This window comes from Erpetoichthys calabaricus, chromosome 11 (assembly GCF_900747795.2).
Source record: "Erpetoichthys calabaricus chromosome 11, fErpCal1.3, whole genome shotgun sequence".
NCBI classification, from domain to species: Eukaryota; Metazoa; Chordata; class Cladistia; order Polypteriformes; family Polypteridae; genus Erpetoichthys; species Erpetoichthys calabaricus.
In genome coordinates this window covers 123,913,670-124,025,499 of record NC_041404.2, presented here as the reverse complement: position 1 = coordinate 124,025,499, position 111,830 = coordinate 123,913,670, and the positions used below count along the sequence as shown (strand labels likewise).

The window sequence follows — 111,830 nt, the reverse complement described above, 5'->3', positions numbered from 1 at the left end:
TATGTTGCCTTGATTTTCATTGACTTCCATTTTAAAAGTTCTCATTTTCTCCTTAACCAGCAATCAAGCAATAATGAGACAGATACAAAATGAGCCAACAGATAACCAGGCTAAGTACCTTTCATACAAAAAATATTTGAAAAGAAAATTACAGGTAGTTCTGGAAATAACTGGCATGGCAAAATGCAAACACTAACAAGAAATAGCATTACAGTAAATAATGTGTTTCATGAACCACTAAATGGCTGGAATGAAAATGGACTGTTTGAGACCCCAGCGTTCACAGGTCATCTGATGGATTGTTTTGCATCTCTTTATTATTCAGCTGCCAGTTAAGGCAAAAGACGTCTGTTAACTCAGTAGTAGCAATTAGCTACTAATTAAGAAAGTGGCTAGAATGAAAACCTACAGTCACTGCAGTCATCCAGGATCTGAGGTTGACACCACAAATATAAAAGAATAGTGGTAGGTTGTTGTGTCTCTGCCTTGATAGTGCTTAAAAAATAATTTTGTTGACTTCACCAAACATGCTCAGCCCTTTTCAGCTGATCTCTCTAGTGGGCACAGGAGCACTTGTACAAAATGTTCCGTTAACAATCTGAATTGAACTCTATAGTTGAGGAAGTAACTTCTGTGACCGGTCACCAGGCATTGGATTTCCTATAGATGTCTGTCCCATGATATGTTGAGTGAGGAGTGTTACATTGCAAATATGGTCTTTCCAGAGATGATGGTGACTGCCAAAGGATCCAGTAAAATACACCAGTCAGTACAGTGTTCCTCCACTGAAGGTAAGTGGCAGGGTGGACATCAGGGCATGGAGCTTCTGCATGTGGCTCTCCTGGAACCTGGCAAGAGGCTGAGTAGACGCCTGCGGTGTCCACCCTTCAACTATAGGTGGGACGATCATCAAGCGTGTCCCCTGTGGAGTCAGGGTGGTAGTGCTTATGCTGTTAGTTTCTATGGGATTTCCTATCCAAGAGATAACACGCAGAGGTTTATATTGGTGACTAGTTTGTCTTGCATTGAAACCTTGAATTTTACTTTTGCTCTACATCCATATTGAACCCTCAGCGAGCTTTGCTGCTTGTGTGATACTTTGGCCAACCTTATCTTTATTATATTGTGTCTTACTTATTTGTGCTGTTTTAAAACTGTTTCATTTTTATAAACTTTTTTCCCCCCTTTTATGATTCCTTATACAGCCTGGGTGGGTTGACATATTACTTAAGAAGACTTTAAGCCAGAACCTGTTTATCTCAATATGGTGATGCTTTGTTGTGAAAAAGGTATTCACAAAAAGGACAACTAAGGTTGTTTGATATTGGTGGATACATTAATACTGCTTAAACTGTTAGCTTTGATTCACACTATTTAACATTCACTCAGCACAGATAATCTCAAGTACAAAACAAGAATGCCTCAACATTGGCTGAGGTTGGCTATCTCTACTTCGTTACCTTACCCCTCTGCCACTCTGCTCACAAGCCGTGATTTGTGGAAATGTCAATCCATCCTCAGATTGCTTGCCCTGAAAAGGCTACACTTCAGAATACCTTAGCAAAAACAACAAGGAACCAACGCAGATACTCCTGACGTGTTTGACATAGCTACATTTAAAAGGGATGCACGACATAACAGAAGCCAAAGGGCTAGTCACTACCTCTGAAAGAACATAAGCTAAGTGAATGCCTTTAGTTTCATTGACGATCATTGTCATTGCAGTAAACAACAGGACAACTTCAGCAAAGCAATACTCAAACTCTATTTTAATCATTACTGCACTCGTTACTTACTATAATCATTATTTGCAGGAAAGAAAGGGCATAAATATTAAAATGAAAATATACAACCTGAACGATTCAAATCAGGGTCACACGGCAAGCTTCATATCAGATGGCCGCAGCTTTACTTATTGCAGTTGTTTGTTTTCTTAAGCCAGGAGTGATGCTTGGGAGTGGAGGGGTGGTCTATAGATGGCAAAATCTGACTGAGTTGTCTTCTTGCTGGCAATTATGTTGTCTTTCTAAGAAAAACTTTTAAATCCTTTGAATTTATAATGACTTGCTGGCTGCTTTATGCAAGATGTTGCATCAGTCAAGATACTGAACAGCCAATAACTAACTATGAACCAGACCATTGTAATACATTCTAATAAAAAATAACACTGTAACTTTGTTATACTGTCCAGAATTCTATGTCTCTTTTGTATACACTCCAGAATTTTAGTCTAGACCCAAATTCAACACTCTTGCAAAACATGTTGTCTATCCCTTATATTATCTCTCTAAAAACATGAGAATATTAATGATCTAATGAGCTCTGCCTATTGTTTCATTTACAGAGTATTTTTATTAAACAATACACAGTGTCAGCTTTCCCATAAGAGCTCTGGGCACACAGGGGAATAGTCATTTTTTAAAGTAAAAGTTGTATTTAGTATACTGTAAAAACAATTCTTTTAACAGCATTACGGGTGAATAATGTTCAGAGATGTATACCAATAGATTTACAAAGCCAGTAAGTGGTAAGATAGGCAAACAAGGATGAACTGGTTATTTACATGCTCTTTTAACAGAAACAAGTGTTCATAACGGCTTTAGAAGCAAGATCTTGATATTCGTGCTGTGTCTGACTTGATGGCTTGAATAAAAAATATGCTGTCACATCTGCAGGTAAAATTTGCAGTGAACATGTAGTATTTAAAAAGTTTTAGGCTTAGATCATAAGTAAACAGTGCAGAGCCTATTATAGAGGATGTAGGGAAAAAAGTAGTTAATGAAATGCCTAATAAACATTACCGATGTGAAGTTACACTCTTTGAGTATTGAGAAGTTCTTTATTATTATTAAATTAGTTTGGCATTTTTCAAGTCAAAGTTATTTCTTCACAAACATGGTATATATGCATTTGCCACACAAAACTGTTAAGCATTTCTAAAAATTGTAGAAAATACATAGCCAGCCCTTGCATTTTCAAACTGAAACTATAAGGCACAGGATCCGTGTAAAGCAAAAGCCTAACAACTAACCGAATACATTAATTTTTTCAAGCAACGAAAGTTGTCAAGCATTAATTTATATCTTGGGATTATACATACGTTGTAAAAGAGCTTATAACTTATTTTTGAACAAAAAAATACAAATACTGTAAGATTCATCCATTTTTAAAAGATGAGCAGCTGTGTGCACAACGTTAGCACTAGTCTTCCTCAAAACAACCTTTCAACCCCAGGGGTGTGTTTTCCTCTTAAAAATCACAGCAAGCTGTTGGTGCCACATCCTTTGTAAGAACTTCTATCTTGAAGGTCACTTCTATCACACAAGTGAACAGACAACGTAGCCTTACCTTGAGAAAAACAGTACCAGAAATAGGAGACAAAATGATTATTTCCAGGTCTCTATGGTTGACACAAACATATCCTCTATATTGCCAAAAGTATTGGGACGCCGGCATTTACACACATATGAACTTTAATGACTTCCCATTCCTAATACATAGGCTTTAATATAGCACCCTTTGCAGCTATAACAGCATCAACTCTTCTGGGAAGGCTTTCCACAAGGTTCAGGATTGTGTTTATGGAAATCTTTGACTGTTCTTCCAGGAGAGCATTTGTGAGGTCAGGTACTGATGTTGGATGAGAAGGCCTGGCTCGCAGACTTTGCTCTAATTCATCCCAAAGGTGTTCTATCGGGTTGAGGTCAGGGCTCTGTGCAGGCCAGTCAAGTTCCTCTACACCAAACTCGCTCATCCATTTCTTTATTGACCTTGCTTTGTGCACTGGTGCGCAGTCATGTTGGAACAGGAAGGGGCTGTTCAAGCTGTTCCCACAAAGTTGGGAGTATGAAATTGTCCAAAATGGCTTCATATGCTGAAGCATTAAGAGTTCCTTTCACTGGAACTAAGGGGCCAAGTCCAACCCCTGAAAAACAACCCCACACCATAATCCCCCCTCCACCAAACTTTACACTTGGCACAATTCAGTCAGGATGGTACTGTTCTCCTGGCAACCACCAAACCCAGACTCATCCATTGGATTGCCAGACAGAGAAGCGTGATTCGTCACTCCAGAGGACACGTCTCCACTGCTCTAGAGTCCAGTGGCGGTGTGCTTTACATCACTGTATCTGACGCTTTGCATGGCACTTGGTGATGTAAGGCTTGGATGCAGCTGATCGGCCATGGAAACCCATTCCATGAAGCTCTCTACGCACTGTTTTTGAGCTTTTGGTCGGTAGCTATTGACTCTGCAGAAAGTTGGTGACTTCTGCACACTGTGCACCTCAGCATGCGCTGACCCAGCTATATCATTTTACGTGGCCTACCACTTCGTGGCTGAGTTGCTGTTGTTCCCAATTGCTTCCACTTTGTTATAATGCCACTAATAGTTGACCGTGGAATATTTAGTAGCAAGGAAATTTCACAAATGGACTTATTGCACAGGTGACATCCTAACATGGTACCACGCTTGAATTCACTGAGCTCCTGAGAGCGACCCATTCTTTCACAAATGTTTGTAGAAGCCGTCTGCGTGCCTAGGTGCTTGATTTTATACACCTGTAGCCATGGAAGTGATTGGAACACCTGAATTCAATGATTTGGAGAGGCGTCCCAATACTTTTGGCAATATAGTGTACATCAGAAACACGGAAGGTTATGTTTAATTATTTCAAAGCTTTTGCTGCTTCAAAGAGGACATATTCAGTAAATTGTTAGGCTTTTATGTTTCAGTAGCACCCTGTGCTCCATAGGTTCCATTATAAAATACTAGGACTAGCAATGTATTTTTTAAAATTGAAAATGCTTAACTTTAGAACACAGTTTTGCCTGGCAAATACATTTGTGGCAGCACGGTGGCGCAGTGATAATACTATTGCCTTGCAGTAAGAAAAACAGGGTTTGTGTCCTGGGCCCTCCCTGTGTGGAGTTTGCATGTTCTCCCCATGTCTGCGTGGGTTTTGTCCAGGTTCTTGGTTTCCTCCCACTGTCCAAAGACATGGAGGGCAGGTTAGGTCATTTAGTGGTGCTAAATCTGCCCATGTGTGTGGGTGGTTGCCCTGCAATCCAGGATTTGTTCCTGCCTTGCACCCTATTTTAACTGGGATAGACTCCAGCACCCAACCCCCTACCCTGAAAACCTTGTCTGGAAATACATGACAGATGCATACATACCATATTTGTAAAGAAATAACTTTGACTTGAAAAATACCAAACGTATCCTTTAAGTTAAAGATAATGGATAATTTGGCAAAACAGTCAAAGATAGGCTTATGAATAAATAAGCCATGGTGAGAAAGTAATAACAGTTTAGGTCTTTACTTTTTAAGTCATATCTATAGTAATACGGTGTTATACCGTGTTAGTCATTATAGATGCAATGAGAACTCGAGCAAAGTGACACCTTTTATTGGCTAACTAAAAAGATTACAATATGCAAGATTTTGAGGCAACTCAGGCCCCTTCTTCTGGGAAGATGAAATCAAATACATCTTGCCTGAAGAAGGGGCCAGAGTTGCCTCGAAAGCTTGCATATTGTAATCTTTTTAGTTAGCCAATAAAAGGTGTCATTTTGCTCGAGTTCTCATTAAGTTATACCTACAAACTTTTAAAGACAAAATCAAACTAGATGTAGTGGTATATGTGGCAGTAGAAAGACAGTGGAATATTGTAATGTGCATTATAAGGCTCCCAAAGCAAAAACTATATCTTAAATGTCAATGTCTACAGAGTGTAGGATAAATTATAATGGTTCATACGCATTTTCCACACATTTTAATTCTCTTCCAGTTTTTCTAACACTACACCCATTTTTTTTCCACACACTATTCACATACATGACATTTGATATATCACTTTATTGTTCTCAAAATGAGATCTTTTTTCAGATATTTATGCTTCTTTTGAGAGTCATGGCTTAATGACCATGAACGAATTCTAGACATTATACTGATGGCTGTCCATGATTAAAGCAAGCAAGCTAGCCACTGAGCGTGTTGACATAAGGTTCTGTGCTGGCTGCCTGCACCAAAGTGCACAGTGCTGTGTCTGCATAAGTTACTGCAGCAAGATATTAGTCATGTCTGAATTACAGGGCAAAAAGGATCATTTAAGGTTACGCTAGGACACCTAAATTTGGAATGAAATATAGGACTGCCTAGGAAGTAAGGAAAGATCACTGTACTTTAAACTATGTCACATCATCCCAGCGGCTGTTTATTCTAACTGGCAATTGGAAGGGCTCCCTAGTAACAGTTATGTGCACCAATTTTAAAATACAGACCTAACCAGTCCCACCCCATCATATCACACTATGCCCTTCTTTGACAGGTGAACAAACGGTTTACAAGGCTGCAGATGAAGAGGACAGTGTGAATGATGAGGGCATCATGTGGAGTCCATTGGGGATCTGTGCTTAGACTGTTCTACTTTATATTAATGACATTAATTTTTAGGTAGTACATAAACCTTTAAATAAGCAGATGACACCAAAATTGGAGCAGCAGTGAATACTGAGTAGTCAGTAAAACATCTCGGATAGAGTTTTCTGAACTTGGAATTTGCAGTTTAATGTAGACATACAAGCAAAATGGCTGTTAATTATAAATGCAAGATGGACAAAATAAGCCCACGGGAAACAAAATCTGTGAAGGGATTCACACTCAATTCTCATCATCAGGCAAAGTGGGGAATCAATTTAAAAGCAACAAATAATGTTAGGTTTATAGAAACAAAAAAATATTATATGGACCCTGTAATGAATAAGGAGCATAGCTTTTGTACTCCTCTGTGCAGTTCTGGTCATCTCATTATTAAAAAGTATGCAGCAGCACAAGAATCTGCACAGAGAAAAGCAACTAAGTAGAACCCTGGACAAAATGACATGTGCAATACTACTCGATAGATAGATAGTACTTTATTTGTCCCCATGGGCAAATCTGGCTTTTTACAGAAGGTCAACAAATAAATATTGTTATATTATGACACACAACAAACCCCCTCTCAAATGACTTAAAAGAAAGAAAACCTTTTATTAAAGATTAAAAAGTACAGAAACACTGATTTCATGTTTGTCCTTTAGAAGCAGTCATCCATCGAGAGAGATATGGAGAGAGCAAACCTGATGAACAACTTCTTTAACAGGTTTGACCACCCTAACCCGCTCTCACCTCAGAGTACTGCACCCTCCACCCATCCTTCTGCAGATACCAGCATAGGAGAGAGTTTACCCCAACCCACAATTACAGCAGCCCAGGTAAGCAGAGTGCTGAGGAGACTTCGTGCCAGCAAAGCAGCGGGTCCAGATGGAGTATCGCCCTGACTGCTGAAGGCCTGTGCGTTGGAGCTGGGGAGTCCTCTACAGCACATCTTCAACCCGAGCCTGAAACAGAGGAGAGTCCCCAGGCTTTGGAAAACATCTTGCATCACCCCAGTCCCAAAGGTATCACGTCCTAGTGGGCTGAATGATTTCCGGCCAGTCACTCTGATGTCACATGTGATGAAGACCATGGAGCGGCTGCTGCTTCACCACCTGAGGCCACAGGTCTGCCACGCCCTCGACCCTCTGCAGTTTGCATACCAGAAGAAGGTGGGAGCGGTAGATGCCATCATCTATATGCTACACTGATCCCTCTCCCACTTGGACAGAGGCAGTGGTGCAGTAAGAATTATGTTTCTGGACTTCTCTAGCGCCTTCAAGCCCATCCAACCTCTGCTCCTTAAGGACAAGCTGACAGAGATGGGAGTTGTGGACACTTTTTGTGACTGAAGACAGAGAAGAAAATTAAAATTAGTCAAAACCTTTTATTGATACATACCAGACAAGGGTAAAATGACAGAGAAACACAGTCCTAGGACACCACACTTCATCTGCCTCGAGCGCAGATGTCCTTGCTCTTTTATACCTTTCTAGTCTCCTGATCGTTGACCACGTAAGCAATAAAAATAGCGTCCTGACTCATTTTGTATTTTTCCAATTTGTAAAGTCATTACCCTAAAGGTATATTTTCTTGTCACACACATCATTAAAAGAAAACTTCCAGAAAGTATACATGCTTTTTGTCACGTACGCAAAACACAAACAAGTTTGATCATTCTGTCCTATTTTCTGTACTTACACACATACATTTTGTTCAATTACATCATTTTATGTTTTTACACTCCTCCCTTTTTGAACAAAATGATGTGGGCAATATATAATTAAATTGAAATGGTTGATGAAGGGGAAGGGGGGGGAAAGGGGATGGGGAGGAGAAAATGGAAGAAGCTATACGAGACATGTGCTCCTCATGTAGCATATATGCCCTTTCCATAGAGGCGGTAAAGTACTTAGATAGAGATCACCACCCATCCTTGGGTAGCCTGAGAGGGTGCGGGTAACAGTCAACAGAAAAAGTATTTTTAAGATAGCCATTTCTTGCAATGCGATGCGTGGATCCAGGCAGGCAGTCCTTCAACTTTCACGGCATGTGGTGTGGATAGAAGAATTTGGAATGGTCCTCTCCACCTAGGCTGATGCCAGTGTTTCCTCCGAGTATCTCGAACCAGGATCCAGGTGCCCAAGGGAATTGGTAAATCCTTGGAAAGGGGGCTGGTCCTCCAGGCTTGATTAACCTGCTGGTGGATTTCCTTCAACGAGCTTGTAGCTGTGTGTAAGATGAATCAAATTGTGGTTGAATCTTCCCAAAGCTGCAGTTCTATCAATTAAATAGTCAAATGTGTACTCAAAGACACCACCAAGAAATTAAGTGGTAAGCACAATCAAGAATGAAACCAGGAATCATTTTCACACAAAGAGCAGGGGGAATGTGGAGCAAACTTTTTATTTCATTGTTTAACATAACATATAAGTAATAAAGAAAATACCTCGGCACAATGATAACGTTAATAAACAACCAGAAATACTGTATTTAAAAGAAGTGGAGGTAATACAAACAGGAAGATTAACAAGTGCAAGGGAAAAAGGTGAGATCTTTCTCTTGATAATTCACAATGACAGTCAGTCAGTCAGTCAGTCATTTTCCAACCCGCTATATCCTAACACAGGGTCACGGGGGTCTGCTGGAGCCAATCTCAGCCAACCGAGGGCGCAAGGCAGGGAACAAATCCAGGGCAGGGTGCCAGCCCACCGCAGAGGACACCGTCATTTAGGAAAAAAAAATGATGTACTTTACAATTCAAACTATTGAGTCATGTCATTGAAACACAGCTAACAAATAGTTAAATAAATATCAGGATGACATCCCCGTACATTTAACTGTTAGCTAACCAAAAGAGCTTGAGCAAAAGAGTTGTACTGAATGTCCACTGTTGCTTGTAAGATTTATCTGACAGTCTTAAAACTGAAACCTTCAATTGTGGGGCATGTCCTCACACAAACCTTAACTAACTGGGGATGACAACTACCTAAACCTAAATCCCAAAGGGACAAGGGGCACCTGCAAGTTCCACAGAGGTTTACAGAATCATTACTGAGAATGCGTACAGTAAAATCCAACATTCTCTAGCACCATGATTAGCGAGTGTGACTGCCTTTACCTCGAAACTTCTGTCGTCGTTACATTAAATAACTGCCTTAACTCGAACCTTGTCATCTGTACCTGAAATATCTCAAAAACAGATCTGGCATAACTAAGCAGCATAACAAAATGCAAACAAATATCTTATATTATCACTTATGCTGGTAATAACTCTTAACTGTGATGATAACACTGGACCGCCACAAGTGAACTGCTGCGCCTGGAGCTCAAGTAATCCAATCCACAGTGTTCTCCTGTTTCCATTTCTGTGACATCTGAAATATGCTGTCACAGAAATAGTAGCAATACAAGTGTTATATGGCTGTCAGTACTCTGAAGAAACACACAAGTATCAGTTTCATTGCATTATGTATGTATGACAATAAAAGGGTAAACTTGTAGTCACCAGTTAATTCAACCTTTTTATCTTTAGAATGATGAACAAAACGTCACCCACTGGGCAGGCATTCGAACCCAATAATAAGTAGACGCCAGGCAACTGCGCAAAATGTTGTACCTCTGTGACTGGATAACGCTAACAAGTCACATTATAATTAGCATTTGCTCGTTTACCTCAACTACGGAGCTTTCGCACAAATGCAACGCAGCCACTATGTTGCTCACATTTCGATTAGGCTGTCCTGATCTGATCAGGACGTGGTGAAGGTCTGCGATCCGCTGAGGCGCCTGCCCGTGAACGCCTGGCGCGTGACGCAATCGCTCGCGTCGTCTGTTGTTGTTGTTGGTTTTTTTTTTTGGAAGCGTTTAACATTACGGAAGCGATGTGAAGGACTTCATGCTGGTGTTTAGTCAGAAGTGACCGTAGGGGTCGACAGGTGCGTGTCCCGCGGAGCTGAGACTGCAGAGGACGCCTTCTGGGGTGCTGCAAAACTAAAGCCGAGAACGGTGTTAGCAGTGCCGCGTCCTCGGTGGAGCAAACATTGTGTTCAGTTCAACAGAAAATTGAAACGGGGTTAAAATAAGTACAGTACAGTACAGTTTGACCTACACTAAAACTGCAAGCCTTGCTCTCGTGATATGAAGTTGTCACCCCCAAAAGTAAAGTGTGACTAGGCTCTTTTTAGGGTGGCAGCTTAAGGAGCCGTAGACTACGCGCAGGGCTCGCTTTGGGCTGCGACGACCGGCTCATAAACCGGGCGCCAGTCCAGTTTGTGTACTTTCTATTTTTCCCCACATAAAGGATTTGCGTTGTTTTTGAGTTTTATGCACTTTAACCTAAAGAGTATGACGCAAAGCAGCCACCCGCTGACGAAGAGTGCACGGGTGGAAATGCCAGTGAATGGATCGGAATTGTCTGCATCCTTGAGTTGGCAGCGGTGGTAGAGACTGTGAGGACAACTCACGGACCGAAAGTGCTCTGTAAACCAGCTTGTTAAATCTCCGATAGGATTAGACGTCTCCTGGAATTTCCTTTGTAAATCGATGTGTTTGTGACAATGTGAACAAAAAAGGAGTTAGCCTCTGGTAGAGAAAATAGAACAGCAACAACAACAAAAATCTAACTATAGATAAGGTGCTATGTGTGAATGTCTGAGCTTCATTTGTATTGTCTATGATATTTACAGTAAATACGGCGTTGAGAGTAATAATAATGTATGGATAATGTGAAATGTTCTCTGCTGATTAATTTGTAAATGATAGGAGGCATCAGTGCTGCTCAACGTCTTCGTATTGTAGAATACCATGGAGGGGACACGTGACCAGTTGGCCTAGTTAACCATAACCGTGACCTTGTGTCTGACTAGCTTTGTCACTTTGTCAGCTTACAACTGACCATGGACACCCACAGATTTTTGTTCTCTAGGAATATTTTTAGCTGGAGTTTTATTTCCTTGATTGTCAACTAGCCATAAGTCCTAAATTTTACTGTAATTATTATTTTTTGTTTATTTCACTTGGCACAGGTCATATTTCAAAGAAAACTAGCATTTCAGCATCATTGTGCCGTGCGGTTGTCTGGTACCTACCTTCTGCAAAATTCTGCAGTGTGCAATACAGTGTTAAAGAGGTGAATTAAGTATGTCTGGGGATGTTAATGTGCTGTTATGTTACGCTGTTTTTCTTGTAGCACAAGGAACCAAACCAGGGCAGAAATGATCCGGCTCCAAATGATATACAATTATTAGTTTCCACAACAGGACATTTTTTACTTTCTAAAAGTACACTTTTTTGTAAAGTAGCCATTTCAGATACGGAAGACAAGTTTCAAGGCAAAGTCTTGAGGTAAGGTTGCTATAATCATTGATCATGGGACCGGAGAGTATCAACATGTTGCACTTTGATTAGCACAGGACAGTAAGAGTTTCACTGCACTTCATGCACATGGCAGTATTAGCCCTATTAGCCTATCAGTAGCACATGGCAGTAAAAATTTCACTGTACTCCATACATGTGACAATATTGACACCACGAACATACTGTATCCGTGCAGTTCGCCCCACCTGTTGACCTTTGTAGTAGTGTTTGACACCATTTGACTCCCATTGCTTGAAGGGTGGCAGTTGTGTCACTGAAGCTCATTCCATTGATTGTTCAGTGCTGCTTGCCTTGATTAGTTAAATGACCTGCATTGTGACAGTCCTTGTTTTTCAACCGTTGCAGCTTCTCCAGTGGGTGTGCAAGCTGACTCGAAAGAATAGGAAGTCTAACATCTAGGGCCATTTCATGGCAGTGTTACTCATTCACAAACGTTAATGTAATATTTTAAACCAGTAATGGCGCACTGCACAATAATGTGCAGTGAATGCACTTGACTTGAGCATTCATAGTTTTCATACTCTTTCTCTGTATGTTTAGCATTTGTTTGCTCAGGGGTTGATGCGCTTGCTGTACAGCTCTTCTTTTCTCCACCCTAGTGGCCCACTTCTTCTCTTCTTTCATCAGCATCTTTTCACAATAAACATAATTAAGTCTGTGTTTGTGTTGCAATTACTTAGTACGTTTTCTTTAATTTTTCACTTAAGCTGGCACTTAAGTTTTCAGTCTGCCTCAAGAATGATGTAAGATATGAAGAGGTAGGGGAAGTGACGGCGAAGGTGGTAGGGAATGAGAACGGCGCCCATACACATGCGCCACATGGCTGCTGCCAAGAGTTGATACTGTAATAAAATAAAATTAAAAAGAGGAATAACCTTGGAGGTCAATCATCACCCCGAAAGCGGATAGTAGACGTCACGTAGTATATGTGTACCAAATTTCAGGTCAATAGGTCAAATGGTTTGCGAGCTACAGGTGATTTAAAATCTTGGACGGACAAATGGACAGCCACAGTAGCATATTATATATAAAGATGCACTGTATGGTGCTAGAAGACATAAAACCTTAGTATTAATTCAGTGACACAAAAAAATAGGTAAACACATAAGACAACCCATTTACTTGAACAATAACGTATTTTTCAGTTAAGGGTTAAGCATGTCTAAAAATGTGGATAACTGACTTCCAAAGAATCTATTAATACATCAGCATTCCAAAATAATCATGAAAATTGTAGAAGTTAGGTATAATTTTATTAAGATTAATTTGTTTGTTACAGGTGAGTAAAGTATTACTGACCAAAGGGAGCCTTTGCTTGCTTAGTTTATTTTAATATTTTTTTTGACAAGGAACTTGATGAAAACAACTTGTAAGTAGATCTGTGCAGCATGAGGTTAATACTAGTAAATGTAAGCGGCCGTAAGAGATCAAGAGGTATGCTTGTCATTAACTCTATAGGCTTCTTGTTCGTGTGGTTTCCAGTGATCATTTCCACCTAGTGATATTTTTTTTAATCTCATAACCAGGTTCTTTTGTCTCCAGCATGCTCTCTTGTGGTCTGTTTTATGTTCTTAAACCCTCAGAGTGTACAGATGCTCTTACAGTCATGAAGCATGATCTGGATGTCAAATCACACAGAATAATGAATTTCGCAGAATGGATTGCTATTTTTTGTCTATGTAGCAGCATTCATTTTCTTGGGTGTATTTTGTGAAAGATATATTGAAGAATGATGAGCCTCTAGCCAATTGGAGCTTGGAGTCTAAAAAGTGGTGTAAAGTCCACTATTTTACTCTGGGTGGCACTCTGGCTTCAGTTTTTGTTAAATTAGTTCAGTGATAAAGGAGCAACTCCGAAAGAGAGTAAATGGGTCTGGCAAAAATGGCACCAGATGGCTATCTCGGTCATACAGGTGTTCTGTCCAGTCCTGTTTTGTAGTTTTTACAGCTTTTATGTTTTGCTTGTTAACTTGGATCCTAGTTTCCAATTCTTTATTTTGACAGACACTCACTTTGTGACAATGAAGGTGAAGGTCATCTCCATCCTGGAGGACAATTATATGTACTTGGTGATTGAAGAGAATGGCAAGAAGGCCATCGCAGTGGACCCTGCTGTTCCTCATCGGGTATGTGTCTAATTCCGTGGTCTCAGCTAGTAAGCCTTTATGTCAACTGTTTCAGCCTCCTAATTTAATAACTATAGACTGCAATTCAGTGTTAGACGTATAACTGATAATAGTGATTCAGAGGAAGAATGTAAAAAATGGCAGACACAAGTTGCACTAGAGCAGACAACTTGCTCTTGTCCACACATAACTGAATGTTGACCCTGTGACTTACTGTTTCAGCTTCTTGATATTGTGAAACGAGAGGGTGTGACACTTGATGCTGTACTGACCACGCATCATCACTGGTGAGTGAGCTATGACCCATGTTTCACTATTTGTACTACTGCAATGCCTGACAAGTTATAAGGTTAAATTACCATTAGTTTACATTTGGCCAACACCTTTATCCAAGGCAGCTTACAACATTAGGATGTGTTGGCACATTTTCAAATGTTTTGAGCTTGGAACAAAAGGCAGTTAAGAGACTTGCTTAGAGTTGAGTGGTGATTTGGATGTGGAAAGTGAACTGACCATCTTTGGGCTTAAAGTCCATGTGACAGTTCATCAAGTTATACAAAGCTTTTATGGCAATATGGAGACAACACATGTTTTAAAACAGTACAAGAACAGCCAGAAACACTCTGTAAAAAATTAAACTAAGACTTGTCTAGGATTTGAATTGGGACGTAACACACCTAGACCAACAGGGCAACTCCTTGAGGGCTGCTGTCAACACTTAATGATAAAGAATGAAATAATTATATTTGTCAGGCAATAACATAGGCGTTTCTATCAGTGCTTTTTTGTTATACTTAATAACATTTTCATTATGTCTACAGTTGTGATACTTACTTGAAATAGTTAATTGGCTCAAAGTGCATGTTTTACTGCTTTGTAGTGAAACGTTTCTGGGGAAGGGCAGAATGAGAGAAGTGTCTGTTTTTCTAGTATGATGTTGCAAATTTCCATGTTGTGTCACAGATACTATTGAATGATTTGTACAAACAAAGAGACAAAGAAGAATAAAGACCCAGCATTATTTTGTGTATTATTTAAACAAACATTAGTTTTAAACTTGTGCATAACACAAAAGGTTCACAAAGGGATGTAATTCTAGTATGAAGGCAGTGCATCAATCTAGACCAGAGCAGTTTAACATCGCAAGTCATTTTGACTCGTATTGTAGGAATAATTTTTACAATTATGTATTGCTGATTTGAGGAACATTGAACCCACCACAGGCATCCAGTTACAGAAAGCCAACAAACGAGTGTTAGGGGTAACCAGTTTATTATCATTACCCTTTCACATTTCAGTTCAACTAGCAAGTTATGAACATCATATACGTGTGTGTTTTTTGTTTTTTATAATTATGCATGTGCCAAAAAGGAATTTTATCAACAGGGCTATGGAGCCAGAGCCATGGGTTCGGAGTTGAAAGTCGATCAAGTATGGAAACTGACTAAATGTAAATTGTAATATAATATGTTAAAATGGAAAGTTTTACACTATTTCTTCCTCTAGATTTTGATAAAAATGTAGCCTCATTTTTAATTGTGTAAGTTTTATCTTACATTTAGTGTTCCTAAATGTTTGTAACTTCTTTAATAAATAATATAAAAAAGCTACAGTGGCATCGTTACAGACTTTAAACCTAAACTTTTAACAGTTTAGGATGCTAAAATGTGGCCTGAAGATTCACATTGGCAGTGATAAAATGTCTCGTACCTTGAATGTTGTGTGCTTTAAATCAACATCGTAAATATAATAGTCTTAATTACAAATGTCAGCATCTATGGCAGTGGTACTATAAATCGAGAAGTCGGAGTCGAAGGTTTTGTGTACCAACTCCACAGCCTGCTTGTCAACAGTACTGTCACAACTGGCCGCATTTTTGTGAAATTACAGGCTTGCTACCTAGTAGGCAGGAGACACATTAGAAACCTTCGAGAAATGAACAGATGCTGCTGTGCCTGTCAGAAGAAGTTGGTGGATTAGTCTTTTTTAACACTTCTTGAGCACAGAATTTACACACAAACTTGAAATGAGATCTAATGCTGTGTGGTGGCAAAACTAGACATTTGAGATGCATTTTATTTTAAACTTGCCAAGTGATTTTTTTTTTTTTTTTTTTAATTTACTTTGAATTTTTTGTAGGGATCATGCCAGGGGTAATGAAAACTTGGCCAAAGAAGTTCCAGGGATACAGATATATGGTGCAGATGACAGGATTGGTGCGTTAACTCACAAAGTTGTCCACAAACAGGAGCTAAAGGTAGGAGGAGCCGTGGTGTATGACAGTGTTTGTTAAAGCAGGTTCTAGTGTTGCTGTTATGACTGGACGTTTTTGTGTTTTATTCTAGTCTGTAAACCCTATCAGATGTAGAGCCTATAAAATCTGAGTTACCTATTCCAGAAATTTAGAAGGATTTACTTGTTCACACATGTCAGGATGATCCTAGAAAAGGTCCATAGTTTGTGATGTCAGTTTTTGTTTCTTTTTGTTTTCTTTTGGTTAAAGAAAATACAAAGGTATGTGCTTACTTTAGTATAACATGTGTCAGTTATGAAGACTCATTACAGTTTAAAAAAATACTATGAATTTGAAACTGAAAACGGGAGAGACTGTGTACAGCAGCAAGACTATGCAGGCAAATGTTACTGTATTTTTTTCTTTTCCTAAAACTATAAAAAGCTTAGATTCATTCTAATATGTGCCTCTGTTACTTCACTGCATGAATGCACCTTTCACTTTGCAGTTCAAAAACCTTGTCTGTGAATAGGACAGCACACGGCTGCATCTTCTGCTCACCATGTGCTACAATTTCTGTTTTAGCTTGAGCAGAAGATTGGTCCCATGTTCAGAATCTTGACTGAGGAGATTTCTATAGCTCCTTTCGGACGCATTTAGTTTTACACTAGGAGGTTAATTAATGTAAATTCAGCTGTCCAAATTGCTCAAATAACAGAATTTTACTGACATTTCGATTCACACAGTGCTAGTTTTACCTGATGGTGGCGCAGTGGTAGCGCTGCTGCCTCACAGTAAGGAGACCTGGGTTCGCTTCCCAGGTCCTCCCTGCGTGGGTTTCCTCCGGGTGCTCTGGTTTCCTCCCACAGTCCAGAGACATGCAGGTTAGGTGCATTGGCGATCCTAAATTGTCCCTAGTGTGTGCTTGGTGTGTGTGTGCCCTGCGGTGGGCTGGCACCCTGCTCAGGGATTTATTCCTGCCTTGCGCCCTGTGTTGGCTGGGATTGGCTCCAGCAGACCCCTGTGACCCTGTGTTAGGATATAGCGGGTTGGATAATAGATGGATGGATGGTTGGATGGATAGTTTTACCTGGGCTAAATTTTTTTCCAGACTTTTTATAGAAGATTAAAGGGTCCATAATCTTTACTGACATGAGTGATTCGAGTGGGACTAACATTACAGAGGTAAATTTACTCCATCTCTTGGTGTACAAACCCATTTCCAAAAAAGTTGAGACAATAGGTAAAATGCAAAGTAGAACAGAAAGTGGTGATTTGTAAATGCCCCTTTACCCATATGTAATTGAAAACTGTTCAAAAACAAGTTAATGTTTTGCCTCATAAAATTAAAATAAATGTTTAAATATAATCTAATTCCAATTTTAATGCCTGTAACACATTGCACAAAAGTAGGGAAAAGTGCTTATTTACCTGTGGAATGGAAACCTGTATGGAACGATGCACAGGTAAACAAGTGATTAGGCATCAACAAACGGCTCTGAATGGGTCAAGGCTCACCACTTTGTGCTAAAGTTCATAAGCAAATAGTCATACGGCTTAGAAACAACATTTCCCACATAAAAATGCAAAGTATTTATGGATTTAACCATCTACAGTTGATAATGTCATTAAAAGATTCAGAGAATCTGGGGAAGTCAGTGTGTGCAAAGGTTGCAAACCAGTTTTGAATGCTGGCCTTCAGCAAGCCCTCAAACAGAACTACATAAAAACAACAATCACCTGTAATGAATGTAAACACAGAGACTTGGGAGTACCTAACAAAAAAAAAAAAAAAAAGGTTTGTCAGTAAAGACAGTTTGTTGCAGGAAGCTAAAACTGTACTTTGTAATAGTCTGCGGCTATTTTGGGATAAAACACATTTGAAATGGAGTAACACAAAGTGGAAATGTGGGCTGTGGTCTGGGGAGTCCACTTTTCAACTTGGTTCTGGTAACAAAGAGTCGATCTTCTCCAAAAACAACATGGTATGAGGGTGTGTTAGTGCCAATGGCATAGTAAACATTGCATCTGTGAAGGCACCAATAATGATGATGGGTACATATGTATTTTTGAGCAACATATGCTGCCATGTAGACTTTTTTTCAGTGACATCCTTGCTTATTTCAGTAAGATAACAGCAAGCCACATTCAGAATTTTACAGCTGTGTGGTTTAGCAGTCGGACAGGACCTGCCTGCAATTCACACTTGTTTATTACTGAAAACATGTGGCACATTATGAACCACAAAATAAGAAACTGGAGACCTGGGACTGGTGAGCAGCTAAAATCCTATAGCAAGTATGAATGAGAGGAAATCTCACTTTCAGCGTTAGAAGATTCAGTGTCGCCAGTTCCCAAATGATTATTGAAAGTCACTAAAAGGAAATGTGATGTGACACAGTGGTAAATACACTCCTGTCGCAACTTTTTTGAAAAGTGTTGCAGGCACCACATTTATAATGAGAGTTTATTAACCTAAACGAATGAAGGTTATTAGGGTTAAAGTTTATCTGTGTTGTCTTTGTAGTGTTTTCAATTAAATTCGGATAAAAGAACATTTACAAATCACTGCTTTCACTATTTATTTGCATTATACATCCTGTCCCAATTTTTTAGGAAATGGGAGTATAAAACTAATCCTGTCCGAATAGGGCTTTAGGCAACCTATGTACATCAAAGGGCTTTATGTATGACGTTTAGGTTCACTTACAAGTATATACATTAAGACTGCCTTTGTTTAAATGATTTGTGCTGACCAGGGACTCTATCACCTTAGTTGTTCCAACTAACAGTAATCACACCCAAGTCTGAATAAAAAAAGTGATAGAGGCCTGTGTAGGATCAACTGGACCCATGTGTGTGCATGTTCAAAATATATATAATTAAACGCAAAGTATAACAACACATTTTATAAGAAATTACATACTTGTGTGTGTAAAATACACATAATCCCCAGAGGAGGATAAACACACAGTTCACACTTCATCAACCTGTGCTTCAACACAGGGATACCCATGTGTCCCTAGAGGCTGTGCTGCTAAGCTCTTGGCGTGTGTGTCATTCCTAGGATCTCTGCATGTCTGACTTTCTGCGGCACCTTCTAGACTTCAAGTGTGTATCCTTGTGCTACTTGTTTATTTGAATAGGCACAGTTTGTTATGTCTACATTCCTATATTTTATTTCTCCTTGTAAGGCCTGACGGTTTTTAGAAGGAGCTGCTTTTTTATTTTTTAAATTGAGCTGAGTGGAGGTTTGTGATTCATTCCCGTCATCTTTCTTTAGTTTGGTACTTTGAATGTTCGGTGTCTGTTCACTCCGTGCCACACATCTGGACACATGTGCTACTTTGTTTGGGAGGATGGCTGCACTGATGCTCCAGCAATTTTTACAGGTATGAGAGATTTTGCTAGTTTATAGATATTGGAAGTTGTATAATCATGACTGGTAAGGGAGCCATAACTGCAGTGCCTAATGAGCTTAATGCCTCTTTTGGCAGGAGATACCCTTTTCGTGGCTGGATGTGGTAGGTTTTTTGAGGGCACAGCCCAGCAAATGTATAAAAATCTAACGGAGGTCTTAAGCACTCTGCCGCTTGAAACAGTGAGTAAAGCTTCGAAGGTGTTAGTTTTATCCTTCATGCAACAGGGCAACAAGCCAATGCACATTTACCCCATTTTTTTTATTTCCATCTCCTGTCACGCTACAGCAGGGCTTACACTGACTCCTGCTCTTTCATTCCAGAAAGTATTTTGTGGACATGAGTACACTGTGAAGAACCTCAAGTTTGCTTTGAAAGTGGAGCCTGACAATGTGAAGGTAAAGGAGATGCTGGCCTGGGCTAAGGTGAGCAGGTTGGGTCACTCTTTCTGAATGTCTAAAGAGCTCACTACACATGTGTGTAGTTGTCAGAACATATATAGCGTTGTGTACAATACTGGAGCTGTTATGTTAAAAGCAGCCAGTCTGGTCAGTAGCATCAATCATGCTTTCACTTTGACTTGCCTTATTCCTTGGCTGTGGCTAGTCACTTAGCTCAGTGGATATAGGGCCTTCTGATCATGTCTCAAAAGAAGAAACAGACTTTTGCCTCTCCTAAGATCAGTGTCATTGTTTTCCCCACAGGCCCGGGATGATGATGACAAGCCCACTGTGCCATCCACACTAGAGGATGAGTTTCAGTATAATCCCTTCCTTCGACTCTCGTGAGTCATGCTTGCCTAATTGCTACCACACACACTTACTCCTGTGTGTTTAGCACCTTTTTTTCCAAGCACTTTTTTTTTTTTTTGCATTTGCAGGGAAGAAGCTGTGCAGAAGTTCACTGGAAAGACTGACCCAGTCGAAGTGCTCAGCATTCTACGGGCTGAGAAGGACAAATTTAAAAAGCCTAAGGAAAGGTTGCCAACACCAGCTATGCTTGCATTCCAGTGGGCTCTGTCCATGGCAAATTCTGAAACCCTTCAAGGGCCAACTGACAGGAATATGACTAAAAAATGAGCTAATGCACAGACTGCACCTCAAAGGCTGCTGGAAGCCCATGATCTTGTATTTCTGTGCTTTCCAGTAGCAGCTGGCCTGCTAAAAAGTTTCAGCTCTTTAATTCAATTCTGATGAACATAAGCAGTGCCCTTCTGTTGTCCTGCATGACTGTGCACATGCATGCAAATACCAAAAGCTGTGATGTACAGATATGCGCACAAAGGGATTCCAGGTAATTCTGCACTTGACTCAATATTTCCATTTGCCTTTACACACATACGCAAAAAGCCATAAACCTAAAGTACTGATTCCTCCTCCCCCCAACCCCCCATTTTCCACTAAATATGCACAATTAGGCAGATAGGTCTGAATGCGGCACACACAATTCCAACACTTAAAAGCAGCTTGTGGGCAAAGACCTGAAAACAAGGCTTGTAAACACTGAACTGCCAGTGCAAGTGCCCAATAATGTTAGATTTTTATTCAAATATTCTACAAATAAAGCACCTCTTTTAAAACAAATTAGTGCTCTTTGTGAAATTTTCTTATAGCCAAAGCAGATTAGCTGAGTAGTCTTGAATTTTAAGGCAGTGGGGATCACCACTTGATAGCAAGGTTGCTAGTGCTCTTCTCAACAGCATGGTATTGGGTGTATAACAGTCTCCTGGCCTCCTGTGGGCCTATACTTTCCAGCCAGGTCCTATAAAGTTCTGCCACAGCAGTGTTTTTCTTTGGAATCTCAGTCTGCACAGAATTATATAGCTCTTCAACTCTCTGCAAGAGTTCTTTGCTTGTTTCTCCTGTGTTTGCTCTAATCTGACCACCTCCATTAAGACACCCTGCAAAAGAAAGGCAATTTTTTTTTTTTTTTGGCATTTATAAAAGCCAATTGAAAAGAAGACTCTGGCATGGTACAACACAGCTTAGCTCGTTCAGCACTCACCAGAAGGGCAAGCCATAACTTCCACAAAGTGATAAGGTGATTTGCCCCGTTTCAGCTTCTGGACAAGATTTTGAATGTTCCGGAAACCATAGGCAATGGCAAAACGCAGCAAGGTTTCCCCTTCTTTCTCTAAAGTCACTTCCTGGAAGTCTTTATTCCTAAGACGTGAAAAAAAAAAAAATATATATATACACACAAGTATATATAAAGCCACACATGGATGGTGAATGAACTGCTTCATCACTTCAAATAAGCACTGCAAGCATGTGGCTAACCAAATGAAATTATCAATACCTACTTGAGAACTTTGTAGACAATGTCTTTCACCTCCACCCCAAAAAGTTCCTTTGCCACATAAACGTAGACATGTTCCAAGTAGCCACCAGACCCACCTCCTGCATGACTAAAGATTTTGTCTCCATCCATGCTGCCACAACTAGAGAGCAGAAATGTCCATAAAATACATGAAGTATAAGATTACAGAAGTGTAACAATCTGACTAACTTAAGGCATCAATAAACAAAAATGACCGTAGGGCAAAGATCTTATCCAGTGTATTGTGCCTGCTAACTTCTGGAGGTTGTGAGAATGAAGCTACCATTTGAATTTATATCTGTTACAATCAATGTTGGTGGATGCACTCACATCTGGAACCTTAAAAGATCTCTCCTAATTGTTTTTGACACCTGTCAAATTTAAATTGTACTGTAACATTTAAAAAAACTGAAAACCACAGAAAGTAAATATATATCAAAGTCCGTTTATCCATATTCTGATGCACTTTTGTCATCATGGCTACACCACAATTCAAGCACAGTTGATAAATTCCATTTGCAATCTAAATTTTGTCTCAAACAAAGTCATATCATATCAGAACAAGTTTATCACTCTTTTTGGGAGTAGCAACAAGGCGGCAATCTCTTTACAGCAAAGAGAAAAAAAAAGTGCCTGCCATTACTTCTCCTTACTTTGATTAAAAGCTGGTACTGTAAATACAATTATGTTTTTGTTCGATGCTGGCAAAAAGAAAAGTCATGTCAATTAAATTTGAGATGGTAGCTGAGATGTTTCAATTAATGACAGTGTGGATGGGGAGATGTGAAGCACATGGATTTTTTTTATAATATGAAAAATTTTAATGAGAAAAGACCACTTAGCGCAAAAAGGCTTTTCAATCCCTATGAACATAATGAATCCAAAGTATCAAAAAAGTCCCCAAAGTAATAACTGTCTACTCAAGTACTTATCTATGGTTCTCACAAGACAAAAATTCTAACAGCTGTGTGAAATGTTCCATTAAACAAAAAATGACCACCAGTGTTTGACTTTCAATAAAAGATGCAACTAGTTCGTGTAAGTGCTCTTCAGGCACAGTAAATCCATTCTTCAGCACCTGGCATATATGTCAGATAGTTCCCTAGCCATTCATTTACAGAAAACAGTTCAGTGATGAGGCTGCAAGAGCGAGACCTCACCAGGACACATTAAACTTGCTGTAACAGTATCAGCTGTGTTGAAAGTTGACTTGTAGCCATAGTCCCAGATGTGAATGCACTAACGCTTTGCATCAATTTTTAAAAAAAGAAATTTAAATAATTCTATTTTCAATATGGAAAAACTATCAATGACTAAGAACTTGAATCATTTCAACAGTAACATGCCTTCTGCTTGTCAAGGCAGGCACAGGACTTTAAATCGTGCCAGAAATTCAACAGAACGCAATCTAATTTCCAATTGAAAATACAGTCTCACTCTTATTTCTGCTGGACCATTGTTGTCATCTTAATTATTATTAAGGAACAAGTCTTGATTCTTTCTTCAACAAAAATTGTTGAATTTTAAACAAAATCCTGGTGCTCACATTGCAACTCTTTACAATTAGAAAAGCTCTGCGTAAATGTAAATAGAAATGCAATACAGAAAAGCACACATTTTACTGGCATTAGGTTAATTCGGTAACAATAAAAATGCTATTTTTAATTGCCTTTTAAAAAAATGTGCATAAGCTTTGGTACAACAAACGATTTAACACTATTTGTGTATGCCTGCTATGAAATGTTCTAATGATGGTTATACTTCTGATATTGTACTTTGTTATAGGTACTGCTGCTTCAGCATGGCTTAAAAAACTTTGGTGTATTACTGGGTCTCAGGTTGACAGACAAGCTTTTATTACGTGAAGGTTATTTTTGTAGTTTTTCTTCAAATGCAACTCTACTTTCATAAAAAATATTACAGTTTGCACCACCTGAATTGAACGGAACTGATAAGGAAGAGAGCTCATCTGCTCTCATCACAATAGACATACTAGTTCACAGGTTAGAACAACGCATGTATTAGCCTGTTAGGAAACCATCTTGTAACCAATCATACTTCTTGGTAAATAACTGTCCTGCCTTCATGGATAAAGCAATAAGACATTTAACTAGGATCCCAAGTCAAAATGTTTTTGAAGCTCACTAGAAAAATATGCCCGACATAATGTGTAGTGCTTGAAATTCTGTCTACACTTCTTTTGAGTTGGCACTGAATTGACTTTTAAGACCTTGATTCAGGGATTATCTCTACATTTGCCATGGGCTTTCCTCAGCCACTGATGATTGTAATGATTCTAAGACATGAAACCTTGTCCAGTAAAATAAAATGCTCAGTATCCTTTGAGACATTTTCCTTTCTTTTCATTTCTATTGGCGGGGTTGCTAATATGATTAACTTTGACACTCTGTGACATCTCTCATTTTCTTCATGAAAATCTTGCATTAAAACTGATATATTTAACAAAACAACTATAAAGTTCAAATTTATTGTCACACCATCCAGGGTTTATTTCTCCCCTAGCTCTCAGCATAGTTGGAACAGTCGCCACTTTCCTGCAACTCTGATGATCAGGTTAGAAAAGTGAGGAGTGGATGCATGTTTCACAAATTCCCTTTAGCCTACAAGCAATGTTTTCTTCAGTAGGCTTATGATTTGACTCACAACATCATTATTTAGCAAATGAAAGCTACAGCAATAATATATTGCTAAGCTGCAGCATTAATTCTAATGATGTCAAATAAGAGGTGTTGTCTTAACTACACATCACTAATCGAGATGCCAGTCTCAGGTTCTTTAACCTTAAGGATAAACTATTCACTTTGCCAAGGGGACTGTTTCACAAAGTGCCCTTGCAATGTACAGTTTGCTCAACATGGCTCAGATTATACAGTATGATTAGGGTGTTCTATATAGTAAAAAAAAAAAAAGACATAAGAAGCAAGTAAATAGTACAAGCTAGCTAGATTCCAACAGTGGAATCTCACCTAGAAACATACAAGGCATCCAAAGGTACAGGATCGACTTCTGCCAGAGAAACTCCTTCCTGTTCCAGCAACTGGAGTACCTCTCCTAAATAAATGAGAACTGTGTTATTGCACTTCAGGTAGACATAAAAAGGCCAAACATCAGTAGTCAAATATGCAAAAAAAAAAAAAAAAATCAGCTAATTCCAAGATGTTTTGCTCTTTGTACCTTCCCATAGCTGTTTAGCACTCCAAGTCCATTTTGCAGTCGGTGTTTCCTCAGTGGCCAACTTCTCTGTTATTCTGCTTACCTGAAGTAATAACACAGTCCACTTCCCGTGTCTGGGACTCAGAAAGGTAAAAGTCTGGTCTGGATGCCTCAAGCTTCTTGTCGTAGCAAGGCATGATGGTGATATGGTAGATCTGCTCAGGTCTCAGATTCTAGACATGGAAGATTAACAGTAGAAAGCTAAGGCTGGCGTTTCACCTTGTGGCACCAAAAGAGCTCTGTTTTTGCAATGGTGGACACTGGTTGACATCCCAGCAATCCGTGTACCTGCTGCTTGGCAAAATAGTCCTTCACCAGTGAGCCCATGACCTGCTGTGGAGATCTGGTGGTGCTGATGTAGGGCAGTATAAAATCACCATGTGTTTTTTCGGCATAACATATCCACCCTGCGAAAGACAGTGACCTAAAGGGTTATATATAGTTTATAGCTAAAGTAGCATGAATATCAATGTTATCACTATTGTTAAAAATGTCCTCTTTTCTATCTCTGTATACCCATATGAACTATAAATAAGCCTTTATAATCACCCATTTCATTTTTTTATCTTTACCTGGACAGGAGGATGCTAACATAGGAAAAGCCTTTGAATCTTCAGCCTGACGCTGAAACCTCTCAACAAACTCTTGCTGACATTCCAACAGACTGAAATTGCGTGCAAAGGTGGTGTCAAAAACATGGTGCACCCCTAGAAAAAATAACCAACAAACAGTCAGATAATGAAGTAGTTAAATTTAACGTGGAAGACTTTCCAGTCTTAAAAGAGAAAATAGAGAGCATGCAGGAGCTGTTTTGGCTCACCCAGGCTTTTGAAGAATGCACTCAGCTTCTTTGCTGTGTCAGTCACACTAAGATGAAACTTTGCAGCTAGAGAGGCTCTTGATTGTGGGGACACAGACACAACAATCACCTTCTGGTGGAGTCCAGTCTGTAAAATGAGGGAACCAACATTACACATCAAATTACCTTATGTTTCCATATTCCATTCATGGGTCACCTTGGCAGACCTTGTCTACGCACTTTCTGGTTGAACCATTTCTTTCTTGCTTCGTGTCACACAGCATTCCTCTGTGATGCCAATGATCACCCTTTTGCAGTAAGCATCAGTTCACCATGCTAAAAATCCCATATGCCTTCTTATATTTCATCTACACCCCACTGTTTATTTATTTAGTTTGAATTTATTGTATTATGCACATCAATTAGGCATCATAGTCCCCATAAATCTCATGTTTTTTTTCCTTTTTCAACAATATGGACATAGTTTAAATGAAGATCAAATCTTGCTATCTTTACATAAAGATAACTTAATTGAAGAAAAAAAAAAGTTGTATTCAAAGAAATGAACACATATTCCATTGTTGTCAATTGAAAAAGTAAATACCCCATGTCTTCAATAGCTGGTTTTGCCCCCTTTGATTGCAACAGCCTTAAGTAGGTGTTTCCTAACATTGACTGGGAGAAAATATTTCCCACTTCTCCATGCAAAATTCTTTCAGCTGTATGGTGTTTGAGGGGTGTCTTGTATGCACAGCCAGTTTCAGATCCTCCCACACTATCTTAATGGATTCAGATCCTTTGACTTGGCCATTCCAGTACAATCCATTTTGTTGTTTTCAGCCATTTCTTGATGAAATTACCAGTATATTTAGGTTCCATTATCATGTTGCAAAGTCAATGCTCAGTTAAACTTCAATCTTCAGACAGTTGGTCTCACTTTATTCTCAAGCGCCCCCTTGGACAATGAAGAATTCATAGTGGATTCTGTAATGATGAGTTGCTCAGGCCCTGATGCAACAAAGCAGCCATAAGATACACCATGACATTCCCACAACCATGATTTACAGATGGAATCTGGTTTCTCTAGTCATTAAACATGACTGTTAGTTCGGTGACAAAATAACGATCTTTGCCTCAGCCAGGACAGCATTTATTTCTCCTAGTATTCCTCCCATGTTGTGCAGTCTCTTTCAAATATTAGGCACTTTAATATCAAAAGTGGCAAGAGCTAACTATAGGACCTATTTTGAACTTTTGGGGTTCTTAAAGACTCCTTTCAGCATCTGGGACATTCTGGCTTGACTAACGTGGCAGTTATTTGAAACTTTCTCCACTTGTAGATGATCTTATGGGCACTGGAGTGGTTGATTTCCAGTCAAAATCTTTTTAAATCCCTTCCCAGACTCACAGACATCTACAACCTTCTTCTGAAGACCTCATAGAGCTCTTTTGATCTAGGCATGGTTTTAACACACACTGCGACAACCAAGAGTAAACCAAATATCTGAGGTTTAAATAAGACTAGGCCCTACATGATTCTCTATAATGATGTTCTAATCAATGGCACCGATCTGGTGCACCTGACTCTAATGGTAGTTACTTGAAATAGTGATAAAGGGGTTTACTTACTTTTTTTCCAAATGTTAAATTTGCATTTATGTTATTTAAATTATACAATGGACTTCAAAATATAAATGTGGCATGATGTTTGTTATATCATAGTTATCAATATATATATATATATATATATACTGTATAAATGAAAATCAAATACTGATCTGTCCATAAATATTAAAAAAAAAACATTTCATGGGAGTTTACTTACTTTTTCATATTACTGTACTTACTTGTATGTTTTCTCCGATACACTTAAAAGGTTACCACTTCATTTAGTAGTTATAACAAAGCAGACCCATAATAAAAACAGTATACAAACAAATACCACACAACGCTATTGGCTTGGTAGGTCCTGCATGTGATGAAACTAAGATTTAGCTCAGTGTCCTCCCTTCCCTTTACACACTTGCTGCCACTGCTGTACACGCAGAATGTGTTACTGGTCTCTAAGGGTCACCTCCCCTGTACAGTCAATCTTCTTCATCTTATTTACCTCATTTTATTACAAAACCCTCTTGTTCTGAAAAATACCACCAAAACAAAACACCATTTCTTTTTTGGTTTACCTTATTCTCATTTAACACCCTGAGCAGCTCCTCGTGACTCTGCTGCGTGATTAGGACACTTTCTGCAGAGGTGATGCAGCCACTGCATGCTAAGCAATCGTTCAGAGTAATCTTAGCTTTCTCCAGCTTCTGCACATCTCCAGGCTGACAGAATAAACATAATAGGTCAAGACAAATTAGCAGATAACTGAATGCCTAATTAAAGAAGCAGCCTAGGAGGGCTCACAGTTGACTAGTTACTTGGCTGCCATCTCTTTTCATTATACTCTTGAACTTTACAAGAGTTGGTTTAAATTTGAGAAACCTTTATAAATCCTGAATTTGTTAGTGACTACATGGACAGTGTATTTCAAATGAAAGCAGGTATTACAACTGCGAAGAGGAGAAATGTCCTACAGGAACACTTACAAAGTACATAGCACTTCACACAACAGTTCAAAAAAAGTGTTTTCTTACCGAGTTAACCTGAATATAAGTTCCGTCGTCTTCAATTCTAATCTTGGCCACAGATCTCCCAGGTTTCTTCTCGATTTTGACTGGTTTGACACATTCCTTCAACACAAGTCAAGTCAGGGTTATTGTTATGTGTACACAGTACAACAAAATTCTTAATAGAGTGGCTCCTTAGAAAAGACGACAAAAAAGAAGTAGGTTTATTCCAAATCTGGGATAAAACTTCACTATTTCCAGATATCATTACCTTTCTGCCACAGACCCTCAAAAGTGACTCTATCTCCTCTAACCTAACACAACTTATACAGCACCACATGATATTCTCTTAACTTTCTAAATTCAAGTCAGGGGTGTGGGGAGTTAGGGGAACAGCTCTGGACAGTGTGCCAGTCCACTGCAAGAAGCACCTAGCTACACACTACCACTCACATCAGACCCAATTTGAAGTCACCAATTAAGTTATCATCTTTGGGTATGTGGGCAGAAACGTCATAGACACGTGGCACACTTGGAAACTCCACACAGAATGTGGGATTAAAACTGACACTACCCAGTGCACTTCCATGGTGTCTTAACAGAAATTTGACTTGCTTAAAATTAAACCAAACATCATTCAATAAACAGTGTCTTGTTATGAACTGTCAATGCAAGGCAGCAAGTGCAGTAGATCTATCAACTATTTTTTTCTATTCCCATTCAATTACATGAAGGAAAAGAGTAAAGAATCAGTCAAAAGCAACACTTTGGACTGTAAAAGAAATTCCACTTGGGCACAGGTAGACCAAACAAAATTTAGGGGGTAAAACAAATGTTTTGAGGCAAGGTAGTTATACTCACTTATCATTGCGCCGAAGACAGGCGACGAGTTAGGTGATTGAAAGCATATGCAATTAAGAATTGCACTGCCCACGTGACCCTAACAAACCTTCACGCCAACAGCAGAACGCCCGCACAATGCCTCATTGTGACTGTAACTGCCAAATCAATTCAAATCAATTTGTTGTGTGTTCGGGCCATAGTGTGTGCGTGTGTGTGTACATATATGTAATGTATTTAATGAGCTTCTGTAAAAACCCAGATCTCCCCTCCTCTCCCGGGCAAAATAAACTTAGATGAACCTATCGATTTATCTTATGAGAACATGGGTTATCAGTCTGAGCAAATTCATTTGAGAGGAATAATTTGATCAGACATGAAACATTACATAATTGACGCGTTCGAACCAATCTCGAATCACACTGGAAGGCAGTGTGGCGGAGTGGTTGAGGCTTTGGACTTCAAAGCCTGAAGTTGTGGGCTTAAACCATTTAACTTGTCTGTACTCCAATTGGCAAAACGAAAGAAATGTAATAAATTCTATCTCAAATTGTATCTCAAATCCCAAGTGTAAATCGCCAAGAATAAAGGCATCAACCATAATATGTAAATAATAACAATCTATAAAGGATAACTTGACTTTCCTCCAAATGTATATGTATGTAGAGCATGCTCGTTGACGTTCAAAGAAATACTCGGGATTTAAAATAGTAATACTAAATATACATAAATTCACCCATGGTTTGTCAATTACAGAAACTAATCGAACCCGGTAAGCGTCAGCCCAGGTAAACCTAGCCGGTTAGCACTGAACAGAGCGTTGTCATACCGAAAACTCGTAAGACAAACATATCGGTAAGCTACTAATGCATCTCTTAATGTCTTCCAAAACAAAAAAGCAAAATGCGCACCTGTGAAGGAGTAATAAAATCGTCCAAATCAGTTAACTGTAGCACCCCACTGAAATGCGACGCCATTCTCAGAAGCCAGACGAATAACTTGACAACACTGTCGCGAACGCATGACGTCAGCTAAGACAGCGCCACTTGAGGAAAAGGGCGGGGCTAAAAACGGAAAAACGTCGAAACTGCGCCAATCTGAGAAACATCCATCCATTCCAACAGAATGCTAAAAGCATAATTAAATTACAAATAAAAAATACATTTTTTTCAGTTAGATTGCATAGAGGAACTTATGCACTATCTTCCGTGGACTGTATTATTCGTTCGACGTCTTTTCACGCCGTTCTCCACAAGCTTGCTCAGCTCAGTTTGCTGGACAACTCTGTACTCGAGATGTGAAGATCTTTAGTATTACTCCAGTCACTGTGGATCGATTTTCGTCAAACTAAAAATAATCTGGCGCGAACAAATTATGTGAATTTAATATCATTTTTTCAATCTGACAGAAATACGCAGGATTTTAAGTTAAGTCCATGCTTCCCTTTTCCCTATAAACTTTGTCCAAATCCTTATCTGGCTAATTCAGTCATTCATTTTGATTGCAATATAAGCTTTTTTTTTGCAAATCAATTCATTAATTCTGCTACATAACTAATACTTATAATATCGTTGTTATGATAATTGCCACGTATAATGCTGTCGGAAAATTGTGCTTTTGTAGCATACAACTCGTAATATTCATTTATGTGTTTTATTTCAGTATGTTTTTATTTTAGAATAATTTAGATAATTATTCTTACCTTGCGGATATGTTCTGTAACTGCAATAGGCGGCAGGTACAAATGAGGTCATTAGATTATTAATATTCATGAGGTAATTTTCAAAGAGTGTCAGATTTGGGAATGGATACAATTCTGGGATGTATGCAAAATAGACAGTCGGGAATTCTGGAAAAATAAGTATAACGCTATTAAAAGAGTGGCATTGTTTATTAGAGTGTACATGTTTAAGCTTTTGAATGCTTGTAAGAATATATGAAATGGAAGCTTGGAACTCTAACATTAACATCCATCCATCCATCCATTTTCCAACCTGCTGAATCTGAACACAGGGTCACGGGGGTCTGCTGGAGCCAATCCCAGCCAACACAGGGCACAAGGCAGGAACCAATCCTGGGCAGGATGCCAACCCACCACAGTAACATTAACATGTTTCAAAAAAACTTAATCAACAGTCAACCAGATTGTGAAAACATGCCAGTTGTCCCAGTTTTTTGACTGATGCAATATCTGGCATAAGGCAGCCAACATGACACTATAAAATTCAAAGGATTTTAAAAGAAGCATTTGGAGGAGAGAGAGAGAGAAACAAATGCCAAAAATTAGAAAACTCGGTCAGACTTTGCCATTTACAGACCACTCTCCCACTTCCAATCGTCACAATTGGTTTAAGAAAACAAAGACCACAACAATCAAAGCTGCAGCCAGCCACCTGATATGAAGCTTGCTGTGTGACCCTGACTTGAATCACTCAGGTTGTATACTTTCATATCTAACATTTACACCTGGTTTCTCCTTCAAATAAACATAAGTAATGATTGAAATAGTCTGATTATTGCTTTGCTGAAGCTGACCCGTTGTTTATTGACATTTCGCAATGACCAATGATTGTTAATGAAACAAACTTGTGTCCATGTAGGTTACGTACTGTTCTGGGTAGCAATTAGCCCTTCGGCTTTTGTTAGATTGTGTAGCCCTTTCAAAAGTAGCCACTGGGATACAGAAGACCGTCAGGAGTAGTCGTTCCTGGCTTTTTCTAGGGTATTCTGTTAGGCTATATGTTTTGCAGGACATATGTGCAAATCAAGCCTAACATTTTAGGCATTTCCAGTATTAACTTGTCAATCAATATAAAAAGAACCTCAGACGTTAAAGTGCCTTTCCTGGACACTTTTACACCACAGGAACCAAATTGCACACTTTAACATTCTCTTAGTTTTATGTGCATGCTGTTAGTGTCTCTTTTTGTTTGTTTGCTTCCTTATGGAATATTGCAATAAGGTAATGGTTCTTCACAGCTCCAGGGTTCAGAGTTCAGTTTTGGACAGCTCATACTCTGTACATTTATTCTTTTGTGTTTCTCTTTGTTGATCCCCCATCCCAAACATCCTGATGTTGTTCTGGTTCCTTGGAGTTTTGTTAATGTTGCCTGATATCGCCTACTTGGTATGGTAGACTGAGAGCAGGGTGAAATCGAGTTACCAGGCCCTCTTTTTGGCTTAAGTGATTTCCAACTGAAATCTTCTCAACTATGGGGTTTCAGGTCCACCCCAGTGTTGCATCCCATGTTCTGATTTAGTTTGTGACTATGATTGGTCAAGGATGACTATGAAGCTAACTGTGCGACACATCCACAACACTTTATTGTAACTAGATGATCATATCACCACCATACTGCTGCTTTCACCCAGCTCTAACAATGTCATTTGACATTAACATACCTTAGTTGTATTATATTGCTTCATTTTTATTTACCTTCCTTATCCAAAATGAGTGTGGCACACTGAGTGTGTTTATATGCACACACATAACTGGATTAAAATGAATAACCCAATTTAGGAAGAAGCCTGGCTTCTTAATAATCCATGTTTACATGCACAAGAAATCTTCTGGAGTTCTGCTTTAGCAAAATGCTCCAATGTAATTAAATTGTACAAAAAACAGTCAAACTTCATAATTGGTGACCGTGAATCCAAAAATATGTATCACGCCTGTGATATTCTTCTTGTGTTATAAATATGTTCAGTCAAATTGACTTTATAGGTTTCTGCTAAAGAATTGCGCCCACGCAGCACACTTTTTACTGCCTGGCAGTGCATTTGAGGCCTTCAAAGGATCCGATAAGTCTGCCTTACATTCAGTGCTGCTGGAATAATAACAACACAGGTATGTTTACTGCAGTAAGATAAGTATTGTGTTGCATTACTTGTTACTTTAAACAGTAATCAGTCTACGTAACACACATTACTTTTAATGTGTTACCCTACTGCTCTTGAGATTGTGTTGCAGTGTCAAGCACTGTATGTTAAGCTAATCAATATAAATTTACCTATTTCTGAAATGCAAAAGAAATACATGTGCTGGTTGAGAGTGCAATGGATATGCGCAGACTACAAAATCCTTAACAGTAACCCGGTTAAGAGTTATCAGGAGATGTATTGACCTGCAGAGTCACAGCACCATACGTCACCGCAGGTCTGCACCAGCGGTTTCAGGGTCAGAAGTGATATCTCCACATGTCTAGACCATAATAAACGTTTATAACTCATCACAAATCAAATTGATTGACACACTGATGACACCAAACCCTAACCTTAACAAAACTAACCCCTAACATTAACCATTTATCCTTCACATTAACCAAACTAACCCCTGGCGTAGACCTGCGATGACGTATGGTCCTCGGCCTCTGTGGTGGGATATTATTGGTCAACAGGGCCACATAATTAATATACTCACTGTTTTTTTATCTATCTATCTATCTATCTATCTATCTATCTATCTATCTATCTATCTATCTATCTATCTATCTATCTATCTATCTATCTATCTATCTATCTATCTATCTATCTATCTATCTATCTATCTATCTATCTAATAACCGGGCTATTGAAGTGCAGGTAAACGTTCTGAAGTGTAGCTTTGCTCTTTAATGGGCCCAGCCTTCTTGGTTCAGATGTACCACCAAGTAAATGTCTATGTGAAATTTGCATGGCCTCCCTGAATTTGATGTTGGTTTTTCTCTGAGTTCATCCCTAAAGGCGTTCTTGAAGTCCTCAGACTCTGTTCTGGGGACTTCATGTGGCTTTTTTTTTTTTTTTTCAACAAACTTCTGTATTTAATTGAACCGTAGTCTAATAAGACAAACTGTTATTTACTTGTTTTAGTGTTTTGGGGTCAGTTGTAGAAGTTACAAAACTAAGTATGGCAAATGTTTATTAGAAAATACCAAGCATTTATGTGTTACCACCGGCACGGTGGCGCAGTGGTAGAGCTGCTGCCTCACAATCAGGAGACCTGGGTTCGCTTCCTGGGTCCTCCCTGCGTGGAGTTTGCATCTTCTCCCCGTGTCTGCGTGGGTTTCCTCCCACAGTCCAAAGACATGCAGGTTAGGTGCATTGCCGATCCTAAATTGTCCTTGGTGCGTGTGTGTTTGTGCGTGCCTTGCGGTTGGCTGGCGCCCTTCCTGGGGTGTGTTTCCTGCCTTGGGATTGGCTCCAGCAAATTCCCGTGACCCTGTAGTTAGGATATAGCGGGATGGATAATGGATGGAGTTGAGGGGTTGGCAGGTAAGGGGGATTTCAATTGTGCATTTCTTACCATTTCTCAGTCTTCAAAAGGACTGTGGTGGGTATGTGCAGGGTGTTTTACTATACTGTAGATTTTGATTTGCATAGCAATACAAGTGGGGATTCTGTTTTTATGTCTGCTTCTTTTGGTCACAGTGTGCTCATTTTTGAGCACTTTGTATTTGGTCTTGATTCATACTATGTACGTTACCTTTTGGTAGCTGAAACTTACAAAATGAAATTCACCAACAAATATCATAGTATGGGAGATAATGGTCTCATTTCTATGATATTTTTCTCAACTGCAGTTGATAATAAATGAACCAACAGTTTAAATCTACACTGCTTAAAAAAATTAAGGGGACACTTGTCATCACAGTGTATCACCAAGGGGGTATTTTCCACACGTTGCTTAAATCATCCGCGATCAGGTGCCTCATCTTGGATGAGTTAATGCCAGTGAAACTCATCCGGGATAAGTCGGTTTTTCAAACGCAGCCGTGTATTAGATTAGTTTAGCTGGCTCTAATCATCCGAGATGAATGCGCGCGTCCGCGCTGATTGAAAAGCCCATATATATTGAGTCTAGAAAACATGATCAGCAAGTCTTTGATAGGCTGTAACAAAATGACGAAAGAATGGGTGCATTTTTTTTCACACAAGCAGAGCAGGACCTTCTATTCAAAGGACATGAAGAATTTCAAGATTTAATATGCACTGCAAAAGCACCCCCAAACCAGAAAAGACGGCTGGCAAAAATTGGCCGACAAATTAAACGCTAAGTAGTGTGCATTGTACTTACTGGAAGCAGCGTTTAATTTCATATGTGTCAGATTAATTCTTATTTAACTAGTCATTTAGCCCATTACAATAACGGGCGCTAGAACAGTAGTGCATAAACATTAGTAGGTACAGTCTATATTAAATGGCAAGGAACTTTGACCTCATTCTTTTTGTTGATCGTATTTTTCTTTGTCTTTCAGCCATTCTTTTGTTGATGTTTACTTGCTGAGCTGACCGTTCTTCATGGGCTGCCGCCATGTATTGTGTGTCTTTAATTTTCTGTGACAGTAATACTGTCTTGTACGGCTCTATTCAATAAGGGCGCGCACAAAAAGGCGAGCTTCAAAAGGGCAACCTCAATTGAGCGCGGCGAATAAAGCCGTTCGTAGATAATTTAGTTCAAATGGCTCTGGAATATGTGAAGAACAACAAAGGTGCAGATCTTTATTTACGCGCACCTTTATTCGCTGCGCCCAATTGAGGTCGCCCTTTTGAGGCTCGCCTTTTTGTGCGCGCCCTTATTGAAGGATGCCGTCTTGTATGTCCGCTGGCTTGTACGTCCGTAATATACCTTTAATTTTCTCTGGCGGTAATACAGGCGTGCGCGTCGGTAATATGCCTTTAATCTCCTCTGACAGTAATACTGGCTTGTACGTGGCTGTAATATGCGTCACTGTATTGTGTACCTTTAATTTCCTCTCGCAGTAATACTGGTTTGTATTTCCGTAAAATGCCTCTAACTTTCTCTGACAGTAATATCGCACATCGCACCGTGCCCCGCGCATGCGCACTTCATCAGAAGACACCCACACACGGACACCTGGACGCACATAAGGATTTTATATATATAGATTTGTCATAATTCCAGATCAAACGTGATTACAAGGAGAACACGGGAACAGGTTAAAGTGAAGTACAAGAATATACTTCAAACTGGTAAATATTGGTATATAACTATTTAAAGAACTGTTGACATAAAGAATCATATATAATGTAAAGAACATTAATTTTAAAGCTAATAAGAAGTCAGACAAGCAAAAAACAGGCGGAGGTGCACACGGTCCACACCTAACCCCTGCAGAAGAGTTGGCTCTCCAGCAAAATGCCCATCGCCCTGTTTCTGAGGGCATTCCAGGGGGAAGCTCCTCCTCAGAACCAGTGGCAGGATGCAGTGGTCACTTCATTTCAGGTAAAGGATGGTCATTGCATATATTTGTCCTCCATGTGTGCCATAGGTATGTTCCATATAGCCCTCTTTTTTGTTGGGTTAGTTGCAGGGAATGTCATATCCCTAAAACCTGTGTCTGACCAACGAGATATTGACGAAGGTCAAATATTTGATGAAGACACTGTGTCTGATTATTGATCAGGAGGAGAGGTTCATTTTCCAAATAATATTTGATCAAACTCCACTCTGATCAGTCCCATGTGTCCCAATCACATTTGGAAACCCTGGGTAATGAGAATGTTAGGCTGATTGTGAGATTCTTTATGGAACTGTGGGTGTTTTTGCCTGTGTATTACCTACCTGCAATGGTATGAAACGCCTGTTTTGTCTGCACACGCAGGTGTCCAGGAAACACAATGAAAACCCGAAGGAAATCTTTCAGAGCCAAACAGACTTTACGAATTGCCTGGCAAACTGCACTTTTAGTTAGATTTTCTGCATCGCCTACAGTATATAAAAAAGTGCCACTTGCAAAAAACCACAAAACAATGCATACTGTCTGTGTGGTTGTGAGAGCCCGACTTTGCCTAGTTTGACTTCGAATATAAGGTGCTAATAAATCTTTGAGGTACAATATTCCCCCTCGGCTAAAGCGGTATCTTTCGAAAAGAATTTCCTCTGGGAGCAATTTAAGGATCTTGCCGATCGCGCAAACTCCTCTCTATATGAAATTCTCTTCTTATAATTTGCGTACCAATATTAATTGGTCGTTCATTCATGAACGGCGAAGCCATGACTGGATGACTTCCACGCACCGTCACTGATTACGTGTGTGAGCTAATCCTTGTTTACGTAGAACAAACCTGCTCCAAGCAGGTTTGAGGATTAGGATGTGTTGCTATGACAACACTTCCAGCAAGAATTTGGAAAAACCGACAGATCCAGGATCAGGCCAAATCGTCAACATCCGGCTAAACGAGTAATCCACGTACGAAATATACCCCCCAGCTCTCAATTGGTTGATGATTTTGGTTTCTATTGAACGTTGTTACCTCATTTTGTTATCAACAAATTACATAGTATTACTTAGTAAAGATTTTCCACTTGAATATTTGGTTCATCGAGAGCCGATGTGTGATTTAAGCATTTCCTTAATTTTTTGAGCAGTGTGTATTGGTTCTGCTAATTGAAATTCATGCTGTTGTATTTGAGTTGGCCAAATTAACTGCTAGTAGGCTTCCCTCCAACTCAGTGTTAAGTCAAAAGTAGGCAGTGTTATCTGGGCATAGCAAACTGTAATCAGAGCCAAATAAGGTGGGCATATGTCATTGAAATAAATATATGAGGGGGCATTTCCAATATATTGCCCATTTGCACCTCTCTGACGAATATTTTGTTGTGGTGTGCACCTATTAAAATGTGTTCATAGCTACCCCACCAAGTTCAGGTTCCAGTCTTCCACTTCAACTTGCTGCTTTATCACTGACTCCATCAATGCACCAGTAAAGCCATTGGAATGAACCAGCTATTCTCAACAATTGACAAAAGTGTGTAAATGTCACTGTAGCCCAAAAGACACTTCCTTCTGAGCAGCTGGGGTTCTTATAACTGGGGAACTGGAAGGGGTGGGGCTAAGTGTCATCACTGGGTGGTTTCTCAGTTCTGCAGGGAGAGAAGGAGCAGACAGTGTTAGCAACAGTGCCCCCTGTCGCCCCAGCGGGTGGTTATTTCATACCTCGATAGAGAACATGAAGAGATCTTCTGATGCATATGTGTGACAGTACATACTGTACATGCAGCCACTATTTTTTACCCCACAATTCTGCATTATTTTAATAATTGCTAAGTTTCCCCTGCAATACATTGTGAAAAACACCATTTCACTTTAATGTAAAACTAAGAAACTGTGTTGTTGTCTATTGTACTTGGCTTAATGTAACCTCTGTTAATGTCCATTACTACAGTTGCATTAACTTTACTGATCATCACCCTTTAATCAAACTACTTGTTTTGTTTAATAGTTTATCTGTTTATATATCTCTCTAGTATAAAAGGAAATCCTGAGATGAGATTTTTTCAAAGAGATAGTTTCAAGTCCTGCGAGATGAGACTTTGAACATGAGTTTTTTCAAGTCCCGCCCTCCACTCAATCATATTCAACCACGCACACTGCACTCTCACCTCTCATTCGTGTGAATGCTTTTGACAGACACAGTTCCTGCTCTCTTAGCTCTTACACATTTTTATGTTGTTCTCACTTTAACTTCCCAATAAAAGAAGACTTATTATGTCCAAATCTTATTGAAGAATTTCATCCCGAAGGGTTATCAACAGAAGAAATGAGTACACAGGCAATCCTAGCACAGAGAAACGATGAAGTCAAATGAATTAACGTGAAAATTGTCGATTGCTTACACAGCAAATTGCTTAAATGCGTATCTATTCTGAAACAGTCGGTGGTGATTGTTACAATATGCATTATTATTACAATAATCTTTACATCTTGCCTGAAGAAGGGGCCTGAGTTGCCTCGAAAGCTTGCATATTGTAATCTTTTTAGTTAGCCAATAAAAGGTGTCATTTTGCTTGGCTTTTCTCTACATTCATAATGGCTAACACGGTACAACACCCTAGTACTACATTTTCTAATCAATAAATACAATTCAGGGTTAGATGGAGCAAAAGCCTAGCATGGTAACATCACTGGACACAAAACAATTTTCATGCCCTCTAACACTTGTACGTAATCAGTCATATCTTCAGCATCCTTCCATAAGTGAGCTCATTTAATGCACTTCTAGGTGGTGCTGGCTGTAGGCCATAGAATCAGGAGGAAGGAGTACATCAGGTAGGCAGACTTGTTTTCTATTAATTAAAAATATGTTTAATACTTTCTTGTTTATCGTGGTGCTGGAGGGTAGGCATGTTTGCATATTCATCAGATATGCAAGTAAGAATGTCATAGTACTACTGCTTACCCTACCAGCCCTAGTTGGCATGCCAGCCCACCGTAAAGCAGAGTCGCTCACACTGGACCAGCTTACTGAACACACATTTTTGGGATGTGGCAGGAAAACTGGAGTAACAGGACAAAGAATTATACACAAAGTGACCCGATAGAGTGTCTGGGCTCCAACTTAAATTTGGAGACACGAGGCAACAATGCAGATTGCTGTGCTGCCCATTACTAGAACAGTGAAAACTAAGTTTACAGTTTGAAATTTAAAATAAATCACAATTGTATATGCCAGATTAAGCACTGAACTGAAATCACGCTTTTTAAAGAAATGAAGTAGCCTGTGCTTCAATGCCAGGTTGTGAGTGACTCTGCTTTCCACAGGTGAATGTTAAAGGGTTTGTTTCTGACTGTGAGTGTGTATGACGTTAACCATCATCCTACCTGCAACGTCCACAAACCTGCAGGGAAAACTCGGAGGTTGGTGGCAGGACTGGCACTCCGGCCGCTGTAAAAATCACACTGTTCCATTCCATTTGAACTAGTATGGTGCTGAAGTTGCATGACTGCCCTCGGGTCCTAATGTGAGGTGGTTCGTCGTGTGGTGGGTGCGACAATACACTGTATTAGTGAGTGGGTAGCTGCCTTTCAGTCAGTTTTAGGGTTAGGGTTAGGATTTACTAATTTCCTTCAGCTGATGTCTTATTTCTGATTAATACAAGTGATACATCTCTGTTACGATGTTCAGATTTAAATATCAATTTCCCATCATCCTCTTGTTCAGGTTTTTTATGCTTTTTTCTAATGTAATGTTTTTTGTGTTTACTACGATCATTCTGAATTGGCCATCATGTAATAAAAGGAGAGTGAAGCTAAGGCAGAGTTAGAAAACCATCTTGTGAAAGCCTGCCATTCATGCTGTGTGCACATTTGACAGAGTAGGACAAAGTGGGCACTGCCCATTTTGCTTAGCTTTCAGTGGCACACCATGCCTGTTATGACACCAGATTTATCTGCACCTGCATCTCAGAGTGAACACTAAGGTGAATAGCCGAACTTCAGCTCTATGAACACTTCGGTCAGTGTTTCCTTTAAGGGGGCGATACCTCCCTAGTTGGAATAAATTCTTTTGTAATTGCGGCGTTTTAAGTAACTGAAAACTATATAGATATGATACTAAAAGGCGATATCCCTCCTATAGTGATACGGTGGTAAAAATCACATAAGAGAAAATAACTTAGCTTTCTTTACTGACGATTTACATGGCATTACAGACGGGAAGCATATAGCAAGACAATACTTTTATCAAGGTGGGATCTTGATCTATACAGTCTGCCATCTTTCGTCGTTGCGCTGGAAGGCTTTTCAGGACGGATGACGATATCACCCATTCGTCTGTCGCCTGGATATTCTTCTCCATAGAGCCTTGGAGTGGGGCACCCTGAACCAGCTCTATGGTCTGCTCTGCCAAACCAAGCTCTATGCCAGTGACAGCTAAGTCTGAGAAGATCATGAAGAAGGGAACTACAGCGTCTACACTCTTGAACTGAGGATGGCAACATCACACTACACCACACCACGGACAAAGGACCATGTAGTGAAAAGTGAAGAGTGCACTCCAATGCAGGAAAGAGTCCTCTGCTTGAACCTAGAGCAACAACACGCAAGTTCAGACACCATCGGGCAAAATCCTTAAAGCTTGGTGTTGTACAACTGTTTATCTGTGCCAAGATGAATTAGAACTGTAAATAGCCAGGAAACCGTCAGCCTGTTTTGTTTTGTGTTTGTCTGTCGATATATACAGACGTAGACCTCCACGAAAAAAAGAACCCACAACTGTCTCTGAAATACCTTGAAACTGACAAAAGTAATATACACTCATCATTGTTCATTCCGTTTTTAACAAAAATCAGACTTTGCTTTAGAGTTTTGATTCAACACAGTGTTTCAAATAATAACGCAAATGAAAATGGTTCAGACAAAACTGATGGGACCCTTAACATACTATTTTGTTGAACAACCTTTATAGGCAATCAGTGCAAACAAGCAACTCCTGGAGCTCTCAATGAGAGTTCTGCACCTGTCAACAGGTAGTTTGGACCACTGTTCCAGCTGTGTCAGGTTTGAAGGGGGGCTTCTTCAGACTGCATGTTTCAGCTCTTTCCATAGATATTCAGTTGGATTCAAATCAGGGCTCATCGAAGGCCACTTCAGAATAGTCCAAAGTTCTGTTCTTAGCCATTGTTGGGTGCTTTTAGCTGTGTGTTTTGGGTAATTATCCTCTTGGAGGACCCATGACCTGTGACTTGAGACAGAGCTTTCTAGCACTGGGAAGTACATTTTGCTCCAGAATGTCTTGATAGACGGGCGGCGCGGTGGCGCAGTGGGTAGCGCTGCTGCCTCGCAGTTCGGAGACCTGGGGACCTGGGTTCGCTTTCCAGGTCCTCCCTGCGTGGAGTTTGCATGTTCTCCTCGTGTCTGCGTGGGTTTCCTCCGGGCGCTCCGGTTTCCTCCCACAGTCCAAAGACATGCAGGTTAGGTGGATTGGTGATTCTAAATTGGCCCTAGTGTGTGCTTGGTGTGTGGGTGTGTTTGTGTGTGTCCTGCGGTGGGTTGGCACCTTGCCCAGGATTGGTTCCTGCCTTGTGCCCTGTGTTGGCTGGGATTGGCTCCAGCAGACCCCCGTGACCCTGTGTTCGGATTCAGCGGGTTGGATAATGGATGGATGGATGGATGTCTTGATAGTCGTGAGATTTCACTGTTCCCGGTGCAAACTCACGACACCCTGTGCCAGACCCAGCAAAGCAGCCCCAAAACATAACCGAGCCTCCTCCATGTTTCACAGTAGGTTTGGTGTTCCTTTCTTTGAAAGCTTCATTTTATCATCTGTTAACATGGAGCCAATGTGACATGGCCAAAAGCTCCAGTTTTGTGTCTTCATCTGTCCAAAGGTTATTCTCCCAGAAGCATTGTGGCTTGACAATATGCATGTTAGCAAATAACAGTCTGGCTGTTTTATGTTTTTCTTTCAGCAGTGAAGTCCTGATGGGTCTTCCTCCATTGAGCCCACTGTCTCTCAAAAAGCGACAGATGGTGTGATCCGACACTGATGGACCTTTACCTTGGAGTTCAGCTCGTATCTCTTTGGACATCGTCACTGGCTTTTTGTCTGCCATTCTCACTATCCTTCAGGCCATTCCTTACGCTGCTATGTCCAGGGGGTTGGCTAAAGTCAAATTCACCTAAAACTACTTCATAATATTTGCAACTGTTGTCACAGGAATATCAAGCTGCTTGGAGATGGTGTTTTAACCTTTGCCTTTAACATGCTTGTCTATCATTATCTTCTTGATGTCCGCAGACAGCTCCCTCCATTGCTTTCTCTGGTCCTTGTTTAATGTGGGACACGTGAGAATAGCAAACAACAGAGTGACTACTTTTCTCCATTTAAATTGGCTGATTGTACAATTGGAGACGTGTGATACTAATTAAAGAAAACAACTAGTTTGAAACATCACTCTAATCCAGGGGTCTCCAACATGTCGCTCGTGAGCTACCGGTAGCTTGCAACCCCTTTCCAAGTAGCTCGACAAAGGGTTAATGAATCCTACATAAATTTGAAAACTTGATTAGTCAAATTAGGGGTGGGAGATCTTTCTAAAAAATCATATCACGATCCTTTTAAAACAAAATCACGATCTACAATCTGAATTGCAATCTATCTTTTCAATGTGGCATACACTTAAGAGAATATCCGGACTCAAACTCATCAAGACTTAAGTAACACTTTATTTTAAATATCAAACAAAATTGAATTCAATTGCTCTCTCTTTTGCTAGCTAAGCGGAGTTAAGGAATACGCCCCGCAGCTGGCGAGTGAGTGAGGAAGGCCTCCATCCCCTTGGCCCACCGGGTGTTTGTCGGATTCGCACAAATAAATCGGTACCGCAAGTGAACTATGATACACAGTGAAATGAGAGAAGTTGCAAAGTCAACCAGAATGTTCGAGCGAATTATAGAAAAAAAAACCTGATCTAAATCCGTGAAGTAGTTCTCTCGTGAAAAGCGGACAGACATACAGACAGACAGACATTGGATTTTATATATTACGAGCTGTATATACCCGGCGTTGCCCGGGGCAGAAGTAACCTAATCGGTCAAACACTTACATATATACCAAAGTAAACGTAATCGGTCAAACAGTTACATATATAAAAAAACCGAACCTAATCGGACAAACAGCTTCATATATACAGAAGCGAACCTAATCGGACAAACAGCTAATCTATATACATAAGCAAACCTAATTGGTCAAACAGTTACATAAATACAAAAGCAAACCTAATCGATCAAACAGCTTCATATATACAGAAGCGAACCTAATTGGTCAAACAGTTATGCATGTGCAGAATGATTTTACAAACATTATGCGTGTTAACAATCATTAAAAAGAAAAGATTGAGGAACTCTTCTTGTATATGTGATGAAGCCACTAACAAGACAGATTTTTTTCAGGACCCAGCTGTTTCATAACTAAACTACTGCCACCCCAAAGTAATGCGTAATAGTGGTTTTTGGGGTAGCTGTGGAATAAAAAGGGTGTTTTTTAGTCAGTAAGAATCTCACACTACCCTTCAGTACGGGCTGAAGGGTGCCTATGTAAGGTTTTACATCCTTCCCGTATGGAAAAAAAAACCATAGTAAACTTTTTTTTGATCATTATAGATAATCTCAGTCAAATCGAAGTACGCATTCTCAATTTATTTTTATGTAATTTTTACTTTTTCACAAAGCCATCCCATGCCAATTTGTATGAATAAACTTTTGCTAGAGAGTTAGCAAAAGTTTATTCATGCACATATTTTAATACGGATAATCTATCTCTAATCAAGGTTCTCATTTTCATTCTAATTTAAAATAATAATAGATACTCATTTTTTTCTTCTGTTTTAGAAAAACCAATCTATGCCACCTACGTCTTCGTCAAGTCAGCTTCATCCAGCTTTATCACATATAGAAGAAGAGTTCCTCAATCTTTTCTTTTTAATGATTGTTAACACGCATAATCTTTGTAAAATCATTCTGCACATGCATAACTGTTTGACCAATTAGGTTCGCTTCTGTATATATGAAGCTGTTTCATCGATTAGGTTTGCTTTTGTATTTATGTAACTGTTTGACCAATTAGGTTTGCTTATGTATATAGATTAGCTGTTTGTCCGATTAGGTTCGCTTCTGTATATATGAAGCTGTTTATCCGATTAGGTTCGCTTTTTTTATATATGTAACTGTTTGACCGATTACGTTTACTTTGGTATATATGTAAGTGTTTGACCGATTACGTTACTTCTGCCCCGGGCAACGCCGGGTATATACAGCTCGTATACATATACACACATACATGCAGTTTTAATAACACAGAAATCAATATAAACATTAACATCATTATCATATGAGAATATGAAGTAATATATAAGAAGCACATTTCATATAAATATAAATTATTAAACAGTAAAATCTTCTTCTGTAATTTGCTACCGTGGCAATTTGTGTGTCTGTCCAGGATTTTAAATGACCTGTAGCTCGCAAACCGTTGCACCTATACACTTGAAATGTGGTACACATATAGTACGTCACGTCTACTATCCGCTTTATGGGTGATGATTGTTTTAGTCTTTTTATCTTTATTTTATTTTATTGTACAATCAAGTCGTATCTGCGCACAGCAGGGCAGCCGTGGGCGGATGCGTATGGTGTATTCACTCGATGTTATCGTGCATTGCGCTGTCACTGGTATTTTGATAAAAGAATTTGAACAATATATAAGAAGCGTATAAATTATGAAACAGTAAAACATTAACATTTAAGAAGTAAAGTTACATTAAGTACTACTGCTGTGCCTTTGGGTATACCTCATTTTTTGTTTGCCCATTACATGCTTAAATGTATACATTTTTTGGTGCACCTACCCGAGAACACGCGACATATAACCGAGCGTGGGAGAAGCATGGATTTTAAACACGCGTTGAGTTCATCTGCTGGTCTCCCTCGTGAAATAACTGGTAATGTTTGACTAAAATCTACAGCGAGTAAAACGACATTAGCTCCTATTTTTTTTTTTACGATCTCTGAGATGTTGCTTTTTTCGGTTGAAGGCTTCATAAGCTCTTTTATGTTGTATGGTGTACTTATCCCAAACCATCATCTTTGAATGTTGCAAGACTTTCGCCTTGTATGTAGATCGGGGTAATTACATTCATTGCATTCCTAGTCTGAATCACAATGTGATTGTATGGGTGGTTACCTGGCACTGTAGGGTTGCCACCCGTCCTTTAAAATACGGAATCGTGCCGCGTTTGAGAATGAAATTGCGCGTCCCGTTTTGAATCAATACTGGAGGGGATTTATCCCGTATTTTTTTTATCATTTTTTTTTTAAAGCAGCGTCTCATGCAAATCATCCCACACGCATTTTATGAAGATGCCTCCTTTCCTACTTTTGATTGGGTAATACTTGATGTCATCGTTAGTTTGATTGGTGTTTTTAACTGTCCCGTGAGTAGGGCGTGTCTTTCAACCTTAAGCAGATTTTTTGCACTGGTATCACTGACCTCGACGACGGCGACGTTATACGTCAAAAATAAATTACGATAAATGACGATTTTAGCGATACTTTATTACGACGGCGGCTACATAGACACGATCAAATAAAAACAAAAAAATCAAATAATCATTCTACATTTTCAAAACGTCGAAAAAACGACGGAATGAAAAAAAGGCCCACCCGACGACCCACCCATTCCATTTTTATATATATAGATATATTTGTAAACCTTCAAAATGATGTGCAATTAAAGTCTCAACAGCATTCTTATCATTTCTGGAGCTTAGTAGAGCCAGAGAACTATAAGAATTTTCACCAAGCAGCTCTGAAAATGTCTGCTTTGTTTGGGTCTCCATACCTCCGTGAGTCTGACATGAATGTCATGAAATCAAAGTTCAGAACAAGTCTGACAGACGAACATTTAAATGACTCCATAGAGCGAACCTAAGTGGCTCCACTCCACCGTACACCTGCCTCTCTTGTTGACTCCATGTAGTGCCAGTCATCTGAGTAACTAAAGAACACATCACACAAACAACGAATAAAGTGACAGTGACATGGAACAAAATGACAAATGAATAAGTCAGATCGGTGTATTTGGAATTGCATTGTTTTGTTTAAACAGCATTCATGTTTTAATTCAATAGTGTGAGATACACTAGAAAGTGCACACAGACATCCATCCATCCATTATCTAACCCGCTATATCCTAACTACAGGGTCACGGGGGTCTGCTGGAGCCAATCCCAGCCAACACAGGGCGGAAGGCAGGAAACAAACCCTGGGCAGGGTGCCAGCCCACCACAGGGCACACACACACACACACACACACACACACTAGGGACAATTTAGAATCGCCAAAGCACCTAACTTGCATGTCTTTGGACTGTGGGAGGAAACCCACGCAGACACGGGGAGAACATGCAAACTCTATGCAGGGAGGACTTGGGAAGACATACACAGACATACAAAACTTAATATTTTTTGTGATGTTTAAATTCAAAATGTGAGTTGTGGACACCAACATTTTGTAAATGCTCAGGCAAAACAAGCTTATTCAGTTTGTTTGGGTAAGCTATGAGAATAAACGTTAGAAAACATGAGGAGCTCTCAGCCATTTTCATTTTGTAAAAGTAGCTCTCAGGGGGAAAAAGGTTGGAGACCCCTGCTCTAATCTAATTATTATGATCTTTTCTAGGGGTACCAACAAAGAAAGAATAAGAAATACTAATAAGAATAAGAAATACTAATAAGGAGACCTGGGTTTGCTTCCCGGGTCCTCCCTACGTGGAGTTTGCATGTTCTCCCCGTGTCTGCGTGGGTTTCCTCCAGGCGCTCCGGTTTCCTCCCACAGTCCAAAGACATGCAGGTTAGGTGCATTGGTGATTCTAAATTGGCCCACGTGTGTGCTTGGTGTGTGTATGTGTGTCCTGCAATGGGTTGGCAGGGTTGGTTCCTGCCTTGCACCCTGTGTTAGGATTCAGCGGGTTGGAAAATGGATGGATGATCTGCTTTGCTGTACTTGATGACATATCAAAGGCAGCCACGTATTCAGGGCACAATTGCTTTTCATGTCATCACTTGTCAGGGGCATACAGCACTTTTTAATTGAGCCATAAAGGTACCAACAGATTTGTCCACATCTGTAGCTGTCATACTTTTATAAACCTGTTTATCAATAAGTTGTATTTTTCTGTTTCTTAAAATGAGAGTCCTTTAGTTACCTTGATAGAAGTCTTAACAGCTAGAGAAAAGGAAGCAAAATAAATCGGGAACCTTACCAAATTATTGGAATTGCCAAAGGCAAAATTGATAATTAGTTGATCGACTGACTAACATCGATTCTTTTTCTCACATCAGTACACTTTAACCACAACTGGCCATGGTCATTTTTTCCCCCATTTGTGTTGCTGTTAGTATTTTTCATAGTTGGTATCATTCTTCACAGATGTTTGCCCATTGTTGTGCTTAGCCATTTTTTTTAAAATAAATCTTGCTGGACAACTCATGTGGGCAAACAGAAGCAGATTTCAGAAGCCAAAATTCATTAAGTTGGTGGCCACTGATACTTGAATCAAAGCTGAGAAAGCTCACAATGATCATGTGATGGACAAGGAAGTTTTAGGTGATCCCTGAAGATGTGTCTCTTCACAATAGTCCCACAAGTTTTGGAATAACCACAACTTCTCAATTCAATCAACCCTTGGCTAACTTCTTGACTGGATAGTGTATTGTGTCTTGGTCATGGAGTCACTGAGCGTCTTTCCCTCGAATTTAATATTTTGCTTCACTTTTCTAGAGACTCAAATGTAAAAGCAAAGTTTTTTTTTTTTTGGTGGAACCTAAATCAAAAGACAAAATTATAAAAAAACAAAAACATGCATGCATGTCCATATTCACGTGAACACAACAGCTTTCCCCACTTAACTTACAGCAGTTCTGACCCCCACATATTCAAGAGGAATGGGGTGCACACCCTTCAGATTCTCAGTATATCTAATCACAGTGACTGGTTGCTTAGTGGCAAGACGTGTATTCTTAGTTTAAGTATTGGTACACATGCCGGCCTTTTGTCCTGCTTAGTGCTGTTCCTCTGAGGCGGCTGCCAAAGCCAGGGGATAAACACTAGGAACAAGGATTTCTAGACCACAGCACCAAGAGTATTGCATACCACACACAGAAAATGACAGGGTACCTTTTTTTGAAATTATTATTTATTTGATATAATCCTGGCCTGGAAGCTCTACCACTCATTCACCCAAAGACTTCCTGCAAACGGCCACTCCAAACAAGTGTGTTACAGCAAGCTGTAGTTCCTCACAGAGGAACACATGCTCATTGATTGACAGCAAACATTTTGAATTTGTTCAGGTGTAGTTACAGTGATTTCCCATCTCCCCCCTCTTTCAACAGCCAAGAGATCAGTAACCTATAACTCCATTACTGATGCTATACCTCAGCGGCCGACTGTACAGCAGAGCTCAGCCAGTAGGCCACACTATGGCTCTGTCCCTGTCCTGAACACACTAGCACACAAGGGCAGTGTTCTGGATGCACCATCCAAAATAATTTTAACAGTTACGTGGACTGGTGCTTCCTAAGTTCATGATTGACATGTCTACGGAGTTCTTGCATTGTTCCTGGGACCTCGGGAAATGTGTTATTGCACCAAGATCATGATCTCACTTTAATGCTTTCTTCACGCCACCATTTTTGTCAATGGCCTCCTTAAAATCCTTTGCCAGCTCCCTCAGCGGGTCCATGTAGATATTCACGTTATCTTCCATCCACTCTTCTATCGTGTCAGGGAAGTAGGTACTCTCCATTTGGGTGCGAAAACTTTGGATAAAGTTCTCCCATTCTTCTAGGAACCTGCACAGAACCAACATGAAAAATATAAATAGTGATCAGAGACTGGCCAAAATAACAAAAAGGAATAGGAAACTATCAAGAAAAACCCTGGTCACTCAAAGGATTATTTTAACAAAAATGTATGCCAAAAAAATACTATATTCAAAATAAAAGAATAAAAATTCTTTACATTTTTATAGCGCTTTTCTCACTACTCAAAGTGCTTTACATAGTGAGTGAGGAGCCACTTCAGCCACCACTAATGTGCAGCAACCACCTAGATGATGTGACTGCAGCCATTTTTGCGCCAGTACGCTCACCACACAATAGCTGTTAGGTGGTTAAGGGCCGAAAGAGACAGCTAATTAGAGACAGGGAATGATTAGGGGGCCAGAATGACTAGGATGTGGTGGGCAATTTAACCTGGACTTCAGGATACACCCTACTCTTTACAAAGGATGGTCATAAAACATCACTGGGCAAAGAGAGTCAGGACCTCGATTTAATGTCTCATCCGAAGCCATTTTTACAGCACAGTGTCCCTGTTACTGCACTGGGGCAATGGGATTGACATTCAGACCTCTGGGTAAGCACCCCTTGCTGGCCTCACCAACACCTCTTCCAGTAGCAACCCAAGCTTTTCCTAGATGGTCTCCCATCCTAGTACTGGCAGGGCCCAAACTTGCTTAGCTTCAGGTGGATGACCTGTTCTGAAGTTGATGCAGTGTGGAAAATGATACAATAATTAATTACACACCTAATTTCAAAAAATGGAGGGGAAAAAAAATGTACAAAATTCACAGAAGAGCATGATACAGGTTACCAAGGGACCATGATGGGCAGAAAATACTCAATATTATGACGCTTACTGTCTGGAAAGGGACACTTTGACTTCCTTAGCTCAATGGCTTCTAAACTTACTTCAGCATTTTCTCTCCAAAAAAATCCAGATTACGTGGGTTACCAAAGTGATATTTTCTTTGGTAATGAGAAAACCATCCTCTGATGTGCCTGAAAGAGATGAATAAAAGAATTCATGAGAGATCATCAAACCAAATCTAGGTCCTAGTAGAGCTACAGTGAGTTACTCACTTATTGTTTAAGAATGTCTCAGTCTCCAACTTCAGTTTGTCTCTGATATGCAGGACCATCCGGTAGATCTCACTGCCTGGAAACACCCCGCCACCCTCACTTAACAAAGAGGAAAAGAAGCAGAGATAAGAGTGGAGAATAGCATAGCAGCAGGCACCCTCTTGGATGAAGACTGGTGGTATAGAAGGGTGACAAGGGACCAAAAGTGTGAAATAGTCATATTCTAGCACTTATTAAGAACTTATTAAGCTTTCTATAGAAATGCTAAATGCCTGGGAAGTTGGAGTCTCCATCTTCAATGAGGGGAATTATCATTAAGAAGGAGATGATGAGAAGCAATTCCATGTGTTGGTGTAGTCTGGCGTAAAAATCCAGGTGGCAGTTGAACTAATTAGCCTAGCAGTGTAACCCTAGCTATTGTCATTCTAATGATTGTTGCAGCAGGGTACCTTACATTATCAATAGCACTAGTCCCCTTGTCCAAACTGTGGAATAGAAGAGCTTACCATAGATTGTTCTTCAAGTCAATATTGGTGCAACCCAAAATGTCAAGTGTGGTCTTCTTTGACTCATCATTAAAGGCACCTGTGGCAAACAGGAAAGATTTGAGAGATAAACTTGGGTAACTAAGGCTTGTACAGTAATGGAACGCTGTTGACTGGCTTACCATGAATAAGACTCTGCAGGCAGACCCCCAGGGACGGCAGGCTCACAGGCAACAGTTCACACAATACGGAAAAGTGGTCATACCTAGAAACGGAAACATGCTGGAGCTTCCTGCAAACCACTGCCTTTGCCCATTAGATGTGTAGTATAGACTATACTCACCTCTGCCAACCAGTCAGTGCAATCCCTTGCCAATGGATGCCCGGGTATTTGGCCATGGAAGAGATTACCTTGTGCCAGGAAAGGTGGTTGTTCAGGTGGACTCCAATAGGAGTCCATATTTGTGCCACATCAGATGCCCCCTTGAAAGCACTGGCAAACCATACTGTCTGAAAGCCAGCATTAGCATAGCTGGTGATGTACTTGTCTGTAGGAAGAGAAGAAAAATGTTTGAAAGAAAACTCTCTCATTGTCTCACCAGAATAAATAAGCACTCTCCTTACCAATGGCCTCAAAATTTAGTTGTTCACCATACTGCCAGATCATAGGGGCAGCAAAGCGAGTTATTCCAGACTCTGTCAAGAAGGGAGGAGAAATATGAGTCATTCAGGGTGCTTCACTGTATGCAACTCTCCGGCAAGCAAACTGCATGCGTCAAGATGGCTCACCTTTAATCAGGTCAATGCTTGTCCGTCTCATCATGTCATCCCACAGTATCACACCCATCCAAGGATATTTCTCCACCACAAAGGCGCTAACCTCTTTCACATGGTTCAAGTACATCTGGCCCAAGTTACCATTGTTGTTCCTGAGCCAGTTCTTGGAATCTATTCCCTCCCCAAGATGGAAAACCTGTTCCAAAAGAAGACCAGTAAAATGATGAGCCTTCAACCCAAGAGCCATCTGCTGATCAGGAAGGGTGACCAATCCTACCTCATCTGCTCCAATGTGAATCCACTTGGCTTTACGGTGTCGATCAAGCACCTGACTTAGAATGGCTTTCACCAGCCCCAGAGACTCAGGATGATGAGGATTTAGGCTGTTGGGAAAGCGTTGAAATTCCCTGAAAGACCAGTATTTTTCATGCTTCAGGACAAACTGCCAAGACATGTTAGAGGAGAACATCAGAAAAAGAATAAGCAGTACCACGTGTACATGTCTGTAAATGGCAGATTTATCTCTCCCTCAGCAAGAAACCAAAAAAAGACTGTCAGAATGTCACCACTTAGCCTTCATCAGTAATTTCTAACTGTAGACACTGAGCGGCCCTGCTTTGACTTCACTTACTTCCAGATGACCAAAAGTCTGGATCAGAGGAATAACCTCTAGTTTATTTAATTCTGCAAGTTGCTGTATCTTCTCCACATCTTCAATGCTGCAGTAACAGAGAGCAGATAAAAACAAGATGAGCACATGCAAAGCTGCTTCCCAAGTCTGAGTTAGAGGGCAATGTAGCAATGTCCACCTTTGACTATGCACAACAGTCTGACTTCACTTGCTACATCACCTGCTTCCCAAGTTACAAATAAAGAGACTTTCATTATCATCTTTAAACAATGAATAAAAAAAAAACCAAAATGAATGACTTGTCTAGTTAATTAAAGCCAGGTGTAAAGTGTGGCACTAAGTTTCACTTGGTGATCAGCTTTGATGGATGGGCATCAGCACGAGTTTACCAATAAAATGTATTAGATGCATGAAACATGGCAAGTAGTTTCCTCCTCACCTGTATGCATGTGGCGACCGCAACATTGCAAAGTCACCTTCAAATGGAAACATGTCCTCATACTCAAGAAGAATTCCTGTGGCACCCAGGGTGGACAGAAGGGGGAAGACCTGTAGGGGAATCATTTAGAGAAGATGAGTTATTCTTCAAAGCAACATGGTGACATGGTGGTTTGTACTGCTGCCTCTTATTTTCAGCATCCTTGCTTTTATTCCAAGCCACCATGTGCCATTATTGTGGGACTAGAACTTTCTCCTCCTGCCCACATGGGTTTTTCTCCCACATGTCAAAAACATGCATGCGAGGTTAACAGATGGTACGAAACTGGCCCTGGTGTGACTGAGTTTTCTGGAATGGTCTGGCACCCAGTCCTTTTCAGGGTGTCTCTACTGAAAAATTCACTCAGGGTTTCATCCATTCCCTCGCAGTTAAGTGTTCTCCACGAGATGTCAGCAGTGGGCCGTTAATACAGGACAATGGAATTTCAAGCAGCAATATCTTCTGTTAAAAAAGATCTCCATCAGCAAAGTGGCAGAAAAAGCAGCCATGAAACCAGCAGCTCTGTGTTCAACCCCTACTACCAGTCTCTCAGGAATGAATATGTAGCTGTTGTTTCACATGGGTCTAGAACCGTGTGTTTGTTTTTTGCATTTTTTTCCTTTTCTTTTGTGATTGAGGTTTTAATGCCTTAATCATTTTGTAAATGTTAATTATGTAGCTCTTGTTCCTTCTGTTAGCTTAATTATCTCTTCTCGATATTGCCAATCATGGGAATAGTGTGGATGAGGATGACGACTTACAGCACCTTAGGCATACTGAAATTACTGGAAGCCACTCCATCTTTGCAGTGTGTTCTCTGCTCCCTTTCACTTGTGGTATCTGTATGGTTTTGTGGGGAGAGGAGTCTGAATTTGTTTGTCCTTTTTGGACTTTTGATTCCTGGCATTTAAATTATGTATTCGATTTTTGGATATTTGACCTAGCTCTTTATATTTTTTGTAATTCTCTGTAGTAATAAGTTAGCAATTTGTGAAAAATTGACTTCATACATTCATTTACAGTTCACTTGTCAAAAATAAAAACTATGGTGTTTCGCAACCAGTGAAATTAGCTTAATTGTGGGGAAGAAAGGTTTTTAGTTCCCATCTGAGAGCAACGTCATATGCTTATTCCACATACATCTCTGCCTGGCTTTTAGTGTTTAAATAAAGAACTCTAGAAAGGGGAAAAAAGAAGTCACAAGTCACTTCCTGCTGTTGACATTTTGTGGAGCTGTGAGATGTGTATTTCTAGGGTCATTATTGTTACAAGTACAGAGTCCAGCTAATTTTTCAGCACGATTCCTGCTTTGCCAATTATGAGAATCTTTGCAATCACAATCCTAAAGAGGCATCAAAGGCTGAAGCAATTCTTGTGCATCATCTGCGGGAAGCAAGAAACAGGAAATGATAGTTGCTAGGTAACGGCAAGTGGTGGGCTTCCTGTGCATTTTTCTGCAGAGAAAATGCTGTAATGTATGCAATGGTGCATTCTGATGTATGTAGAAGATATACAGCATGCCATATGTATATACAAAGACTTAAGGAGCAATATTCCTTACTTCATAAAATTCTTTCAAAAAAAAAAAAAAACGATGTTTCGCAAACCATTTTTACTGTTAATTTTTGCAAAAGTGTATGCAAAGTGAAGCTTCAAAACGTCTGTTTTCTCCTTTGATATATGAATTATTTAGCTTTTTTCCTAAAGTACTCTCTTTTACTGAATTTTTGTATTTAGTGTTATTGATATTTCTACTTTTTGATATTTTGTTTTCTGCGGTGGGTTGGCACCCTGCCCGGGATTGGTTCCTGCCTTGTGCCCTGTGTTGGCTGGGATTGGCTCCAGCAGACCCCCGTGACCCTGTGTTCGGATTCAGCGGGTTGGAAAATGGATGGATGGATATTTTGTTTTGAACTTTTTTGTTAAGTAAAAATTTCTTTAATATTCTAATTTAGTTGTAGCCAGGGTTATTAATGGTTTCCCTTCCCTTTTGCCATTTGTTTGGGTACAGCGCAGATCCTGTCACAAACCTGTATAGGACAAACAGACTCCAGAAGATGATGACTGATAAGTGTGGAGCGATGAGGAAACTGACCATTCTAGGCTGTCACACCTCGTCACTGGAGGGGGCAAATCAACATAAATGCCACAATGACAACTAAAAGTGGTCTAACTTTCCCAGACATAATGCATAATCTTACAAAACATTCTCAGACCCACTTGCAGCCTTTTCTGACAGAACTGAGCACAAGACAGGAATCATCCATAAAAGCAGTGTCCGTCCATCGCAGGACCCACTCTCATATATGGAGTGGAATTTGATCCATGTGGTAGTAGCTGTAGCCTCCGTGATGGCAAGAGGCATCTTCTTGCAGTCAAATGCAAGAAAAAATAACAGGAGATACCTATGATAGTCACATCAGTCTCTACAAACAAATACAGCCAACATGTGGATATACTGTCAAGTTAATCAAGTAGGGAAAGACAGCAGAGTACTCACTTGTTCTAAGTAGGAAACTTTGAGGGCCGCTCCTTTAAGGTCTAGATGAACGAGTCTCAAGGGTGATGTGACCATGGGTCTTTGTGGCTTCTCTGGCTCTGGAGGTGGCAAAGCTTCCTTGAAATGTTTCTCCTCTGATGCAGCCTTACCTTCCTGTGCAATGGGTGCCATGAATTTGACATTGTTCCCCCAGAAACTAGATGGTAACGTAGGCTTGGGTACTAACCTGCAACACACAATGAAGAATTATGTACAATGTATGACACAGTGGTCTTATATCCCTACTCTGCACAAGAGCCATTTAATACAGAGCACCAAAAGATAGTCATACAAACACACCCTCTCAGCATTACCTTGCTTTGAAGAACACTTTGAAGAGAGCCAGAACAACAATTGTCAGAACAATAAGCCGCAGTGCAACATGTCTTCTGTAGCCAGTCATCACTTGCAGATTTTACCTAGAAGGAAAAACAAATGAGAAGAGCACCATGGTTTTAGCAAGGCTGGCATTGAGCACTTCCCCTTGGAGGAGGATCTCTGCTCACTGTGGAGAGTGCATTAGATAAGAAGGCTGTGGAAAGATCATAGCAAGGTTATTATAGTTAACGAAAACTAAAATCAAAATTGAAACTATTATTAAAAAAACATTTTCATAAACTGAAATAAAATAATTAACAAAACTGAAATGAAAAACTAAAACTAAATGAAACTATTAAAGTAGCTGAAAAGACTAACTGAAATAAAATAATAACTTAATAAACATAATTTTAGTTTTCGTTTTTGAATTAGTTTTTAACCTTTATAACATTTAACTCTAAAACTGAAAGCCATCCACCACGAGCCGCCCGCACATATTCATCCAGTGATCGGCGGCTGGTGATGGCGGGCGGGTGTTCACACAGCATTTGTGGTGACACAGCGAGCTGAATATGCGTGTAAAGCCTGTGGAATAGAAAGCGATTTACATGCTGCCTTTCTCTGCACTTGTTCTATATCAATATATAATTTAAACACCTGAAATCAGACTGTGCTGCTCAACAAAAACTTTACCATATGGACAGAAAAATCATGAGTGAGTTACATTTCAGTTTATTTCTAAGGTGCCTGCTTTTTGTTGACAGTAATTCAACTTCCACTTCGCACTCGAAGTATACAAAGTATAGAGAAAGTATACTAATCATGAAAAAAAATCAACTTCGACATTTTGACGAATCTTGATGTTTTAGACCTCCCCGAGTCAGAAAATATCGTTTTTTAGAATTATGTCTGTGTGTGTGTATAAACACGATATCTCAAAAACGCAACTAGATAGATGGATAAAATTTGGCATGTGGTTGTTACATCAGAATTGCAGATCTGTATTTCCATTAACCGGAAGTGGTACTTTACCTGAACACATACTCGATTTTTTTTTTTATTCATGCAGCTGCAGAGTCCGATTTATTCACATTTACTTTTAGAATAATTGTTCAATATATTATTAATTTGATTTGTTGTTGATGGTTCTTTAATGTACATAATACAATCATTGTCATGCGGTTTACTCCTCAAATATCCATCCCCATATCTGAGTACATGAGAAAGTCGAGGGGAGGCCACTCCCGATTTTTGAAAATAAAACGGCACTGATCGAGAGACTGATTAGGTCATCATACAAGATCAGCATATTGTTGCTTTAAAAACGTTGTTTAACAACAATGTGATACAAATCTTGTAAAATTCCCGAGTTGGCAATGTCCCTCCTGAACTACAGGTAGGTGGGGGAAGAGAGTCTGCCAAGTGGTGAAAAGCTAAACATACAATTTGTTTGTGTATTTATTCTATATTTATTAATTTATCTTTTTTAGTTCATATTCACAACTCAAAATACCTGATATTGTGAAAATAATCCAGTAGCAGAATTATGCTTTAAAATATCTGTCCCCATTTTTTCAATGTTTCTCTCCCTCTCAAATCTCTCAAATCATATAGTTGAAATATTATATTCTTTTTGCTCTTAACATCTGCCATTATCATACATATTGCATAAAATCTAGGGATTTTTCCTGCCTTGCATCCAAACCTGCTGGGGTAGGCTCCAGGTTCCTGTGATCCTGCTATGGATGAACTGGTTTAGATAATGCATAAATTGTTCTTAATCTCAGATACTGTTTCTGTCATTTTGTGCCTGTCCATACTCTTATTACCTGCTCTTGCTCTGCTCATTAAGGGTTTACTGTTCATGTCTCACTGCCCCTTACCTTCACACTACATACCTGTTTTTCTTTTGTTTCCCTCAATACAGCTAGGTGGGGTCTGCACATTGATTCAAGCCTAAGACCCTTGTTCTTCCTTAACCCCTATGATTTTCATGGTCACACCTGTCAAAACACAGTAGATTCTCTATTCTTATTTTTTTATATATCTTTCCAGGCATGCAGGTGCAAAATACTGTCTATAAATTGTTTGTGCCCGAGATGGAATTAGAGATGGCTGGTAGAAAATAACAAAGCCCAGTGTTTGACATTTTTGAATGAAACATTGAAGGCATTCATTAGAAGCACATTGTCGTTGGAGCAGGAGATGTTGTGTGTTGTAGACATTTACAATAAAAAACCCTCACATCTTAAAATTCACCTAAAGTTCATTACAAATTTGCCCATTTTGAGCAATAAAAGGAAAAGAAAAAAGTGCCAACAGTCAGCGCAGATTTGTTCAGCACAAATGACATAGAAAATATTTTACCAGACAAAAACAAAACCAAATAGTAAAGTGTGTTGTGTAGTGTAGCAAGCTTCCACTAACATTAAATTCATATTATATCCAAACCCATTAAGTGTACAGTTCTGTCTCATTGTGACTCAAAAACTAAACTAGTAGCTCTTTAACCGTACCATAATTACAAAAACTAAAACTGAAACTAATATATATATAAAAATAAAATAGAAATGTCTTTGTAAAATAAAAACTAAACTAAAAATACACGATGAAGGAAAACTAAAACTAAACTGAATTTCCAAGTAAGGTCAGAAAAAATATAGAAATAAAAACTAATATAAAAAGACAAAACTAATAACCTTGAATCATAGGCTGGGGCAGAGTTTGGCCATTACAACCATACCGCTGCATAATGTATGTATATATCATATGCAAATTCAGATATCAAACATTTTTATAATATAAAGTTATAACGTAAATTTCAGTTACAATAACACAAGTTTCTTTAACAATATTAAAATGTCCGAAAACTTTTCTTGCCTGCATATTGTACTTGTGGCAAAATCAAAACATCTTATTTTTTTAAATGAAGTTAAAAAATGAATGCATGGTCTTGGATATTCTGGGATTGATTTCGTTATTTTCAAAGACAAGCAGATTTGGTAGACTGGTGATGCTAAATTGGACCGTGTGTGTGTTGTGCTTGTTCACCTAGCAATGGCCTGGCCTCCTCTCCAGGGATAGTTCCAGCCTTGTGCCCAGTGAGTTTTCCTGCTTACCTGCTCTGGATATGTGGGGTTAGAAAATGGATGGATTAAGGGAAAGCTCAAGCACTTTTAATTTTGCATTCACTTCATCAAAGACACATTTTGATTGATAAATATTTTGTCACAGTGGTGTGTATGACATAAGACTCAGGTTTGCTCAGACCGTCACACTGCTGCTTCTAGATCCAGCACATTCAGGCATAAAGGCTGGTTTATTTCTGGGTTATTCGTGGAGAATCAGGTTTCTCAGAGGCCAATAACTCAATTTCTCTAACTGGAATAAGGGTTTACATGGCATCTTAGAAATCCAATTTTCCTTTAGCTAAGCTCTCCTTCTCAGGGGTGGGGTTTGATTTGTCTTCAATTTTGTTGGGTTATAAATTGATTGATCTGTTTGTATGGAATGATTACAATGAAAATTAATAAAATAAAAATATAAAATAAAAACAGTACTTAAAGAAACCTGAAAAAAAAAATCAGGTTTCTGTGAATACCCAGGTTATTGATGCATATAAATGCACTGACTGTGAGCAATGTGTCTTGACCAAAAACTGTCACTTAATGACTAGGAGTGTGTTTATCGAACAGACTCATAAGTATAAATGGGTTTTGGTCACTCATCACGCACCCACATTACTTTGTGTGGTCTGAGCTCAGTCTTCACACAGTAAGTATAAAACAGACATAATACGCAGATATTCTTTTATTTAAATGGCTGCAGAATTGCATGAGGAGCTATTTGCCGACCGGAGTGGCTGTGTGGCATGTAAAAGAGGAAAAAACTATGCAAAATATACAAATTGTAGTAACCTCTCTGAAGCTGAATTTGAAACATTAATCTGTGATTTATAGAGTATAGAAGGTTTATCGGTTGGTTTTACGGACATGCAAGTGAGAGTTGCTTAGGTAGGATGGATTTAATTATCACATTCACTGATCAAAAAAACAGTCTTCTATTGGAAATGTATTTTCAGTAACACTGTGCACCCCCAATTTAATTCCAGTTATGGTCATACGGCATTAAGAGCATTACTGCCGTTTCATCTTGCGCTTTGCTTACGTCCCAATTCTTTGATTCTGTAACCGTTTTTTATGTTTGATTCTTCTTTTTTTTTTTTAAACCCATGGATTAAATGTATCAGACATAAATCAACGACAGAAAATGTATTCCGAAACTACTTTGCCGGTAACGCACTACGGCGGACGTTCGGTAGTTTGTTTTGTTTTTTGAATCAGAACAAAATCGCAAAAGTCACTGAAGGTGTTAATGTCGCTGTTGCAACTCCCGTGCAAAAACAAGTACGGGCTCTGTAGTCTAGAGCTCGTCAGGTGTGAGGGGTCACACGAGCCAACTCTGTCTTTCAACTCCCACTGACCAATCAGGAAGCGACTCCATGTTTATTATTTTGCAAGCAGGGCTGTGGAATGTTTGTGGACGCGAGATAGTGAGGACAAACTGGTCGGGTTGGTGCAAAGGAACCACCCACGGTCTGTTATCGCTTCCGAGAAATATCATGATCGGGTCTTCAGAGAAGAAATACTGAGCCCACAGGCTACACAGTTCCTGGTAATAATGCATATTTATACTTTAAACATACCAGCATAATTTACATAGTTATAATATACTGTACGAGCTAACCAAGTAAACCCTGATAGCAAACATACATACGTTTAACTTATTGTAAAAAACAAGGACTCCGGGAAATATTTCCAGATGTTAACAAGCCATAAACCCCTCCCACTCGATGCTGTAGTCCGTTCCACTCGACATTCTGCTCCTGGCTGCAGAGATATATACGTGAAATTGTCCGGGTACAGTGTCTCGCTACGCAATCTCGCGTGAGATTGTTGAAAAAGGCCTCCGTCCTTTTAATCGCATACTGTACGCCTGCCTATGAGCAGTACAAACGAGTCGACTCTCTGTATCGTGACATGTGAGCTTAAGAGACGGAGCAGCTGTATCCTGCGCCCACGGGCTCTGAAGTACACGCACTTCGGGGGCGCGAATCACAATGTTTTGAACGTTTGATACACTCCTGCAGCCACCTAAGTATGAGTCATCCGCATGAACAAAACAGAAAGCGCACAGGTGCAGTGAATTACTCAGGCGTAGAAAACACGCGCAGTGACTTCAGAACCCTTCAGCTTGGAGTTTCCACTTAGCTGAAAAGAGCACCCGACAACCCACCAGTAACGTCCTCCTCAGCAACTCAGAGGGCAAATGAGACAGCGACCAAACTTACCCACCGACCGCACAGTAGAGCGTAGAACCACCTGCTGTCACGCCAGCGCTTCCGGGAAGTAACCTTTCGTTTATTGGAAAGCCCCGCCTTTTAACACTCCCCATAGCTGGAGACCAACTCACCTTTCTACGTGAGTTACTGAATATGAGGAGAAAACACATAGAAGGTGGGTATCGCGTAGTTCAAATCAGGTTTCCTGCCCAAGTCGGGTAGTCACAATGAGGAAGTTGCCGAAATGTAAAAGTTTAGCTGTGGACGGATGTGCAGTAACTAATAAGGTATGACCTTAACGGAATACACAAATAAATGAGAGAGTGGCATTTATTATAGTATTGTGATATAATTGGGGTAGACTTTACTTAAGCATAAAGCAATAATTTCAAAGCTTTCAAAACTAATTTAAAGACTGACAGGATATTGTCCTGGAAGCCTAAGGAGGATGTTTTTGTTGTTATTCTTAAAAGTGCATCTGAAATGAAATAAATGACAGTGATGTAACATATACCTAAGGACTTGCCTTTTATTATAATATTGCTGTGCCATGTCTCTGGTTGCAGCTATTAAATGATCAGGGATATACAGTAAACACAAACACTGGGGTATATTCCGCGTTGATTTAATATGGTCACCAGGCCCAGATTTAGGTGGGCAGAGACTTCAGTGCTAGAGGCATTTTTGGGGCCCTACCTACACAAAATACTAGGAGTGCTATACATATTGTGAGAATTTTGAGACCCCAACGACCCCCCAACTGCACTGTGCGACGACACTCACTTAACGCAGGCAGGTGGTTGTCCACTGCTGGTGCAACTGTAAGTATGCACGCTTCCTGCATAACACACCTGTCACCCACTGGTTGATGCAGGGAATGTTTAAAACCGGCCGCAGACCTAGTTGTGTGCTCACTTTCTGTCTCTTCGCTTATGCAAGAATGCTATGACAGTCATCAGAGGTGACTGTGTGCAGATGGTGCAAACCTATAAATACCTGGGAGTGCAGCTGGATGATAAATTGGACTGGACTGCCAATACTGATGCTCTGTGTAAGAAAGGACAGAGCCGGTTATACTTCCTTAGAAGGCTGGCGTCCTTCAACATCTGCAATAAGATGCTGCAGATGTTCTATCAGACGGCTGTGGCGAGCGCCCTCTTCTACGAAGGTGGTGTGCTGGGGAGGCAGCATTAAGAAGAAAGACGCCTCACACCTGGACAAACTGGTGAGGAAGGCAGGCTTTATTGTTGGCATGGAGCTGGACAGTTTGACATCTGTGGCAGAGCGACGGGCGCTCAGCAGGCTCCTATCAATTATGGAAAATCCACTGCATCCACTAAACAGTGTTATCTCCAGACAGAAGAGCAGCTTCAGCGACAGACTGCTGTCACTGTCCTGCTCCACTGACAGACTGAGAAGATCGTTCCTCCCCCAAACTATGCGACTCTTCAATTCCACCCGGGGGGGTAAACATTAACATTATATAAAGTTATTGTCTGTTTTTACCTGCATTACTATCAATCTTTAATAATGTTTTTTGTATCAGTAAGGTGCTGCCAGAGTATGTGAATTTCCCCTTGGGATTAATAAAGTATCTATCTATGTGTTTTGTTTTTTTTTTATCTGGTAAGTATCGAAGGCTGTTTTACCATTTTAAAGGCTAAATATCACATTTTAAAAGTGTAATATCACATTTTATGAGCCTGATATCAAATTTAAAACACATGATATCAAGTTAAAGGGATGAAATGTTTAAAGGGCTTGCCATAGAGAAGGGAGCGAATGCAGGGCTATTTTACAGTAGTTTTGCAATAGTAATGTCTCCCTGCTGCTAATTATAGTGCAGTTTTTCACAGGGTTTGTTCCCCAAGCATTCAGGCACTGAGAGCGTTACTGAACAAGTGGTATGAATGTGGCCAGGGAGTATATCAGGTAAGCTGTTTTTTTTGTTTTCTATTCAATAAAATGGAGCTACACAACAATACTACTACAACTACTGCTAATTGCAGACACACTCACTGTTGCAAAGGAATAATGTCATATTTATAAAAGCCGTGCATTTATTGAAAAGTAAAGCCCACAAAAGATTACTTTTGCTAACAGACGCAACTGAAAAATGTTTTATCAGTTTGCGTCAGTAGTTCACATGGTATTAAATTGGCCAGACTGCATTGTGTTACCAGTTAGCTCCTGTTGGGGATCAACACTCTCTGAAAAAAAGTTTTTTTTAAACAATTTCTGTCCCTCTCCTCTAGTTTTTTTTTTTTTCTACCAGTTCAATACAAATGATGAGCTGCCAGATTGTTTTCTTCTACCCTTCAAGGGCAGACAGCTGACATCAGCATCCATCTTGTGACACACGTGTGCATGGGAGACAGTTTATGGGCTTGAATAAATAAATCTGTGTTTCTCCGCTGGACAGGGGGTTGGCACCATAATGCAACTCTTTCTCCTCTTTCCTTCTGCAGACCATCAAAACAACCGTCCTGATAAAAAATGTCACTTCCACCTCCAGTCCCTCGGAACCTGCCTCCTTATGACATCATTTCCGCTTCCAATCCCACCTCTTCCTGTCAGTCAACTATATATCAGCCATCTTTCATATTTCAGTTCTGTTTTGGATTTAAGTCTGTTAAGACCTCTTATTGTTTTTTTTTGCGTTTTTTTTTTTCAACTTCCAAGAAGTATATAGTGTGGCTACCCCAAACCTTTTTCTGTCTCCTTTTGTTTATTTTATAATCTATAAACTGGTATCAAAGTGCTTTGCTATCTTATATTCTCAGGCCAGTCCTTTGTATCATAGGGTCTAGAAACACCAAAGTCTGGCTAAAAATTCCTTTAGTGGTTCTCAAACTCGGTACTGGAGACCCACTTGTAGTCCCAGGCTTTTGTTCCAACCAGATTCACAATCAGTGACCATAACACAGGCTTGCAGAATTCAATGACTTGAAAATTGTCTTCAATATTTCAACTGTTCCTTATGTTTTTTGGGGCAATGAATTAAAAAATAATATCCATTTTTTCTCATCGCATAAGGTTTTCCTATAAAACACAAGGAAAAAAATGTAGAAAAAAAAACACTCCGATCACCGGTAAGAATTTATTCAATCTTCTTTTACATGACTTATTCCTTTCAAATTTTATGAATAATCTCTGTTGTAAAATATTTTCAAGTCAGACATCCAAAATAGAACCTACTGTAGCCGCAGGTTTTTGTTCCAACCAGATTCACAATCAGTGACCATAATTATTGATCTCTTTTAATGAGGTGGTCTTTTTTTTCTCTCCTCATATTCTGCATTCAGAACAACACAGTAATATGATTTTTACATTTACTAGGGGGCTTCACCAACCCCCCGGCCTGTGCTATGCGCCATTGGCAAGAGAAACCCCCCAGCCTAGGCTACGTGCCAGCCACTTCGCGTCTCTGCCACTCGCATATGTGGATTTCACTTTCACCAAACAGCAAATCTTTTAATTCTTGTGGATACGCCTCTACATTGGGAAGAAACACTACTTTTCCCTGATGGCAACACGAATTAGACGATCTACAAGTCTCCGACTTAAAGTTTAAACCCGAACAATATATTTGATCTCTTTTCACTGTTCCATTATTTCACCGAGTAATAATTTTCATTTGTTAGCGCTAATGCGATCTTTACTATCATTTTTTTGAGACTTTCAAATTTTAGTACTTCCGTTATCTCTAACCTGCTCTGCATGTGTATCACGCCAACGTTTTTGAATTCTTTATGATGTTCTACTTTGTCATCTACTCTTTGTCTTTTATTTCTGGCCCCGGGCGTTGTTAAATCTCTTGGCACAAAGTCTCAACTCGCGGGACGTGAAAGTATCTCTCTGAAAAAGTCACGTCTCGTCCCAGGCTAAAAAGTCTTGTCTCATCCCATGATTTTTTTTATATAATAGAGAGATAAGATATTTAGAAATATTTTGCTTTTTGCTATAGCTTTAAATGCTTGACTGTTTTGTTGTTTCCCTGTTATTTTGCCCTTTTTCTATGTAGTTTGCTCCCTTCATTGTATCCTTATGATGACAATTAACAACAAGCAGAGCAGACACCCGGATTAGTAACTAAAGGATTAAATAAGCAGAACCCCTGGAAAGGCAGAATGAAAATATTGTTAAAAAGTTAAAAAAAAAAAAAAATAAAGTATAACTCTTTAATACATTTTAATAAAAAATTATCAAGCTTAGTTTTGTCGTTTCTGCATTGACCATAAATAAGAGAAACTAGGAAACAACACTAGTTTACTTAAATAGACAAGGAGTCCAGCTACAAAAACCTGCAGCCTCAGTGGGTCCCCTGGACTGAGTGTGAGAAGCACTGATTTAGGTAACCATTGTAATTAGCTTAACTTACTTATTTATTTATTTTTTTTGTAAAATGGCTTCAGCCTGTAGATACTTCAAAATGCCATGTTTGACTTGACCAAGACCTCCAAAGAGGCTGGGTGTGGAGTTACAGTAACCACCCTGCCTCACCCGTGGGTAAACAAAACTCTCAGAATAAAACTGCTTATCCCACTACTTGGTCTGCCAACACCCATTTTAAAACCTGTATACACAGTGGGACAGGCTGATCGAACACAAGGCTGTTTATTAATTTTCTTTTGCTTTTCTCAGAGAAATGAATCTTTTAATTAAAACTGCAGAAAAGGAATACAATTCATCCATTCATTGAATACATTCTAGTTCAATATGCGCCAAGCACACTGTAATTTAATTAAAATAGTTTACTGATCATTATAGTATATCTTATCTAAAATGTACCGTGGCCAAGATTCAGCCATTAAGAGATGAATCACTGGGTCTCTTCTTCTGGACTTAAACTATTTTTGGCCAAAATGTTTGTATAAGTCTCAGAAAGCCTTGGATTTGAAATCACTTTGTATGCTGAGGAAGAGAAAACTTTATTAACTGTAATGATTATAAGTATCCATCCATTATCCAACCTACTATATCCTAACTACAGGGTCATGGGGGTCTGCTGGAGCCGATTCCAGCCAATGCAGGGCGCAAGGCAGGAGATGGACCCCGGGCAGGGCGCCAGCCCACCGCAGATGATTATAAGTATTTAACTCAAGGACTGTATTTTATACTAATCATGCTGCGGAGAGCTATATGATTTTTATTTCTAAAAATATAAGACAAAAATGTCATTTATGAATTAATAAATAAGGATTATTAATCTAATCAAACAAATATAATCTAATGAAGATATTAAAGTTATAAGAATGTAATCTGTTTATAACTAATGTAATGGGGTATAAGAAACTGCTTAAATTGGGTTTGTGTGTCTACTGAGAAGGGCACATTCCTTAGAAAATGCGAGCGCCTGGTGGTTCTTTGTTATGGTATACTCCTGTATGTCATAAATTAAGATGTAGCCCGTAATCTGTGTATGACCTCAAAATGAACTGTTATGTTTTTTTCTGTTCTCTCTTTGGCTAATGAACAAGCTAGGGGATAAAAGAGAGAAATTTTTTCTTTTAGAGCAGTCTGCCTGAACCCAAATCAGTGGCTCTGAGCTGGGGTGGGGGGAACAGTCTCTTTAATTCACCAAGAATAAAGAAATTGCTTTTTATTTTATATATTGGTTGTCCGTTTCCTTGTCGTTCCCGACTTTCAGCGACCACAATGCCTTAACAGCATTATTCAAAGAAACACCAGAAGGAACAAGGATGGTATGGATGTAATATGCTACACCACAGCACATGTATCAGGGCTTAACATTTATGCACCTCTAGGCCCATGTTGTCTATATAACCTTAACAAAAGAATTCCCCCTCCAGGGGAAAAATGACAAAGGTGAAGAGCCTGGATGTCTAGCTGTTGTGGAAGATGGGAGGTGCTGTCAAGTCTTTTCCAAATCAGTAATAAATGCTGGGAAAGCAAAAATTAGAAAAGAAAGTGTCTTTACTAGCAACACAAAAGGCACAAGGACAGGGACGGGACTAACAAAAGAAGGATCAAAGTAGACATTAATACTCAACGCTAACCCCTGGCCCAGCTTGTCAGAACCCTGATTTGAACCCTTTGACTGCCTCCCAAGTGCATGTGTGTGACAGGAGTTACAGCTTTTGTGATGCTATATGACAAAGGGATATGAGAGGGGGTGTTAACATATTGTGATGTCTCAAAGTTGTAAGGTAACTGATATGGATTACAGACACAGCTGCCTATACTTTCAAGTCTCAGGTTTATGGCAAAGACACCAACTCTGCTATAATTTGGAAGATTATTTGTGCCACAATTACATGCGGGCAGCATGGTGGTGCACTGCTACCTCACAGTTAGGAGACCCGGGTTTGTTTCCCGGGTCCTCCCTGCGTGGAGTTTGCATGTTCTCCCCGTGTCTGCGTGCTCCGGTTTCCTCCCACAGTCCAAAGACATGCCGGTTAGGTGCATTGGCGATCCTAAATTGTCCCTAGTGTGTGCTTGGTGTGTGGGTGTGTTTGTGTGTGTCCGGTGGTGGGTTGGCACCCTGCCTGGGATTTGTTCCTGCTTTGCGCCCTGTGCTAGCTGGGATTGGCTCCAGCAGACCCCCGTGACCCTGTGTTAGGTTATAGCGGGTTGGAAAATGACTGACTGACAATTACATGCAATCCTACTTGTTAAATATATTGCAATGCATGGGCACGTGGTGTATGTTACTTTGGCACAGTTTTATCAGGTCAAAATTAAAAGTATAGCAACCAAATAATTGAGAGCTTTTCCCTGTGGCACACAATTTTTGTGTCAGTTTAAAGTGCAATACAAAAGTGTATTGCATTTTATTTAATTTCCATAGAATGTGTGCCATGACTAAAGGCAAAGCAAACATATTGCTCAAGACCACGCGTTAGTCATACCAAAACTGAATGGAATCAATTAATAAGTCAGCGTCAAGTGGTGGGGCAAGAGGTGTCAACAGTTGCGGTAAAGGACATTCCACTTGTCAATGTGGAGTGATTAACTGAAACCATGAGAAGTATTTTCTACGCTGAAAAGATTTAGTCTTAGTTAAGTAGTGTAAATAATGTGCCTTATATCATACTGTTCTGTTAGAAGAATATCAATAGCTGGTAGTCATCCCCATCTGCAGGTATTTACAAATCATATTTAAGGGAATATCGTTGTATGGACACCCTGGTTGATGATTTACATGATTGTATGCTGCAAGGCTTTGGGACATTAGCTCTTAAATGCGTTCTAATGATGTTTCCATGCTAGTTGTAAATTCTTCTCTTTTTGTTTCTAGTACACCTGCCCTCTCCAGCAACCAGTCAACTCGGAACGAGAATGAAATCAACATTTACATCTCCTGCTTCCACCTGTTCAGGGAAATTTTTTTAAAATTTGTTTTGATATACTTTGTTAATCTCTGAGGGGAAACTGTCTCACTGCATGACCTTTGGGGATCAGACTGCAGGGTCAGCCATTGTACAGAGATGGCGAATCCCATCCTTTATGAACTGCCCAGTGCTGGGTGAACACGCTCAGGATTTGAGCGCCTTTTACCCCAGCTGTTGAGGCGCCTTGCCCCGCCTTTTCAAGCAGATTGGTCATTTGATTACATTCAGTTCTGGCATGATTAACACATGGTCTTGAATCAAATGGCACAACACTTGGAGTAGCCACTAAGCAAAATGCAATCTATATATATGAAATCCCTATGTGCATCCAGGTGTCCGTGTGTGGGTGTCTTCTGGTGAATTGCGCATGCGCGGGGTACGGTGCGATGCACGATATTACTGTCAGAAAGTTACAGGCGTTTTACAGAAATACAAACCAGTATTACTGCGAGAGGAAATTAAAGGTACACAATACAGTGACGCATATTACAGCCACATACAAGCCAGTATTACTGTCAGAGGAGATTAAAGGCATATTACTGACGCGCACGCCTGTATTACCGCCAGAGAAAATTAAAGGTATATTACGGACGTACAAGCCAGCGGACGTACAAGACTGTAATAATAATTCATTACATTTATATAGCGCTTTTCTCAGTACTCAAAGCGTTATGCACACAGGGAGGAACCGGGAAACGAACCCACAATCTTCCACAGTCTCCTTACTGCAAAGTAGCAGCATTACCACAACGCCACCTGTTCCTTCAATAAGGGCGCGTACAAAAAGGCGAGTCTCAAAAGGGCGACCTCAATTGGGCGCAGCGAATAAAGGCGCAGGTAAATAAAGATCTGCACCTCTGTTGCTCTTCACATATTCCAGAGCCATTTGAACTAAATTATCTACGAACGCCTTTATTCGCCGCGCTCAATTGAAGTCGCCCTTTTGAAGCTCGCCTTTTTGTGCGCGCCCTTATTGAATAGAGCCGTACAAGACAGTATTACTGTCACAGAAAATTAAAGACACACAATACACGGCAGCAGCCCACGAAGAACGGTCAGCTCAGCAAGTAAACATCAACAAAAGAAAGGCTGAAAGAAAGAAAAATACGACCAACAAAAAGAATGAGGTCAAAGTCCCTTGCCATTTAATATAGACTGTTCCTACTAATGTTTATGCACTACTGTTCTAGCGACCGTTATTGTAACGGGCTAAATGACTAGTAATAATAATAATGCCTTGCTTTTAGTTACGACATGCGGTCTATGGACATCAAATAAAATGCAAATACACTTTTAAAATTATATGAAAAATTTGTGCCCTAGTTAAAAGCACTTAATCATTTAATTGTTTTTAATTGTGATATGCTATCTGTCTGTCTGTCCGTCCGTCTGTCTGTGATTGAAACTGCCAATGGCAGGTTGGATTGCATTTCATTTTTGCACGATTAATCTTTCCAAATGCAGAGCAGGTAACCTAAGGTGCCCAGTGGTTCAACCGACTACTCTGAGATTAGTCATCAGTCAGTGTGCCACCAGTGTAATAAAGGTGCCTGAATGTGTAACCCTTGGAATCACGCACAATTTGAAGGTGAACAACATTCTTCATCGTTCAGCTACAACATTTTGTTCTGTTCCATGTGAACCGTACTGTCTGCCAGTTCAGTCAATAATCAGTAGGCTATATGTAAGACTCGCCATTAACATTTTGCCATGTTGGTGATGGTGCAAAGCTACGTAGCAACACACAAACATCAGGCAGTTTCACCCAAAATCATACGGAAGGCGGCTGCCCAATGGCAATGTGAGTTGATGTTATCAGACGTACACAAAATGGAGAAAGTGTGGCATGACAAGATGAACGTGATCTGGACCTAGTGGACTCGAAACGATGGTATTCTCGCCACCGAATAAATAAGTAGCCAACTAGAATAATACGGTTCAGAACCTCAGTTATTTGATTATGCAACAGTAAACCACCTGGCTGCATGCGTGGTTAATGTGTAAATTGCACACATTGGTAATGATAATCTGCTTTAATAAAGCACAGACTGGTATTTCTGGAGTGGCCCTGGGAAGTTCGCCTGCTTGCAGCTTTGGGGGGGGCGATCGTAAATTTGTGACGTAATTCCTGGACTAGGTATACGAGATTTGTTAAGGAAATGTGACAAGGGGGGCAATTTTGTGTCAAAATTGCGTGACCTTGTTTATGGATGGCCCCTTTAGAATAAATGATAATACAGAAGAAATCATTTTTGACTCCTGGTTGAGTAAAGGTGAAATTCGGCGAGCGGAACAAAAGTTGCAAGTACACATCGCGCCGGGGAGTGTTGCGCCGGTGCACCAGTGTGCGCTAAACTAGGGCGAAGCAGCAGTAGCATACGAAGTAAGTTTCATTTTTGTTTGGGGGAGGTAAAGGTAAGCAAAATAAATGTGCCTCACCTGATGACACCAATGATGTGGGGAGAAATGCAGAATGGTAGTTGAGGTTAGACTTGTGTTGGGAGTTACAGTGCAAATAGGGACTGTTTCTAATATAATTTGCCGGGATGTTCACGATGCGGTCTAAATCACGTATTGAGCTTGAATTGTGGAGATAACTGTTGAAAAATAGACAGAATAACAACATTCGGATGCGAAAGGTTAAATGTTTGGTTAGGTTGCCTTCAGCTTTACGCGACACTGACCTTTATGCCCAAACCAAGGTGACCATATTATTATTTTCAAAAAAGAGAAATTGGGGGACGTGTGATCGGCGTTAGACACTTGTCTCCTTAGTTATTCATCTTTGACTTTTTTCGAAACAAAACATCTATCAAATTCAACTTATTATTAAATCTTTAAAAGGCTTTCATACTCGCTGTTTCTCTTTCATAATGCCAAACCCAGAAAATAAACATAAAGCTCAATTTTATTTTTAATGCAATAAATTTTTTAATATCTGAATACAAAATGAACGCAGAGATCATACGTCCTGATTGATAACAAAAAAGTTCAAGTTTAATGAAACACTCTGAAACCTAGTGAAACTAATCAACATTATACCTCATACATAAACCCATTTTATCCGCCTGGCGTTGCACATTATGAAATTCAAAACCACCATCAGCTGCAATTACAGCATCCTTTCTTTTTACCAGGTCTCACAAAATAGCCGTGGAGCTCTCTCACTTAACAGCAGTAGCGTGTTTTGTAAAGTGAATCTGCACTTTTAAGTCTCCAGCACCCTTATTTGTCAAGTCACATACTGTATGTGCTAGCTTTACACCCAGGTCAGAAACAAAGGAATTTATTTTTAACATGTCTGTATGCCTACACTTTGGTCTGCACATCATTTGTACTTATAATTTGGTGTTTAATCATAACGCAGTTCTGCCGTATCCTCATAGCTGTCAACTGAACCAAACTTACATTTATGCAAATTCCTCTGCTCTTCCTAGAGATGTCTGTTAGACAGTACACACAGTTATGTTGCTTGCAAGTTAAGAACTTCTCCTAAGTTGCCCTACTTGAACTGTAAAATTTGATTAAGCGGGATCACTAAATGATGCATGGAGTTCCTCTATAGTTAGTCTGACCAATGAGTACATGCTGCGTAAAATCGGATAATTGTGCAGGTGTGCCTTGTGAGAAGGGTTGAAGCAATGCAAATACACACACGTCAACTATAGATGGAAAATGTTAATATGAAAGCATTGCCAAATTCCAGATATTTTAGTCTATTTGGAAATATCAACAGGATGCACTTTTAGCTCCCAAAAAGAGGTTGTCCATGTAAAAGAAATTATATGGTCACCCAACCAGAAACTATAATTTGATTATCATTGCATTTCATTATGTGTGGTAGACCACTTGGACCCATTGCAGTTTGTCTGTTGGTTAAAGATTACACTGGAGGATACAATTATCTGTCTGCTCCGCAAGGCTTACTTTTGCCTGGACAAAGCTGGCAGCACTGTGAGGATTATGATATTTGATTTCTCCAGTGCCCTCTTTATCCTCCTGCTGTCCCTTTTAAGGGGTAGGCTCAGAGATATGCAGGCGGATGAGCTCATGGTGTCCTGAATAATGGACTATCTGTTGGACAGACTGCGGTTTGTGAGATTTAAGGACTGTGTTTCTGATACGTATGTGAGCACCACAAGGAACAGCCCTGTCTCCTTTTCTCTTCGCCTTATGCACCTCAAACTATAAATACTGTATAACACCAGGTCATGTCAGTTGCAGAATTTCTCTGATGATTCTGCACTTATGTTGAGTATTGATAAAGGGGATGAGAACTTTTGTTTCTTGGTGCAGAAAGAATTGTCTGCAACTCAACAATAGCAAAACGTAGGAACTGGTTGACTTTTGCAGCAACAAACAGCCTCTATCTGGTAACTATTCAGGGAGTGGATATGGACGTGGTACTTGGGGGTCCAAGTCCACATCAGTTACAGGTTGGACTGGTCTTGGAACACAGAGGAACTGCAGTATATAAGAAGGAGCAGCGCAGGCTCTTTTTTCTTAGGTGACTGAGTTCCTTTAATGTGGGACATGACATCATTCCCATCTTCTACAACTCAGTGATGACCAGTACAGTTTTCTATACTGTGGTGTGCTGAGCTGGTAACATCACTTCAAAATGGGCCTACTGAATCAACAACCTAATTAAAAGGGCAATTTCAGTTATGGGATGCACTCTTGACCCACTGGATGAAGTAGCAAAGGAGAAAATTAAAACAAAAGTGAGTACGATTATGAACAATGCTGTGCATCCTTTCTCTGACACACCAACACTGAAGACTTTCAGCCAACAAATTATTCAGCAGAAGTGTGTCAAACACGACTGGGGCTCCTTCATACCAACAGCAATACACCTGCATAATGACTTGCTGGGACTGTCAACTTAGAAGTTTTCTTTGTTTTTAAGTTTTTCCTTTTTAGTCTGAATACTCACCAAAATGACAATAGTGTGTATGTGTTTGTATATATATATATATATATATATATACACAATTTGCAGCTGGAGATCCACGAAGGGAGAAAAAATGAATCACGTATCGTAAAGTAGTTTTTATTCCTGAGCTTTCAACTCCTATCAGGGGTCTTCATCAGAGGATAATGCTTAGACTTACAAGAATCAAAGGCAATATATAGCAGTACATTAAGTGGGGAGGGGGGTGGAGGTGACTAAGTCCGTATGATCGGGGGGGGGGGGGGGGGTTGTATAGTTTATTTATTAGGTACATGTTCTTCTTAAGTTAGCATATGCTGGATTTATGTCCAAGTCTCTGTTGATGCCGTTTTCATCTCATTCACAGATGAATAAAAACTACTTTATGATACGTGATTCATTTTTTCTCCCTTCGTGGATCTCCAGCTGCAAATATGCAAACCGTATCACAGACCTTCTCTTCCATATATATATATATATATATATATATATATATATATATATATATATATATATATATATATATACACACACACACACACACAGTAATGTCACGCTTAATGACAGCATATGGTGGTGTTAGCCTATTTCACCATTAAGTGTGTTGACGTATACCTGTATTAAGTGGGCAGGGGTGTGCCTCTGTGTCTGGTGTAATTTTCGCCGAACTGATTTTGGATACAAGGTGCCATGTCTGCATCCCTTCACTCCACACACAAAACCTAGCAGCATGACATGCCTTTGCGTAATTTTTTCTGTGAGGACGTGTCAAGTGTACACCTGACCTAACCTAACATTAGCATAATACATACCTCACATAAATTAAAAAATAATTATTGAAATACGGTAATAATGATACATTAATAACAATATACTGTAATATGATGGTATTTTGAAGCTGTTCGATTTCTTTGATTGTTTTCTATATGGAAGCCTCATTGTTAAAGCAGGATGTTGTTATTTGGGACGTCGTTAACCAGTTCATGACTGTATTTATTTTTCTATCTATTTACATATTTATTTAAAGAGCTTCTCTAAAAAGCCAAATTTCTCCCTGGGGACATATCTATCTATCTATGTGTCTATCTGTCTATGTGTCTATCTGTCTGTCTGAATTTTATCATTGTATGGAGCTGGCATAGTTTCTCTGTGAATACGTGGGTTTTCCTTCAAATATTTCAGTGTTTCTATAATATATATCCATAAGAAAACATATGCCTTAGTGTTAATTGGCTGCTTTGAATTGGTCTGGGCCGGTTTCCCGTCTTGTGCCAAGTGCTGTCAGGATAGGCTCCAGCCTCCTGCAACCAACAATTGAATTAAGCAGGTTTGAAAGAGTTAAGTTATTCAGTTGATTTTTTTTTTTTTTTTTCTGCAGCACAAACCCTCAAAAGGACTCAAAGATGAACACCAGTCAGGGCACGGTGGGTAGTGACCCAGTTATCTTGGCAACAGCGGGGTATGACCATACGGTGCGCTTTTGGCAGGCACACAGTGGCATCTGCACTCGGACTGTCCAACACCAGGACTCTGTATCCTTTGCCTAAATGCACAAATCTCGGTCCTGAACGGCTCCGGAAGGGTGCCCATAAGCAGGTCTGTGCTTAGGATGACAGGGTGGTGAAGAGTAAGAGTTTGTGCCATTTCTTCCACTTTATTTATTGCAAAAGAAAAAATAAAGAAAGAAATTAATGATTATTCCTACACTGAAAAAATTTAAAGAGAAGATTTTGGCAGTGTAGTTGCCATCAGTTATGTCATCTACTCTTTGTCATTTACAGTGTTGTACACCCCACAGAAATTGTTCTAACAGTAAGATCTTTATGCAAACAGTGCCTACAGATGGAGGTGATATGCGCGAATAAAACACAAGGAAATTGTGCCTTGTCAGTCATTCATTCAACAAAAATATCAATAGATGTAGTGGTCTACTCGTAAGTACACCCTCGGCCTCAGATGCTGGTATTACCTCCTTTATCAGAAATTACTTCTTGTAGGCATTTTGTAAACCTGCTTACCAGTCTCTGACATTGACTCAGTGAAATATTTGACCAGTCCTCCATGCAAACCTCCTTCAGTTACAAGAGGTGTGTGTTTTTTGTTTTTTTTTTTAATTTACACATTCTACCCGTTTCAAATCCCCCACAACATTCCAATGGTATTCAAATCAGTGCTTTGACTAGGCCAATCCGTAACCCTCCATGTCTTCTTTTTGCTTGGTGGATTTGCTCTTGTGTTTCGAATAATTTTTGTGTTGAAAGGTCCATTTCCGGTTCACTTTTGCGGATGGACAGTTTCAAATTCTCTTCAAGTATAATTTGATATGATGCAGAATTCATAGGTGATTGATGATTGCAACCTGCCTAGTCCCTGAGGCAACAAAGCAACCCCAAACCATTACATTTTCTCCACCATGCTTCACACTTAGGTATGAGATTCTTGTCCTGAAATACTGTCTTCGGTTTGCACCAAACATTTGTACTATTACTATGGCCAGACAGCTGTCTTTGATGCACCTGTCCAGTGCACATTGTTCCAGAAGGCCTGGTCTTTGCATGTATGTGCCATGGCAATCTGTTGATGATCTTTTTGGACTGCAAAAGCTATTTCTTGGCACATGTCTCATGCAGCTGTCATCTGTGCAATCTCTTTGAATTAAGTTGATTGAATTAAGTTGATGTGAATTTCCCCTTGGGAGGGAGGGAGGGAGGGAGGGAGTCAGTCAGTCAGTCAGTCAGTCAGTCAGTCAGTCAGTCAGTCAGTCAGTCAGTCTGTCTGTCTGTCTGTCTGTCTGTCTGTCTGTCTGTCTGTCTGTCTGTCTGTCTGTCTATCTATCTATCTATCTATCTATCTATCTATCTATCTATCTATCTATCTAGTCCTGGACAAGTTCAGTGGAATGATTGATTTCAAATAATTTGTCAATCTTTTTAAATCTCTTGCCAGAGTCATAGGCATTCACACCTTTTTTTCTAAGGGCTTCTTTGATCTTGGCATGATGGCGCCACACACATCAATAGCAAAAGGAAAACCTAACCCTAGATATCTGCGATTTTAAATAAGACTGGTTCCACCTGCATACTTCCTGAGGTGGTTATAATCATTGGTACTTAACCCAATTCTAATTTTATGGATTTGAAATGGTGGTAAATGTAGGGATTTACTTACCTTTTTCCACTTGACAAATCTGCATTTTTGTTAATTTACATTATGAATACAACTTGTCAATTTTATATGTGATTTGTTCATCTTTATCTGTAGGCATAGTTTGTAAGAAGATCTAATGTTTGTCTGTATAGTATATTGAAAAATTCAACAATTTCCATGGAGTGTCCTTACATTTTCAAACGACTATATTTGTTGGCTTTTTCTCTTAAATAATTTAATAATTTTATGCCAAAATGAAGATTAAGTTTATTGCCACATGTACAGGAAATTTTTAATTGCAACATGTCATTCAACAAAATGTTTAGCAGACCAAAGTGAATTAGTGCCACTGGTCTATATCTTTTCCTCTTTCTTCCTAAACACTGTATTCAAACGATTATAATCTACATACATTGGTGAAAATGGTGTAATCAGAACTGCTCCCCTTTGGTTATCTTGTTATTTACATTCGTAAATTGAGATGCGGTTAAGATAAAGGATAATTTATCCTTTCTTTAGTACTAATTTAGGTTGAGATGTACTACCAATATTAGTACCTATCTCAAGGTGTATGGATGGACACTGAATGTTTGTGTCTAATTAAAAGACTTTTAAGTATAGGTTTCTAATTGCAGAATAAGCTAGAATGAAAATGCATCATCTTTTGGCACTTTGGGACCCTAATCTAGAAGGATAACTGACTAGTTAAAACCTTGCTTTTTGTTTTCCTGAGCCAAGCCTTCAGCAGGTCAATTCTTTAGAAATCATGCCGGACCGCAGCATGATTGCAGCTGCAGGTAAGAGCCTTCTCATTTCTGCTAACATTCTGGGAAACTATTAGTGCAGTTAAAGAGTTGTTTCTGGGTGCACATGGCAACTTCAGCAGACTTGGTTTGCCTTGGCACTGGATATTAAGATTAAATATTGCATAATGTCCAATTTTGCCCCAGCTTTTTATACTGTCTATAGTTTTAGACAAAATGCAGTCTTTCTTTAAAAACAGCAGGGACCACTGAGGCTATTTCATGCAAGATAAACATTACCACCATTTCATGTTGACCTTCAGACTTTAGCCTTTTGTGTGCATCTCTGCATGGCTGAAAAGCCACCTTTCCGTTGGGGAAGTAGAAAGGGGCAAGGAAAGGAAGCAAAGTTGATAGAAACTAGAAAAGAACAACATTTTTAATTAGTGCATTTTTAACAATAAAGAGTAAAATTCCCCTACCAAAAGTGCACCAAATACCATAAAAAAAAAGAAGACTTCTTGTAGCATTTCATGAATTGATGACATCTGGAAGCTTTTTGTTTTACAGGGTATCAACACATTAGAATGTATGATCTCAACTCTAATAATCCTAATCCTGTCATTAATTATGATGGTGTCAGCAAAAATATCTCTTCAGTTGGTTTTCATGAAGATGGCCGGTGGATGTACACAGGTGGGGAAGACTGCATGGCACGGATTTGGGACCTTAGGTATTGCGTGTTTTTTTTTTTTTCCGTTTATAAGCAGAGATGCTTACATTCCAAATTGATTTGCAGATCACTGTGTCCAATCGGGTTCACAAACTATATACTGTATTGTATTTAACTTTCATTACATTTATACTGTAATATGTCTGCACTGTCTCAGTTAAGTGCTGTGTAGTGTAAAGGTGATAGGCTGCTTCTGAATACTGCAGCTCTATGTAAAGTCAGTTTGAAGTGATAGAGGAGTTGTGTGCATTAAACAAGTTGCATGCCACCTGATTTGAATGTGCTTTTGTTCCGTAAGGTCACGCAACTTGCAGTGTCAAAGGATTTTTCAGGTCAACGCACCCATCAACTGCGTCTGCTTGCATCCAAACCAGGTAGTGCACCCTACAGGACCTGAGCTGAAGCCTGTCATCCATTCTTGTAGTCTTACCCTGTTATTAGTTATAGTGTATGTAGTATTTTAGTATGTGAAGTAAAGTGGGTAATAAACAGGCAGAGCCCTATGCATTTTGCAGTATAGAAGTCAAGTATGTACCCTTGTTCTATATGTGTGTGTGTGTGTGTGTGTTAGGGTGATTTAAGTATACCATTGTTCGTTTCACTTGTGTAAAGATGTGATTGTTGGTGTATATGTGGTTTAAATGTGCGCTGTTCTTCCTATTTGTGTGTGTGTGTGTGTGTGTATATATATATTTATATATATATATATATATATATATATATATATATATATATATATATATATATATATATATATATATATATATATGAACTTGGATGCTACCTTTAATGTTAACTTACTTTTACATTTAATTTTACATCCGTACACTTTTCTTGCTTCTGTGCTTGTATGTATGTATGTAAATGCATCCTTATTCTCTTTGAGAAGGTACTTGAAATTTTAAGTACAGTTTTGTTTGTGTACATTCTTTTATCCTTTTTGTTTTTTTAAGGCTGAATTGATTGTGGGGGATCAGAGTGGTGTTATTCACATTTGGGACTTGAAAACGGATCACAATGAGCAGCTTATTCCTGAGCCTGATGTCTCCATCAACTCGGTCCACATTGATCCTGATGCAAGCTACATGGCAGCTGTTAACAGTTCGGTATGTGCACCAGCAACACAAGAGCAACGATAATTGACATACTACTGTTAGATGTGCCTATTTAGGGTCTGTGAATTGTAGTTCATATTTTCTAAACAAACATTTTCTTGAAAGAATTAACTGGTAGAAAGTTAAAAACGCATCCGACACTGCTGGTGTTCCACTATGTTTTGATGTGTTTTTCCATTGGCAGCAGCTATTGGATGTTTCAGAGAGAAAAATACACACATTGCTAGGTAAATTTGAAAGATTAAATTAATCATTGACTAAGGCTGTAGAGGATTCTTCTCAGTTTTATCACAGAGAATTCTGAAAATTCACTAATGCTTATGGTGTTTTTGAAAATCCAGAAATTTGTACAGCATGCTTTATTAGAGATATTCAACAAAATTGGAACATTCCCAATACATTTTTCTTAAGAATGAGTCAGGCAAATTTCAACAAAATTGGTCCACTGAGAGCCAAGTTGTTTCATGAGAACATACAGACATGACAGTGACAATAAGGTGGCTCACATTTTATTATTTCAATCACTCTTGATGGAAAACAAAGTATAGAAAATATAAATGCAATATGGCATTTTTATTAACGTATAACAATACCACGTAGAAGAAAATATATTAGAAGATAGATAGCACAGTCTGGATATAAACAGTTTTAGGAAAGTTTACTGAAAATCAGAAGTGCCAAGGAGTTAATGTCCTAGATAGCTTTTGGTTTAGTGTTATTCATAGGTTATGTTTTCTGATATCCAAATCAGATGGTCTTGCGTCTCTTGATCCCTGATGTCGCTCCCTATGTGGCCCTTCTCTTGCTTTCCCTTTCCTCTGTTTTTGGTCTGTCAGTCGAGCCGTATTTATATTAAACTGCACACATAAGGTTTACGGTCATGTGCACACATTTGATTGGCAAGTACCTCCGCACTCCTTCCTTTCTCAAGCTGTAAACTAATCCTGTAATGCCTAGCCCTAAAACGTCCATCTGTTCCCAGGATATACATAAATTAAAAAGGGTTCTATGGCATCTGTACTTATTTTCCTTTTTCCAGGTCATAAACTAATTGGAAAAAAAGCTGACTGGAACAGATGCATAAATTACTAATACAGTACAAAAGGATGCGTGAAATGCCTGTATTTAAACTTCTGTAAATTCAGTTCATCCTGGTCATTTAAGTAAATAATTAAAATTGAATATAGTCTGCAATTCAAAAAATGAAGATTTTCCACAGCAGCACATCATCTTCAGTTTAACATTGCATTGCCTTTTACTTCCAATTTTAAAAACTGGTATTTTAGCCTAACTCGATCTCTCGCTTTGCTTGCTTGTTAGCTGTATTGTACTGCTGATGCACAAATGGGCTTTAATCAGATGAAAAATCCATATGGAAGTATTTTTATTTTTCTGTAATTGGTTTTCTGGTGTCAACACAGTGGTGCAGTGGTAGTGCTGCTGCCTCACAGTAAGGAGACCTGGGTTTGCTTCCCGAGCCCCCCCTGTGTGGAGTTTGCATGTTCTCCCCATGTCTGCGTGGATTTCCTCCGGGTGCTCCGGTTTCCTCCCACAGTCCAAAGACATGCAGGTTAGGTGGATTGGCGATTCTAAATTGTCCCTAGTGTGTGTGTGTGTGTGTGTGCGTGCCCTGTGGTGGGATGGCGCCCTGCCCAGGGATTTGTTCCTGCCTTGCGCTCTGTGCTGGCTGGGATTGGCTCCAGCAGACCACCGTGACCCTGTGTTAGGATATACTGGGTTGGATAATAATGGATGGATGGATGGTTTTCTGGTTCTTTATATATATATATATATATATATATATATATATATATATATATATATAGACTGTTTTGGCCTGAGGTCAGTTCTTACCTAGTCAGTACAGAATTACATTTTTTTAAACCACGTTTTTTGCAAAGTGACCACCGCCTACCTTATCCTTTTCACTTTAGGGCAACTGCTATGTGTGGAATCTTACAGGAGGCATCGGAGAGGAGGTCACACAGCTGATCCCCAAGACAAAAATCCCGGCCCACAAGCGTTATGCTCTGTGCTGCAAGTTTAGTCCAGACTCTACGTGAGTGATCTGCATGCTGCTGTTGTCAATGGGCATTGGCATAGCAAGTTTGACTGAACTGACCAATTTACTGTTGTATTGTTCTGGGACAGGCTTCTTGCCACTTGCTCAGCTGACCAGACCTGTAAGATATGGAGAACATCTAACTTCTCCTTGATGACGGAGCTAAGCATTAAAAGCAATAACCCAGGTGAAACATCACGAGGCTGGATGTGGGACTGTGCCTTCTCGGGGGATTCCCAGTACATCGTAACAGGTAATGAAGGGACGGCTACCAGTCCATCTGTGTCAGTGACCCCTCATGTGTTCATCAAGGTTATTGAGCTCCAACAGTTCCTCTTGATGATCACTGTGTCCCAAAATTCTGCTAATGCCAACTGAGATGTTTTTTCTTTTTTCTTTCAGCGTCCTCGGATAACCTGGCCAGACTGTGGTGTGTGGAGACGGGGGAGATAAAGAGGGAGTATAGTGGTCACCAGAAGGCCGTTGTTTGCCTGGCTTTCAATGACAGTGTGTTGGGCTGAAGTGTGTGCCCATATCTTTCCTTGAGTCTGCGCTATATAAGATATCTGCTGCTGATGAGGTGAAGAATGGTGGACTTTAAAAGATGGTCACGTTGACGTTTACAGGCCAGAACTGGTTCAGCAGAAATAGGACTTTTTGCATACTGATCTACAGTGTAATTAAGTGCCCTAGAGATCATCATTCTTCACCATGTGTGTGTACAGTACATGTTACTGTGCACATTTGCATGAGTTTTTGTCTGGGTGAGTATGCTCGACTTTGTATGTGTACATACTGATGGGTGACACAGTGTTCACATTGGTGTCCACAAGTGTCCCTCTGTGTAATTGTGCCTGCCCCTCAATCCCTATACACATTTCTGTAGGAGAAGGCATGCTCCTTTGCCTCTTGCTACACTTCTAGTGTGTTTCTTCCAGCTTGTGTGCACGCCTTACTTTGCCATAAAAGCACAACACAGTAGATCTGGTTTTTGACAAGGCTGACACATAGCACACAGAACAAACAACACTGACACACACTTAACAACTTTATTGTGTTACACTTGCAGTGATGGCACATGGGCAGAAGGAGATCTTTGTTCATTCTGGGAGGTAATAGAAGCAGACAGAGACACAGATATTGCTGGGGAAGCAGATGTCTAGGCAGAAATAAATTAACCTTTGTCTTCCTGGGCCTGTAAAGGACAAACGAGAAGGTCACTTCAAGATAAGCACATCAGAAACAGTACCTTGGCCCAGGGGCAACCATGATCTGTCAGCATGGGTTTAAGGTTTCATTGTATCATGCTGTAGTGTTGTACTGGCTACTGTGAATATGTTGATACTGTCCTATGACTGGGACATACCAACACAGCTCGGGCTGATCACTGTAGAGAAGGAGCAGATCATAATAATTACTAGACATGTCATGTAAGGTTCTAACTGTTCTGGAAAGTTTCTTGTATCTAATACTAGCAGAAGCATTTTTTGCCATTTTGCGTCTGACCTCTGTAATATAATCCTGTTTGTCAGAGCATGCTCTGCGGTTAAGATTAAAACATTTACATGTTTTTTAGTGCTCAAAGTAATAAATGTGTTTATTTATGGAATAATCGGTGCACACAAGGACACACTGACCACAAGTAGCATTCAATGAAACAGCAGCACTCTTCCTTACACGTTTCTTAAACGGCTGACTGCCATACCCAACTGATGTTCTTCTAACATGTTTTCATCCCTAGGAGTCAAGTTTGTTCTTTCCTGAATTCTGGTTGCAATACAAAATATTTTCCAGACTTTACCTTCTTTGTACTGCTAACGTTAATCATCTGTGTCAATAACAAGATTCTTTTGCAATAATTCTACTTTAGCTGTCTGTTACCCCTTCTACACATTCAAATCTCCAGTGTCCTTATATCTTCTGCCATACATTTAAAGGTGTAATCTCTCATAGTATTTGTAATAATTGTTATAGGCCATTGCATTACACCTCAGGACAGAGTGGGAAGGGGTCGGGTTGTGTAGCTTCCTGTCCAAAATGCTATTTGGCTTTATTTTGGTGAAAATTACTGATCAAGTGCATATGGATAACAATGTGACAATCCAGATGCATTAAATATAAACTTTTTTTTTTTTACCTACAAGTCTAGCCTCATCTTACTGAATTGCTTTTGAGTGTGGAATCTGATGGGAATTGATTTAGAACATTAGCACAGTCTGGACGAGAATAGGCCATTCATCCCAACAAAACTCGCCAGATCTACCCACTTAATTCTCCCAAAATAACATCATGATTGCAGCCTACTGGCCAGAAGAAAGTGTTCCAGAGAACTTTTAAGAACTAGGAACTTTTCAAGAACTGATCATTGGTGTTTAGAACAAGTCAAAATCTAGAGAGTTCATTTAACCAATTTAGGTGATGGGGCTTTTAAATGTGTCCCAGATTAACTATTTTAGGGGAAAAGCAGAAACCATAGGGCTCTAGCTTGAAATGACCACTGTGAGGTGCAGCACCGTGTTATACCCAGACCAGCCTTTTGGGGCAGTGTTGGGGAATGTTACTTTTAAAAGCAACTTAATTACGTAACTCAAAATTGTATATAATTACTTATTATAAAATGTAATGTGTTACCAACAGTGTGTTTACCTTTGTGTTACTTTTTTGTCTTTTGTGTGGAAAATAGCACATCTCACTGGCCAGCATCTGCTAGTAAATCTTGATCCAATAAAATTGCCACATGCAAACAAAAAAAAATCGTGCTTTTATATGCTGAGAGAAGGAAAAATAGTTTGATTTTTTACATTGCCTAAAGATGAATCGGACACAGTATGAGCTGCCGTTCCATCATGCAAACAAGCAGCTCCAGGGCCGATAAAACGGGCAAAACTGCAAAGTTGCAAAAGAATTCCAACAAGGGTTGTAGCGGCACTACCTAAAAGAGTCGAGATCCGCTGGTACTTGGTGCTGGTGAGCACAGCAGTGGCCCGCTACAATATGAAATGACGCCATCGGAATAGATGGTGTTTTTAAAGCAGCACAATGTATTTCAATTTCTGAACAATTTAGCATAAAGGCAAGCTGCATATAATTTAAATGTGTAGTTTAACAATAAAGAGAACTTAAGATAGTAGACCCCAGTAGGAGGCTCTTTGTGGCCTGGCAGCGTGTGGGTGGTCCCCCTCTGAACTCCGCGCATGGCTGCACATCATGTTTCACGACTATCAAACTGTCACTTTTAATATAAGATGCATCCAAAAACATCTGGTAGTAAGAAAATGTTGTAATTGAAATGTCCCAAGATATTTTTTTTCAATGACCTTCTTCAGCACCTGCGTCTGCCTGAGCCCATTTTACTGTGCAGCTTTTAGCGCTCCTCATTGTAAGTGAAAATAATGTGAATACTTCCATCTGTTAAATGCGGTGCTTTGAGTCGTGTCGTGTTTGCCGACAAGTGATCTCACTTCAAGCAAATGCAGCATTATAGACCCCAAGAGACGGAAAAAAAAAAGTAATGTATTAATGCTGTCTTTTGTTTTAAGTAATGCAGGAATTTTTGCTTCAACAAAGTAAGTACTACGTTACGTTGCTCATTGCATTAAAAAGTAATCCAACTATGTAATGCACCTTATTTTTAAAGTGTTACTACCAACTCTATATGGGGGTCACAGTAGGCGTAGGGACAACGTGAGCGTGAAGTCAAAGCCTAACCTGATTCACTGTAGCTATACTCACCATCCATTTTCCTTGCCAAAAAGATGGGCAGGTGCTCACAGAGAGTTTGAAATGCCTTTGGCAATGTTAGGGGGTCAACATGAGCTTTTCCCTGGATGCCCAGAAACTCTGTGACATATCGGGTCTGGTTGATTTTCAGCCAGAAGTGATCCACCTAGAGGAGACAGAGGAGTGAGCTACTGTACATGCCAAGAAAGGTAAATAAAGTGACTCTCAATGGCTGCTGGACTAACACAAAGGTCCTCAGGGGTGCCACACATCGATTACATTCACCCAAACTAATCCATGGCCTTAGCTGTAACCATGCAGTATTTTAAACCGGGAGCTATGGAATCTGTTTTTGAGGCCCTGTGGAATGTTTAGGAGTGAAACCTGATGAGCTGGTGGCACTAGCAAAGTGGTAGAGCTATTTGCCAGCATTGTGCCTGCTCCCAGTACACAGAGTGGAAAACAAGCCCCCTATTCTGCTGAAATTGGAGTCCCCATTAGCAGCACTACACAAATGCATCAATCTCACTGAAATGTTCCAACAGAGACCCTTTGTCTGGCCCTGATGGCTACAAAAGCCATCCAGTAATAGAAGTTTGTGTTCCTGTAATTACCTTCTGTCCATTCTGCAGTTCCGATGCTGAAAGTGGGCCAGAGGTCTGCAGCGTACCTTCTAGAAATGCTCAGTCTGCATTCCGGGGCAGAGCTCGGAGAAGCCGCACACTCCTGGCTGAACGCAGCAATCGTTCACTCGGTTGAGTTAGAGGTGGCCTTGCCAGCTTACCTTATGTTGTGAAGGACTCAGGATGTTCTGCACACTTTCCAAGTCAGGCGCTTCAATTTTTCGAAGAAAACATGTTTCCCGATGACCAGGTTTGTAACACAACAGTTTCTAAAAAAAAAAATAGTAATTGAAAAAAAATAGGGAACAAGAAACACTAAAGCAAGAAAAAAAAAGTACATCCATCCAGAGACCTTTTGTTTTCTAACCCGCTTGCTCTTTTCAGGGCTGTCTTCATAGTCGGAAATGAGTGCAAAGTGGAAACAAGCCATGGTGCTAATCCACTGGAGGACACACACCCTCAATCACACATAGCGGACTGACCTTGGGTTTTCAGTTAACTGAACCTGAATGGCTTTGGGATGTGGCATTAAAACCTAGGCTAAGATCTGAACTCCATACTCGACGCCTGTGAGGATGCAGCAATTTATGGCCACCCACTGAAGTGTTGAATTTGCAGTGTGATTTAGGTTAATTCACGATTTCTGAGGCAAATGAAAAGGTGGCAGTAGCAGACACTACAACTTAAGTGGCCAGTTTCTACAAAAAAAGAGAAATTTGACTTTATCTGGTCCCACTTTTAGTTATCAAGACTGAACACTGGGCAGGGTTCTATGAGAGCCAGGTGAAATGAAAGATGCGAGGAGTGAACACGTGGACAGGTCCATCCCATAGCAAAACCCAAAAGCATTGAGCCAAGCCAAACAAAGTTGATACTCACATTGTGCAAGTCAAAGAGCACTGCTGTTGTATGGTTTGAGTGCGACGTGACATGGTAGGTAAGCAAATCTCCATGCTTTTCCAGGAGGGCGGACTGATTGACTCCAGATCCATACTGGTCTTGAAATGTTATTCGAACAACCTGCAAAGGAGACTAAAGCAAAAAAACACAAACTGAGATTTGTGACTGAAGACCCATTGAAAACACATCGTATCATAACTGCAGTGCAAGAAATAGGCACAAATCGGAGTTAATCCCACACTAAAAAGAGTCCAGAATGTGTCCTGGCTTGTGATGAAGCCAAAGCCACACAAGATTGTTGTCCTCTGCACACTTTAATTAACACCACACATTTAGACTTTGCCAGTAAGCCATGGGGCTGACTTTCTTAAATTGAATGCTTACGTGCTTGATGTTCGAACGAATCCCCAGAGCCGCCAGGACAGCCAGTGCAATGCAGATGACGGTCAGGGTGACGGCCAGCGATGCCCAGAGTGTCCGATGCGCGGACAGACTCGGCGGCCTCTTTTCCTGTAATGATGCGCAGAAGAGTTTCCATTGAGCGAGTTAGGACACAACACGAACCCACAACAGTACTCGGTGCGCCTCGTTCAACGCACAAGCAAAATTAACGAACACCTCGTTAACTCCCCCTTAACTTTAAACCCAGCAGCGTCTCACCATCCCGCACGACTTCGTGCAACTCCCCTGCCGCTCCATCCCGCTCCTCTTTAGCTGCCGCCTGCGCGAAGGAGTCGAAAATGCGGGCGTCGAGGAGACAGGGGCTCACCTGAGATCAGGGGAGGCGCACACGTCACCCGCACACGTGGCCAGGACGGACAATGAACAATGGGCAACCGCGGGTGGGGGCATCAGAGAGGCTAACTAAACGGGGAAGAGAAACCCGCACGAGTGAGGAGGCGCAGACCAGGCAACAACTTCTGTGACTAGTGTCGCCACGCGCGATTCGCCCGTTTGACGAGAACAATTCTACACATTTCAAAAACCTGACAACAAAATCGAGAGTGTCTACATCAAATTTAAAACGAATAACATCAGCATTCTTAATTTGGATACGGAGAACAGGCGAAATACTAAAGTGGACTTCGCATTCTAACGAAGAGATCATTTAACTCAAAATCACGCCAATGTTCTATAATTTACTTCTGACGTACTGCATTTTAATTATTTACTAATATAACCAGTTAGAAAATTAATGGATGGAGTATAGCAAGTTAATATCTGCCAGTGCAGGAACCCAACCTGAAACTGACATCACAGACTCTTCTTTACCAACTGTAAGCTGCATGTCCATAGATACTCAGAGAACATGGAAGGGGCATCGCACATCTCAGTAGAAAGACACACACACTGACAGCACTCATAACAACTCCTAAGCATCCAACCCTTCCTTGCATCACATTTAGGATTTCCTGTCCACAGTGTCAAAAACAGCCAAAGCCTAGCAGTGTAATACACAAGGGAAAAACCAACTCTGGGTGGGATGACAGTCCCATAACCCCAGATATGGTGGTGCTACTTCTCATCCCAACTACATTAACACTCAGCTGTGAACTGTTCGGTGTGCACCAGAGATCACAGTCTGGCGAGGCTAAGAGGACATCATATGCAAAAAAAAAAAAAAGCAGGGATGCAATCCTTAGGTCCTCACACTGGATACTCTCCAAACCTTGGCTGCATCTTCATTATCTTGTTGGTCACGAAGTAGAGAGGAGATAAGAGACACCCTTTGCGGAGCCCACCACCCGCTTTGAACAGTTTCAGAAAGAATGCAAACCCATCTCTTGCTATACGAACACACAGCATCGACCTTGGACGTTCATACTCGTAAAACACCTCCCCACAAGGCAGTATGGGATACGGAGTCATGAGCACATGTAGACAGGGCTGGCAAACCCCAATGACCATTCTCCAATACAAACCACTGCTCCACACTCCACATTGCTCCTTCTTAACCAGACATTCAACTATTGCACATAATCTCCATTTCAGTAGGGGCATTCCATGGGCGGTCGTCCCTTAGTAATTACAACACCTCTTCTTGTCCTCTTTTTAAAAATGGGGACCACCAACCCAGTCTGCCAATTCCACATCTTAAATAAACATTTGTCACTTTAGTACGAAAGGGAGGACTATTGACACACGAAGGGAGAGGGGCCAGCACCCACTTCTGTACACAGGACAGACTGAGGTGGAGAGAGTGACCACATTTACATTTCTTGGCATTAACATCTCAGAGGATCTCACACGTCACAGACCTGGTGGGGAAAGCCTGGCACTGTTTGTATTATCTGAGAAGGCCGAGGAAGGTTGGCATGCCAACCACTATCCTCAGCAACTTCAACAGATGTACCAATGAGAGTATCGTCACCTACACCAGCATGGGACTGCAAGGCTCGAAACATCATTAGGAACAGCACTCCCTGCACTGGAGATCATCTATAATGCCAGTGTTCTCAGGAGGGCCCGAAACATTATTAAGGACACAGCTCATCCACAACATGAACTATTCATACCATCCATCAAGAAGACGCTATAAGAGCATCACAGCGAGAACATCAAGTCTAAATGACAGTTTTCTCATTGTAAATAAAACTCGTCCCCTCAGCACTGAACGTTAGCGCACGTCTGGAGGATGGGAGGCCATCTTGAGACCACAGACCCTTCAGATCATTGAATTATTTGTATGTGCACTCTTATTTCTGTTACGCTTTTGCATTTCTTTTTCACCGGAGTGTTTTTGTTTATTTTTGTGTATTCTTGTTTATTGCTGGAGGACTCGCAGAATAAGATTTTCATTGTACTGAGCACATATGACAATAAAGCTGAAGGTGAAGAAGTCTAACATGTGCCAATAAACAAGCATGACCAAAGGAAAACCCACACAGAACCACAAACAAAAAACCTCTTAATTAAAAAATAACAATATGCGGCTACTAAGAGAAAAGACTAAACTGTTGGGACAGTCTTTGAAGTCGTTTTGTTAAATTTAAGCCTTTCCAAGGTGTCAGATTTCATAGACACCAGATGTGTGAACTTCTGTCATGGAGCCATTTAGACCAACTACACCACAACAGTGGAGTACAAGAATTAATGAAGAAATTGTAATTTTCTAACCCGTCTTATTCCACTAACAAGTCGTGGGCAGAGGCAATCCCAGCACAGAGGAGACATCAGTCCATTGTGGGTTACGCTAACTCACATCGCCAATCTGTTGGAAACAGAGGACATCGAATCTGATCTGCAGGACCACAAAGGTGTTAAGCAGATTAACACTGTGAAGAGTTTTTTGATGAGTTTCAAGAATTTTGGGAAGCACTGGAAAGATGTTGGAAATTGCCATGGAATTCTGCCGATTCATTCAGTCTTTAACATCACCTCCTTGTGAACAACCTTTCTATTATAAAAAAAATCTGGGAAGGTTGGAAGGAGATGAGATGTGATCTTCTCAGAGAGACACTTTCACATTCCACGAGACGAGTCTTTGTGCCAAGAGATTTAACCACACCCGGAACTGGAAATAAAAGACAAAGAGTAGATGACAAAGTAGAATGTCGTACAGAATTCAAAAACGCTGGCGCAGTACCCATGCAGAGCAGGTTGCAGATAATGGAAGTACGAAAATTCGAAATATATAAAAAAAGGATAGCAAAGATCACATTTGTGCAAACGGAAATTATTACTCGGTGAAATAACGGAACAGTGAAAAGAGATCGAATATATTGTTCAATTTAAACTTTATGTCGGAGACTTGTAGATCGTTTAATTTGTGTTGCCATCAGGGAAAGAAAAAGTAGTGTTTCTTCCCAATGAAAATGTGTATTCGCGAGAATTAAAAGATTTGTTGTTTGGTGAAAGTGAAATCCTGCAAGAGAAATCATCTCTAATTTGTGTGAATGCTATTGTCAGACACATTTCTCATAGAGAGAAAGAAACGATATTCACTCACAGGCAGTTATATGTTGCATTGTCATGTTGTAATTCCAAACACAGAATCAAAATTCAATGCGATATTAACGAAAAGGTAAAAGCGAAAAGAGATAGAAGTGCGCCGCGCGAGATGCAGATCAGGCGGCACGGCCGCAGCAGCAGCAAACCAGCAGCTGATCGAGAAAAGAGGAGGGTAAAAAACACAAAACTATTGTTTCCCATTGTATCACCGTTTAAGAGGGGGCTTCAGAGGAGCAACTGCGTCTCCTAGGGGTGCATTCAGCCCCCCTCTTCACAACACAAGCGGCATGTGATGTGATGTGAAGTGGCTGGCGCGTAGCACATGCCGGCAGGGGGGGTTTTGGGGGGGTTGTCGAACAAATTGAGCAGGGGGAGAGGCCCCCTAGTTATTAAAGAAACAGAATTACATTTATTAGCCAAGTGTGGACACATACAGAGGAATTTGACTCTTCAACTACATGACAGACATAAACACAACTGATAAGAACACACTTAAAAATAAATACAAGACATACAACGTACACACATGCAAAGTGCAAGGCAGAGTAGGAAATACTAAAACATTCTGTACATCACATTAACTATATGTAGGAATACTCCAAGATATTTGGGATGGATGCCCAGACTGAACAAGAACAGCTGATTTAACCATTTGTGAACCTGATGGCCTGTGGCAAAAAAATTGTTGTGTATCTGCTTGCTTTGGTGTAGCTTAGTCTAGAAGTTCAAAATGTTGTGGTCTGTACGTGAGGGCTCGGTGTGTTGAATTTTCCCGCCCACTTTATGACTCTGGAATAGGACAGGACCTGAAAGGTGGGAAGCCTGGTGTCAGTGATCTTTTCAGTAGCCCTTCTTGTTTAGTTGCTGATCTAAACCACACTGCGATGGATGAGCTCAGAACAGACTTAGTGGCTGCTGTGTAGAAAGGAATCAGCAACTCCTGGGGTGAACTGCCTTTTGTTTTACTATGGAGTCTATGTTGGCTCTCCAGGACAAAGGGGTATATGTTGCCTACCCCATGTATTTCGTAGTGATGGCCAAGATAATGTTTTAATTTCATATTTTCATGCAGAACGGAGATAACATTTTCAGATGTTATATGTATTTATGATGGCCAACACTGGACAACAGCAAACAATACCAAAAAAATCCATGGAAAAATCTCACATTACCCATGTCACATAATCCACAGGTCAAGTCATCTAGTTATTTGTGTTAGGTAGAATGCCTAGACAGGACTGGGTGGTCTCGTGGCCTCGGAACCCCTTCAGATTTTGTTTTTTTTTTCTCCAGCCGTCTGGAGTTTTTTTTTTTTTCTGTCCTCCCTGGCCATCGGACCTTACTTTTATTCTATGTTAATTTTTATTTTTTATATTTTGTCTTTTTTCTCTTTCTTCATCCTGTAAAGCACTTTGAGCTACATCATTGTATGAAATTGTGCGATATAAATAAATATTGTTGTTGTTGTAGTCAAATGCTCTGGACATCCCAGATACATACTTTTTACCCCGTCTAAAATGTATTGAAATCGAAGTGATAAGGGTAGACCCCAGCAATGATGCTTGCAGTGCACCATCTATTGGAATTTATTTTGTAAAGCATGCAGTAATGAAATGCATTGCGTTTGTCATTTCAACAGATAGGACTTGACAAAGATTTGTAGTGATTAAATGCATTGGTACATATGTTTGAGATGCTCCATCTGTTGGAATGACAAATACAATGCATACCGCTTACTACAATAGTGAGAATAATGTAAATAGTAAGGTGGAAAATTTTAATACTAAGGTGAGAGCTGCTGACATAGTCGCACCTGAAAAAGAGTTAAAAAATCTTCTAGCACTGTTACACCATGGAAGACCCAAAGAGTGTCTGATCTAAAGAGAACATGCCGGAGAGCTGAGTGTAAATGGAGAAAAACTAAACTGATTATCCACTATGAGATATTGAAGGTTAAAATAACAGAATACAACAACATAGTCCGTCTTGAGAGGCGGTATTATTTCTCTAGAATTATAAATAATAATGCTAGTAATCCCAGAGTCGTATTGTCTGCAATTGATCGTCTGTTAAATCCAGGTCACTCAATGGAATGCCTCCAAAATAGTTCCAGTGAAACTTGTGAGGCTTTTGCTGTATTTGTTAATCAAAAAATTAATGATATTAGATATCATTAATTGGGGTATGGGGTACATTGTGAAGTATCTTCAAAGGGAACCGAATGGACTCTGTCCGGTAAGAAGATTAGGATACAACCCTTGACAAGCAGGACAGCAAGGCCCAGTGGTCAAGTCCAGTGGACTGACAATATGGAGGAAAGGCAGACAAAGAAGAGGTGCCCGGTGAATAAAATGAATATTTCCTGCTGCTGTCTGATCAGGTGACATGCACCATTTAGAGTGGGGGGTTTGGTGTTCAGACTTGGAGGGATGCAGAATTTTGCTTCCGGCCAATCCAGTAACTAGAAACTGAATTATGTCTAAAACTGAATTCCTTGTTTAAATTAAACCTTTGCCTACTGGGACTTTTACTTGACTCAGTTTGAGATGAAAGGCCTGTTTTCATCAAAATTGTTTTACTGCTTTACTAGGGGGCTTCGTCTCCTGCTCGCTTCGCTCACCAACCACTACATGCCATTGTGAAGTGGGGAGCTGAACGCACCCCAAGGTGACGCGGTCGCTCCTCCAAAACCCCTTTAATGGTGATACAATGGGAATCAAATAAACAGTTGTTTTTTTTTTTACCTCCTCTTTGCTCGATCACCTGCTGGCTTGCTGCTGCTGCTGTGCTGCGTGAGCACTTCAAACGTTTTAAAGTCACTGCCTTGTCTCTCTTCTCCCCCAGACATCCTCAAACACTATTTGATATCTTTTCGCTGTTCCGTTATTTGACCGAGAAATATTTTCTTTGTTTGCGCTAATGTGATCTTTACTCTCATTTTCTTGAGACTTTCGAATTTTCCTATTTCCATTATTCTCTAACCTGCTCTGCAGGTTACTTGCTTCCAAAGGTTGTAAGTATCTCTCTCTGTCTCTCTTCAAAACATCACGTCTCGTTGCAAGATTTCTTTTATAATAGAGAGATATATTTTACAGCTGGGAAGAAAACCGGAGTACTTAGTGTGAAACTTTATGTAGACATGGAGAGAATGTGGGAATACCACACAGACAACCAAGGAGCAGTGAGCCAGCGGAGTTAACCATTGCCTTTCCTACTTATCTTTTAATAAAAATCGTAAATAAATAAGAGCATACGAGAATTTACAGCAGTTAGTAATCTTACTGACTCTGTTTGCTGAAAAAATATTAAATAATTAAATTAGGTGTCATTTGATTTTTGTGAAAGATGCGTATTAAACACAATGAACGAGTGTGGATGTGGCCTGAAACGGTCCAGTGCTCTGACCAGAGTTGCCCCTGATGCTCCTCACAACCATAAACTGGATAAGCAGATAAAGGAAAAAGGATGAAGAGATACCCATCAGTCTCCTGCTAGGAATATTCCTGAAAAGAATCAAGGTGTGCAACTGGATATTTAATAAATAAAAAGGCAAAAATCACAACGTTGGCAAGCTTGCTCTGGACTGCATTCTTGACCTTTATCATTACAGTGCCTATAAAAAGTCTAAACAAATGTTCTTTATTTTTATATCTCCTTTCTAGACATTTTAGAAGTAGAAGGCTACTACAAATTTTGCCTAATTTACTTTTACAACAGCACCACAATCTGGGAAAACTACATGTTCAGTGTTGCAAAGCGAGTCACTGGCCAGAACTGAATTTGAAGTTCCACAGCCCACTGCCTTTACTACTAGGCCACATGCCTCCAGAAACTGTCATGATAAGAATGACCTGAATTCATACATGTTATAATATAAATTATAACCTCCCAAGGGGAGCCACTGTAACTACAAGCACAAGCTAACCCAACTCATTCCTGTAGCTGCACCGATTCACTGGTCAATCTTTTGATCAAGTTCATCCCCACACTCTTGACCTCCTCCATTTAGGGCTGCTGCTCAAAATTACCTGTAGGGAACAAGGCATTCTTTTCCAGTACAGGACCACGACCCCAGATTTGGAGGTGATACTTGTCATCCCAACTGCATTACACTTAGTTGTCAGCTGTTCCCATGTGCATCAGGGATCGCGGTCTGATGAGGCTGAGAGGACAACATCATGAGCAAACAGCTGAGATTCAATCCTTGGGTCCACGTACTGGATACTCTCCAAATCTTGACTGCACCTTAATTATCATATTGGTCACAAAGCAGAGAGAAGACAACACATACCCTTTGAACAGTCTCTGAAAATATACAAACACGTTTCTTGCTATGCCAATGCACTGGCCTAAGGGCATACAGTATAGCATTGACTCTTAAAACACCTCCTTCAAGATAGTATGGGATACACAGTCATAAGCACTTGTAGACAGTATTGGCAAATTCCCATGACCACTGAAGTATCAAACAAATAGGTAGACCACTGTTCCACCATCAGGACAGAGTCCACATCACTCCTCCTCAATCTGACATTCATCTATCATACATAATCTCCATTCCAGTACCCCTGTATAGGCATTGCAAGGTCTTTTCAAAATGGGGAACCACCCACCCAGCCTGCAAGTCCAAAGGCACAGTCTAAATCTTCCACACAATATTTAGTAAGCATGTAAGCCCAACCACCCCCATATTATTCAGCGATTTCAGCATTTCTGGTCAGACTTCATCCACTTGCTGCGGCCATGTCATTATGGAGCTTTTTATTCACTGCAGTGATGTCCGCACAGAGATGAAGTCCACCAAAGTCAAAGCTTCTGGCACTAGTATATACCCAGAAGGATTAAGAGTTCCTTACAGTACTCAATCCACCTCTCACTGATGTCTCCAATCAAGGTGAACTTTTATTCTCCTTGCTGACACATTTATACCCAGCCCAATATGTTTGTTTATTTTCATCTTATAATACAAGGTCATTTTGCATCAGTCATCCTAAAACCAAATTACAAAGGTTAATATCAAGTGGTGTGATGCTCCCAGTCGACTGATTTGTCTCACCTTTTAGTTCAGCAGTATCTGAGTGGCCACCTCCACCTCACCTGGTCTCCACAATAAAACCTCCACTGTCCACCTTACCAAAAAGGGGAAATCTACTCCTTTAATTCCTTGTGTGCTTTGAAACAGCATCCTCTAAATGAAGATGGTAGACTGAGCAGACATCAGCGACCCCTCTAAATCACACAGGTATTTTCAGTAAATGCATTTCAAAGATAAGGTTTCTTTTTAGCATGGTTTAAGAGCCCAACGGTAAATCACCATTTAAGACGAAGAAGAAAAACACCAAGTGTACACATGCAGAAGAATGCATCTAGTGAGCAGTTACACACCACCTCCCAAATTTTCCTTCTGACCCTTCATCTGTGCAGCATATCATGCAGACCATTCCTTTAATTCAGATAACTCTCTTCCACTTACTTTAAAAATAAAGAAAGTAGGTACTTTGGCCACAAACATTCAGCACATGTCTACCCAGTACCTCTCACCTTTGTTACACAGCAGGCATATTACAGTGGTGTCCGCCCCACAGCTGTCTGTTCATTTCCTTATTGGCATAGTGAAGACTCTAGAATGACATGGACAGCATGCACTTATCTGTACGTGATTGTTCGTTGCAGACCGCCACTGGTCAAGCTCAAGTTGCTAACAGGCTTGTGGTCTGTTTGCTAAAAAAAAAAAAAAAAAGTGTGGGCAGAAAGGTTAATTTTATTTAAATAGTCTTACACACTCATTATAAGCATCTACTGATGAAAATAGTTTCCTCAAGACTGTACTCTGCTTAGTGGTACAACTGCAAACACTCAGCCTCCCTTCAAGGTGACCGAGTTCTATTTAATATAAACAATCTTGCATTACAGGTTAAGCCTCCAGATCTCAAAATGGGCATGTTTTACCATTATGAAATTAAACAAATCTGAATGTAAGAAAACCTGGCCAAGCCCCAGGGAAAAAAGCAGTGCAATGTTCACATTTCTGCCAGGACCTAGAGTGAGAGGCACTATGCCCAGAGGTAATGATCACTTGAATTCGCAGAGCGAACAAGGAGTTGGGAAGAAATAGGTTCTTGTTCTTAGTCCTGGGACAATAACTTAATGTTCAGATTTAACCTTGCAAAGCAGGAAGCAGATCTCCAATGGTGTCCACGTAATAATCAGGAACTAAGCACAGCCGGGCCTCACTGCCACTCTCCAGATGCTCAAGTGCCTCCTCCAGCTGTGAAACTCCAGTAAGTGTTAGCAGGGTCTTCAAACCACAGTTAGAACCCAACAGTATGTCTGTATCTAAACGGTCACCCACCATCAGTGTTCTAGATGGTTGAATGCCATACTCACTGGCCAAGCAATCAAACATGAAGTGGTTCGGCTTCCCAATGATCTGAGCCTTACGGTGAGCAACAGTCTCTACAGCCCGAACTAAGCAACCCGTTCCTGTGGAGAAAAGAAAACATTGAATGGATAATAGATCAATATATGAATAATAGAATTCCTAAGCACTAAAACCTGGTTTTAGCTTTTGAGAATGAGGACAGTCAGCAAATATGGATATACTAGCAGCATCCAAACAAGACTTCCCCACTCCATTATACTCACTGAAGTCACAATTGCCATTCTACTCCACCATTTTATGTATAAAATCCTTCCTATTATTTGGCACCAGAAGGGCTGAACTTGCAAACAAAAGAACAACATACACAACTGTACCATCAGGTGACAGAAATACAAAAGCAGCTTCTAACATTACACCATACGGCACTGTGCTGCATAAGCGCTGTCATTCATCTTTGAATAATGGGTCAGATTTTGCCTTTACTGAAGTGGTGCCCAATGTAAATGGTATGACTCTGATCCCTTATTTTAAGTAAATATTTTATAAAGCATGTATCCATAGCAAACAGTAAAGACCCATAGTACTATTGTGGGTAAAGTGATTCACTTAGTGTCCCAGAGTATTCCTGAATCTAAGCTCACATTACCCCCCCCCCCCCCCCCCCCCCCTTAACCACTAAGCCTCACATTCAGGCTGTCATTTTATAGTGTCACCTTCGTCATGACGGTTAAACTCCCAAATAAAGCCCTCCTTATCTACACACAAGACATGACTCAGCACATCCTATTAACACAATGCATAACTTCCCCATTCGAAAAGATCTAAAACAGAGGACACCACCCTTTACTTACCTGGCACTGCTCGCCCCCCTTCCAGAGGCAGTCGCGTATCAGTGTTGGTGCCGATGAAGAGGCACCGGGGGTCGTCCAGATAACGCAGTGCCCTGGCCAATTTCATGTAGCTGAAATGCTCGTCAAAACCCACTAGCACGGCCTTAACGTCGGGGGTCAAGTGGCACATTTGCCCAGTCGTTTTGCGAGCCGGTGACAGGGTCGGGTCCACTACCCACATGCTGAATCCCCACGCGCTGGAGCTCCTGGCTCAAAGCATTCCCACCGATCAGGTACACTTTGCCATCCAGTTTTGCCGTTCGTTTTAGATAAACAGCTGAACAGTAAGCTGTACCGAACACCTCTTCCTCGCTGGCCTGAAAGCCCAAGCGGCCCAGCTTCTCCGCATACATCGCTCGGGTCTTCGTGCTGTTGTTGGTCACGAAGAACACACGCTTGTCGTGGCTCTTAAGCGCGTTTATGACCTCTGGGGCCCCAGGAATGGCCTGGTCTCCCCGCCATATCACCCCATCGCAGTCAAATAGAACAGTGTCTACTGTGGCCAATAGTTCCTGGACCAGGGCTCCACTGAGCCGCTGGCATCTGGAGACAGCCATTATACCCTACCAACTGCGGACAAGCAGGATCACGAAATGTCAATTGAGATCCTCTGTGCGCTCGCCGGCCGCAGAGGCGGGGACACGCTGTATGACGTCATCGGGGAGTCACACGTAGAAGCGCCGCGACTCTTCTGTCAAGACACACATTCAAAGGACAGCTCTGTTTGTCAGAGTAGGCAACGAACAAACTTGAAATTTCAAAGACTTCAGGTCGCTGTGTCAATTGTGACGTTCAGTAAGAGGGTTGTACAGTTTGTTATTAAATGGATATTCTAAAATTCTTAAATTATGAAGTTAACGTTTTTCCGTTAGTGAAGAACTTCATATTACACGTTCAGTAAGAGAGTTGAACAGTTTGTTATTAAATGGATATTAAAAAATTCTTAAATTATGATTAAGATTTTACCGTTTGTGAAGAACTTCATATTGCACTGTAAGCCTTCCACTTTATTGTAACATATATAGAGTGTAGAGTTTAAAGTTATTTTTGTCTGGTAAATAGCTGGTAAAGACATCTGACCCACACCGAATTTAGTGCCTTTCAAAAATCACACTAGCATGCGATTACGAGCAACATGGCAGTAAAGTGTAGGACAAGATTAAGAACACTATAATAATAATAATAATACATTTCATTTATAAAAAATTCAAAACGAAAAGCAGGGGAAAAAAATGATCAAATCTCTACAGTGGATACAAAATAACATCAGTATAAAACACTAAATAAAGATGAATATGGGAAACACACAGCTTTAAATTATCATAAGAGACAATAAACCTGAATACAATACAAATACTACTAGAAAACCCTGAACAATTGCTTGTGATACAAATGCAAATCGTCCTGAACACCTGGACTGAAAAAAGTGTTAAATTGTCAGGGCAAGTTAAATGCCTTTTCTGAATAAACGAGCTTTTAAGTTGTCTTTTGAAAGAATGGAGGCAGTTGATCCTATTAATTTAGAGAAATTGTTCCGAAGTCTGGGTGCATTGAAGCTGAAGGTTCTGTTACACATAGAGAGCAAGTTATTTTGGGGTACAATGAGATCGCCACAATTAGTGGACCTTAGCTTGGCAGACAGAAACATAGCGATGGAGGTAAATACTGATGTAGTTTGGTGGAAGGCCATTTAAAGCTTTATAGGTTAGTGATAGAATTTTATATTCAGTCCTATAAGAAACAGGGAGCCAGTGAAGGTGGAGCAGGATGGGTGTTATGTGTTCGTTGTTGCAGGTCATGTGTTTTGACTCTTGCTGCCGAGTTCTTAAACATCAGGAGCTGTGATAAAAGATTAGTATGGGCACCTAACAGTAGAGAGTTACAGTAGTCAACACAGAATGAATAAAATAAATAAAAATAAAATGAATTAAAGATTGGACACATTTATCTGCATCATTAAAGGAGAGCAATGAGCAAACATGGGTTATGTTGCAGAGGTAGAAGTAAGAAACGTTCATAATGTGATTTCTGTAGGCAGAATAAAAAAGGGAGGAATAAAAATGACATACTGACATGAAGATTCCTTGCAGAAGAAGGTCTGATGATATCATCACCAAGACTGACGGAGAAGGAACTAATTTAGTTAAGCTGAGCTTTAATGCCAATTTGTATGGCCCCAGTTTTGTTGCGGTTTAATTTTAAAGAGTTATTTTACATCCAGGTTTTAAATTAACTGAGGCAAGTTGTGAGCGATAAAACTCTAATAAACTTCCATTTTTAACAATGAAATAGAACAGAGTATCATCCATGTACTATAAAAGGAAAGCATAACTAATAATTTATAAGTTAATGGAAAATATGAGATCATGTGCAGTAAGTGTCAAAAATTAATCCTCATCATCATTTACAGTACATTCTTTTTCTCAAGACCCGGGTCGCAGTATCAATACGTTATGCTGGGATGGTCCTGAAGAATACCAGAGTGTTCCAGGACATTTGAGAGATATAATCCCCCCCAGCATGTCATGGATCATCTCACAGTGGGCCATGTCTTGTACAGCCTCCTATTGGAGGCACCCAAAGGCATCATAAGTAAATGTACAAATCACATCAAATGGGTTATCTTAGTACAGATAAGCAGTAGTTAAAGATCTGCTCACTCAAGTGTAAAAAACTAGACAGAGTATACCCATCCATTCATTCATCCATTTTCCAACCCGCTGAATCCGAACACAGGATCACAGGGGTCTGCTGGAGCCAATCCCAGCCAACACAGGGCACAAGGCAGGAAACAATCCTGGGCAGGGTGCCAACCCACCGCAGCAGAGTATACCATATATAGGAATTATAACAGAAAAAAATGGAAGTTTAAACGCTTTCATGTTAAAACTGACTGAGCCTTATTGACAAACTAAAGGAAACTAGTTCCAGGAAGTATGTGCTATTATGGTTCTGCCAGGGTTCCTTCCCTGGCTGCTGTTCAGATTCCTTTTTATTGTCTTTCTTAAAGTTCTCCTTTGATTGTTTTGTATTTGTTACAATTGCTACTTTTAGTATTTATTTGCATTTTGGGCTTTTATTAGTTTTGTGTATTATGTCATTTCTATTTATCTACAGTATGCCCATTTGTTTTATTCCATGGCTTTTGTCAGTGGGTCCTAAAGAGGCAGGGCCACTTGTCTGTTTCCATCCATTAACTGCCTTTAACGCTATAAAGGCAGAAGAAACAAGCTGTCTGTTGTGGTTCATTGAATGCACTGGCAGTTTTGAGTTTCTCTTTCAATTAATACTGTTTTTGTGTTGAATTACTAGATTTTTGTCCTCTATGCACCAATTTTGTCTTGTGGATGTGTGTTTATGGGACTTGTTTGTCTTGGATTGCCTTTGTTGTTTAAGGTAACCTCTACTGGGTCTTTTGTGCTTGTCGGGAACTTCCTTGCTTCAGAGCCGCCACCTTATCGTGGTGGAGGGGTTTGTGTGTCCCAGTGGTCCTAGGAGCTATGTTGTCGGGGGCTTTATGCCCCTGGTAGGGTCACCCAAGGCAAACTGGTCCTAGGCGAGGGATGTGACAAAGAGCAGTTCAGAAAACCTCCTATGATGCATACAAACATTGGATGGCGTTTTCCTTTGCCCGGCCGCAGGTCACTGGGGCCTCCCTCTGAAGCCTGGCTCGATGGTGAGCAACTGGTGGCCGGGCCTGCACCCAAGGGGCTCGGCCGGGCACAGCCCGAAGAGGCAATGTGGGTCCCCCTTCCCATGGGTTCACCACCTGTAGGAGGGACCAAGAAGGTTGGGTGCAGTGTGAGTCAGGTGGTGGCCGAAGGCGGGGACCTTGGCGGTCCTATCCTTGGCTACAGAAGCTGGCTCTTGGGATGTGGAATGTCACCTCTCCAAAAGGGAAGGAGCCTGAGCTATTGCGCGAGGTCGAGAGGTTCTGGCTAGATATAGTTGGGCTCACCTCGACGCATAGCATGGACTCTGGAACTAATCTCCTTGAGAGGGGCTGGACTCTCTACCACTCTGAAGTTGCCCCCGGTGAGAGGCACTGAGCGGGTGTGGGCATACTTATTGCCCCCTGACTTGGAGCCTGTTCATTGGGGTTCACCCCGGTAGACGAGAGGGTAGCCTCTCTCCTCCTTCGGGTGGGGGGACGGGTCCTAACTGTTGTTTGCGCGTATGCTCTGAACAGCAGTCTGGAGTACCCACCCTTTTTGGAGCCCCTGGAGGGGGTGCTAGACTTCATTGCTCACATGGGCAATGACAGTGAGACCTGGAAGGGAGTGATTGTGAAGAATGCCCCTCCCCCCCCCCCCCCCCGATCTGAACCCAAGTGGTGTTTTGTTATTGGACTTCTGTGCTCGTCACGGGTTGTCCATAATGAACACCATGTTCAGGCATAGGGGTGTCCATATGTGCACCTGGCAACAGGACACCCTAGGCCTCAGTTCAATGATCGACTTCGTGGTCCTGTCATCGGACTTGCGGTCACATGTTCTGGACACTCGGGTGAAAAGAGGGGCGGAGATGTCTACTGATCACCACCTGGTGGTGAGTTGGCTTCGTTGGTGGGGGAGGATGCCTGGTAGGTCAGGCCTGGTAGACCCAAACGTATTGTGAGGGTCTGCTGGGGACGTCTGGCAGAGTCCCCTGTCAGAAGTAGCTTCAACTCCCAACTCTGGCAGAACTTCAACCACGTCCCGAGGGAGGTGGGGGACATTAAGTCTGAATGGGCTATGTTCCATGCCTCTATTGTTGAGGCGGTGACCGGAGCTGTGGCCGTAAGGTGGTCGGTGCCTGTCGTGGCGGCAATCCTGAACCCTTTGGTGGACACCGGCGGTGAGGGATGCTGTCAAGCTGAAGAAGGAGTCCTAGAGGACCCTTTTGTCCTGTGGGACTCCAGAGTTGGCTAACAGGTACCGGCAGGCAGGCCAAGCGGAATGCGGCTTCGGTGCTTGCTGAGGCAAAAACTCTGGCGTGGGAGGAGTTTGGGGGAGACCATGGAGAATGACTTCCTGACAGTTTCCAGGAGATTCTGGTACACCATCCGGCATCTCAGGAGGGGAAAGCAGTGTAGTGTCAACACTGTATATGGTAGGGATGTTGCGCTGCTGACCTCAACTCGGGACATTGTGGGTCAGTGGGGGGAGTACTTCGAAGACCTCCTCAATCCCACTAACATGTCTTCCAATGAGGAAACAGAGCCTGGGGACTCGGAGGTGGGCTGACCCATCTCTGGGACTGAGGTCACCGAGGTGGTTAAAAAACTCCTTGGTGGCCGGGCCCCGGGGGTGGATGAGATACTCCCAGAATTCCTTAAGGCTCTGGATGTTGCAGGACTGTCTTGGTTGACACGCCTTTGCAACATCGCATGGACATCAGGGACAGTGCCTCTAGATTGGCAGACCGGAGTGGTGGTCTCCCACTTTAAGAAGGGGGACTGGAGGGTGTATTCCAACTACAGAGGGATCACACTCCTCAGCCACCCTGGAAAAGTCTATTCAGGGTCCTGAAGAGGAGGGTCCATCAGATAGTTAAACCTTGGATTCAGGAGAAACAGTGTGGTTTACGTCCTAGTCGTGGAACAGTGGACCAGCTCTACACCCTTGGCAGAGTCCTGGAGGGTGAATGGGAGTTTGCCTAACCAGTCTACATGTGTTTTTTGGACTTGGAAAAGGCGTTCGACTGTGTCCCTCAGGGAATCCTGTGGGGGGTGCTCCAGGAGTATGGGGTACCGGACCCCCTGATAAGGGCTGTTCGGTCCCTGTACAACCGGTGTCACAGCTTGGTCCGCATTTCCGGCAGTAAGTCAAACCCGTTTCTGGAGAGAGTTGGACTCCGCCAGGGCTGCCCTTTGTCACCGATTCTGTTCATAACTTTTATGGACAAAATTTCTAGGTGCAGTTAGGGCATTGAGTGGGTCTGGTTTGGTGGGCTCAGGATTGGGTCACTGCTTTTTGCAGATGATGTTGTCCTGTTTGTTTTGTCAGACCGTGATCTTCAGCACTCTCTAGATCGGTACGCAGCCGAGTGTGAAGTGGCTGGGATGGGAATCAGCACCTCCAAATCCTGAGCCGAAAGCTCTCAAGTTACCAGTCGATCTATATTCCTACCCTCACCTACGGTCATGAGCTATGGGTAGTGACCGAAAGAACGAGATCATGAATACAAGCGGCTGAAATGATTTTCCTCCGCAGGGTGTCTGGGCTTTCCCTTAAAGATAGGGTGAGAAGCTCGGTCATCCGGGAGGAGCTCAGAGTACAGCCACTGCTCCTCCACATCAAGAGGAGTCAGATGAGGTGGCTCAGGCATCCGATCAGGATGCCTCCTGGACGCCTCCCTGGTGAGGTGTTCCGGGCACGTCTAACCAGGAGGAGGCCCTGTGGAAGACCCAGGACACGCTGGAGAGACTATGTCTCTTGGCTGGCATGGGAATGCCTCGGAATTCCCCTGGAAGAGCTAGTAGAAGTGGCCAGGGAGAGGGAAGTCAGGGCATTTTTGCTCAAGCTGCTGCCCCTGCGACCCAATCTCGGATAAGCAGAAGAGAATGGATGGATGGATGGGTCTTTTATTTATGAAGATTCTTCGTCTACTTTTCATGTTTTGCAAGTCAATGGTTGATTAATCCTTCCACTTGTGGAGTTTTTGCAACAGGTTATGGGTCTGTATGTGCTTAGGAACTCCTAGTCCATGACATATACTGTACCACCTAACTCAAACAGTTGCATTACAAAGTTGTGTAATAATAGGAGGCCGGCATCAAAAGGATTGGGTGTTTGGCAGGTTTATAAATTGTAAGTAATAAGGAGGTCTAAAGAATGCTTGGGGGCTAAAATTCACATCTTTTTTGCTGTAAGTCTGTAGGAGAGTTTCAACAGCAATTCAAGATTTGGCACAAAGCTTGTATAGTGAGAGAATGCTTAGATCTGATTAAGGACTGTGGTGGGCAGCATTTCAAGCCTGCTATAATTAGTTAAGATTTCAAGCACCAAGACCATTGAAAAGAAAACTAAAGTAATACCAACTAAAAGGTAAAGGAGGTGTAATGGAGAAGAAGAGGTAGGGTACTGATTCAGGGGACCTTTCCTTGAATTTAAAAAAGCTGAAGCTGAGAAGTGACATTCAAAGTTCAGAGTGCTGTTGAGAAGGACTATCTTTTATTGGAAATAATAAAATAATACCGTATGTTGGCTCTGGATTTTTTAAAATTGTTGAATCTGCTCTGATTTAAATTTGTTACAAATTTTCTACATATTCATTTTTCTTTTTTTAAATTATTAGTACATTTAGGAGATTTGAAGGTTGGTGAATATTATTTTGATCACAGTATGTTGTAAAAACATTAAAACGTTTTAATGTCATTGCATGATGCCATTTTCTTTTCCAAAGGGCACCGCCATTGTGGCCTTAAGTTATGTACTGTTGCTTACCATGCTACTATGCAGGACAACATAAGGTTGTGACTTGTGATGTCGTGGGTTAAAGAATATAAATGTCAGTTCAAAGACTTCCTGATTATCTGAGTTCTGAATTAAAATCTTTAGTGATAAGTGTGTTTTGTTTATTGATTGTCTAGTAACTACTTAGGATTATAATTTTTTTACTTTGATGTCCATTATTTTGATTAGGTTTGGTAACAGATCAGTTTAAAGTTACAGGTTACAAACTTTTCTGGGCTTTAGGCTGCTTTTCCTTTCCCGATTTATTCTCATTAAAAATAGTCCTGAGTTCTTTCTGTGGCAGACTGGAATCCCTTTTTTCTACACAGAGAAATTGTAAACATTTCTCTATTTAAAATAAGGTTTTCTTTAAAAAAAAATCAATCCTTCCATCCATTTTTAACATCCGGTCTTAAGAGATCATGACAAGTTTATCCAGGCAGTATTACATTCAAGGCAGGAACCAAGACAAGAGACTGGCACTCTTCATACCTGGCTACTCTCATTCCTTCACCCACACCCACAATCATACAATGCCACTTACAAATTGGCAGTTACTCTACTGTGCAAATCTTGAAGTAACATAGCTAAATAAGTCCCATTAAACATACTGTAACTAATGAGATACACCCTTGGATTATATCCATCCATCCATCCATTTTCTAACCCGCTGAATCCGAACACAGGGTCACGGGGGTCTGCTGGAGCCAATCCCAGCCAACACAGGGCACAAGGAAGGAAACAATCCAGGGCAGGGTGCCAACCCACCACAGGACACACACAAACACACCCACACACCAAGCACACACTAGGGCCAATTTAGAATCGCCAATCCACCTAACCTGCATGTCTTTGGACTGTGGGAGGAAACCGGAGTGCCCGGAGGAAACCCACGCAGACACGTGGAGAACATGCAAACTCCACGCAGGGAAGACCCGGGAAGCGAATCCGGGTCTCCTAACTGCGAGGCAGCAGTGCTACCACTGCGCCTCCATGCCGCCACCCTTGAATAATATTGAAATCCAAATTTGAGGCAAATTTTAATTATTATAATTTAACCACACATCAGTCCATTTTAAGCTTGCTTAATATATGAAAAACACATTCAAAGCTTTGATCATTTATTTATTGTTTGCAATTTTCTAGTGCTTTCCAGTTGAATTTATACAACTAGTTGATTCTAAATAATATAGTAAATACTATCATTGCTTAACAATATATTTTTCCTGTTAGTGAATATCTATGAAGTGATCTTTTCATGTAAAGTATACTTGTATTTGTTGTGAATGGAAAGGGAGACTGCCAAAAAAACTCTGGTCACAAAATAAATGATTGAATATGATCTGTTAAAATAGACATAGTAAAGCAAAAAGAAAAATCCAAAATGTCTAAATAAAAAAAAATACTAAATTGAAAAAAAAAAATAAAAAATGAAAAGAGAGAATTAGAGACAGAACAAAGCTGAAAAGAGAACCAGAGTAAACAAAATCAAATATCCAAAAACTAAGGACTGCAATAAATATTTAAACAAAAAAGAGAGCAGCAAGTGCTTCTGATAGCCTCCTCATACTGCTGACAAGCATAACAGAAGCACCTGCGGACAAATAGTAAAGTCTCAACCCACAACAATTAACAAATGACCAAAATTTACAAAGAAGGGAGGAAATTAAACTAATGAATGATACAAAGAATATATAAAAGATGATAGAAAAGCTATTAACAGAAATGCAACCTAAACAGAACATCTTAACAAAAGCAGGTAAAACCCAGCTTAAAAAAACATCATGGTGAGACCTGTAACAAACCGAAAGAACAGTATTTTCAGGTTGTAGGTTTCCTGCTGCCTCACGGTTTTTGCAGTTTGCTAGTTCTTCCAATATCTGTATGGGTTCTTCTCTGGGCAATCCAGATTTTCTGACATATCCCAGAAGTAGGGTTGCCAGATGTCCCTTATATATGGGACATGTCCCATATTTGATAATTTTGTCCCCGTCCCGTACTGACCTTTCAGGGATACCCAAATGTCCCATATTTAGTTCATTTTCAAATTTCGTAATAAAAATATATATTTGATAATTTTGTCCCCGTCCCGTACTGACCTTTCAGGGATACCCAAATGTCCCATATTTAGTTCATTTTCAAATTTCGTAATAAAAATATATTTTTACAACCTTCTTACGGTACTTAGTTGTAACTTAATAAGTAATTATACTTTCTTTTCTCAGATTCTCTTGATGAAAATAACCCAAATGTAACAAGGACACTAGTGTTTGCTGCCTGTTTGCAACTTGTTCAGTTGCTATGGTTGGCTGAGGACAGCGACGCTGTTACCGTTTTGCTTTCCAGCCGTATCAGCATTGCAACATACAGTGTCAAAAATGTGTGTTGTTACTACTTGCCACGGCCCACTTTTTTCTAACTGCCTGTATTAAATAATAATAATATTTCTCTGTTGTCTGTATTAAATAAATATTTTCAAATGATTTCACTTTTACAGATTTTTTTTAGCTTGTATTAAATAATTTTCAAATGATTTTACTTTTGTTTTCCTCATAACCCATTAAAATCCTTGCTTTATGTTTTTAACTTATGTCTCTACTTTTATATAATATATTGGTCTGGGTGTGTAGGGGGCGTGTATAAATTTATATATACTGTATAGTAATATATAGAGAGATTTTAAGAGTGTCCCGTATTTCTAATTTTCTAATCTGGCAACCCTACCCAGAAGTGTTTTTTATTTTTTTTAATTAATTGGCATTTCCATACTGGCCTATTAAGAATGCAGAGACTGAATGTGTATATTGGGGCCATTAATTGGTAGTGTGTACGTGTATACTTGGTAATAATTTCTGACACCCCTAACTCTAAAATTGGATTATGTGTGTTCAGCAGCAGGTGGATAGGTTTTATGAACTTTAAGTTTGGAAGGTTTTGATTTTTGCAGAACAGTGAGTAACAAGGTACAAGGTGTTACAAGGTGTTAGGCTTGAATTGTGTGGTTTCTTAGCTTCTTAAAGGAGGCTTAAGCAAGGCAGTGCAGTTTTTATTTATTTTTTGAAGAAGCAGCAGTGTGGAGTAGTACACAGAAGCCCAGTACACAGCTTCTGTCTTTACTTACTGCTTTGTGTTTGCATCATTGATTTATATAGTGTTTTTCGGTACAAAAAATTGATGCTTTTATAAACATTTGAAAGAAGAGGTCAAGACTTACACCATTTGGAATGTCCAACTATATTCTAGGAGAATAGCCTTTTTAACTTGTCATTGTGCAGTATGTAGTACTATCTTTTTTAAAATCAGTATATGAATCCTGTGATAGTTTGGTGCCCAGTCCTGGGCATTTCGTCTCCTGTACACTGGGCAGCTGAAATACTCCCAAGCAATCCTCATGACCCAGAATGTATCTCTGTATGTATGTACTCCTGCATATTCTGCCTAATTGTATATCATCAGAACACTTTCTGATATATTTTACATATGTAAACCTATTCTTGTTCTGTTTTTTTCATCTTAAAGCAGGTGATTTATTTTTTGTTAACTAAAATGTTTTTCTTAATGTTGAATATGTCTAAGTAAGAGCAAATTTAATGGCACAAAATGAATAAACAGGATGGAATATATAAGGTATTTTATGTGGAGTTCTTTTAACAATAAAAATGGCTAATACTGTAGGACACGTTTAAATTTATCTTCAAAATCCTACACTAGGATATTAACAGTCTTTGTAGGATACCACTAGTATCACTATTATCACTAGGATACCACTATTATTTTATTCCATTCTATGGTAAGCTGAAATCATCAAAACAACTCGATGCTTATGTTTGCACAGTAAAAGTACAGTGTTGATGTTCCAAATGAAAGAAAATGTCTAGTTCTTCAGTAATGATGGAAAAAAGTAAAACTAAATGAGATGCCTCTGGAGTCCTCTGTTCTTCTCTTGGGTGTCCTGTTTACATTTGTGTTCCAAACTATAAATACGACAGTCATGCTTTTGGCACACCAGATTTTCCACTTAGCTGCGAGCAGTGTAGGTGGAACTTCACACAAACAGCATCATTTAATTGGCAAAAAATGCAGGTTTGTTGTAAGCCTTTGATTGCCTTTGACTGTCCTTTCCTTAAATATGTTACAGTGAGCCTGCTGTAAATTTAATAGGATTTATTGCCTGCCTCTGCCTCCAACTTAATATTTAGGCAAAGCACTAAGTATACCACAAAAGCACTATATATATATTTTGATCTTTATAAATTTGGAACACTTAATAATAACAATAATAATAATAATAATAATAACTAATAATAATAATACATTTTACTTCAAGGCACCTTTCTAAACACCCAAGGACACCGTACAGATAATAAAATCATAAAACCAACAAAAACATGCATGTACACATATACATATATCTTTATGCCTAAGGTCATGTAGTGTAAGCTAATCTAAATAGATAAGTCATAAGACAAGATTTGAAAATAGCTAGGGATTCTGTGTGCCGAATGTTTTGTGGTAGTGAATTCTAGAGACGAGGAGCACAACGACTAAATGCCTTGGAACCCATGGAGATAAGGCGTGCACAGGGGGTGATGAGAAGACCAGAAGTAGAGGACCTAAGAGTGCAGTTAGGTGTTGTAAAAGAATGAGTCTCATCACACTGGAAAGGTTTGGGGCAGCCACCCGTATATTGTCCCTGGCTGCAAAAGGTTTAAGGAAAACACAAGGATGTTCTCTGGTTGAGTTCCCAAAATGAACTGAACTGATCTGTCAAGATGGAGGTTTTATATGTTGGAAACCGGAAGTGATGTCATTAGACCAGAACAGGAAGTGACGTCAGTCTGGGTGCTGGAATTGGAAGTGACGTCCGTCTGGCGCTGGAACAGAAATTGGCATTAAACCAGGCAGGTTTTCCCATATTGGGTCTGTATTGGGTTGGGTGTACCTGTCAGTGAGGTCGTAGCACCGGGAAAGGGCATTAGTATTGGCCTGCAGTAGACCTCGACAATAAACGACCGAAAACTTGTAAGGCTGTAGGTCTAAAAACCACCTTATGACTCGTGGATTTGAACCCCTGTGTAATGCCATCCACTGTAAATGTGCATGGTCAGTCACCAGGGTGAACTCACATCCCAAAAGGTAGTACCTCAGCTGAGTAATCGCCCATTTAATCGCTCCATTGCCGCATACCTGGTCTCTCGATCCAACAGTTTCTGACTCAGGTACATAACGGGGTGTTCCACTCCATCGATGCTTTGGCTCAGGACGGCACTAAGACCTGTGTCTGAAGCATCCGTCTGGAGAATGAAAGGCAAAGAAAAATCAGGTGCTTTCAAAATAGGAGCTGACGTAAGGGCCTGCTTAAGGTCACTAAATGCAGCGTATGTAGCATCATCCCAAACCACGTGGTTAGGTCTCCCCTTCTTTGTCAGGTTTCTCAGAAAACGGGGTACAAACCAACGATAGTAACCCGCTAAGCCGAGAAATGCCTGTACCTGCCGCTTGGTTATCGGATGGGGCCAGTTCACAATGGCATCTACTTTGGAGCATTGTGGTTTGATCATACCCCGGCCCACTAGGTAACCTAAATATTTGGCTTTGAGCAATCCAAAATAGCATTTCTTTGGATTAATACGAAGACCAGCATTCGCTAGTGTCCGTAGTACAACCTTAATCTGCTGTAGGTGTTCCTTCCAGGTGCTGGAATAGATGACAAAACTCCCAACAGGGAATATTGTCTACTGCTGGCTGTTTACCCACCCTGAGACGTGCCGCAGTTTTAACATTATCAGTGGTGTTTCTTTGCCAATCAAACCAGACCTATCTCCTGCCAGGCTTGTGCATATTACACCCTGTCTCCCCTTGAAACATTCTGCAAACCTTTCACAATATCTTTATACAGATATTAAAAAATAAGGACATGTTGTGCAACACAGAACAATTTAAGACATGTACATGAAAACTGTAAAAAAGAAAGTGCTGGCATCTGAAAGTATTGTAAATGTTGGAACAAACAGAGAGACATGGTCTCAAAAACAGCAGTATTGCTTCAGTATTGGGGGCAGCATTTAAAATAAAAAAAAGTTTAGCAAATGAAATGGTGAACACTATTCTCTTATGTATAAGAATTTTGAATGGGATCAATAAAAACATAAAAAATACTGTATATTGTAGCTCTTGTGTGAGGCCTATTGAAATAACATAAATAAATCCAACAATTCATCCATCTTCCAAAACAGCTTATTCAGAGCAGAGTCACATGGAACAAAAATAAAAACATTTTCAAATCTGTTTAATCCATATGATTAAGTCAATAGTACTGATTAGAATGACAAGAATATTTCCATTTTGACACAAAATCAACAAAATATATTTAACCCACAAGATGTGTTATAGGCAGTACTCCTCATATGCACCAAATTTGAAAAAACAGTCATGCTATATAATAATATTTTATTACACCATAATGTTTGGGACAAAGACACATTTTTGTGTGCTCCACAGTTTAAAAATTAAAAATCAGACAAAAAAGATGAGATTAAAGTGCACATTGCAGACATTAATTTAAGGGTATTTGCATAAATTTCAGTCACACCATGTAGAAATGATAACATTTTTTCTACATGGTCCCCCCATTTCAAGGCAGTATAATGTTTAGGACATGACAAAGACAGGTATATTAAAGCCATCATACC

General features: G+C 40.3%; 6 protein-coding genes across 11 annotated transcripts; 2 read left to right on the top strand and 4 right to left on the bottom strand.

Annotated features, from left to right (window-relative positions):
• The first annotated feature begins 10,187 nt into the window (after positions 1 to 10,187).
• Positions 10,188 to 21,155, top strand: LOC114660862 (hydroxyacylglutathione hydrolase-like protein). Of its 3 annotated transcripts, XM_028813828.2 has the most exons (10): positions 10,209 to 10,354; positions 13,145 to 13,164; positions 13,799 to 13,920; positions 14,143 to 14,207; positions 16,060 to 16,177; positions 19,437 to 19,545; positions 19,651 to 19,754; positions 19,896 to 19,997; positions 20,277 to 20,356; positions 20,453 to 21,155. In XM_028813828.2, the coding sequence occupies exons 2-10, from the start codon at positions 13,152 to 13,154 to the stop codon at positions 20,649 to 20,651; spliced, it is 912 nt and encodes a 303-aa protein (XP_028669661.1). In that variant the 5' UTR covers positions 10,209 to 10,354; positions 13,145 to 13,151; the 3' UTR covers positions 20,652 to 21,155. The 3 variants fall into 3 exon arrangements, with proteins under 3 accessions (XP_028669662.1, XP_028669661.1, XP_051790301.1); XM_028813829.2 differs by lacking the exon at positions 13,145 to 13,164 and having other exon boundaries at positions 10,188 to 10,354; XM_051934341.1 differs by lacking the exons at positions 10,209 to 10,354; positions 13,145 to 13,164 and having other exon boundaries at positions 13,662 to 13,920.
• narfl (nuclear prelamin A recognition factor-like) lies at positions 21,081 to 30,425 on the bottom strand. Its single transcript, XM_028813827.2, has 11 exons — positions 30,288 to 30,425; positions 28,564 to 28,659; positions 28,108 to 28,251; positions 25,946 to 26,072; positions 25,698 to 25,832; positions 25,414 to 25,532; positions 25,169 to 25,298; positions 24,879 to 24,963; positions 21,875 to 22,012; positions 21,577 to 21,734; positions 21,081 to 21,472 (listed from the first exon to the last, which is right to left on the bottom strand). Exons 1-11 carry the CDS (start codon positions 30,351 to 30,353, stop codon positions 21,231 to 21,233), a joined length of 1,440 nt encoding a protein of 479 aa, XP_028669660.2. The 5' UTR covers positions 30,354 to 30,425; the 3' UTR covers positions 21,081 to 21,230.
• An 18,786-nt stretch (positions 30,426 to 49,211) lies between these two features.
• Positions 49,212 to 61,279, bottom strand: zgc:113333 (beta-N-acetylhexosaminidase). 3 transcript variants are annotated; one of them, XM_028813824.2, is made up of 14 exons: positions 61,158 to 61,279; positions 55,804 to 55,908; positions 55,451 to 55,676; positions 52,912 to 53,021; positions 52,473 to 52,560; positions 52,119 to 52,283; positions 51,854 to 52,037; positions 51,689 to 51,760; positions 51,408 to 51,612; positions 51,247 to 51,329; positions 51,086 to 51,164; positions 50,580 to 50,678; positions 50,409 to 50,498; positions 49,212 to 49,508 (listed from the first exon to the last, which is right to left on the bottom strand). In XM_028813824.2, the coding sequence occupies exons 2-14, from the start codon at positions 55,890 to 55,892 to the stop codon at positions 49,319 to 49,321; spliced, it is 1,680 nt and encodes a 559-aa protein (XP_028669657.2). In that variant the 5' UTR covers positions 55,893 to 55,908; positions 61,158 to 61,279; the 3' UTR covers positions 49,212 to 49,318. The 3 variants fall into 3 exon arrangements, with proteins under 3 accessions (XP_028669657.2, XP_028669659.2, XP_028669658.2); XM_028813826.2 differs by having other exon boundaries at positions 61,162 to 61,182; XM_028813825.2 differs by lacking the exon at positions 61,158 to 61,279 and adding an exon at positions 60,584 to 60,606.
• On the top strand, positions 60,463 to 82,807 carry mlst8 (MTOR associated protein, LST8 homolog (S. cerevisiae)). Of its 2 annotated transcripts, none has more exons than XM_051933335.1 (9): positions 60,463 to 60,481; positions 74,815 to 74,968; positions 77,329 to 77,380; positions 77,897 to 78,059; positions 78,358 to 78,433; positions 79,013 to 79,165; positions 81,109 to 81,233; positions 81,326 to 81,489; positions 81,639 to 82,807. In XM_051933335.1, exons 2-9 carry the CDS (start codon positions 74,840 to 74,842, stop codon positions 81,755 to 81,757), a joined length of 981 nt encoding a protein of 326 aa, XP_051789295.1. In that variant the 5' UTR covers positions 60,463 to 60,481; positions 74,815 to 74,839; the 3' UTR covers positions 81,758 to 82,807. The 2 variants fall into 2 exon arrangements, with proteins under 2 accessions (XP_051789295.1, XP_028669652.1); XM_028813819.2 differs by lacking the exon at positions 60,463 to 60,481 and adding an exon at positions 70,633 to 70,886.
• bricd5 (BRICHOS domain containing 5) lies at positions 81,955 to 95,962 on the bottom strand. The gene is made up of 6 exons (XM_028813823.2): positions 87,140 to 95,962; positions 86,864 to 86,989; positions 86,459 to 86,611; positions 85,741 to 85,848; positions 84,969 to 85,122; positions 81,955 to 82,431 (listed from the first exon to the last, which is right to left on the bottom strand). The coding sequence occupies exons 1-6, from the start codon at positions 87,176 to 87,178 to the stop codon at positions 82,337 to 82,339; spliced, it is 675 nt and encodes a 224-aa protein (XP_028669656.1). The 5' UTR covers positions 87,179 to 95,962; the 3' UTR covers positions 81,955 to 82,336.
• A 211-nt stretch (positions 95,963 to 96,173) lies between these two features.
• pgp (phosphoglycolate phosphatase) lies at positions 96,174 to 98,342 on the bottom strand. The gene is given in 3 exon segments (XM_028813821.2): positions 96,174 to 96,913; positions 97,664 to 97,817; positions 97,819 to 98,342. Coding segments are annotated over 3 exon segments (921 nt in total). The 5' UTR covers positions 98,260 to 98,342; the 3' UTR covers positions 96,174 to 96,587.
• Between the last annotated feature and the right edge of the window lie 13,488 nt (positions 98,343 to 111,830).

Bases quoted from the DNA above. Each gene is read 5' to 3' on its own strand.
- LOC114660862 (XM_051934341.1), top strand. From the start codon at position 13,687: ATGGCTATCTCGGTCATACAGGTGTTCTGTCCAGTCCTGTTTTGTAGT. The intron at 14,208-16,059 runs GTGAGTGAGCTA...AATTTTTTGTAG, and splicing joins CTGACCACGCATCATCACTG to GGATCATGCCAGGGGTAATG. The intron at 20,357-20,452 runs GTGAGTCATGCT...TTGCATTTGCAG, and splicing joins AATCCCTTCCTTCGACTCTC to GGAAGAAGCTGTGCAGAAGT.
- narfl (XM_028813827.2), bottom strand. From the start codon at position 30,353: ATGGCGTCGCATTTCAGTGGGGTGCTACAGTTAACTGATTTGGACGAT. The intron at 28,252-28,563 runs GTAAGAAAACAC...TTATTCTGTCAG, and splicing joins CTTATATTCAGGTTAACTCG to CCTGGAGATGTGCAGAAGCT. The intron at 25,533-25,697 runs GTAAAGATAAAA...TGTCTTTCGCAG, and splicing joins GTTAGCATCCTCCTGTCCAG to GGTGGATATGTTATGCCGAA.
- zgc:113333 (XM_028813824.2), bottom strand. From the start codon at position 55,892: ATGACTGGCTACAGAAGACATGTTGCACTGCGGCTTATTGTTCTGACA. The intron at 51,761-51,853 runs GTGAGCCATCTT...CCTTCTTGACAG, and splicing joins AAGCATTGACCTGATTAAAG to AGTCTGGAATAACTCGCTTT. The intron at 51,165-51,246 runs GTAAGCCAGTCA...TGTTTGCCACAG, and splicing joins CCTGCAGAGTCTTATTCATG to GTGCCTTTAATGATGAGTCA.
- mlst8 (XM_051933335.1), top strand. From the start codon at position 74,840: ATGAACACCAGTCAGGGCACGGTGGGTAGTGACCCAGTTATCTTGGCA. The intron at 77,381-77,896 runs GTAAGAGCCTTC...TTTGTTTTACAG, and splicing joins CAGCATGATTGCAGCTGCAG to GGTATCAACACATTAGAATG. The intron at 78,060-78,357 runs GTATTGCGTGTT...TTGTTCCGTAAG, and splicing joins GCACGGATTTGGGACCTTAG to GTCACGCAACTTGCAGTGTC.
- bricd5 (XM_028813823.2), bottom strand. From the start codon at position 87,178: ATGGAGCGGCAGGGGAGTTGCACGAAGTCGTGCGGGATG. The intron at 85,849-86,458 runs GTGAGTATCAAC...TTTTTTTTTTAG, and splicing joins TGCTCTTTGACTTGCACAAT to AAACTGTTGTGTTACAAACC. The intron at 85,123-85,740 runs GTAAGCTGGCAA...TGTCTCCTCTAG, and splicing joins TGAGTCCTTCACAACATAAG to GTGGATCACTTCTGGCTGAA.